At 41.8% G+C, this 144,179-nt stretch overlaps 1 protein-coding gene across 1 annotated transcript; it reads left to right on the forward strand.

The window, feature by feature from the left end:
- The first annotated feature begins 14,488 nt into the window (after positions 1–14,488).
- On the forward strand, positions 14,489–16,530 carry LOC102999739 (60 kDa heat shock protein, mitochondrial-like). The gene is given in 1 exon segment (XM_057551922.1): positions 14,489–16,530. A coding segment is annotated over 1 exon segment (1,407 nt). The 5' UTR covers positions 14,489–14,541; the 3' UTR covers positions 15,949–16,530.
- The last annotated feature ends 127,649 nt before the right edge of the window (positions 16,531–144,179 follow it).

Here is a 144,179-nt window from a genome sequence, read left to right on the forward strand (position 1 = left end):
GGGATGCAGCCGAAGCAGTGCCAAGATGCAAATTGATGGCTGTAAATGCCTATAGTAAAAGGGAAAAAAGATCTCAAATCAATAATTTAAGAAACTAGAAAAAAACAGCAATCTAAGCCCAAACAAGGCAGATCAAATAATAAAGATTATATTGGAAATGAATAAAATAGAGAATAGAAAAATGATTGGGCAAAACCCAAAAAACCAAAAGCTGTTTTTATAAGGCTCAACAACATTAACAAACATTTGACTATATGACAAAGAAAACAAAAACTGGAAACTAAACTACCAAAATCAGGAATAAGAATATATAACTACTGACCTTACATAAATAAGGGAATATTGTGAACAACCATATGCTAACAACTTTGATAATTTGGATGAAATAGACAAATTCGTAGAGAGACACAAACTATTAACTGACTTAAGAATAAATGAAAAATCTGAATAGACCTGTAACCAGCAAGAGATTTAAGCAGTAATTTAAAAATTTCCCACAAAGAAAAACCAAGTCCCTTATGGTTTCAATGATGGTTTTTACTTAACATTTAAAGAAAAATTAAAACTAATTATTCAAAAACTCTCCTAAAATAATAAATTTATAATCTTTTATATATAAAAGATATATATATCTCCCAACTCATTCTATGGAGCCACTATTAAACTAATACCAAAACAAAAGACATCACAAGAAAAAGAAACTACAGATCAATATTTTTTATGAATAGAGACATAAAAATCCTCTATGAAATACTAGTAAATGAAATTCAGCAACACATGTAAAGGATTATATACCATGAGCACATGGAATTAGCATGTGAAAATCAATTAAAAGTATAAAAAACAGAACTTATATGATCATCTCAATAGACACAGAAAAACATTTGCCAAAATCCACTAGCCTCTTATGATCAAAATAGCAAACAAACACTCAACAACTAGGAATAGACAGGAACTTCTTTGACCGGATAAAGGGCATCTACAAATACCCCACAGCTAATACCATACTTAACAATGAAAGACTAAATGCTTTATCTGTAAGATTAGGAAAAAAATAACAACAAGAATATCTATTCTCACCACTTCTATTCAGCATTGCAATGGATGTTCCAGTTTGGGCAATTAGGTAGGAAAAAGCAGCAAGTGTCATCTTCATGATTTTGTTTATAGAAAATCCTAAGGAATCCATTAAAAAACTTATTGAACTAATATTTGAGTTTAGCAATGTTGCAGCACACAGGATCAATATACAAAAATCAGCTGTATTTCTATACATTAACAATAAATAATTCAAAAATAAAATTATGAAAAAATTTGCAATAGCATAAAAATATTTAGGAATAACTTTTATGAAATAAATACAAGAAGTACAATGAAAACTACAAAGCATTTTTGAAAGAAAGTAAAGAAGATCTAAATAAGTAGAAAGATACCCCACGGTCATGGATCATAACAATTAATATTGTTAAAATGGCAATACTCCCCAAATTGCTGTACAAATTAAGTGAAACGCCTATCAAAATCCTATTTTGTTTTTTAGCTTATATTGGCAAACTGGTCCTAAAATTCATATAGAAATTTAAAGTGCCAAAAATAACCAACTATACTGAAAAGGATGAACAAAGTGAGAAGACTCATACTTCCTGATTTCAAACTTACTACAAAGGTACATTAATCAGTACTGTGTGGTACTAACATAAGGACAGACATATAGATAAATGGAATAGAATGTTGGGTCCAGAAATGAATTCAAATATCTATGATCAATTGAATTTTGGCAAATGGTACAAGACAAGTCAATGGGGGAAAACCCTCTATTCAGCAAATGGTGCTGGGACAACTGAATTTCCACTTGCAAAAGAATGAATTTGGACACATTACTTACAACATACACAAAAATTAATTTAAAACAGATGACAGAGTGATATGCATGAGCTAAAAATTATAAAACTGTGAGAAGAAAATTTACAACTAAATCTTCCTCATCTTGGTTTAGGCAGACTTTTTAAGATATGAGATCAAAAATACAGTAACAAAAGAAAATATATATAAATTTGAGGACATTAAAATTTAAAACTTTTCCACTGAAAATAATAACACCAAAAAAGTGAAAAAAAAAAAATCCCCAGGATTGGAAAATAGATTTACAAATTCTATATCTGATAAAGGAATTATATCCAATTCCTTTTTAACTCAAAGAGAAAATAAAAATAACCCAATTTATTTTTAACATCTTTATTGGAATATAATTGCTTCACAACAGTGTGTTAGTTTCTGATTTACAACAAAGTGAAATAGCTATACATATACGTACATCCCCATATTTCCTCCCTCCTGGGTCTCCCACACACACTCTGCATCCCACACTTCAAGGTGGTCACAAAGCACCAAGTAGATCTCCCTGTGCCATGTGGCTGCTTCCCACTAGCTATCTACCCTACACTTGGCAGTGTACATAGGTCCATGCCACTCTCTCACTTCCCCCTCCCCATGTCCTCAAGTCCATTCTCTACGTCTGCTGCTTTATTCCTGTCCTGCCCCTAGGTTCGTCAGAACCTTTTTTTTTTTTTTAGATTCCATATATATGTGTTACCATACGGTATTTGTTTTTCTCTTTCTGACTCACTTCATTCTGTATAAGAGACTCTAAGCCCATCCATCTAACTAGAAAAAACTCAAATTCATTGCTTTTTATGGCTGAGTAATATTCCATTGTATATATGTGCCACAACTTCTTCATCTATTCATCTGTCAATGGAAACTTAGGTTGTTTCCATGTTCTGGCTATTGTAAATAGAGCTGCAATGAACACTGTGGTACATGACTCTTTTTGAATTATGGTTTTCTCAGGGTATATGTCCAATAGTGGGATTGCTGGGTCATATGATAGTTCCATTTTTAGTTTTCTAAGGAAACTCTATATTGTTATCCATAGTGGCTGTATCAATTTACATTCCCACCAACAGTGCAACAAGGTTCCCTTTTCTCCACACCCTCTCCAGCATTTATTGTTTGTAGATTTTTTGATGATGGCCATCCTGAACGGTGTCAGGTGATACCTAATTGTAGTGTTGATTTGCATTTCTCTAATGATTAGTGATGTTGAGCATCGTTCATGTGTTTGTTGGCCATCTGTATATCTTCTTTGGAGAAATGTCTATTTAGGTCTTCTGCCCATTTTTGGAATGGGTTGTTTGTTTTTTTTGATATTAAGCTGCATGAGCTGCTTGTAAATTTTGGAGAGTAACCCTTTGTCAGTTGCTTCATTTGCAAATATCTTCTCCCATTCTGAGGGTTGTCTTTTCATCTTGTTTAGGGCTCCCTTTGCTGTGCAAAAACTTTTAAGTTTCATTAGGTCTCATTTGTTTATTTTTGTTTTTATTTCCATTTCTCTAGGAGGTGGGCCAAAAAGGATTTTGCTTTGATTTATGTCATACACTGTTCTGCCTATGTTTTCTTCTAAGAGTTTTATAGTGTCTGGCCTTACAATTATTTCTTCAACCCATTAGCAGTTTATTTCTGTGTATGGTGTTAGGGAGTGTTCTAATTTCATTCTTTTGCATGTAGCTGTCCAGTTTTCCCAGCACCATTTATTGAAGAGGCTGCCTTTTCTCCACTGTATATTCTTGTCTCCTGTAACAAAACTAAGGTGACCATCTATGTGTGTGTTTATCTCTGGGCTTTCTATCCTCTTCCATTGATCTATATTTCTGTTTTTGTGCCAGTACCATACTGTCTGGATTACTGTAGCTTTGTAGTATAGTCTGAAGCCTGGGAGCCTAATTCTTCCAGCTACGTTTTTCTTTCTCAAGATAGCTTTTGCTATTCAGGGGCTTTTGTTTTCCATAGAGATTGTAAAATTTTTTGTTCTAGTTCTGTGAAAAATGCCATTAGTACTTTGATAGGGACTGCATTGAATCTGTAGATTGCTTTGGGTAGTATAGTCATTTTCATGATGTTGATTCTTCCAATCCAAGAACATGGTATATCCCTCCATCTGTTTGTATCATCTTTAATTTCTTTAATCAGTGTCTTATAGTTTTCTGCATACAAGTCTTTTGTCTCCTTAGGTAGGTTTATTCCTAGGTATTTTATTCTTTTTGTTGCAATGGTAAATGGGAGTGTTGCCTTAATTTCTCTTTCAGATTTTTCATCTTTAGTGTATAGGAATGCAACAGATTTCTGTTCATTAATTTTGTATCCTGCTACTTTACCAGATTAATTGATTAGCTCTAGTAGTTTTCTGGTAGCATCTTAGGATTCTCTATGTATAGTATCATGTCATCTGCAAACAATGACAGCTTTATTCCTTTTTTTCTGATTTGGATTTCTTTTATTTCTTTTTATTCTTTGATTCCTGTGGCTAAAACTTCCAAAACAATGTTGAATAATAGTGGTGAGAGTGGAGAACCTTGCCTTGTTCCTGATCTTAAAGGAAATGGTTTCAGTTTTTCACCATTGAAAACAATGTTGGCTGTGGGTTTGTCATATATGGCCTTTATTATATTGAGATAATTTCCCTCTATGCCTACTTTCTGGAGGGTTTTTATAATAGATGGGTGTTGAATTTTGTCAAAAGCTTTTTCTGCATCTATTAAGATGATCATATGGTTAATCTGCTTCAAGTTGTTAATATGTTTTATCACATTGATTGATTTTCTTATATTGAAGAATCCTTGCATTCCTGGGATAAACCCCACTTGACCATTGTGTTTGATCCTTTTAATGTGCTGTTGGATTCTGTTTGCTAGTATTTTATTGAAGGTTTTGGCATCTGTGTTCATCAGTGATATTAGCCTATATTTTTCTTTCTTTGTGACATCTTTGTCTGGTTTTGGTGTCAGGGTGATGGTGGCCTCATAGAATGAGTTTGGGAGTGTTTCTCCCTCTGCTATATTTTGGAAGAGTTTGAGAAGGATAGGTGTTAGCTCTTCTATAAATGTTTGATAGAATTCGCCTGTGAAGCCATCTGGTCTAGGGCTCTTTTTTGTTGGAAGATTTTGAATCACAGTCTCAATTTCAGTGTTTGTGATTAGTTTGTTTATATTTTCTATTTCTCCTGGTTCAGTCTTGTAAGGTTGTGCTTTTCTAAGAATTTGTCCATTTCTTCCAGGTTGTCCATTTTATTGGCATATATTTTCTGGTAGTAATCTCTCATGATCCTCTGTATTTCTGCAGTGTCAGTTGTTACTTTCCTTTTTCATTTGTAATTCTATTGATTTTAGTCTTCTCCCTTTTTTTTCTTGATGAATCTCGTTAATGATTTATCAATTTTGTTTACCTTCTCAAAAAAATAGCTTTTAGTTTTGTTGATCTTTGCTATTGTTTCCTTCATTTCTTTTTCATTTATTTCTGATCTGATCTTTATGATTTCTTTCCTTCTGCTAACTTTGGGGTTTTTTTTTCTTTCTCTAATTGCTTTAAGTGTAAGGTTAGTTGTTTATTTGAGATGTTTCTTGTTTCTTGAGGTAGGATTTTATTGCTATAAACTTCCCTCTTAGAACTTCTTTTGCTGTGTCCCATAGGTTTTCAGTTGTCGTGTTTTCATTGTCATTTATTTCTACATATTTTTGATTTCCTCTTTAATTTCTTCATGATCTCTTGGTTTTTAAGTAGTGTATTCTTTAGCCTCCATGTGTTTGTATTTTTTACAGATTTTTTTCTGTAATTGATATCTAGTCTAATAGCATTGTGGTTGGAAAAGATACTTGATATGACATAAATTTTCTTAAATTTACCAAGGCTTGATTTGTGACTCAAGATATGGTCTATCCTAGAGAATGTTCCATGAGCACTTGAGTAGGTAGTGTATGCTGTTGTTTTTGGATGGAATGTCCTATAAATATCAGTTAAGTTCAGCTTGTTTAATGTATCATTTAAAGCTTTTGTTTCCTTATTTATTTTCATTTTTGATGAACTCTCCATGGGTGAAAGTGGGGTATTAAAGTCTCCTACTATGATTGTGTTACTGTCAATTACCCTTTTATGGCTGTTAGGATTTTCCTTATGTATTGAGGTGTTCCTATGTTTGGTGCATAAATATTTACAACTGTTATATCTTCTTCTTGGATTGATCCCTTGATCATTATGTACTGTCCTTCTTTGTCTCTTGTAATAGTTTTTATTTTAAAGTCTATTTTGTCTGATATGAGATTTGTTACTCCAGCTTTCTTTTGATTTCCATTTGCATGGAATATCTTTTTCCATCCCTTTACTTTCAGTCTGTATGTGTCCCTAGGTCTGAAGTGGGTCTCTTGTAGACAGCATATATATGGGTCTTCTTTTTGTATCCATTCAGCCAGTCTATGTCTTTTGGTTGTATGTATGTTTCTATTACCATTTTCTTAATTGTTGTGGGTTTGTTATTGTAGGTCGTTTCCTTCTCTTGTTTTCCCTGCCTAGAAAGGTTCCTTTAGCATTTGTTGTAGAGCTGGTATGATGGTGTTGAAGTCTCTTAGGTTTTGCTTGTCTGTAAAGGTTTTAATTTCTCTGTCAAATCTGAATGAGATCCTTGCTGGGTAGAGTAATCTTGGTTGTAGGTTTTTCCTTTTTATCACTTTAAATATGTCCTGCCACTCCCTTCTGGCTTGCAGAGTTTCTGCTGAAAGATCAGCTGTTAACCTTAAGGGGGTTCCCTTGTATGTTATTTGTTGCTTTTCCCTTTCTGCTTTTAATATTTTTTCTTTGTATTTAATTTTGGATAGTTTGATTAATATGTGTCTTGGCATGTTTCTCTTTGGATTTATCCTGTATGGGACTCTCTGCACTTCCTGGACTTGATTTACTGTTTCCTTTCCCGTATTAGGGAAGTTCTACTATAATCTCTTCAAATATTTTCTCAGTGCTTTTCTTTTTCTCTTCTCCTTCTGGGACCTCTATAATTCAAATGTTGGTGTGTTTACTGTTGTCCCAGATGTCTCTGAGACTGCCTCAATTCTTTTCATTCTTTTCTCTTTATTCTGCTCTGCAGTAGTTATTTCCTATATTTTATCTTCCAAATCACTTGTCTGTGCTTCTGCCTCAATTATTCTGCTATTGATTCCTTCTAGAGAATTTTTAATTTCATTCATTGTATTATTCATCATTGTTTGTTTGCTCTTTAGTTCTTCTAGCTCATTGTTAAAAGTTTCTTGTATTTTCTCCATTCTATTTCCAAGATGTTGTATCATCTTTAATATCATTACTCTGAATTTTTTCAAGGTAGGCTGCCTATTTCCTCTACATTTGTTTGGTCTGGTGGGTTTTACCTTGCTCCTTCCTCTGCTGTGTGTTTCTGTGTCTTCTCATTTTGCTTACCTTACTGTGTTTGGGTTTCCTTTTTGCAGGCTGCAGTTCTGTAATTCCCATTGTTTTTGGTGTCTGCCCCCAGTGCGTGATGTTGGTTCAGTGGGTCATGTAGGCTTCCTGGTGGAGGTGACTGATGTCTTTGTTCTGGTGGATGAGGCTGGATCTTTTCTTTCTGGTGGGCAGGACCACATCCGGTGTTGTGTTTTGAGGTGTCTGTGACCTTATTATGATTTTAGGCAGCCTATCTGCTAATGAGTGGGGTTGTGTTCCTGTCTTGCTAGTTGTTTGGTATAGGTTGTCCTGCACTGTAGCTTGCTGGTCATTGAGTGGAACTGGGTCTTCGCATTGAGATGGACATCTCTGGGAGAGCTTTCGCTGTTTGATATTATGTGGAGCCAGGAGGTCTCTGGTAGACCAATGTCCTGAACTCAGCTCTCCCTCCTCAGAGGCACAGGCATGACACCAGTCCGAAGCACCAAGATGCTGTCAGCCAAATGGCTCAGAAGAAAATGGAGAAAAAAAGAAAGAAAGAAGGAAAGAAAGAAGAATAAAATAAAGTTATTAAATTAAATTTTTTAAATATTAAAAAAAAATTTGAGTAGTAAAAAAAAAAAAAAGAGAGAGAGCAACCCAACCAAAAAAAAAAAAAAAACCACAAAAAGACGGACAGAGAGAACACTAGGACAAATGGTAAAAGCAAAGCTTTACAGACAAAATCACACAACGCAGCATACACATAGACACAAAAAGAGAAAAAGGAAAAATATATATATATAAATAAAGGAAGAGAGCTACTAAATCAATAAAGAAATCTACGAATGATAATAAACTGTAAATACTAAACTAGGATAAACATAAAACCAGAAAAAATCAGATGCAGAAAGCAAATCCCAAATCTACAGTTGCTCCCAAAGTCCACAGCCTCAATTTTGAGATGATTCATTGTCTATTCATGTATTCCAGAGATGCAGGGTACATTAAGTTGTTGGTGGAGATTTAATCCACCGCTCCTGAGGCTGCTGGGTGAGATTTCCCTTTCTCTTCTTTGTTCACACAGCTCCCGGGGTTTGGCTTTGGATTTGGACCCGCCTCTGCCTGTAGGTCATCTGAGGATATCTGTTCTTTGCTCAGACAGGACCGGGTTAAAGTAGCAGCTGATTAGGGGGCTCTGGCTCACTCAGGCTGTGGGGAGGGAAGGGTATGGAATGCGGGACAAGCCTGCGGCTGCCGAGGCCAGTGTGACGTTGCAACAGCCTGAGGCGCGCCATGTGTTCTCCCGGGGAAGTTGTCCCTGGATCACGGGACCCTGGCAGTGGCAGGCTGCACAGGCTCCTGGGAGGGCAGGTGTGGATAGTGACTTGTTCTTGCACACAGGCTTCTTGGTGGCTGCAGCAGCAGCCTTAGCGTTTCATGCCTGTCTCTGTGGTCCGCGCTGATAGCCGTGTTTCACGCCAGTCTCTGGAGCTCATTTATGCGGTGCTCTGAATCCCCTCTCCTTGTGCACCCCACAACAATGATCTCTTGCCTGTTAGGCAGATCCAGACATTTTCCTAGCCTCTCTCCTGGCAAGCTGTGGCGTACTAGCCCCCTTCAGGCTGTGTTCACACAGCCAACCCCAGTTCTCTCCCTGGGATCTGACCTCTGAATCCCGAGCCTCAGTTTCCAGCCCCCACCCGCCCCGGTGGGGGAGCAGACAAGCCTCTCGGGCTGGTGAGTGCTGGTCGGCATCGATCCTCTGTACGGGAATCTCTCTGCTTTGCCCTCTGCACCCTTATTGCTTTGCTCTCTTCCGTGGCCCCAAAGCTTCCCCTCTGCCAACCCCCATCTCTTCCAGAGAAGGGGTTTCCTAGTGTGTGGAAACTTTTCTTCCTTCACAGCTCCCTCCTAGAGGTGCAGGTCCTGTCTCTATTCTTTTGTCTCTGTTTTTCTCTTTTTTCTTTTGCCCTACCCAGGCACATGGGGAGTTTCTTGCCTTTTGGAAAGTCTGAGGTCTTCTGCCAGGGTTCAGTAGGTGTTCAGTAGGAGTTGTTCCACATGTAGATGTATTTTTGATGTGTTTGTGGGGAGAAAGGTGATCTCCACGTCTTACTCCTCTGCCATCTTGAAGGTTTCTCTCAACCCAATTTTTTTTTAAATGGAAGTGGAACTCAGTAGACATTCCTCCAAATAATATGTGAAAATAACCAGTATGTACATATAAACATGTTAATATTATTACTATATTACCCAATAAACCTGTACTTTGGTATTTATTCAAGATAAATGAAAGTTTACACTCACCAAAAACTTATACACAAATATTCTTAGTAGCATTATTCACAATAGCCACAAACTGGAAATAATTCAGATGTTCATCAAATGATAAATGAATAAAAAATATGATATCTGCTCACACAATGAATTATTATTCAGCAATAGGAAGTAGTACTGACAAGTGCCAAGACATGGATGGAGCATGAAGACATTGTGCTAAATGAAAGAATGCATCACAGATGGACACATAGTATATAATTTCATTTACATGAAGTGTTCAAAATCAACAAATCCATGGAGATTGAAATTTGATTAGTGATTGCTTAGGTTTGGGGAAAGAGGAAAGGGAAGCAACTGCTGATGGATATGGGGTTTATCTTCTGGGTGGTGAAAATTTTACTTAGATTGTGGCAGTGGTTGAACAACTCTGTGAATATACTAAAAACCAATGAATTAAATACTTTAGAAAGGTTAATTTTATGTTTTATAAATTATATCTCAATAGTATATTTAAATAATTAATAGAAATATGTTTTAAACAACTTAATGATAATTTGATAATTATTTTGATAATTAGCTAGATAAAACAAATTAAAAATACACACACAGTTTACCAAAACTGTCACAAGAAGAAATAGAAGATCTAAATTAAAAATATGAAAATAAAAATGATTGTTTAAGAAATTAAATCTCTAATTAAAATTTTTCTATGAAGAGAACTCCAGGCACAGAGTTTCACTGGCGAAGTCTACTAAATAAAAAATAAATAAACGCTATATTCCACAAACTCTCTTAAAGAAAAGAGAAAGTGGGAACACTTCCCAACTCATTTTTATGATTCCTGCATAACCCTATTACAAAAGTCTTACCAAGATACTTTTTAAAAAGAAATTAGAGATCAATATTATTCATGAAAATAAAGTAAAAATCCTAAACAAAATATCAGCAAACTTAATTGAACAATTTTTTAAAGTATAATGAGAATAGAAATTTTTTTAATGTAAAAATAAATCTTATTATCAAAATAAAGAAGAAAAAATTATATCAACATATTTGGGAAAAGCACTTGCTAAAATTCAATACCCATTCATCTTTAAACTAAAAAAAAAGTTTTTAAGCAATTTAAGAACTTGCCCAATCTGTGTACCTAAAATAAAAAAAATAGATAAAAGGTAGATAGACAGACAGATAGACAGGGGTAGAGCGAGAATACCTAAACACACACCTGTCACAGTATGCTTTCACATTTTTTCTATGGCCTGGTATAGCTGTGGCTCTCACACAATCACTTGGAGGGCTTGTTAGACCACTGGTTACTGGGTCCCATCTCCAAGGGTGTCTGATGCAGTATGTCTGAGGTAGGGTCCGAGAATTTGCATTTCTGCTGGTCTAGGGACTGCACTTTGAGACTAATTGTGGTTTTGTATAAATAACATTGGATTGTATGTGATTTAGAGGTTAGGTAAACTGCTGTAAAGTATCTTTTTATATAGTGTGGAGAAAAGGGAACCCTCCTACACTGTCGGTGGGAATGTAAATTGGTGCAGCCACTATGGAGAAAGTATGGAAGTTCCTTAAAAAACTAAAAATAAAACTACCATATGATCATCCTGGGCATATATCTGGACAAAACTATAATTCAAAAAGGTACATGCACCCTTATGTTCACTGCAGCACTATTTACAATAGCCAGGACATGGAAGCAACCTAAATGTCCATCAACAGATGAATGGATATAGAGGATGTGGTACATATATACAATGGAATAATACTCAACCATAAAAAAGAATGAAATAATGCCATTTGCAGCAACATGGATGGACCTAGAGATTATCATACTAAGTGAAGTAAGTCAGATGGAGAAAGACAAATATCATATGATACCACTTATATGTGGAATCTAAAAAAATGATACATATGAATTTATTTACAAAACAGAAATAGAGTCACAGATATAGGGGGAAAAAAAAAACTTTATGCTTACCAAAGGGGAAAAGGGGAAAGGATAAATTAGGAGTTTGGGATTAACAGATAAAAATTACTGTACATAAAATAGATAAACAAGGACCTACTATATACCACAGGGAATTATATTCAATACTTTGTAATAACCTATAATGGAAAAGAATCTGAAAAAGAATAGCTATACACATGTATAACTGAATCACTTTGCTGTACACCTGAAACATTGTAAATCAACTATACTTCAATAAAAATAAGTAAATAAATAAAATCTCTCTTTGTATAGTCTCTGTTTAATGATATCTTGCCAGTTATCTTTCCAACCTCTTGACTGATAACTGCCTTTTTTCAAAATTTCTATTTTTTTTGAAATGTTGATGTTCCATATTTTTCTACGAAATTATCCATATCCTCTTTTTTGCCAAAGTTATGCAAAATAGTCTCATAATTTTGTTTTTCTACATTTTTTATTTTGTTTTGTTTTTTCTTATTCCTAATTTCTTTTTTCCTTAACTGATTTTGTGAGAGCTGTCTATTCCGTTGGTCTTTAAGAACAAGCAAAAACAGATTTTGTTTTTACAATTGTTTTCTAAGTTTCATTTGAACTGATTTTTTTTTCAAAATTAACTCCTTCTCATTTTTTCTCTACTTTGCTTTTGCTATTAATGTGGGTTCTTAGTTCCTTTATTACCAGTTTCTTTAATAATGTAGACATTTGAGGCTATAAGTTTATGTCTGAGTATAATATTATTTGTGGCTCTTGGTGTGCATTTCCTTTATTTATTGATTTCTAGATATTTGGTCATTTATGTTTTATTTCTTCTTTGAATCCTTGGGCATCCATAAATGCCTTTCTTCTGGCCTGACAGGAGAATGGTACCAGAACTGGATGGAGGGTTCCTGGGGTTTTGGTCTATTTTCTTCAGTGATCTGTAAAGTTCTTCCACTGTCTTTAAGTTCCCACTCTTGTAGATTAGAAAAAATTCATTTTCCTTTGTTAATAAGTTGTTCTTGTAGTCTGAACGCATGTGTTTCCTTTCTTCCTTGGACTTCAGAAATTTTCCAGGAAAGGTATCTATCTTTCCTAGAACCCAGCCTTTTAAATCAGTTAACAGGTTTTCTTTAAATCAGTGAAAATATTCTCTATTAGTTGTTTAGCCATTGCCTCTTCCGCATCTCTTCTTTCTTCTCCTTCTGGATCTCTTACTATCCATATGTTAGACCTCCTGGATTTGTCCTCTGGTCTCTTGATTTCTTCCTCATGATTTCCGTATCTTCATATTTTTCCTCTGAGAGAAATACTCCTTACCCTTGGTCTTCCAGGCTACTAATTTGATTCTCTCCTGTTGTACCAGTGAACATGATCTCAGAAATGAGATGGAGAGAAATACACATACGCCAGCAGGTCCTCCAGAGCCAGGAATCTCTGACAGTTCTTCTCAATATGGAAACATGTACACACACACACTCACTTATGCAACACACCAAATTCACACACACAGACACACACATACACCCTCCACATTTCTACAAGGGGGTTCTGGGTCTCTGAAGGCCAGTTCTGTCTCTGGGACCTTAGTCTTCACACCAGGACTTGGCTGCTGGTCCCCAAGCAGCTCTCAGGGGAAAGCACAATCCTAAGAATGTTCTCCCCCACATGGATGCTGGCAGAACCCTTAGCCCAGTGTACACCTTCTCAGCCTGACTGGCACAGCCATGCCTCCAAGGAAGGGGGAGCAAAAGACCCCCTCTCACTGAAGCTCAGCCTTTTTCAAGCTTGAGTAGCCTCTGTAATCACAACCAGTTGTATGGTAAACCCTAAGGGGCCTGCTGGATAATACTCTGACCTCCACTAACCAGATACTGACAGCCAATTACCCAAGGAAGTCACTCTGGGGACAGGGACACGGGGTCAGAAAAAGATTAATCCCCCACAGAGACACTTCGGGTGGCCCTTTTAGCTGAAGGGAGGATGCAAAATTGGGCAGTGAGGAAGCACAGCTAAAATAATAAAAATGGTTCCTTGGTCCTCTGTACCAATGTGTTCACGTTTGCTCTGCTTAGAATCCACTGAACCTGCACCTCATCTATCCCATGCCTGTTATGTACTGGGCACCTGGCACATCTTATCTCACTTGGTCTTTATAACACTGTAGAAATAAGTTATTATTGCCTCCACTTTTGAGTCACTAGAAGGCAACACAGTCTCCAAAGACTGACTGGCTCAACCTTCTTCCTGTAGACAATGCTGATAATAGAAATGGATGCTAGAAAGCTATGACATATTTTTTGAGCAGCATAGATGCTCAGGAGCCCAGGTATGTGGGCAAACTTGGTAGGCATCTGTTACGGCTCTTACATTTCCTAATGCTTTTCTTTAAGGTGCATGGTTTTCGTTAGCCTGTGGAATTGTACTTTTCCCAACCTCTTTCACTTTCCAAATCACTCTAATAGCCATCATTTCCTTAGGTCTTCTGCAATCTCTGTAAGCCAAGAGGATAAGGTGCCTTTCACTTAATCTGTCCGTAGAAGGACCGTGAAGCCAGAGAGGTAAGATTATTTGTGCAAACCCTCACAGCTAGGGGGCAGCATCCCCGAGGCAGGAGCTACACGTGCCCCACCACACCCAAAACCTTACCTCTTTTAGTTTACACCCACCCACACAGAGCCAACAAGTGATGAGGGCACCTCCTGAGCCACATCAGCCCACCTGACGTTCAAAACCAATATTATTTAAGCTTCTAACAGTTTCTCTTTAATTTTCAGATTAATCAACTAGTCTTTAGGCTTTCTGGAAGATTCATCATTCGCCCTCCAAATACTTGCTCTGAGGATGGGAAAGCTAACCTGGCTGGTAATAGATCACCAAGAATGTTATCTCCAGTTAAGACATCAAGAGGTGTACCCAGATTCGAAGAACTTCCAATTTAATCATTACGACACCAACTAATCTTATTTCTTTCTTTCAAAGATAACCGAGCCCTCACTCGCCGCCGATGGCCTGTCTCGTCGCACACAAGCTGTGCTGCTGCCCCAGAAATGCTTCTATTGCCCGCAGTCCTTCGCCAGATTAGGCCAGTGTCCAGGGCATTGGCTCCTCATCTCACTTGGGCTTATGCCAAAGATGTAAAATTTGGTGCAGATGCCCGAGCCTTAATGCTTCAAGGTGTAGACCTTTTAGCTGATGCTGTAGCCATTACTATGGGGCCAAAGGGAAGGACGGTGATTATTGAACAGAGTTGAGGAAGTCCCAAAGTGACAAAAGATGGTGTGACTGTTGCAAAGTCCATTGACTTAAAAGATAAATGTAAAAATATTGGCGCAAAACTTGTTCAAGATGTTGCCAATAACACAAACGAAGGGGCTGGGGATGGCACCACTACTGCTACTGTACTGGCACGCTCCATTGCCAAGGAAGGCTTTGAGAAGATTAGCAAAGGTGCTAATCCAGTGGAAATCAGGAGAGGTGTGATGTTAGCTGTTGATGCTGTAATTGCTGAACTTAAGAAGCAGTCTAAACCTGTGACAACCCCAGAAGAGATTGCCCAGGTTGCTACTATTTCTGCAAATGGAGACAAAGAAATCGGCAACATCATTTCTGATACGATGAAAAAGGTTGGAAGAAAGGGCGTTATCACAGTAAAGGATGGAAAAACACTGAATGATGAATTAGAAATTATTGAAGGCATGAAGTTTGATAGAGGGTATATCTCTCCATACTTTGTTAATACATCAAAAGGTCAGAAATGTGAATTCCAAGATGCTTATGTTCTGTTAAGTGAAAAGAAAATTTCTAGTGTCCAGTCCATTGTTCCTGCTCTTGAAATTGCCAATGCTTACCGTAAGCCCTTGGTCATAATTGCTGAAGATGTGGATGGGGAAGCTCTAAGCACACTCGTTTTGAACAGGCTGAAAGTTGGTCTTCAGGTTGTAGCAGTCAAAGCTGCAGGTTTTGGTGACAATAGAAAGAACCAGCTTAAAGACATGGCTATTGCTACTGGTGGTGCAGTATTTGGAGAAGAAGGACTAACTCTAAATCTTGAAGATGTTCAGCTTCATGACTTAGGAAAAGTTGGAGAGGTCATTGTGACCAAAGATGATGTCATGCTCTTGAAAGGAAAAGGTGACAAGGCTCAAATTGAAAAGCGTATTCAAGAAATCATCGAGCAGTTAGATATTACAACTAGTGAATATGAAAAGGAAAAACTGAATGAACGTCTGGCAAAGCTCTCAGATGGTGTTGCTGTGCTAAAGGTTGGTAGGACAAGTGATGTTGAAGTGAATGAAAAGAAAGACAGAGTTACAGATGCCCTTAATGCTACACGAGCTGCTGTTGAAGAAGGCATTGTTTTGGGAGGGGGTTGTGCCCTGCTTCGGTGCCTTCCAGCCTTGGATTCAATAACTCCAGCTAATGAAGATCAAAAAATTGGTATAGAAATTATTTAAAAAGCACTCAAAATTCCTGCAATGACCATTGCTAAGAATGCAAGTGTCGAAGGATCATTGATAGTTGAGAAAATTTTGCAAAATTCTTCAGAAGTTGGTTATGATGCTATGCTTGGAGATTTTGTGAATATGGTGGAAAAAGGAATCATTGATCCAACTAAGGTTGTAAGAACTGCATTACTGGATGCTGCTGGAGTGGCCTCTCTGTTAACTACAGCAGAAGTTGTAGTCACAGAAATTCCTAAAGAAGAGAAGGATCCTGGAATGGGCGGGATGGGAGGAATGGGAGGTGGTATGGGAGGTGGCATGTTCTAATTCCTAGAATAGTGCTTTACCATCATTAATGAGCTGTGAGAGGAAGCTCAAGGCAGCGTTCCTCACCAATAACTTTAAGAGAGGTCAGTTGAAGGAGATGACTGAAGAAAAGGCTGGCTGATGTTTAAGAAGATCACTATAACCATCAGTTACTGGTTTCAGTTGACAACATAGAATGGTTTACTGCTGTCATTGTCCATGCCTACAGATAATTTATTTTGTATTTTTGAATAAAGACATTTGTACATTCCTGGTAAATGAGTATAAGGGCCATGCACCAATGTACTGCTTTCAATTTAAATCACTGAGGCACTTTTACTACTATTCTGTTAAACTCAGGATTTTAGTGATTGCCATCAACAGTGAGAAGTTAAGAAGCAGCCTTTCTGTGGAGGGTAAGAATAATTGTGTACAGAGTAGAGCAATATTCAATTATGTGACAACCTTTGTGTAATAAAAATTGTTTAAAGTTAAAAAAAAAAAAGATAACCGAGCAGGCAAAGGTGAAATTTGGCTTCCCCTGTTTAATATTTCGGTTACAAATCGGTGAAAATGAGACAGTCAGGAAAGCAAAGAGGGACCTCCTGCTGAGCCATTGTCCATCAAAAATTGAAGTTACATTAATGTATTTTTTCTTTTTTCTATATGTAAATTGTTAAGAGAGTAAATCCTAAGAATTCTCATCACAAGGGGAAAATTTTTTTTTCTTTTATATTGTATCTGTATGTGATGATGGATGTTCACTAGATTTATTGTGGTAATCATTTCATGATGTATGTAAGTCAAATAATCATGCTGTACACCTTAAACTTATACAGTGCTATATGTCAATTATATCTCAATAAAAATGGAAGAAAAAATAAATGAATGAACAAAGGTTATGGAAAAAGAAGTCTTTTTTAACATATGAACATAATCGCTGGGATGAACCCTCCCAAAGCAATGGCATGGGAGACTTTCTGTTTCCCTTGTAGCAAAGACAAATAGGAAACCATATGTGGTTTACAGCTACTTACAGCCCTCTTAGCCATGTTAATGTCCATTAGAAATAATACTATATATATATATATATATATATATATATATATATATATATACATACACACATACAAATATATATGCACACACACACATATATACACACATACAAACAATATATACACAAACACACACACACCCCATAAAATCAAGTCTCAACCAGCAGGTATCCAGCTCCCTGTGCTAACTCCATCCATGTCATTTATTGCATATCTCAGGTTTCTGGATGACAGCTAATGTAGATTGGTGTGTCTCTAAGATGTATTCTCCCTACTAAAGGATACAACAAGATTGTTTATTACTGAGAGGTTAACATACAGGGAAGGAAGAAATAGACATATTTTGCTAATTGAAATGAGAGGTGCATAAAATATGAATTATGAGTGTTTCTGTTCTCACAGACGCCCTGGAGCCTCAGTTTGCACATGGTCTCTTGTTTTTCCTTGAAAACACATGCTGGTGATGCATGGCAGAGCTTTGGATTCAATTATCAACACTGGGGAGTAAGTTGGCTTTTCAACAAAGGCAATAAATAATCTATACATGGTTTAATGTAAAGCAATGAATATCTTATTCTTAGCAAAAAAATGTGTCATTTCATGAAAACACTTACACAAGCAACCCAGAGCTATCTCTATGGCAGGTTATTTTTGAGAATCTTTATATTTTCTTTAAAGGGGTTGGAGAAGAAACCACTTAAGCAATGCACAGTGCAGTGGGGGCCCTGGTGGCAAATCACACCTCTAATGAAGGCACCAGGCTAACAGACCATCTGTGAAACAATTTTGAGATTCAATTGAAAATGGTTTCCTGGCACTCTGTGCAAATGTGCTTGTGTTTCTCCTGCTTGGGGCCAACTACCCTACTGTTTTTGCTTTTCTTTGGAGCAGCTAATGTGTATGATTGCAAATTCCTTAAACACAAAGCCATTTTTAAAATAACATATATTAAGCCTGTTTATATCCTATATTAAAGAAAATCATGTACCCAGTTCTTCCTCTTAATGAAGGCAATAATGATGTTGACAGATGATATAAGCTGCCCTAGGAAATGGGACCAGCCACATTAGGATCGATTTGCCCATGGTTCCTTCTTTGGCTGCAGCCAAGGTCTAGCCAAGGTTTAGCAAGGACAGTTAGGGTCCCCGGGGTGAGAGAGGGAGAATTCTTCCCTCTGGAACACCAGGGGCTACAGAGACAAAGAGCATTGGTGACTGCAATTACATAGGAACTCATCCTTTTATTGATAAAAGAAATGACTGGAAAAGGCCCCAGTTAAGCAGAAAGACTGAGTGGGGAGCATCTGTTCTCTATGTTCCGCCATAGGGTGAAGTGTCTTGCATGGCTGCATTTGAGAGACTGTGTTTGCCATTCCTGGTGTCTGTCCTGGAATGCTATTCCTTTTGGCTATAAGTCCCAACCCCATGATCACAGCAGTGGCCTAGTGACCCAGGTCTGGACAAATTATAATACTCCACTTTCTTGAGCACAGTGATAGCTCTGGGTATATATATATATATATATATATATATATATATATATATATATATATATGTAACCTAGGCAGGGCCAGTCAGAGAAATAATTCATTTTTTGACAGAAGTGAGAAATGTTGGGGAAAATAAATCTGGGGAAGCAAGCAGCTACCTTCCCCCACTACCTGAAAGAGTCCATCAGAATAATGAGAGGAAAACAGCACAGAAAAAGAAGAACAAGGAGATAGAAAAATACAGGGTGAGAAGAGGAAGTGAGGCCAGATAGCATCAGCTTGGGTTCCTGGATTGAGCAGTGCCTGAAGCTAAACCTCTCTGTGGACTTCTCCATAACATGAGTCAACATATCACCTCTTTGCTCATGCAGTTTTGAGTTGGGTTTTCTTTCCTTACAACTGAAAAGAGTCCTGACTAATCAAGTTCTAGTTCCTGAATACAGGGAGCCAGAAGGAAGACCTCTAGGGGCCTCTGTTTTAGACAGTACACACTGCAACACTTACTGAGGCTTTTTGATAAAAGCTGGCGCAAGCTCCAAAATGATCAAAACAACATCACCACTCCCTGCCCTCCACCCCTAAGTCTATTATATAACATTAAAAGTGGAATACAAGAAAGAAAGCAATAAGACCAAACTACAAGCTGCAGAATTAGATTATAAACCCAGTTCTCAAAAGCCTTACTTATAGAGCAAGAGCAAAGCCATCATTTGGTATCTTCATATTGTGAAGAGGGGCAGTTTCCCAGGAGGACAACAGCTTCTGACCAAGGATTGGAGAAGCATAAGAAAGGGAGACAGGAGGTGGGAGCCAGGGTCACAGATCAGGTCCAGGACCAAGGAAGGAAGTCTGGATAAGTCTCCAAAGACCAAAGACTAAGAGAGAAAAATGAAAGCCAGGAATTCAGAGATAGGAGCAAAACAATGAAAAGCACATCAAGAACAAACACAGCTAGGCTTGGGTGATTGACTAAATGGTGTCATCTGCACCTGGCCCGTGCAAGCCCTCAGCCGAATGATGCTGAACCTACAGGGGTGAGCAGCGAGGGAAGGGTAGAGAGGGCACAGGCCATTAGTGTACTGAAACAAAGATATCAAGCAAAGCCCTTGATAGACTCAAATGAAACACCGAAGCCCCTAAAGAGCACAGACATTAACATCTAGAAATAGACTTGGGTGATTTAAGAAGGAGAATGATGCAAAGAAATCACTGGTCCACATCCCAGTTTCCTCTGGGATGCCTTCACCCAAGAGTGACAATCAGTTCTCATGAGAGCAACAAGCCTGGTCTGATGGACATTGACCCTGCAGCGTTATAGGATTTTTCATGGTACGATTGTGATTATACTGAGCATAAAGCTCACTGCACCATGATGAACATCTGATCTGGAATATATTGCCTCAGACAGCCATCCAGATCCTCTTCAATCTTCAATCAACACAGCAGAAGCCTACAGCAATCACAGGGAATTCCAGGGAGTAGATTTTCTCTGTAATCCACCATGTCACACTTGGAGAGTGACCACAGGATGGGCATCTGCCTCCTGCTCATGTCCCTTGCAGGACACAGGACAACATCCCAGCAGAAAAGACTGCACAGTTGTTCTATGCCAGAAGAGAAGGATGGATTGGAAATGAGTTTCTGTGGGCAAGCCTGGCATGTCTGTGGACTCATGTCATCCATGGGTGAGCTTTTCAGTGGCACCAGAGAAAGAAGGACATCAGGGCATCACAAGCCCCTAAGCAATTCCTGGACAAATAAATTGAATGACATTCAATAAAATGATATGCACCATTTTCTGAACAGCTTTCATAACTATGGAGAAACTTTTGGAAAGTACAAAGAAGTGCACTGGGGAGTAAGCAAACAGAAGTCAGCGGTGGGACCGCTGGGGTCATGGAGGAAGAAGAGGAATATGTGTAGCCCTGAGTGCTGCTGTGCTCTCTCAGCAAGTCACCAAACTCTCTGAGCCTCCCTCTCCTCAACTGGAAACTAGAGGGAGGATGGCTGGTCTCACACCCAAAGAGGACCTGGGTCTCTTCTCTTTTGGATGCTGATACCACCAGTACACTAAGTCTCTGTGGTGAAGGGTCACCACCTGCGTGCTCCAGGCTGTCTTGTAGTTGAGGCACGATGCTCTCACAAACTGTGTGTGCCCACACTTTTCTACACAGAACCGGTAAAGGGAACTGGACTAAGCAATTACAAGGTCTAAGGATTCTGGGAGCTCTGGAAAATTTCCTGCTGACCCTCAACATACTTCTGTCCTTTGCCATAAATTTCATCATCAAGCCATAGACATGAAATCAGATTGGCCCAGGTTTCTAAGAGGTTGTACCACTATCAACTCTGGTCACTTGGGCAAGTACTCACTTTTTTTTTTTAAATTGGGGTATAGTTGTTTTACAATGTTGTGTTAGTTTCTACTGTACAGCAAAGTGGAGTTCCCTGTGCTATACAGCAGGTTCTCATTAGTTATCTATTTTATACATATTAGTGTATATATGTCAATCCCAATCTCCCAATTCATCCCCCAGTTTCCCTCCTTGGTGTCCATACATTTGTTCTCTACATCTCTGTCTCTATTTCTGCCTTGCAAACCAGTTCATCTGTATCATTTTTCTAGATTCCACATGTATGCTTTAATATACGATATTTGTTTTTCTCTTTCTGACTTACTTCACTCTGTATGACAGTCTCTAGTTCTGTCTACATCTCTACAAAGGACCCAATTTCATTCCTTTTTATGGCTGAGTAATATTCCATTGTATATATGCACCACAGCTTTTTTATCCATTCATCTGTCGATGGGCATTTAGGTTGCTTCCATGACCTGGCTATTGTAAATAGTGCTGCAATGAACACTGGGGTGCATGTGTCCTTTTGAATTATGGTTTTCTCTGGGTATATGTCAAGTACTCACCTTTTATAAACCTCAGATTGCATTTCTGAAAATGGGTAATAATATCCAATGGAGTCCTGGATATGAAAGTTTTGTAAACCATGAAGAATTAAACAAATGCCATCACCAAAGTTACTATCCAAAAATAATAAATAGTTCAATACCTCTTAGGATGAACATTGCTGAAGCAGGAGCAATACAAGCTTATCCATCATTTATTCACAGAATTACAAAATATTAGACCCAGAGATAACCTGTCAAGTATTTCCAATTCAACCCTTTAACCTCATAAAGGAGGAAATTAAAGTCCAGGAGAGGTCAAGTGACCAAAATTACAGGTCAAACCACAAGCACCTGACCCCCTGAAGTCCCAGAGCAGAGTCTCCACATAGCCTTTTTGCTAGTTGGGAATCAGGCCTCCTTAGAATATTAAACATGAAAGAATCATAAGTGAGAGACAGGAATCGTTAGGACAAGGCACCGACAGCTGATCTCACTGCTCTGTGCACCAACTGGGAATGCCCGTTGGGAGGCGCCATCACAGTGGACCGAGCAGGCTTCCAGTCATCATGGATCAGGGTTCAAACCCCAGCATGGAATCTCTCATCATGGATTTCTCATGTATTCAATCCTGGCAATCATAATGGCTTGACGGGGCTGTGGTGAGGGTTAAATTAAATGAGGAAGTTGACCGTGGAGTCTAGCTGATTTTGTATTCTAATCACAAGAGCCTTCTGGAGACTCCCAGGACAGTCATGCAGCAGAGGGGTGGAGGCTGAGCCTGACGACAGTCACATGCAGCTGGGGTGAGGGTGTCTAGGTCAGGGGTGGGACTCGGGAACTGCCCCCAACCCCTCCAAGACACCCAGGCCCCTCCAGACTCCACCCCCACCCACACCAGCAGACATCAGATATCAGAAAACCAGGCACTTAGACAGACAAAGCTGAGAAGTACTGGCAGTTGGGCCCCTACCAAGGGCAGAATGGGCTTCCAGACCCATTTATAGAACAGCTTCTGGACCAGATAAAACCTGTGAAGAATCTAGGAGAACAGGCCTTCCCTTTTCAGGGAGGTGGAACAGTCTACCCTCAGGTAGCACTATTTCAAAGGAAAGCCCCAAAAGCCTTAGAGAGAAGTTTACTCTGTCCAGCCCACTGATGGGGCTCAGGGGCTGGGCCTACATGGGCTCCAAACCTGTCACTTCTGCCCCAGAGAGGCCTCTCCTAGTCCAGATCCAAGCCAGTCCAAGCAGCTGACCACAGTCAAGGCCTTAACGAGTGGAAACGGCAGAGAAAGGTCATGCCTCGGAGGGCAGAAAAAAATAGAAAATCATTATTAAATGAAAGGTTACCCCACCAAATTTCAGAAGACTAAGTTGTTCAAGATAACAGCAGCCAGCCTCAGTCTTTGGGGTCTTTGGGGACAGTGCCAGGGCTCTGTCTGTGCCTACAATCTGCAGAGGTCCTACTCCAGCCACTGCCAATTACTCATTTCAGACCCCTCCCCTGAACTGATGGTTCTTACATCCATCCACTGACCATGAGAGTGGTTTGGTTTCTTTTAAATGATGCTGCTGAGAACTACCCTCTCTCTCCAAAGACAGGAGACAGCAGAATCTATCAAAACATGTTCCATGAGATACCATTTGGTTGGGATGTTACTAGGATACTCTAGTAGACTCAGGGAAGCTTGGTGCTGGATGTACCATAGAATGGAAAAATGCCACTGATCTCCCGAAGATTGTGCTCTTTCTGAGTACTTACAAAGACAGGGGTTCAGTCAGCTGTTAAATAGCACTAAGGGTAAAAACAAGGAAGTGGGGTAGGTGGGGTAAAAGCATAATCTCTGTACTCAGAGTCTCTTTCACATTTCAGCTCTGCCAGTTAGTAGCTCTGTGACCTTGTAAATGTATTTAATCTCTGATTCTCAGTTTCCTACTCTATAAAATATGGATAAGGAAGCCTACCTATAAGGTCATCATGAGAATTACAGAAAATTTATATAAAGTACTTATTTCAGTTTCTGTCACATAAGTGCTCAGTAAATGATACTTTCAATAATAATTCCATCTCCTCCTCCCCTCCCCCTCTTTTTGTGTTCCTCCTGCTCCCCTTCCTCTCTCTCCTCCTCCTCCTTAAAATCAAATCAAATGTTGCCTGAAATATTCTGTCCCCTTTGCCCCAGTTCTGCCTTTTAAGACCCCACAACAGCAGCAGAGCCATGGGAAAAACAACCAGCCAAACCCAGGTTTAAATTCTGGCAGTTATGCCTGGTTGCTAATTTTCTTAAAGGGTAAAGGTAAACATACAAATTCTCTTCTTAAAAACAACCAACCAAAAAAAAAAAAAAAAAAAAAAAGAAAAAACCCTATTTTGTAGTCAAATATAGCTCAAACAAAGCTTGCTAAAATTGGCAAAATATTTCATGTCTGGTTGAGAGGTAATGTAAGAAGTGTATTCAGTTCAGCCCATATGTAAAGATTTTATAAAGCAATTAGAGAACCAGCCAAATAAATACCGTTGACCCTTGGACAACACGAGGGCTAATCTGCTAATAAATTATAGCTGGCCTGCATCCCCGGTTCCTAGCATCCATGGATTCAACCTACCATGGACCATGCAGGACTGTAGTGTTTACCAATGAAAAATATCTACATGTAAGTGAACCCGTGCCCCTCAAACCCGAGTTGTCAAAGGTCAACTGTACTCATATGTGGAGGTTGTTTCTCCTCTTGATCTGCATGTTCTGGTTTCAGCACTTGTTCCTTTTGTGTCACTGATTGATCACTCCCATTTCTGAAAAAGCTAGTCATCTGGGGATAGGAACTACGGAGACACCCAGCTTTGAGTCTGCAGAATGTGGCAAATAATCTCTTCTTAGCAGGTGACAGCAGACATCAACTCCAGTAGAAACATCTCGGGGTGTTGAAGTCTTGTCTCAGATGGCCCTTCTTTCTCTAACACAGCTTCATTCATTCCTTCCACAGGAATGGCCCTCATTAACCTGACCCTCCAAGCCAGGGCCACTTAGAGCAGGGACAAACTCTCTTCCCAAATTGGGTCAGCTAGAGTCCCTTATCTGATCATTCCGATTTGGAACCCACAATGAGAGTTGAACCCCTGGAAGAGAAGGAACAGTGACATCCACCTGTGGACTGCAGACTGCCACATCCCACATCATGCTCCAAGAGATTGAGAAAGCTGGGACGCACTGAGAGGTAAAGAAATTATAAGTAGGAGGAGCTTCAAGACGCCAGAAGAGTAAGCAGTTGAGATCACCTTCCTCCCCACAAACAAATCAGAAAAACATCTACATGTGGAACAACTCCTACAGAACACATACTGAATGCTGGCAGAAGAACTCAGACCTCCCAAAATGCAAGAAACTCCCCACGAACCTGGGTAGGGCAAAAGAAAAAACAGAGACAAAGAATAGGGACGGGACCTACACCAGTGGGAGGGAGCTGTGAAGCAGGAAAGGTTTCCACACACTAGGAAGCCCCTTCGCAGGCAGAGACTATGGGTAGCGGAGGGGGGAAGCTTCGAAGCCACGGAGGAGAGCGCAGCCACAGGGGTGCGGAGGGCAAAGCGGAGAGATTCCCTCACGGAGGATCAGTGCCAACCAGCACTCACCAGCCCGAGAGGCTTGTCTGCTCACCCGCCGGGGCGGGCGGGGCTGGGAGCTGAGGCTCGGCTTCGGTCGGATCGCAGGGAGAGGACTGGGGTTGGCGGCGTGAACACAGCCTGAAGGGGTTAGTGCACCACAGCTAGCTGGGAAGGAGTCCGGGAAAAGGTCTGGAGCTGCCGAACAGGCAAGAGACTTTTTCTTGCTTCTTTGTTTCCTGGTGCGCGAGGAGAGGGGATTAAGAGTGCCGCCTAAACGAGCTCCAGAGACGGGTGCGAGCCGTGGCTATCAGCACGGACCCCAGATACGGGCATGAGATGCTAAGGCTGCTGCTGCAGCCACCAAGAATCCTGTGTTCAAGCACAGGTCACTCTCCACACCGCCCCTCCCGGGAGCCTGTGCAGCCCACCACCGCCAGGGTCCCGTGATCCAGGGACAACTTCCCCGGGAGAATGCATGGCACACTTCAGGCTGCTGCAACGTCACGTTGGCCCCTGTCACCACAGGTTCGCCCCGCATCCGTACCCCTCCCTCCCCCCGACCTGAATGAGCCAGAGTGCCCTAATCAGCTGCTACCTTAACCCCCTCCTGTCTGAGTGAAGAACAGACGCCCTCAGGTGACCTACATGCAGAGGCGGCTCCAAATCCAAAGCTGAACCCCAGGAGCTGTGCGAACAAAGAAGAGAAAGGGAAATCTCTCCCAGCAGCCTCAGGAGCAGCGGATTAAATCTCCACAATCAACTTGATGTACCCTGCATCTCTGGAATACCTGAATAGACAATGAATCATCCCAAATTGAGGTGGTGGACTTTGGGAGCAACGATATATATATTTTTTTCCTTTTTCACTTTTTGTGAGTGTGTATGTGTATGCTTCTGTGTGTGATTTTGTCTGTATAGCTTTGCTTTTACCATTTGTCCTAGGGTTCTGTCTGTCCATTTTTTGTTTGTTTGTTTGTTTGTTTTAGTGTAGATTTTAGCACTTGTTACCATTGATGGATTTGTTTTTTTGGTTTGGTTGCTGTCTTCTTTCTTTCTTTCTTTCTTTTTTCTTTTTTTACTTTTTAATTTTTTTAATTTTTAATAATTATTTTTTATTGTAATGACTTTTTTTTTTAAACTAACTTTTTTTTTAATTTATTTTTATTTACTTATTTTTGGCTGTGTTGGGTCTTCGTTTCTGTGCGAGGGCTTTCTCTAGTTATGGCAAGCGGGGGCCACTCTTCATCGCGGTGCGCAGGCCTCTCACTATCGCGGCCTCTCTTGTTGCGGAGCACAGGCTCCAGACGCGCAGGCTCAGTAATTGTGGCTAACAGGCCTAGTTGCTCTGCAGCATGTGGGATCTTCCCAGACCAGGGCATGAACCTATGTCCCCTGCATTAGCAGGCAGATTCTCAACCACTGCGCCACCAGGGAAGCCCCTGTAATGACTTTTTATTTTATTTTATTTATTTTTCTTTCTTTCCTTCTTTTTTTCTCCCTTTTATTCTGAGCCATGTGGATGCCAGGGTCTTCGTGCTCCAGGTGGGCAACAGGCCTCTCTGAGGTGGGAGATTCGAGTTCAGGACATTGGCCCACCAGAGACCTCCCAGCTCCACATAATATCAAAAATCTCCCAGAGATCTCCATCTCAATGCCAAAACCCAGCTCAATTCAACGACCAGAAAGCTGCAGTGCTGGACACCCTATGCCAAACAAATAGCAAGACAGGAACACAAGGCCACCCATTAGCAGAGAGGCTGCCTAAAATCATAATAAGGTCACAGACACCCCAAAACACACCATCAGAAGCAGACCTGCCCACCAGAAAGACAAGATACAGCCTCATCCACCAGAAAACAGGCACCAGTCACCTCCACCGGCAAGCCTACACAACCCAGTGGACCAAACTTAGCCACTGGGGGCAGACAACAAAAACAACGGGAAATACGAAACTGTATGCTGGGAAAAGGAGACCCCAAACACATTAAGTTAAGCAAAATGAGAAGACAGAGAAACACACAGCAGATGGAGGAGCAAGGTAAAATCCCACCAGACCAAACAAATGAAGAGGAAATAGGCAGTTTACCTGAAAAAGAATTCAGAATAATGATAGTAAAGATGATCCAAAATCTTGGAAATAGAATGGAGAAAATTCAAGAAACACTTAACAAGGAGCTAGAAGAACTAAAGATCAAACAAACAATGATGAACAACACAATAAATGAAATTAAAAATTCTCTAGAAGGAATCACTAGCAGAATAACTGAGACAGAAGAACAGATAAGTGACCTGGAAAATAAAATAGCGGAAATAACTACCACAGAGCAGAATAAAGAAAAAAGAATGAAAAGAATTGAGGACAGTCTCAAAGACTTTTGGGACAACATTAAATGCACCAGCATTTGAATTATAGGGGTCCCAGAAGAAGGAGAGAATAAAAAAGGGAATGAGAAAATATTTGAAGAGATTATACTTGAAAACTTCCCTAATAAGGAAAAAGGAATAGTTAATCAAGTCCAGGAAGAACAGAGAGTCCCATACAGGATAAATCCAAGGAGAAGCATGCCAAGACACATATTAATCAAATTATCAAAAATTAAATACAATGAAAAAATATTAAAAGCAGCAAGGAAAAAACAAAAAATAACATACAAGGGAATCCTCAAAAGGTTAACAGCTGATCTTTCAGCAGAAACTCTGCTAGCCAGAAGGGAGTGGCAGGACATATTTAAAGTGATGAAAGGGAAAAACCTACAACCAAGATTATTCTACCCAGCAAAGACTTCCTTCAGATTCAACAGAGAAATTAAAACCTTTACAGACAAGCAAAAGCTAAGAGAACTCAGCACTACTAAACCAGCTTTACAACAAATGCTAAAGGAACTTCTCTAGGCAGGAAACACAAGAGAAGGAAACGACCTACAATAACAAACCTGAAACAATTAAGAAAATGGTAATAGGAACATATGTATTGACAATAACTTAAATGTAAATGAATTAAATGCTCCAACCAAAAGACATAGACTAGCTGAATGGATACAAAAACAAGACCTGTATATATGCCGTCTACAAGAGACCCACTTCAGACCTAGGGACACATACAGACTGAAAGTGAGGGGATGGAAAAAGGTATTCCATGCAAATGGAAATCAAAAGGAAGCTGGAATAGCAATTCTCATATCAGACAAATAGACTTTAAAACAAAGACTATTACAAGAGACAAAGAAGGACACTACATAATGATCAAGGGATCAATCCAAGAAGAAGATATAACAACTGTAAATATTTATGCACCCAACATAGGAGCACCTCAATACATAAGGCAAATACTAACAGCCGTAAAAGGGGAAATCAACAGTAACACAATCAGAGCAAGGGACTTTAACACTGCAATTGCACCAATGGACAGATCATCCAAAATGAAAATAAATAAGGAAACACAAGCTTTAAATGATACATTAAACAAGATGGACATGTGATATTTATAGGATATTCCATCCAAAAACAATAGAATACACTTTCTTCTCAAGTGCTGATGGAACATTTTTCCAGCATAGATCATATCTTGGGTCACAAATGAAGCCTTGGTATATTTAAGAAAATTGAAATCGTATCAAGTATCTTTTCCAACCACAACGCTATGAGACTACATATCAGTTACATGAAAAACTGTAAAAAATACAAACACATGGAGGCTAAACAGTACATTACTTAATAACCAAGAGATCACTGAAGAAATCAAAGAGGAAATCAAAAAATACCTAGAAACAAATGTCAATGAAAACATGACGACCCAAAACCTTTGGGATGCAGCAAAAGCAGTTCTAAGAGGGAAGTTTATAGCAATACAATCCTACCTCAAGAAACAAGAAACATCTCAAACAAAGAACCTAACCTTACACCTAAAGCAATTATAGAAAGAAGAACAAAAAAAACCCAAAGTTAGCAGAAGGAAAGAAATCATAAAAATCGGATCATAAATAAATGAAACAGAAACAAAGAAAACAAGAGCAAAGATCAATAAAACTAAAAGCTGGTTCTTTGAGAAGATAAACAAAATTGATAAACCATTAGCCAGATTCATCAAGAAAAAAAGGGAGAAGACTCAAATCAATAGAATTAGAAATGAAAAAGGAGAAGTAACAACTGACACTGCAGAAATTCAAAGGATCATGAGAGATTACTACAAGCAATTATGCCAATAAAAGGGACAACCTGGAAGAAATGGACAAATTCTTCAAAAAGCACAACCTGCCGAGACTGAACCAGGAAGAAATAGAAAATATAAGCAGACCAATCACAAACACTGAAATTCAAACTGTGATTAAAACTTTTCCAACAAACAAAAGCCCAGGACCAGATGGCTTCACAGGCAAATTCTATCAAACATTCAGAGAAGAGTTAACACTTATCCTTCCCAAACTCTTCCAAAATATAGCAGAGGAAGAAACACTCCGAAAATCATTCTACAAGGCCACCATCGCCCTGACACCAAAACCAGACAAAGATGTCACAAAGAAAGAAAATTACCGATCAATATCACTGATGAACATAGATGCAAAAATCCTCAACAAAATAGTAGTAAACAGAATCCAACAACACATTAAAAGGATCATACACCATGATCAAGTGAGGTTTATCCCAGGAATGCAAGGGTTCTTCAATATATGCAAATCAATCAATGTGATACACCATATTAACAAATTGAAGAATAAAAATCATATAATCATCTCAATAGATGCAGAGAAAGCTTTTCACAAAATTCAACACCGATTTATGATAAAAAAATAAAACCCTCCAGAAAGTAGGCATAGAGGGAACTTACGTCAACATAATAAAGGCCATATATGACAAACCCACAGTCAACATTGTCCTCAATGGTGAAAAATGAAACCATTTCTACTAAGATCAGGAACAAGACAAGGTAGTCCTCTCTTACCACTATTATTCAACATTATTTTGGAAGTTTTAGCCACAGCAATAAGAGAAGAAAAAGAAATAAAAGGAATCCAAATCGGAAAAGAGGAAGGAAAGCTGTCACTGTTTGCAGATGACATGATACTATACATAGAGAATCCTAAAGATGCTACCAGAAAACTACTAGAGCTAATCAATGAATTTGGTAAAGTAGCAGGATACAAAATTAATGCACAGAAATCTCTTGATTCCTATACACTAATGATGAAAAATCTGAAAGAGAAATTAAGGAAACCCACCCATTTACCATTGCAACAAAAATAATAAAATACCAGGTATAAACCTGTGTAAGGAGAGAAAAGACCTGTATGCAGAAAACTATTACACACTGATGAAAGAAATTAAAGATGATACATACAGATGGAGAGATATACCATGTTCTTGGATTGGAAGAATCAACGTTGTGAAAATGACTCTACTACCCAAAGCAATCTACAGATTCAATGCAATCCCTATCAAACTACCACTGGCATTTTTCACAGAACTAGCACGAAAAATTTCACAATTTGTATGGAAACACAAAAGACCCCAAATAGCCAAACCAATCTTGAGACAGAAAAACGGAGCTGGAGGAATCAGGCTCCCAGACTTCAGACTATACTAGAAAGCTACAGAAATCAAGACAGTATGGTACTGACACAAAAACAGAAATATAGATCAATGGAACAGGATAGAAAGCCCAGAGATAAACCCACGCACATATGGTCATCTTATTTTTGATAAAGGAGGCAAGAATATACAATGCAGAAAAGACAGCCTCTTCAATAAGTGGTGCTGGGAAAACTGGACAGCTACATATAAAAGAATGAAATTAGAACACTCCTTAACACCATACACAAAAATAAACTCAAAATGGATTAAAGACCTAAATGTAAGGCCAGACACTATAAAACTCTTAGAGGAAAACATAGGCAGCACACTCTATGACATAACTCACAGCAAGATCCTTTTTGACCCACCTCCTAGAGAAATGGTACTTAAAACAAAAATAAACAAATGGGACCTAATGAAACTTCAAAGCTTTTGCACAGCAAAGGAAACCATAAACAAGACAAAAAGCCCTCAGAATGGGAGAAAATATTTGCAAATGAAGCAACTGACAAAGGATCAATCTCCAAAATTCACAAGCATCTCATGCAGCTCAATATCAAAAAAACAAACAACCTAATCCAAAAATGGGCAGGAGACCTAAATAGACATTTCTCCAAAGAAGATATACAGATTGCCAACAAACACATGAAAGGATGTTCAACATCACTAATCATTAGAGAAATGCAATTCAGACTATTATGAGGTATCACCTCACACCAGTCAGAATGGCCATCATCAAAAAATCTACAAACAATTAATGCTGGAGAGGGTGTGGAGAAAAGGGGATCCTCTTGCACTGTTGGTGGGAATGTAAATTGATACTACCACTATGGAGAACAGTATGGAGGTTTCTTAAAAAACTAAAAAAAGAACTATCATACGACCCAGCAATCCCACTACTGGGCATGTACCCTGAGAAAACTGTAATTCAAAATAGTCATGTACCACAATGTTCATTGCAGCTGTATTTACAATAGCCAGGATATGGAAGCAACCTAAGTGTCCATCATTGGATGAATGGATAAAGAAGGTGTGGAACATATATACAATGGAATATTACTCAGCCATGAAAAGAAATGAAATTGAGTTATTTGTAGTGAGGTGGATGAACCTAGAGTCTATCATACAGAATGAAGTAAGTCAGAGAAAAACAAATATCGTATGCCAACACATATACATGGAGTCTAAAAAAAAAAAAAAAGTCATGAAGAACCTAGGGGTAGGATAGGAATAAAGATGCAGACCTACCAGAGAATGGACTTGAGGACATGGAGAGGGGGAAGGGTAAGCTGGGACAAAGTGAGAGAGTGGCATGGACATATAAAGACTACCAAATGTAAAATAGATAGCTAGTGGGAAGCAGCTACATAGCACAGGGAGATCAGCTCAGTGCTTTGTGACCACCTAGAGCAGTGGGATAGGAAGGGTGGGAGGGAGGGAGATGCAAGAGGGAAGGGATATGGGCATATATGTATATGTATAGCCGATTCACTTTGTTATAAAGCAGAAACTAACATGCCATTGTAAAGCAATTATACTCCAATAAAGATGTTAAAAAAAATAAAAGAAGAAAGAAATGATAAGTACACAGAGGGTGAAGCTCTTTGCCTGTGAAATAGGTTCACAGGTACTGTTCATTTTCTTAAAAAATATAACTATACCTCTATCAGTCATCTATCTATCTATGCCTGTGCATTCATACACACACATTCATACACATATGCTCATATATGTGTACATACGTATGTGTGCTTGTGTGTAATTACCCATATTAGCTAAGGATAGGCTAAACCCGGGGTTGCCAAACAATGGCCTATAGCGCAAATCTGGCCCCAACCTCTTTTTGTATATAAAGTTTTATTGGAACACAGCCATGATAGATAATGAATAGTCATTCACATATTGTCCATGATAGTTTTCAAGCTACAGTGGAATTGTGACAGAGAACATATGGACCACAAAACCTGAAATATTTATTATATGGCCTTTACCCACCCCTGGTTTAAACAGTCTCTATTGTCATAAATAACTAATATCTTCTGAATATCCATATGTGTCCAGCACCGTATCAGGCGCTATAAAAATGACAAACATAATGTCACATATGCTTCTTGTGTTTAAGTTCTGTGTTTATAAGATGCGCAAACAATTCCCTTCAAGAATGGGGAATTTTGATGGCAGTAAACTGTTTTTCTTTCCTTTTCTCCTTATCTTTCTAAACAGCTAACACTTGCATATTTTCATAGAATACACAGCTCTCTTGTTGTTGAATAAATGCAATTCACTGTGGAATTAGTGGACCCTTCACTGTTTTCCCTAGTGAGTTTCTTAAACTATGTGCAATTCTTAACTAAGAGAGCATGTATAATGATTCAGAGTGTGGCATCTGGCCACAGACTGGAGTAGGCATCCCACCTCCACAACTTAAGAAAGTTCCTTAATCTGACCATGCCTCAGTTTCTTCAACTGTAAAATGGGGTAATAACAGAATTGTTTTAATGATTATGTGAGCTTATGCATATAAAGCCGTTAGAATTGTGCCTGACACACAAAACATATTCAACTAGGATTAGCTGTTTTTATATTAGGGAAACTATGCCATCAAATATCAACATAAATAATTTGGAAACCTCAGTAATGTTCTAGGTGCTCTTCCAATCCCAGGGAAGACAAACTTCCTTTTTCCAAGGTGTCAGCTTATAAATAGAGTTTAATAGGGTTTTCCTTTATCTGAGAAATTGTGAGCCCATGTTCTCCTCCAGCTATATCCTTGTATGTGCTGATGCCCCTCTCCAGAAGGAAGACTGTAAGCTTTAATTGAACAATTGCTACCATCCCCAGGCTGCTCCCACAAGCCACCAAGACACAGCTTTGCTGCTTCCCAGGCCAGTGTGCCTTCCAAACAGCTATGGCAACAGGGGGCCAACAGGGACCCACAAAACATCAGTCTGGTTATGATGGCTTGGCCACATCATCAGGAGAAACAAAGGTTTCCTAAGTAGGCACGGATTACAGGTTCTACAAACTCAGTAAAATCCCTTTTATCTAAAAAGCAAATCCCTCCCCTGGTCCTTGTGACACCATCCTTTGCACAGCACACAACCAGCACCCTCTGCCCCTCCTAGTTTTCCCAAACTTGCTTCAAACTGCCTTCCACTTACCAATCTACTTCCTCTTCCCACTCTTCCATTCACCTTCCCACTTCTCTACCAAATGAGTCCTTGCTCATATCAAGGACTCCAGTGACCTCCGTGTTGCCAAAGGCAAAGGACGTCTCACAGTCTTTGTGGTAGAGTATCGCCCAGTGGCTTTGACCACTTAGGGCTCCTTCCACCTGAAGATAGATACTCCTTCCTGAGCTCCACCACCTTACACTCTCCTGATTTCTGCTCACCTCTCTGGGTACTTTCTGAGGCTCCTTTCCTCACTTCTTCTCCACCTGACTACTGTTTCAGGGGGTTGTGCTGGGACCTGTTCTCTATCTGTACTCCCTTCCTTGGTGACCTCGCTTTGTTCTGTGGCTATACTGTTGCCTTACATATTTATATATGCACGTTTCCATCTCCCATGACCTCCAGCTCAAATAAACTACTCAACTTCAGGGCCTGAGACATCTCAAACATAATGCACTCACCATGACGCTCTTGATCCAGCCCTTCTGTCCATACACACCAGCATATTTCCACTCTCACATAATTAAAGGTTATCATTGGTTTCTGTCATGTTCCTCATCCACACCCATCCAATCCATTAAAAGTCTTGTCTGCCTCATGCGTCTCCCTCCCACCCTCCTTATCCCACCCCTCTAGGTTGTCACAAAGCACGGAGCTGATCTCCCTGTGCTATGCGGCTGCTTCCCACTAGCTATCAGTTTTACATTTGGTAGTATATATAAGTCCATGCCACTCTCTCACTTTGTCCCAGCTTACCCTTCCCCCTCCCTGTGTCCTCAAGAACTAACACACCATTATAAAGCAATTATACTCCAATAAAGATGTAAAAAAAAAAAAAGTCCTATCTGGTTCTCTCTCCAAGGCACACTGCTCCATCCAGCAACCTCCTTGTCTTCTTCCATCCTAATAGTATAACCATCACCATGTCTTTCTGGGACTATGCTTATAGACTCCCCGACCCCGTTCATTTCCCATACAATTCATTCTCCAAAGAGCAGCCAGAAAGAGTTTTTAAATCGAAATCAGATCATATCACTCTCTATTTAAAACCCATTAATGTTTCCCATTGCACTTGCAATAAAAGCTAATCATGGCCCTGCATGAACTGGCTTCCTTCAACTTTCCAGCCTCTACATTTGTGGTTCAGACCCACTGCCCTGACCATAACTATAATTTCCACCATCCTTTACCTCTGAAAATATTATTCTCATTGTTCAGGAGTCATCTCAACTCAAATATCCTCTTCTCAGATTGGGCTTCCCTGGTGGCGCAGTGGTTGAGAATCTGCCTGCCAATGCAGGGGACACGGGTTCGAGCCCTGGTCTGGGAAGATCCCACATGCCATGGAGCAACTAGGCCCGTGAGCCACAACTACTGAGCCTGCGCGTCTGGAGCCTGTGCTCCGCAACAAGAGAGGCTGCGATAGTGAGAGGCCCGCGCATCGCGATGAAGAGTGGCCCCCGCTTGCCGCAACTAGAGAAAGCCCTCGCACAGAAACTAAGACCCAACACAGCCAAAAATAAATAATAAATAAATAATAAATAAATTAAAAAAAAAAAAAATCTTCCCTGAAGATATTATCTAAGTGAGTCTCTCTTCTATGTGGCATTTTATGCATCTAATGTCCTGTTTTATAGATTTCCTTTCTTTTCTTTCTTGTTCTTGATTCTCATCCTCTTTATATTGATTTGGCTATTTTCCCTCCTCTTGTCTTTCATTCTTTGTTGTTTATTAGTTATACACTCTATCATTTCATATGTTGGCCACAAAATTGAAATACACATACTTACCCTAACGATATCCTTAATTTCTTGCCGATTTAAGGGATTCAGAATGTTTATCACCTGTCACTTTATTTAGTCCCCCCCTTCCCAAATTATATTATTGTTAGGAGTTTTAGGACTAGTTTGACTTTTGAAACTCTAAAAATAGATTATTGCTAACGTTTCATACAGTGACTATTTATTTAGATTTTCTCCAGGTTTTTGTCCACTATTCCTTCTTTTACCTCACTGGGATCATTTTCCCTTTTCTGAAGTATATACTTTTGATATCCTTTGAAAAGGGACTGTTTTACTGAATTCTGTTTTATTTTTTAATCTGTCTCATTTTTCTTTATTCCTAAAGAGAGTTTGCAGAATATACAATTCTATTTTGATGATTTGAAGATATTGTTACACTGTATATGGGCTTCAATTATTTCCTTATTAACTATCTATCTAGTCATGTTCCTTTGAAGGTACCATGTCTTCTCTCTGCCTCCTTTTAAGACTTCTTTCTTTTTGGAGTTCTGCTGTTTCACTACACACTACTCTGTATGCTGCTTCAGGTTCACTGGGTTTCCTAAAACAGAGAGATGGAGCCTTTCATAAATTCTAGAAAGTTCACACTCATTATCTTTTTTGCGTTATTGTGTACTCTTCCTGTTCTCTCCTCCCAAGACTCTGATCAATATACTTGAAACCTCTCACTCATATCTCTTGTGCTCTCATAATTTCCATTTTCTTTGCCCTCTGAAGTTCATTCCAAGTGCATATCTTTAAATATATGTTCCGGTCAATGACAATTTGCTATCTGGCATTACCTAGTCTTATGTTTAACACATTCCTGAGGTGCTGTTATTTTTAATAAGCTTTTTTAAAATTTTGAAATAAGTTTAAATTTACAGAAAAGATACAAAAATAGTGCACAGAGTTCCCATATACTCCTCACTCAGTTCCCTCATTGCTAACATCTTACATTACCATGGCACATTTGTCAACATTTAAAAACTGCCAACAATACAATACTACTCACTAAATTACAGATATTATTTGGATTTCACCAGTTTTTCTATGAATGTCCTCTTTCTGCTCCAGGATCCAATCCGGGGTATGGCATTGTATCTACTCATTATGCTTCCTTAGTCTCCTCTAAACGTTTCACAGGTTTTCCTAGTTTTAATGGTTTACAGTCTTGAGTCATACTGTCCAAGTAACCTGAAGAACGTCCTCCAGTTTGGTTTTGTCTGATTTTTGGTTTTGTTTGTTTGTTTGTTTTTATGACTAGACTAGATTGAATTTATAGGTGGAGTGCCCTTCTTGTCACATCCTACCCGGAGCTACACGACATCCACAGGTCATCTCTGAGGATGTTAATCTTCATCACTTGCTTAAGGTGATGTCTGCCAGGCTTCTCCACTGTAAGTGACTATCTCTCCCTTTTCTGTTCTTCAGAAGCAAGTCACTATGTCCATCCTCAAGAGAGGGGTGCACATTCCTGAATTTTTAAATTCAATTGTTATCTTTTTTGTTTTAAAGTTTTATCTGCTTCTTTTACAAATCTGGCTGGTCAATTGTGACTGTCTCTGATTTCTGTTTGTACTTTCAACCCCATATTTTATGTCCTTAAACATTTAAACATCCTTATTTTATGTTTTGTATCTGGCAAGTCCAGCACCTGGAGGGTTTGCAGGTCTGATTCTGCAGTGTTTTGTTTCTGCTGACTTTCATGCATGGTGGCCAGTGTCCTCATATGTTTAAGGAATTTTACAGTTATGAGCTCAGGTTCCTTAGAAATTTATTTTTGAGAATTCCGTGAGGCTGATGTTTAAAATTATTGCTCCAGAGATAATTTCAGCTTGATTCTGACATTATCTATAGGTACTACTAACTTAGGTCTACTTTAAGTTAAAATTTTCAACCCTCATCATCTCCGGGCCTAGGCAACCACTAAGCTACTTTCTGTCTCTATAAATTTGCCTCTTCTGGACATTTCATAGAAATTAAATCATACAAATGAGATCCTCTATGACTGGCTTCTTTCATTCAGCATAATGTTTTCAGGGTTCATCCAAGTTGTAGCATGTGTCAGCAGTTTGTTTCTTTTGATTAGCAAATAATATTCCATTGCAAAGATAGACCACTTTTTATCAATTCATCAAGTCATGGCCATTTGGATTGTTTCCATTTTTTGGCTATTATGAGTTATGCTACTGTGAACATTTGTGTACAATTTGTGTGTGTATGTACAAATGTTTTCATTTGGGGGTGTATATCTAAGAGTGATGTTGCTGGACTGTATGGTAACTCCATGTTTAATCATTTGCAGAACTGCAAGACTATTTTCCAAATAAGCTGAACCATTTTACATTACCACCAGCAGTGTATGAAGGTTCCAATTTCTCCACATCTTCACCAACACTTTTTAATTCTCTGTCCTTTTGACTATAGCATCCTAGTAGGTGTGAAGTGGTGTCCCATTGAGCTTTTGACTTGCATTCCCCTAATGGCTAATGATGTTGAGGATCTTTTTACATGATTGTTGGAAATTTGTTTATCTTCTTTGCACAACTGTCTATACAGATTGTTTGTGCCTTTTTAAAAATTGGGGTTTTGTCTTTTTATTGTTGAATGTTATTTACATACTCTTGGTAAAAGTCTCATCAGATATATAACTTGAAAACATTTTTTACCACTCTGAGTTGTCTTTTCTCTTTCTTGATGTTGTCCTCTGAAACACACATATTTTCTTTTTTTAAATTTATTTTATTTTTGGCTGTGTTGGATCTTTGTTGCTGCGAATGTGCTTTCTCTAGTTGCGGCGAGCGGGGACTACTCTTCGTTGTGGTTCGCTGGCTTCTCATTGCGGTGGCTTCTCTTGTGGCAGAGCATGGGCTCTAGGCGAGTGGGCTTCAGTAGTTGTGGCAGGAGGGCTCAGTAGTTGTGGCACATGAGCTTAGTTGCTCCGTGGCTTGTGGGATCTTCCCTGACCAGGGCTCAAACCCTTGTCCCCTGCATTGGCAGACAGATTTGTAACCACTGCGCCACCAGGGAAGCCCCCATATTTTCATCTATTTCAAAAATGTTCACCTTTACCTCATGAATCACTGTTATATGAGTGATTTAAAGTCTATCTGACAATTCCAACATCTGAGTCGTCTCTGGGCTGGCCGCTTTTGATTGTATTTTCCCTTGAGAATTGGTCACATTTTCTGAAAATTTTAAATATTATGTTATGCGACTCTGGGTTGTGTTAAAATTCTCTGAAGAGTGTTGGTTTTCTGTTGGTTTTACAGTCAGTCAACCCAATAAGGTTTAGATTGCAGGTTCTTCCTTACCTCTGGGCATGGTGGTTCTGGTGTTGGTTCAGTTTTCACAGCCCTGGCTACGTGGTCGGGTCCATCCCTCACCTGTGCCACTCAGATTTGGTCCAGGATGAGGGCTGTGGTTTTCATGGTGCTTCAGTCCTCAAAGCTTTTGCCAGGCTTACCTGGGTATGTTCTATACAGGTTCAGCCTAGGGGTGGTTCATACATGCATTAGTCTTCTCCAACTCCCCTCGCCCAGATTTCCCCCCATACTCTCTACCTCCGGGGGCTCATTTTCCTCGTTCCTCTAGCCAGAGAGACAGAGTTCTCTCAGTTTCCACAACCTGTACTGTGCTACATGACTGTGTCTGCCTTTGGGACAAAGTGGTGAGGGAAAAAAAGAGAAAAAGTACATCTGGAATACACCCCACACTCTTTGTGAAACGCTCTTTTCCCAGTCCCTCTCTCCAATGGGATGATTTCCTCTTGCCTACTCCATGGTAGTACAGTGTGTGACTGGGACTGGTCTTGGAGCAGAGCAGGAGAGAAAAAAATTAGGAAAAAAAGAACGGCTGTGAGGATTCTCTCCATGCTCCCCAGCTCACGGGGGTTTCTTCTCTATCCTCTGTCCTGATAAACAGACCTTTCTTGGAGTTTTTGCCAACAGCACTTGCTGTATAGTTTCCCATTTTGATTTGTCTTTGGATCAAAACTGAGAATTAAAAGAGGAAAAGAAAAAAGCCAGGAAACTCACAGCCACCTTCTTGGTCATTTTTCATGTTGGGAGTTTTGACTCGGCTCCCCCATCTGTCTACTCTTATTATTTTTAGAGTTCTCAGGTAGTGGCTTTTTGTATTTTGTCCAGTGTGTTTGGTTGTAACCACTGTGAAAAATAAGCTGCAATTAGCTTACTTCATTTTGGCCATAAATGGACAACTTTAAGGCACTTTTAATGATACATCACCTTCTTAATTCCTTGTTTGTTTATTGAATGACTCCCATCCCTGACTCGAAGGAGCGCTTCCCTGCAGAAGGTTTGGTTCTTAATTCACTGCTATATTCCCAGCACTTAGAAAAATACCTGGTACATGGTAACTCTCAATAAATATTTATTGAATAAATGAATCTTTATGCATAGTGCTTTTTTCAGCACTTTAGATTTTACTTAAGATAATTTCCTAGAAGTTAAATTACAGTCCCAAATGTATAATTATCTTTTAGGTTGTATTCATGTTGTCAAATTCTTTGCAAAAGTGTTCCACTCTGCACTAATAAGTGCAAGTCCCTGTGTCAGCGCACTAAAACGAACTTTTTTTAAAAACATTTTCTAATCTATAGGTGAAGATGTTATCTCATTGTTATTTTTGTCTATACCAAATACTTTTAACCCAAGCATCCCTGATCTTCTAAAGCAATCTTCATTACCAGGACAGGGGTGTTCTCCCAGAGTGCTCTGTATCCTCTGCCTTTGAAACTCCCACCAAAGGGGTTCTTCTGCAGATCCTCTTGCTGGAGAAAGGAGAAGTGTGGTGTTTTTAAAAGCAAGAACTAAATAATGAATATCCATTTGCAAAAATACCCCTAGCTTCCACTAACTTCTTAACTGGACAGCCCCCCATCCAAAAAAGTGTTGTCAATTCACTTGTGAAGTAATTAGAGTGGTACTTTTCAACTGGATAATTTCATGTAACAATCATCTTATGTGCTTCTAGTTTCCAATACCAAGGTTAGGTCACTTCAATTGAACTAACTTTCATGTTAAAAACAATTTAAAATGCTGGATAATATTTAAAATTTGGAGATGAGAGAAATTCCCAGATGATTTTTTTTTTAATTTATTTTATTTATTTATTTATTTATTTATTTATATATTTTTGGCTGTGCTGGGTCTTCGGTTCGTGCGAGGGCCCTCTCCAGCCGCGGCAAGCGGGGGCCACTCCTCATCGCGGTGCGGGGACCGCTCTTCATCGCGGTGCGCGGGCCTCTCACCACCGCGGCCCCCCCCGCTGCGGGGCACAGGCTCCAGACGCGCAGGCTCAGCAGCTGTGGCTCACGGGCCCAGTCGCTCCGTGGCACGCGGGATCCTCCCAGACCAGGGCCCGAACCCGCGTCCCCCGCACCAGCAGGCAGACTCCCAACCACTGCGCCACCAGGGAAGCCCCCCCAGATGATTTTTTAAAATTAAATTTTAATTTTTAATTTTAAACATCAAAGCCTTTAACCAAAGTAGTAACCCAAATACTGGGGTTCCAATGCCCTGTGGAAATTTGCCAATACCAAACACCTGTCCTTGGATTTAGTGGCTTTGGTTGACAGACCTTATGGCCCAGGAAACACTCAATCTGGAAAATCTTATAGGTGACATTGTAAGCCTACTGACTTTACCTTCATGGTAATTGAAAAATAAATCTTTCCCATGTCCCACTCCCTCTAACCCTAGGAAAGTATAGAGAAAACAGTCTTGGGAGGAGGGAGCAGGAAAAGTAAAAGAAAATGTGGAGGGAAAAAAGTCCCTGAAGAGTTCTGTCCTTCACACATATTTTCACTCTGGGAAAGCATATCTGAGTCTGTCATGGGACCTCAGTCCGCACATCCGGTTTGAGGTGGTCCACACTTGTGACACCAACAGATTTGGAAACAGCAGATACAATACCCCTCTGAAGGAGTATCCACCTTTGTCTTCAGGAAACACCTACCAAACTTTCCAAGACAAGTGATCATCAGGCACTCAGAAGTACCTCCCACCTTAATAGAGAAAGTGGAACTGAAGCAGTTCTGACACAGGGCGAGCAGGGCCATCCGTATCTCTGCAAGAGGAGGCCAGCAGATCAGATGACCTGACTCTCTCTCCATCCTCCCTCTAGTCTCCTCCTTGGACTTCTCATTGGCCCAACCAAACCAGAAGCCTAACAATGTAGTCTATTCAGTCCATTTAGGTCAACTTTCCAGGGCACCAGGCAGGATGGAAAGCAGAGGAGAGCACATGTGAAGGTGCTCAGTGCACACAGGAGTCTGAACAAACACAAAGAAACTCCTCCCGAGGAATTGCTATATTCTGTTCCAAATTACCACCCAAGTTATGGAATTCTGCCAGCCAAACTATTGGTCTGTATATGCATGTACCGCTTAACAAGTAACTTTGCACTGCCAATAAATGTTCATTTCCTTCATCCCACCATAATTTAAAACACATCCATCACTGGGATAGATTACACATTAAATCACTAACAATCCATAAAGGGGAGGAAAAGGCTTCACCTTTCTCCTCATTCCCTCCTTACTCTTCTTAAAAATGAAGGAAACACTGACCTAATGAATCATGTTCTTACTCCTTACTCTTCTTAAAAATGAAGGAAACACTGACCTAATGAATCATGTTCTTTGGGGACTATGTTTGCTAGTAAATAGGATCCCTTTGTTTTACAAGGCATGCAAGTGGGTGTAACCTTCTCCAAGGTCTCTGTCACCCACAGACACCACACTGAGTGGAGGATGCCCCCGGGCAAGCACAAGTAACTTGCTCTCACTTTACTTCACTCTGGAACATTAAGGCTTTTTAAAAATTATTTCTGGCGCCAGAGTTGGTTGGTTGGTAAATTTGGGCACTGTGAGCCTAACCCTAAGTTATGTGTTTCAGTCTAACTAGCATCCATTATGAGGATTTAGAGGCACTCATCAAGTTGCTAAAGCATCATTGTGTCCTGAGTATATATCTAGAATTTGATGAAGAGAAAGAGTATTCGAAGTTAACATTCTAGGGATCCTGGGTCAAACACAATTAATAGTTACAGAATCACACCCCCCTTTACATCAGAATAATCATCTCTGATATTTGAATCTGATTTTTATGATTGTCCTATGATCTTATCTCTACCAGGAACAACCTTTATTTTAGTCCCTACTCCATTGTATTACAAAGGCTTGTCTTTGCCACTAGATAAAAATCAAGGACACTGTGTTATTTATTTATGTGTCCCCAAACTTATCAGGGTCTGATGAGTAGTAAGTACTCATTCTTTCATTAATACTGTCATTCAGCAAAATTTTATTGAGCACCTACTATGTGATAGGCATGGTACTGAAGCTGGGTAACACAGAAGTGAACAAAGCAGTCAAAAAATTACTGCCCATATGAAAATTATATTCTATTGGGAGAGACAGCTAATCTATAAGGTATATGGATAAAGTACATAGTATGTCAAGAATTGATACTAAGGAAAAAACGACAGAAAAAGCAGTATACACTGCCACCAGTTACACTGGCTTGTGAAAGCCAACTGTTATATTTTCAGGAACTTTGGAAGGCAGCTGTTGTCACTTTGGTTGCTTAAAATTAGCCTTGGTAGGGACTTCCCCGGTGGTCCAATGATTAAGACTCCACGCTTCCACTGCAGGTAGCAGGGGTTCAATCCTTGGTCAGGGATCTGCATGCCACACGGTGCAGACAAAAACAAACAAAACAAAACCAAATTAGCCTTGGTAAAAGTATTCACCTTGCAGAAATCAGCAAGCACTACAGATTGGTACTCCACATCCCACCAACCATGGGTCAGTTGTTGCACATTTATCAGAACAGCCTGTACCACTGGCACGAAGAGGAAGAGAGCTCCCTTGTTAGGGAGAGTGGTGAAGGAAGGTGCCGGTAGGAAGGGAGCATCTGAGCAAAGACTGCCATGAGGGGAGGGAGCTGGACCATGTGGCTGCCAGAGGGAAGAGCATAGCAAATGTAAATGGCATGAAGCTGTGTGGAGTGACAAGGGGAACACAGTGGGTCACAAGACCAGAAGAGTCAAGGGGGCCAGGTCATATTGTCTTGCAAGTCACCATAAAGACTACCTTTTTCTCTAAGTGAGACGCAGGTATCAGAAGCTTTTGAGCAGTGTGGTAACATGATTCAGTTTACATTTTAACAGGTTCATTCTGGAAGATTTGTTGGGAATCAACCAAAGTTAGCAAGGATAGAAGAAGCATCCCAGGAGGAAGTTACTGCCATAACCCCAGTAACCCAGGTGACAAGGAGCAGTGGGTGGGGCAGTGTCCATATAGAGTGGTAAGAAGTGGTTGGTTCTTGCATACGTTTTTATAGTGGAACCAACAAAATATGTTGAAAGGCCCCAGACTCCAAATTTTCTTGAGCATCTGGAAGGACTGAAATTCTACTTACTAAAATGGAGAAGACTGTGAGAGGGACAGGTTTGGGAGTGAAGTGAGGGGTGCAGGGTAGAGCAGTAGGTCAGGGTCAGAAATGTTTATCAGTTGTCCAGTTAGCAGAGATCTTCAATCTGTCCTCATACAGACTGCCTTCCATTCCAGGTCTCCACAAGCATCCTACCTGGAAGAGTTGCCTGCCAACTAGTAATTCCTCTGTGTATTTGGAACAACAAAGTGACATGTCTCATTTTGTTACTATGACCAGGAGCTCTGGCTGACTGTCCATTTCTGTCTCTGAAGCCCTTCACTCTGACTTGAGTGACCCAGCCCTGGTTGGCATAGAGCCGAAGACTTAGTGAGCCGACCTCTTGAAAACCAACATTGAGTTGCCAATTTTTGATCTGGTCCAAGGCCCTGGGACGGTACAGGAGGATGGACACATAGACATGGATTCTGACTGATGACTCTGCAGTGACCCTTGGTCCTGGGATGTCTGCCCAGAGTCAGGTGATGATGTCCTCAGGAGTCTCCCACACAAAGGATGGCTGGCAGAAAACAGAAGTCAAAGGACACTAATGAAGGAGAGGAGGTGGGGGCAGAAGTTTCTTGTCCACATTGAGAAAATGTGAAAAGACAAGCAGACATCTTCTGTAAAGTCAACTGAGAGCTGTGTTTGCATGTGTGGGTATGTGTCCTAAAGCATCAACCATCTCTCTTTCACCTGTGGCAGCCCGGTGTGGAAGGGGTGGAGAAGGGAGATATTAACATGCAGCTGGGAGTCTGCATTTTATACCTTCATGTTATGTCTCAATTAATCAAAGATTTGCCATAAAACTTAACCGGCAGTGCTCCACACCAAGACATGTCATAAAATATTAGCTGATTAATTTCCTTCTAATTTGTATGATCATTAAAATTCTAACTTTAATTCTGTTAATTGTCCTCCAACAAGGAGGCTGATTGGGCTTTCCCAATGCCCTCTGTGACAGTCCTCTTCCCACAAGGTGGCTTCATTGCCTTTATGATACAAGGTTTCCCTGTCATTCATCAAGGCCCAGAAATAAGTGTGTGCTTATCTCTCCAGCCATTCTGTCAGGAGCCAAGCCTGTGCCCATAAATCAAACATTGAAAGTCATTTGGTATTTTATCAGGATGTCAGGCCAGCTCTGTGAATGTCCCTTCCTCTTAATAAACAATTAATTTGCTAAAAGCAATAAGGCCCCAAATACATCTGGGCCACATGGGTCATGGTTGAGCATGTCCTGGATGAACCAGGCGGCTTTCACATTAGCACGCACCGAGGAAGTCCAAGTGCACATCTGCTGTGTTGATGATGAGCTTCTAAAGGGCAAAAATGTCTGTCCAGATCCTGCCTCAGAGCACAGGATGGGAAAGGAGAAAGGAATTATTAGGAGCCAGGTTCTCTGCAAAACATTATGTTGCAGAATATTTTTTACTCCAGAATTGCACAGTAACTTCACAAATTACATATTCCATGAGGGAGATTTTATTATACTTGCTTTGCATTTGAGGAAACTGAGGCACAGTAGAATTAAATGAAACATTAAAGTCACATAAGCCATAAGTGGTAGGATTTTGGATTCAACTCTATATTACCTCTAAGGTCTTAAACTAGTGGACTTCCCATCTATGCATAACAGAAATCCCTAATTTACTGAGCATCTGTGTACCAGGTACAATCCTGGGATCTTTACATAGATTATTTATAATCTTTACCATAGTACTCAGACCTGGATTGAAGTATACGGTCTGCTGAGGAAAAGGACCTTCCTCATGGTTATGTGATCTTTTCAGGCCACCCAGCTGATCAAAGGCAGAGGTAGACTTCTGAGAGGGTCCAGCTGACCTCAGAGCCTGTGTTTCTTTCACCACCCCAGAGCACAGGATCCCCGCACTTGCCAGTGCTGGCTGTGAAGATGGGCATGGACTTGGCCAAACCTATGTGGAAACCTGACCACCAGCACACAGGTCCTTGCCTCCCTGAAGTCATCACATGGGTTCAACCCAAAAGGATTTGGGGCGAGAGGGTCATTAGCTAGGTTGGGAAGATGGGCAAGGTCAGGGCTGGCAGAGAAGAGCAGGGAGGCGCTGGAAGAAGCAAAATGATGGGCACTTGTCCGTTTGGTCAGTGATATAACAAATATGTAGAAAGCTTGTACATTGTGCCAGGCTTTATGATAGACAGAAGAACACAACAGTGAGCATGGTCGGCCCCATCCTCCAGGATATGCAGGCCAGTGGGAAGAGAAACATGAGCAGGTCATTAATTCTATAGTTATGAAGCAAATGTGGTGACAAGACTGAATCCAAGCATGTTGCAAGGTCCCAACTAGGTTGCAGAGTCAGGACAGGTGTCCCAAAGAAATTCTTGCTTGGCAGCTGTTCTAGGGGTATGATTTTAATTATTCTACTTTTCCCATACTCTCTGCTGTATTTTCATGGAGATATTTCAGTTCCCAACATCTGATACTATATTGCAGGTTTCTTTTACTCCAGAATTGCATGGTAAATTCACAAGCACGTAAACATGAGACTACTTTCTGTTATTTTTTTAAATTTGCTAAAGTGTCTACAATCCTACAAAGTCTCTACCCTTGACCTGGAGTTTCCTTCTAATTATTCAATCCTCAATCTCTTCCCTCCCTTCCTAATCCAAACATTTCCCAACTATATTTCTCTGGTCATATTACAGTTCCCCAAATCTGGCTTCTTTCACCAACAATTTAATGACACTCCTTTAATTAAGGTCGCCAATTGATTCTTAATGTTAAAATACAAAAAGTATTTTTTCAATCTTTTCCCTATGGGATACCACCAACGTATTGGTTCCTATTGCTGCTGAACAAATTACCACAATTTAGTGGCTTAAAAAACCCCACAGATTTACTATCTCACAGTTGTGGAGGTCAGAAGTCTGCCTTGGGTGTCCCTGGGCTAAAATCAAGGTGTCATCAGAGCTGCTTTCCTTCTGGAAGTGCTGTGGAAGCATTCATTCCCTTGCTTTTTCTAGCTTCTAAAGGCTGCCCGCATTGTCTCATGACATCTTCAAATCAACAACAACAGTGGAGTGGGGTGTTCAAGTCCCTCTCACATTGCATCACTTTGACCTCCTCTTCTGTCTCTCTCGCCCACCTTTAAGGACCATTGTGATTACATTGGACTCACCTGAATAATTCAGGATAATCTCCCCATGTCAAAGCCCTTAATTTAATCACATCTGCAAAGTCCTCTTTGTCGTGTACTGTCAGGTCAGGACGTGGACTTCTTTGAGGGGCCATTTTTCTGCCTGCCACAACTAGTGATTCTCTTTTCCTTGAAACTACCTTTTCTATTGGTTTGTGTGACTCCATCCTCTTCTGCTTCTCCTCCTATCTCTTTATTTCTTCCATGTCTCCTTGCACTCCCCATTTTTTTCTACCATTAACAGCTGGGAATCAAGCTGATTATCCTTTCATACTTCCCTGGTGACCTCTACTGTGAAAAGAAGGAGTAAGTGTGGTAAGTGTGAGAATTGTTCTGCTAGCAGTAATTTTTCTCTTGCTATTGAGGTCCTATCATATCTTTAGCCATCCAGCAAGTTACATGAGAAACACTCTAGATTCCTCACTCTCCTTCATCACACCATACAAAATTATCATTTAACCATGCAAACTTTAGCCTAAATATAGAATTTATTTTAAGTCCAGAACATGCTCTACAAATGGCAGTTCTATAGATTTCTATAGAATGTTAAGATTAGACAAAGTTGAACTCCACAAAAAACTGTTAGAATAAATGAATTCAACAAAGTTGCAGGATACAAAATCAACATGCAAAAATCAGTTGTATTTCTATACACTAACAACAAATTATCCAAAGAGAAAATTGAAAAGCAATTTCATTTACAGTAGGACCAAAAGGAGTAAAATACTTAGGAATAAAATTAACCAAGGAAATGAAAATTTGGTACACTAATGAAATTAAAGAAGACACAAATAAATGGAAAAATATCCCATGTTCATGAACTGAAAGAATTAATGTTGTTAAAATGTCCATACTATCCAAAGTGATTTATAGATTCAATGTAATCCATTTCAAAATTCTAGTGGCGTTTTTTTTTTTCTACAGAAATAGAAAAAAATCTTAAAATTTATATGGAATCACAAAAGACTGCAAAGAAACAAAGCAACTTTGAGCAAGAAGAACAAAGTTAGAGGCATCACACTTCCTGATTTCAAAATATATCACAAAGCTGCAGAATAAAACAGACACATAAACCAATGGAACAGAATAGAGAGCCCAGAAATAAGTTCATGCATATATAGTCAACTGATAGTTGACAAGAGTTCTAAGAATAGACAATGGAGAAAGAATAGTCTCTTCAACAAATGGTGCTGGGGAAATGGATATCCACATGCAAAAGAATAAAATTGGACCTTATATCATACATTACACAAAAAATCAACTCAAAATGGAATAAAGACCTAAATGTGAGATGTGAAAGAAGACTAGAAGACTACACAGGGAAAATGCTTCTTGACATTGGCCTTGGCAATAGCTTCTTAGAGATGACACTAAAAGCACAGGCAACAAAAGCAAAAATAGACTACATGATACCACTTATGAGGAACTTAAGTAGTCAAACTCGTAGAATCACGGTGTAGAATGGTGATTGGCAGGAGTTAGGTGGAGGGAATATGGGGAGGTATTAGTCAAGAGGCACAAGTTTCAGTTACACAAGATAAATAAGACCTAAAGATCTATAGTATAATGCCTATAGTTAACAATAATTTATTGTAACTTAAAAATTTTCTAAAAGGATAAATCTTATGTTAAAGTTCTTATAATAATGGTAAAAATAATGAGAAAATAATAATAAATAAGGAGGTAAACGAACATTTTTGGAGGTGATGGATAGGTTTATGGCATAGATTGTAGTGATGGTTTCATGAGTGTATAATTATCTCTACTCTCAACAAATTGTATACTTATAGAAATTATGTACAGATTTTTGTACACCAAAAAATTGTTTTAATCAATTAATTAATGAAAAACAAAGTTAAAAAGTTCTCCTTACTCTAGGATTTATTAGAGACTTTATAAAGTTATTGGACACTATGGAGCCTAATTGTGAGACAGCACATAGATGGACAGTGATGGGCTCCTATCCAAGCTCTGACATGTGTTTCCCCACATCGAGTATCTTCTACACATCATGTAATAAGCTAAGTTCAACTTCTATTATCACACTTAGTTCACTCAACAATTTTGTGAAAATAACAAAAGAACAGTAACATTATTATTATCATCATCACCATCACCATCATCATCACCAATCTACCATATTGTAGATTAAAAAAATCTCAAAAAGGTGAAATAATTTTTCCAGCATCATACAGTTAACATGAGTTAGAGGTGGGTTAATGCCTGCCTTGGAGAGCTACTTGTGGGATCAAATGACTTGCTAATGTGCGTCTCTAAGCTCACTTCTTGGTACACAGGAAACAGATAATCAGAACACCATTCTTGTTAACTAAGAATGTTATCAGAGGTCAAGAATGATATCCATTTCTTCCCGAGATGGAATGACAGGGAAATGATTTACTTTTCCACCTGAAATAATGACAGCGACAAACAGAAAAAATGCATTAAATGTGTCAAAATGTTGGACATCAGACAATGAAGGACAGCAATTCCTGAGAGATGAGAACAAGCTAGGTAAGCTCTATGAACCCCTCCAATTTACTGCTTTAGAGACTTTCCAGGCTGGGGTGTGGAGAGGGGGAACCCAGTCAGACCTTGCTGCTTAATCCTTAAGTTGACAAGATAGAGGCAAGAATCCAGAGAGACCAAGGCAGCTGGAGTTTGCATGACGGTGTATGAAAGAGAGGAGTGTTCATATAGATAAGCTCAGAGAACTACAGAGAGTCCCCTTCAAGTATTCATAAGGGTACTGATCAACACTTGCATAGGGAAAAAGAAACATCTGAAAGAGTGATAGAAGAGTACCAGTGCTCACATAGGGCTGGCACTGGTGCTTATTCCCAATAGCCAGAGTGGAAACACTTAGAATTCATGGGTCATTGAGTAGACTACTCAGGAATGTTTTCCTTATTAGTGAGGAATAATAAGCAGTAGATAGAGCACAATATCGTGTTTCTGATTATACAACAATGTGAATATACTTAATGCCATGTGCTGACTTGTGTCCTCCACAAAATTCATATGTTTGAACCTTAACCTCCAATGTGATGGTATTTGGGAGGTAGTTCAGTAAATAGGTTTAAATGAAGCATGAGGATGGAGCTCCCATGATGGAAATAGTGTCCTTACAAGAAGAGGGAGAGAGATCAGAGCTCGTTCTCTTTCTCTTTCTCTCTCTCTCTGCCATGTGAGGACACAGCATGGTGAGGGGGGAGGGGCCGATAAACCAGGAAGAGCTCCCTCTGGAAACTGAAAGGATGGCACCTTGATCATCTCAATAGATGCAGAAAAAGCTTTTGACAAATTTCAACGTTCATTTGTGATAAAAACTCTCCACAAAGTGGGTATGAAGGGAATATACCTCAACATAATAAAGACCATATATGACAAACCCACAGCCAACATCATACTGAACAGTGAAAACCTGAAAGCATTTCATCTAAGATGAGGAAAAAGACAAAGATGTCCACTCTTGCCACTTTTATTCAACATCATATTGAAAGACGAAGCTACAGCAATCAGACAAGAAAAATAAAAAGAATCCAAATCAAAAAAGAAGTAAAGGGCTTCCCTGGTGGCGCAGTGGTTGAGAGTCTGCCTGTCAATGCAGGGCACACGGGTTCGAGCCCTGGTCTGGGAAGATCCCACATGCCGCGGAGCAACTCGGCCCGTGAGCCACAATTACTGAGCCTGCGCGTCTGGAGCCTGTGCTCGGCAATGAGAAGCCGCGATAGTGAGAGGCCCGCGCACCGCGATGAAGAGTGGCCCCCGCTTGCCACAACTAGAGAAAGCCCTCGCACAGAAACGAAGACCCAACACAGCCATACATACATACATACATACATACATACATACATAAAAATAATGTAAGCAGACAAGAATAGCATTAAAAAAAAAAAAAAAAATAAAAAAAAAAAAAAAAAAAAAAAAAAAAAAAAGAAGTAAAACTGTCACTCTTTGTAGGTGACATGATACTATATATAGAAAATCCTATAAACACCACCAAAAAACTATTAGAACTAATAAATGATTTCAGGAACTTTGCAGGATACAAAATTAATATACACAAATTTGTTACATTTCTATACACTAACAATGAACAATCAGAAAGAGAAATTAAGAAAATAATCCCATTTACATTGCATAAAAAGGAATAAAATACCTAGGAATAAATCTAACCAAGGAGGTGAAAGACATGTACTCAGAAAACTATAAGATGCTGATGAAAGAAATTGAAGATGACACAAAAAGGTGGAAAGATATACCATGTTCACGAATTGGAAGAATTAATATTGTTAAAATGATCATGCTCCTCAAGGCAATCTACTGATTCAATACAATCCCTATCAAAATACCAGTAGAATTTTTCACAGAACTAGAACAAATAATTCTAAAATTTGTATGAAAGCACAAAACACCCCAAATAGCCAAAACAATCTTGAGAAAAAGAACAAACTTGGAAGTATCACACTTCCTGATTTCTAACTACAATGCTAGAATAATCAAAACAGAATGATACTAGTACAAAAATAGACACTTAGACCAATGGAACAAAAAAGAGATCCCAGAAGTAAACCTACCCCTATAGGGTCAATTAAACTATGACAAAGGAAGCAAAAATATACAATGAGGAAAAGACAGCCTCTTCAATAAATGGTGTTGGTAAAACTGGACAACCACCTGCAAAAGAATCAAGCTGGACTACATCATCATATTCTCACATCATACTCAAAAATAAACTCAAAATGGATTAAAGTCTTAAATGTAAGAACTAAAACCATAAAGCTCCTAGAAGAAAATAGGCAGTATGCTGTTTTACACAGGTATCAGCAATAGTTTTTAGGATATGTCTCCTCAAGCAAGGTAAACAAAAGCAAAAATCAACAAATGAGACTACATCAAACTAAAAATTTTTTTCAGAATGAAGGAAATTATCCACAAAACAAAAAGTTCACCTATTGAATGGGAGAAGATATTTACAAGCAATATATCTGAAGGGGGTTAATATCCAAAACATACAAAGAACTTGTACAACTCAACATCAAAAAAAAAAAAAAATTGAAAAATAGGCAGAAGACCTGAATAGACATTTTTCCCAAGAAGATATACAGATGGCCAACAGAAACATGAAAAGATGCTGAACATCACTAATCATTAGGGAAATGCAAATCAAAACCACAATGAAATATCACCTCACCCCTGTCTGAATGGCTATTATCAGGACAGGAAATAAAAAATATTGGTGAGGAGGTGAAAGAAGGGAATCCGCATGCACTGTTCATTGGAATGTAAATTGATGCAGCCACTATAGAAAACAGTATGAAGTTTCCTCAAAAGTTTAAAAATAGAACTACATTAGATCCAGAAATTTCAGTTCCTAGTACTCTTCCGAAGAAAAAACCTATATGACCAACAATAGATGGATGGATAAAAAAGATGTGGTATATACATATAAAATGGGAAATTAACCATAAAAAAATGAAATCTTGTCATTTGTGACAACATGAATGAACCTAGAGGGCATTATGCTAAGTAAAATAAGTCAGAGAGAGAAAGACAAATACCACATGATTTCATTTATATGTGGACTCTAAAAGACAAATGAACACACATAACAAAATGGAAACAGCTTCATAGATACAGAGAACAAACAAGGTGGTTGCCAGAGGGGAGGAGGAGAGGAGAAGAAAGTTATAGCTGAGCGGGATCAAAGGTACAAACTTCCAGGTAGAAAATAGTAAGTCACAAGGATGAAGTGTACGGCATGGGGAATAGAGTCAATAACAATGTAATATTTTTGTATGATGACAGATGGAAACTAGACTTATTGTGGTGATCATTTTGCAATGTATAGAAATATTGAATTACTATGTTGTGCACCAGAACTACCATAGTGCTGTCGGTCGATTATACTTCAAAACAAACTCATAGAAAAAGAAATCAGATTTGTGGTTACCAGAAACAAGAATGAAGGGTGGGGGAGTTGGATGAAGGTGGTCAAAATGTCCAAACTTCAAGTTATAAGATAAATAAGTACTAGGGATGTAATGTACAACATGATAAATATAATTAAAACGGCTGTATGTTACATTCAAACGTTGTTAGGAGGGTAAGCCCTAAGAGTTCTCATCACAAAGAAAAACATATTTTTTCCTTTTTCTTTTATTTTGTATCTATACGAGATGATGATATTCACTAAATTTATTGTGGTAATCATTTCATGATGTATGCAAATCAAGTCATTATACTTTATACTTTAAACTTATACAGTGCTGTATGTCATTTATATCTCAATAAAACTGGAAGAAAATATATATTTTATTTATTGCCATAAAACATCTGCTGGCTTTTAATTAGGAAGGACAAATAAGTTAGCAAATTATGCCCTTTAATCAGAGGAAACATGTGTGTTTATTTAAAAAAACTGCACACAGTGGGGATTCAGTACAACAGTGTTCATATTTCAGAAATGTCAGTGAGGTTTTAGTATATTTCAGTTTAAGACTCAGCACAAGTTCTGGCCAAATCATTAATTGTCAAGCTTTCATTTTTGGTCCTCTGCCCTGTACTAGAAGGCCCATGCCAGGTGCAGCGGGCAACTTTGCCAAAAACGCCAACCACATCAACAGCATAACAACCAAACAGACCGGGGGGTCAGTAGAGGGTTTCCGGGAGAAAGTGGGTTTTAAAATATGAGTCAGATTTTACTACAAGTGATGGAGGAAAAGGGACACTGAAATAAGTACAAGCATTCTGTCCCAGCATGGGAGGAAATGACCTTAGTTTCCAGCTCTCAAGAGAAGAAAGCAGCTGAGACCGTTGACTGATGAGGCGTCAACTCCCAGAGCTGATGACTCTGGAAGCATCCTTTCTCAGCCTTGGCTGCCCCTGGCAGAGGCTTTAAAAATCCAGATGCCCAGACCATACTGCAGACCAACTGAATCAGAATTTCTGGACATGGGATGTAAGCATTAGTGTTTTACAAATACGCCTAGGGGAGTGCAACTTTCCTTGTTAAGAAGTGACTGCAGGTCATGGTTGGCTTGATGTCTTATCACCACCTTCACCCTCCAATGTTAGAAAAGCTGGGATCCTGGGTGCAGCCGCCCACATCACCCATGATGACCCACAGCTGCTCCGTGAAGCAGGGCTGGCCCTGCCCTCCGGGTGCTCACCACCACCTCCAACAGCCAGGACTTCTTGGACCTATAGCTATTGTCACTCCACCATCCCCAAGTGCTGTCCATCAACTAGGACAGTTGTCTGTCCAGGGATCTGTGTTAGGCTTCTACCAGATATTTCTATGCCTATAAAGGTCTAACTCCCTCCCTCCAGTATGGTAGAGGGAACCTAACAAGTATCCTATCAAGTCTAGTTAAGGCCCACAGAACCCAATAGCTAAAACGTAAGATCACCTTGAAGCTACCCCACATGATTGCAAGGCCTGTGCTCATTTGGGGAAAAATCAGTGGTCATAACAGTGCCCACCAATGTCCAGCAGCTCTTCTTCAACCTTTAACCTCCTGATGAGAGTTAGTCTTTCTCCTCCTCCCCTTTCTGGTCTTCAGGGGACCTTTTCTCGGTGTCCCCATGGCCTTGCCCCCTATGCAGACTGCCCAGGAACTTACAGGGAGCCTGTGTTTGGAACTGACTGGCTCTGGAAGTTGCCCCCCACTGTGCAAGGAAGAGAGCATGTCCCGGACTCTGCTCCTCCCTGCTGTCAGCTACACTCGGGCATCATCCGCCTGGATAAAGATGCTTCCCCACAGAGAGGCCTGTCAAGCACATAGGCCAAGGCCAAGGCCTTGCTGACCCAGCCAGCGAAGGAACAACAGAACGCCTTTAGATTCCATTTATTACTGACCTAGACAGCACAGGAGGAATGGCTACCAGCCCCTTTGTCCTCCCTCACACCTAAACAGGAGGGTCTGGACAATGGAGAGGGATTGGGACACCTTGGTCCTGGGAAGCCCATTCCAGGCTGCAGCTACGGTGAATGGTAGCTGCAGTTCACTGTCTGCAGCTACACCCTGAGTGGTGAGGCAGAAAACCCCATACCTCTTCAGAACCTGGAAGTCCGTAGAAACTGTCCCATGACAGCCTTCCACAGGGCAGGGAGGTGAGCAAGAGATGGCCTTGGAACATCTCTTCACAGGCCTCCATCCTCTCATGTTCTGATAGGATCACAGGGCATCCTACCAAAACTCCAGCAAGCTGCAGTTCAGAATTTTGGCGGCGTGGCCTGTATGGAAATTATGAGGTCACTGGGGCACCAAGGCAGAGCCGTCCCTCCAAGTCCACACATCCTCAGGTGGCACCCCACCTGTTCTCCAAGGAGCAGTGCTCACCGTCTGCTAGGCAGACATCCTTGGCTGCCTGCCCTGTAAGGGGCAGTGGTGTGCAGCAGGGAAGGGGCTCTGAAGGCCTAGAGGACCATGTTGCTGGTGGTCCTGGCTCCAGCATGGAGAAGGGAGTGGAAGAGGCAAGGACACACTGAGGACTGTCCTGTTGGTCCATGGAGAGGTGAAGGTGGCCAGAACCAGATGAGAGCAGGATGGAGAGGCAGGCACACATTCTGGAGATGAGTGGGGGCAGGATGAGGATTTGCCTCTTCATCTTGACAGCGTGTGGAGGAAATGGGAGCCGGGGATTCACATCCCTGCCCAGGCCAGCAGCGTGGGCGCTGCCATTCCAGGTGAGGGAACACTGGTGGGACAAGTTCCAGAGGAATGTGGACCTTCTGCACAGGAGGCCAGGGGCCCCAACAGCAGGGGGAGAGAGTATGTGAGCCAGCGCATGAGGATTTTGTCATCCAAAGGCTCAGAAGATGTACATTCAATAAGGATGCTTGGACACTCACAGTGCAGCAAGGTGAGGTGGCAGAAGGGACCAAATAGATGAGGAACCATGATTAAGATAGAGGAGCACAGGGCCTGGGGGCACAGACAGAGGATACCAGAGACAGGAGGAGGCACTGCGTGCAAGCTGAGCATTGAAGGGGAAATCAAGTGTATTCCATTAGAAGAATCAGGTGAATAAAGGGCATTTGAGGGACAGAGCAGCTGGTGAGACCCCAGGAGGCAAGTGTAACACCAGGTAGTGCTCAGGAACTCACAAGGGATGGGGGAGGAGGAGCAGAGTCACCCATACTGAGAGGACACACAGGATGGGGGCTTGATGCTCTACCAGTATGGCTGCCTCATCCCCACGTGGCCAGGACCCATCATTTGGGGAGACATTACCTGCTCTTTCCCAAAGCAGCATCCTGCAAACCCAGTGCTCAGGCCACAGAAGTCCTCTAGGACAGAAGTGGTGATGTCATGATGATATTGAGTAGAGGTCTGCGTGCTCTGGCCACACAGACTTTGAAATATTAGTGCTATACCTCATAGGAAAACTATTTCTGATCATGGATCTGAATAATGGAGGGGGGAAGGAAATGAATTCAGTGTCAGCTAAGCACTGAAAAATGGCTTTTTGCTCCATCTACTAAAGTGAATCAGAATCCTTAGGAACACTTAAAACACATAAAACAAAAAATGAGTCTCATCTGTTTCAGTGGCACTAGATGTAGTGAATCTCAATGAAGGCTTCCCCTGCCTCTTGTGCTACTATAAATCACATTATGGGTTTCTTACAGCTTAGTGTTCAGACGTCCAGGTGAAATCTTCCTTTGGACACAAGTTTGTCCAGGTTGGCCACCAGCCCCGCAGGCTGTTACCCCCCTTCTCCATGAGGGCTCCTAAGGTGTTTCCACTGCTGGGTCTGCTTCCTAAAATTTTCTAAGATAATGGGCTATCAAGGGCACCTTACATTCTCTGTACTTGCATGTTCACAAGAAGCCCTGAAGTGCATGTGCAGTGCCCTCCTTTGTTTGCTAAGTTCACAATTTCTCACCCAACACTCTCAACAGTGTGCTTATAAATTCACACTGTTTTTTTACAAATCATATGCGCCCTAAGAGATTTCACCTTGTCCTCCATACAACAATTATGTTTTTATTTTCTTTCGAAACTAATAAATATTCATTAGTTTTACTTTGGGAAATATAGAGAAGTATGAAGAGAAATGGAGTCATACACAAATACAATGTTAGAAGAAAATCCATTGCCTTTCGGTTCTATCACCCAAGTTCAGGACCATGCCTCCTGTGGCCCCATGTGGCCCCCATGTGGCCCCCATGCATCCCAGAGCCTCTCTCACAGCCCAGTGCCCTCCTCTGCCTTTCCCAAACCTTCTGGACAAACCTCTCCCTCAGCACAGCCTTTCTCCTACTCCCTTAACAGTTCCCAATGCCCAGGGTGATTTCTTTCTGATCTGCCCTTGATTTCTGCTGAAGGCAGAGACCATGAGGTTCATGAGGGGTGCCACCCAGGAGACTACTCACGGGGACACACATGCCTTGGCGGATGTGCATCAGGGCAAGTACATGCCACCGCTGGGTTTCCAGGGAGCTGATGGGCAGCCCCTCTTCCTACCCTGTGGAAATGCAGACTGCCAGGGTCCCCTCTGATGGGGGATACACTGGGGAAGTCCAAGTTATGGCATTTATCACATGGAGAACCAAAGTGAGCAGGGTGGGAGTTTGTTTCTTTTCCTCTGACTCTCACTAAACTTTATCTACTATTACTTACATCTAAAGTGAGGTCATTCTGCTGCTGATCTGCAGTAGAAAAAAATAAGCCAACTGCTATGACTGACAAAATGTTCAAAGCCAGAAATGCCCACATGTTATCTGCTAACCAAATCCAACAGACACACTGAAACCAATTCCCCCTAAAACTGAGTTCCTCTGCTGAGTTTATGATTAACCTTTCTACTCGAAACTTTACTCCCTTACTTTTCCTGAACCTGTTCCCCTCAAGATTGAAGAGTATCAAAGAAAAGGGGGGATTGAAACCATATACAAGTCCCTGTGTCCTAGTCCTTTGAAGTAAAAGACTTTTGCTTTAGTCTCCCAGGCGTCACTTGAGTCTCAAAAGGCTGCTCAAGAGTTAATAATTAGGAAATGTGAAGATGTAAAAACAAAGAATATCTGTTGGACTATATATCAATTAGACTATAAATCCACCACATAAATCATCGAACTCCCAGTTCCCTGAAAGATACAGATAAAGGCCTGACACACATTCCTAAGTTGTTTTTACAGGAAGCTGACCCCTGCCAGATGAAAACTGCTGACTGCAAGAACACAAACCCTAGACTGGTTGAAACCAGAAGGCTGATGATGCTTGAAACTTCACCTTGATGCCAACCAATCCTAGAATCGTGCATGAGCTGATCATGCACCCTGCAGCCCCTCCCTCACACGGCCTTTAAAACCCCTTCCCTGAAAACCATCAGAGAGTTTGGGTCTTCTGAACGTGAGCTGCCCATTTTCCTTGTTTGGTGCCCTGCAATCAATGTCATACTTTCCTTCACCACAACCCACAATCAGTAGATTGGTTTTACTGTAAGTGGAGAGTGGACCGAAGTTTGGTTCAGTAACGACACTACTGTTTTAAAAGTGGTGTAATGTGGTTTAATAGAAAAATCACAGGCTTTAGCACTGGGGAGATCTGGCCCACAATGAACTGGCTGCCAGACCTAAGGAAAATGTGTTCATTTCACTAAGCCTCAACATTCTCATTATAAATTGAATATCAGAACACTTAATCTAGAAACCACTGAAAATGAAATGTTGACAGTGACTTAACCAGATATGAACTTTCCCTGGATACTAGTATGGATCAGCCAGAGGAAGGCAGATAAGCCAAAATTAAGAAATATTATGGGAATTTTACCTCTAATTGAAAGTAGCATCTGTGCCTTTTCCTTAGTAGCAGTGCCCCTGTCTCAGCTTTGCTCACACCTAGATTTAAGCAAGAGCCACTCTGGTCTAACTCTTCAGTTGTAATCATTCCAGCTATTGTTGAAAACTAATTAATGAGGTTTTTTAATGAGCCTGGCCATTTAGCAACCACAGCCTCACAAATGCTTTCCCTATTCTTAATTAAGTATCAATAAGGTTGTGTCACTAAATACCAAATAAATAGTTAGAAGGAGCTCATTCCACACTCAGGTGCCCACATACATACACGTAAGTACAGAGATATGAAAAGACCTCCGTCCTCTCCTTGTTCCTCCAACTTCATGTTTCTTCTTAATTGTCTGACCCAACCAAGTGATAGCACTAATTCTGGAAAAAGACATATTCTAAGGAAACATTTAAGACTGGTTAGCACATATGGCTTTTCTGGTGAAGTAGATTTTACTCAGAGCCCTCAGGCAGGACCTGACATTGCAATGGCCCCAGCTTTGGGAGTGTCTAATGGGCTGACATAATTAGCTACCTATATGCAAAAGAAGATTCTAATGTCATTAAAAAGTCAGTTTGACTCACCTCACACCCATGAATTGTGGTGTTTAACAGTGTCTGGAATAAAGTAATTGTTCAAAGAATCATTAGTATTATCTCTGACTAATGCCAGAAGTTTATACCAGGGGCTAGATGCTTTTATAATAATAATAGTAATAATAATAATAATAATAATAAATATTATGGAATATTTCCTATATGTAAAATAATATAACAACTTTAAGTTATAAAAAATAAAATTATTTTATTAATTTCCACTTGGCTCCTTGTTGCCTACTTCCAATCACATCCCCATCCCTTTCTTGAAATTTATATCCATCATCCCCTTCCCTAAATAAATATTGTTAATTATTTATCACTTAAGAATTTGTTGTAAATGGTAATGTATATGTTTATTTCTCTATGACTTGTCTTTTTCACCCACCAGTAAGTGTTTGAGATTCATTCATGCTAATGTGTATGGCTGTAGTTCCTTCATCTTCTCTGCTGTCTAGTATCCTATTAAATGAGCTTTCCATTTATGGATGGACATTTGCCTCATTTACATCAGTTCCAGAATTTTTTCTATCACAAACCCTTCTGCCATAAACCTTTTCATACATATCTCCTGGTACAAGTGTGCAAGATTTTCTGTAGAGAAAATTTTTTCTAATAGGCTTAGAATTGCTTGATGATAAGATGTGCATATCTTCAACTTTCTAAGAAAATGCCAATTGTTTTCCAAAGACATTGTGTCAACTTCCACCAGCAGTAGGTAAGAGTGCCTTTGCTCCATATTTTCACCAAAACTTAGTGTTGTCCTTTTTTCTATTTCCTAATTTAATGGGTACAAAATACCACCTTATTTTTTGTGTGTATATTTCCTTGATTACTAGTAAGGTTGAGCATTTTGTATATATGTCTGAATCTTTCATGTTTCTCCCATGAAATGCCTGGTCATGTCTTTTTGCCCATTGTATCTATTGGATTGTTAGGATTTTTAAAAATTTCCTTCTTAATATATTCCACATTGTACCTCTTTTTCTTCTGTATTATAAATGTTTTCTCTCAATTTGTGGCCTTTTTCACTTTTTTAGTGAACAGAGATTTGTTTTTATTTGTTTCACTTTTAATGTGTTTAAATGTATCAGTCTTTTTCTTTATAGTTTGTCTTTTTAAATGTCTTATGGAGAAAACCCTTTCTCAAATTCATAGCAACCTTTTCCAGATTTTCTTGTAAATTTTTAAAAGCTTTGCCTTTTAATTGAGTTCTTTAAACCAACTGTCATTTAATTTATGTAGGATTATTCAGTTGATAGTTATTCTATTAGGATAGGATAAATTTTTCCATCAGGATAACTATCAATTGAATAATCAATTCTTTCCTCTTCATCTGAAAGGTAGTTATGTCATATCATATCTGCATGCATGTGTGGATCTATTTCTGTCAATCCCTGAGCCAGTTTTAGTCTCAATTACTATAGCTTCTCTAAAAGCCTTGCTGTCTAATACATCTCAGTTTTCTTAGCCCATTCTTCTTTTAGACTATCTTTGATGTTTTAGGCCTCTCGTTCTTTCTGATACATTTTAGAGTCAGCTCATCCTTTTCCTCAAGAACTGAGTATAAATTTGGGAAGAGGTAGTATTTCTGTCACATGAATCTGTCTATCCATGAACATGTAATCCCTACCCATTGACACTGGTCTACTTTGATGTCTGAAAAGTTCCAATTTCCTCTATAACAAGATTATACAGCTCTTGTCAGATTAGTCTTAGTTCATTCATTTTTATTGCTGAGTAATATTCCATTGCATGAATATACCACAATGCATTTACACCTTCACCTACTGCTGGACTTTTGCTATGAACACTTGTCTGCAAGTAATTGTGGACTTATGCATTAATTTCTTTTGTGAAAATCCCTAAGTTGAATGGCTGAATCATGTGATAGAGTATGTGTTTAAATTTTTAAGAAACCTCCAAGTGGTTTTCCAAAATGGTTGGATATTTTACACTCCCAGCAGCATTCACATTCCCTCCAACACTTAGTATGTTCAGTTGCTTACATTTTAGCTGCTTTAATAGGTGTGTCCTAGTATCTCATCATTCATTTTTGTAATATGTTTTATTGATGTATAACTGACATATAATAAACTGCACATATTTAAAGTGTAAATTTTATAAGTTCCAACATATATATATACCCATGACCACACCACAATCAAAGTAATGAACATAACTGTCACTCCCAAAAGTTTCCAAGTTCTCCTTTGCAGTTCCTCCCTCTTAGCCTTTCTCCCTTTATCCAAATTTAAGGAACTACTGATAAACTTTCTATCACTATAGATTAGTTTGCATTTTCAGGAGTATTGTATGAATGGAATCACACAGTGTGTATTTTTTTATTTGATCTGCTTTCTTTCACTTTTTTTTTCTTCTTAAGCATTTATTTATTTTTTTATTGGAGTATAGTTGCTTTACAATGTTGTGTTAGTTTCTACTGTATAGCAAACTGAATCAGCTAAACGTATACATATATCCCCTCTTTTTTGGATTTCCTTCTCATTTAGGTCACCACAAAGCCCTGAGCACAGTTCTCTGTGTTATACAGTAGGTTCTCACTAGTTATATATTTTATACATAATATCAATAGTGTATATATGTCAATCCCCATCTCCCAATTCATCCCAGCCCCTTTTCCCCCTTGGTATCCATACATTTGTTCTCTACGTCTGTGTCTCTATTTCTGCTTTGCAAATAAGATCATCTATACCGTTTTTGTAGATTTCACATATATGCATTAGTATGGGATATTTGTTTTTCTCTTTCTGACTTACTTCACTCTGTATGACAGTCTCTACTTTCACTTACTATACATTTTTTTGAGATACATCTATGCTACTATATGTATCAATAATTAATTCCTTCTTTAGCTGAATAGTATTTCATTGCATGGGTATACCATCATTCATCCATTCATCTGTTGATAGATATTTGGGTTGTTTCTAACTTGGTGCTGTTATAAGTAAAGATTCTATAAACATTTATACACAAGTCTTTGTGTTGACATATACTTTAAATTCCCTTGGGAATATACCCAGGAGTGGAATGACTGGATCATATTGTAGACAAATGTTTGGCTTTTAGTCAAACTGCCAAACACTCACCAAAGTGAATGTACAAATTTGTATCCCACAACCAGTATTTGAGAGTTCTAGTTTCTACTTATCTTTCCAATACTTGGTAGTGTCAGTCTTTTTTTCCGTCTTCAACTTTTTTAGTATGTTAAAATTTACATAACATGAAATTTACCGCTTAAATATACAGCTCAGTGGCATGAAGTACATCTGTATTGTTGTGGAACCATCACCACTATCCATCTCCAAAACATTTTCATAATGCAACTGAAACTTTGTATGCATTAAATACTGAATTCTAATTCCCCCTCCCACCAGCTCTTGGTAACCAATGTTCTACTTTTTGTCTCTATGGATGTGACTAATCTAGGTATCTCTTTAAGTGGAAGCATAATATTTGTTCCTTTGTGTTTGGCTTATTTCACTTAGCATAATGTCTTCATGGTCCATTGTGTTGTTCCTTTTTAATCTGAATAGTATTCCATCGTATGTATATACCACATTTTTTATCATTACTTGATCTGTGGCCTAGCACATGATCTATCCTGGAAAATGTTCCATGTGTACTTGAGAAGAATCTGTATTGGGTTGTTATTCTTGGGTTGACTGTTCTGTATATGTCTTGTAGATCTAGTTGGTTTATTGTGTTAAGTCCTCTATTTTTTTTATTTACCTTCTGTCTAGTTGTTCTACAATTGAGAGTTCAGTATTAAAGCCCACAACTATTATTGTACAATTGAATTCTGTCCATTTTGCTTCATATATCTTGATGACATTTATTGAGAGTGTAAATGTCTATAATTTTTATATCTTCTTGCTATATTGAAACCTTTGTTAATACATAAATGGCTTTCTTGTCTCTTGTAATTTTTATTGATTTAAAGTCTATTTTGTCTCATATTAGTATAGCCACACTACTCTCTTTTGGTTATTTCCAAAGAATATCTTTTTCTATCCTTTTGCTGTCAACATAGTTATATCTTTGGAACTAAAGTGAGTCTCTTGTACACAGCATATAGTTAGATCATGTTTTCTTATTCATTCTGCAAATTTCTGTCTTTTGTTTGGAGAATTTAATCCATTTAAATTTAACGAAATTACTGATCAGGAGGGGCTTACTCCTGCCATTTCGTTATTTGTCTTCTATATACCTAATAGCTTATTTTTGGTCCCTTATTTCCTACATTATTGTCTCCCATGTTTAGTTGATTTTTTTGTAGTGAACTATTTTAATTTGCTTCTCATTTTCTTTCATGTCTAATCTATAGATAGTTTCTTTGTGGTTACCATGGGGATTACATTTAACATCCTAAAGTTATAACACTCTAATTTGACTTCATACCACCATAACTTCAATAGCATACAAAAATTCTCCTCCTGTACAGCCCCTTCACCATCCCTTTCAGTTTCTGATGTCACAAAATCACATCTTTATGCATGTGTCAAAAAATATCAACTATTTTTTAATGCATTAATATCTTATATCATGGGGGAAACAAAAAGTGGAATTACAAACTAAAGTTACAATAATACTAGCTCTAATAATTTCTCATGTGTTTACCTTAACCAGGTATCTGTTTTTTCATATAGCTTTGAGTTACTGTCTCATGTTCTTTCTTTGCAACCTATAAGACTATCTTTAACATTTCCTTCAGGATAGGTGTAGTGAAAACAAATTCCCTCATCTTTTGTTTATCTGGGTTTGTCTTAATCAATCCCTCACTTTTGAAGAACAGCTTTGCAGGATATAGGATTATCAGTCAATAAAATTTCCCTTCTGCATTTTTAATATATCAACATACTGCCTTCTGACCTCCAAGGTTTCTGATGAAAAATCAACTGATAATCTTAAGAATGCCTTGTGTGTCGTCTTTGGGGAAATGTCTATTCAGGTCTTCTGCCCATTTTTTAATTGGGTTGTTTGTTTGTTTGATGTTGAGTTGTATACATTTGTTCATATATTTTGGAAATTAACCCCTTATTGGTTATATCATTTGCAAACATTTTCTCCCATTCAGTAGGTTGTTTTTTCATTTTATCGATGGTTTCCTTTGCTGTGCAAAAGCTTTTAAGTTTAATTGGTTCCCATTTGTTTATTTTTGCTTTTATTTTCCTATGCTTTAGGCAACAGATCCAAAAAAAGGTTGCTATGATTTATGTCAAAGAGTGTTCTGCCTATGTTTTCCTCTAACTGTTTCATGATTTCCAGTCTTACATTTAGGTCTTTAATCCATTTTGAGTTTATTTTTGTGTATGATATTAGAGAATGTTCTAATTTCATTCTTTTACATGTAGCTCTCCAGTTTTTCCAGCACCACTTATTGAAAAGACTGTCTTTTTGCCATTGTGTATTCTTACCTCCTTCATCATAGATTAATTGATCATAACTGTGTGGGTTTATTTCTGGGCTCTCTATTCTATTCCATTGATCTATGTGTTTGTTTTTGGAGGGTATTATGATAAATGAAGTAAGTCATACAGAGAAAGAAAAATACTGTATGATATCACTTTTATGTGGAATCTAAAAAAATACAACAAGTTGTGACTATAACAAAAAGGAAGCAGGCACAGATATAGAGAACAAACTAGTGGTTACCAGTGGGCAGAGGGAATGAGGGAAGGGCATCACAAGGGGAGAGGAGTAAGAGGTACAAACTATTAGGTATAAAGTAAGCTACAAGGATATATTGCACAACACAGGGAATGCAACCAATATTTTATAATAACTAGAAATAGAGTATAGCTTTTAAAAATTGTGAATTACTATATTGTACACCTGTAACATATAATATTGTACATCAACTCTACTTCAATAAAATTTTTTTTTAATTTCAAAAACACCTTGTAAATGATCAGTTGTTTTTCTCTTGCTGCTTTCAAGAGTCCTTCTTTGTCTCTGTCTTTTGACAGTTTGATTCTAGTATGTCTCAGTGTGGGTCTCTGATTTATTCTACTTAGGATTTGTTGAGCTTTTTGGAAGCTTATATTCATGTTTTTCATCACATTTGGTATGTTTTTAGCTATTATTCCTTCAAATAATCACTCTGCCCCCTTTCTTCTCTCTTCTCCCTTTGGAATTCCCACAATGTTTATGTTGGCTAACTTTGCATTATCCCACAAGTCCCTCAGGCCCTACTCACTTTTCTTCAATATTTTTCTTTCTGCTCCACAGAGTTGATAATTTTAATTGTTGTATCTTCAAGTTCACTAATATTGTCGTCAGCCTGCTCAAACCTGTTTTTAAATAACCCTGGTGAATGTTTCACTTCAATGGTTATAATTTTCAGCTCCAGAATTTCATTTGGTTCCTTTCTGTGTTTTCCATCTCTTTATTGATATTTCCATTTTGTTTGTACATTGTTCTCTTGACTTTGTCCACATCTTCTGTTACTTCTTTGAGCATCTTTAAAACAGCTGTTTTCAAATCTTTGCCTAGTAAATTCACCACCTGGTCTCTCTCAAGGATGTTTTCATTGACTTTTTTTTTTATTTTTATTTTTTTAATTGAAGTATAGTTGATTTACAATGTTGTGCCAATCTCTGCTGTACAGCAAAGTGACTCAGTTATACACATATATATATTCTTTTTTTAATATTTTTTTCCATTATGGTTTATCTCAGGATATTAAATATAATTCCCTGTGCTATAGATTAGGACCTTGTTGTTTATCCATTCTAAATGTAATACTTTGTGTCTACCAAGCCCAATCCTTTTTTACTTTTAAATGGGCTTTAGTTTCCTGTTTATTTGTTTATTGAAAACTGGATATTGGAATATTATAATATGTAGCTCTTGAAATCAGATTCTCTTTTTGTCCAGGGCTTGCTTGGTGTTTTTTTTGTTTGTTTGTTTGTCTGTTTTTGTTTTAACTAGTGTAAGGTGTCTCTCTATGCCAAGGATAAACTTAAAGTTTCATTAGGTCATTTCTGAGCAGGTGTCTTTCCCTGGGCATGTACAGTGACTTTCTAAAGTCCACCATATATGCAGTGCATTTTGAATGTCCTAGTCTTTAAATGCCTGGCTCCCCAACAGGAAAAAGAAAGTGAATGGAAAAAAAGACTCTGCCCCTTTAAATCCCCAGCCCATGGGGGTTGCAGCAGTGGTGGCCAGCCTCTTTATCTGTGCCTCCACACCAGAAGCAGCAATCAGTGATCAGTACACAAATCCCCAATATTTGAAGGACAAGGTCCTTACTGCCCACTGTGTCTCCAGCATGTCGCCTGCAAGCAGCTCCAGGAAGGAGGGTATGACTGCCTGCTTTGAGGCTGGGGTTTAAGAATGGGTAACCACTACCACACCAAAGCCAAAGTTGACTGAAATTACCAATAATTTACCATCCGAGCCTTCCCATGAAAACTAGAAGCCTTTGGACAGACTCCAGTGTTTAGGGTGTAAGTTAATATCTAATGTGGTTTTACTTGGCATCTCCCTAATGACTATTTATGGGTTTTGCATCTATTTGCCATTCATTTACCATCTTTGTTAAAATGTCTGTTCAAACTTTTAGCCAATATTTTTTTAATTGGGTTGTTTGTTTTCTCACAGTTGAGTCATAAATCTGGATACAAGTCACTTATCAGATATAAGATTCCTAAATATTTTCCACAGTCTGTCTTCACTTTTTGCTCTCTTAATGGTATCTTTTGATAAACAGAAGTTTTTTATTTTGATGAAATCCTATTTATCAATTTGTTCTTTTATTATAGACAGTGCTTTTAGTGCCATATGTAAGTAATTGTTGCCTAACACAAGGTCACAAAGGCTTTTCCCCCCTATATTTTCTTCTAAAAGTTTACAGTTTAGGTTTCTCATTTAAGTTGATTATTGAGTTAATTTTTGTATATAGTACACAGGATGAATCAAAGCTTTTATGCATATAGATATTGAATTATTCCTACAGTATTTGTCAGGAAAAAAAAAAACACCTTTTCTCCACTGAATTGCCTTTGCACTTTGTTGAAAATCAGTTGTCTATATAAGAATGGGTCTGTTTCTAGACTCTATTCTGATCTTTTGATTTATGTGTCTATCTTTATGACAATATTACACTGTCTTGATTACTATAGCTTTATAATAAATCTTTAATCCAAATGTGTTCTTCATGTTCAAAGTTGGATTTGTCAAGGCCCTTTGCATTTCCAAATGAATATTAGAACTAGTTAATCATTCTTCCAAAAATACATGCTGATATTTTATTGAGACTGAATCTGAATTTATAGAATATGAATAGAACTGACATTTTATTCAGTACTGAGTCCTCTGACCCAAAATGATAATATATCTCCTAAATTCTTTGGGTGTTATAAAAATTTTATTTGACAATGTTTTTTAATTTCAACACATAGATCTTTCATAATTTTTTTATCAAATTTACACCCAAGTAATTCATATTTTTAGATGCTGTAAGAGGTTTACTTTTTAATTCAGTTTTAGATTTTTTTATTGCCAGTATACAGAAATACAATTTTTTAGTTCTATGTTTTTTTGGTGTTTTTCTTATCTTTCATCAGGTTTTTTACATAAGCAATCATGTTGTCTACAAAAGAAGTCAGTCTTAATTTTTTCTTCCTAATTTAGATGTCTCATTTCTTTTACCCACCCTAGAAACTCCTTTTCAATTATAACACATGTATATACATAGTTTGTATTTTGCATTTTTATTCAAGCAGTCATATCATCAGGAAATAATGACTATCTAATATCTCTTTTTTAAAATATTTGTATACTTATTTCTTAGTATATTATTATTTTTCATTGCACACCCTAGGAATCCCATGTGGTGTTATAAAGAAATTCTGAAAGTGATCACTGTTGTCATGTTTCACCACTACTGTTTAACCATTAAATCTGTTATTTATAGCAGGTTATGGTGTTTGACATTTATCATGTTTCTTATCACAAATATGACTAAATGTTATTATTATGAATACTTATTTTGCAACCAATGAGATGATCATTTTGTTTTTTCCCTTCAATCTGTAAATGTGGTAAATTGTGTTCATAGGTTTTTCTAATCATAAGTCAATTTGGTCATGAGTGCTATCTTTTTATATAAATTCTCTAATTATTTTAACAATATTTTGTTTAGCCTTTTTTGTAATGTTTGTAATATTGGCCTGTAATTTTCTTTTCTCATTCTGTCTTTGTCATATTTTAGTATCAAGGAGTTTTAGCCTCACAAATTGCATAGAAAGTGTTTTCTCTTTATCTAATCTCTAGAAGAGTTTTTTTTTTTAATCAGTCATCAATTTTATACACATCATTGTATACATGTCAATCCCAATCTCCCAATTCAGCACACCACCATCCCCACCCCACCGCGGTTTTCCCCCCTTGGTGTCCATACGTTTGTTCTCTACATCTGTGTCTCAACTTCTGCCCTGCAAACCGGTTCATCTGTACCATTTTTCTACGTTCCACATACATGCGTTGATATACGATATTTGTTTTTCTCTTTCTGACTTACTTCACTCTGTATGACAGTCTGTAGATCCATCCACGTCTCAACAAATGACCCAATTTTGTTCCTTTTTATGGCTGAGTAATATTCCATTGTATATATGTACCACTCTTCTTTATACATTCGTCTGTCGATGGGCATTTAGGTTGCTTCCATGACCTGGTTATTGTAAATAGTGCTGCAATGAACATTGGGGTGCATGTGTCTTTTTGAATTATGGTTTTCTCTGGGTATATGCCCAGTAGTGGAATTGCTGGATCATATGGTAATTCTTTTTTTTTTTTTTTTTTTAAACACATTAGGTTGTTGGGTTTTTTTTTTTGATTTATTTATTTATTTATATTTATTTTTGACTGTGTTGGGTCTTCGTTTCTGTGCGAGGGCTTTCTCCAGTTGCGGCGAGCGGGGGCCACTCTTCATCGTGGTGCGCGGGCCTCTCACTGTCGCGGCTTCTCCCGTTGCGGAGCACAGGCTCCAGACACGCAGACTCAGTAGTTGTGGCTCACGGGTTTAGTTGCTCTGCGGCATGTGGGATCTTCCCAGACCAGGGCTCGAACCCATGTCCCCTGCATTGGCAGGCAGATTCTTAACCACTGTGCCACCAGGGAAGCCCTCATATGGTAATTCTATTTTTAGTTTTTTAAGGAACCTCCATATTGTTCTCCATAGTGGCTGTATCAATTTACATTCCCACCAACAGTGCAAGAGGATTCCATTTTCTCCACACCCTCTCCACTGTTTGTTGTTTGTAGATTTTCTGATGATGCCCATTCTAACAGGAGTGAGGTGATACCTCATTGTAGTTTTGATTTGCATTTCTCTAATAATTAGTGATGTTGAGCATCTTTTCATATGCTTCTTGTCCATCTATATGTCTTCTTTGGAGAAATGTCTATTTAGGTCTCCTACCCATTTTTGGATTGGGTTGTTTGTTTCTTTAATATTGAGCTGCATGAGCTGTTTATATATTTTGGAGATTAATCCTTTGTCCGTTGATTCATTTGCAAATATCTCTCCCCATCTGAGGGTTGTCTTTTCGTCTTGTTTATGGTTTCCTTTGCTGTGCAAAAGCTTTGAAGTTTCATTAGGTCCCATTTGTTTATTTTTGTTTTTATTTCCATTACTCTAGGAGGTGGATCAAAAAAGATCTTGCTGTGATTTATGTCAAAGAGTGTTCTTCCTATGTTTTCCTCTAAGAGTTTTATAGTGTCCGGTCTTACATTTAGGTCTCGAATCCATTTTGAGTTTATTTTTGTGTATGGTGTTAGGGAGGGTTCTAATTTCATTCTTTTACATGTAGCTGTCCAGTTTTCCCAACACCACTTATTGAAGAGACTGTCTTTTCTCCATTGTATATCTTTGCCTCCTTTGTCATAGAGTAGTTGACCATAGGTGCGTGGGTTAATCTCTGGGCTTTCTATCTTGTTCCATTGATCTATGTTTCTGTTTTGGTGCCAGTACCATATTGTCTTGATTACTGTAGCTTTGTAGTATAGTCTGAAGTCAGGGAGTCTGATTCCTCCAGCTCTGTTTTTTTCCCTCAAGACTCCTTTGGCTATTCGGGGTCTTTTGTGTCTCCATACAAATTTTAAGATGATTTGTTCTAGTTCTGTAAAAAATGCCATTGGTAATTTAATAGGGATTGCATTGAATTTGTAGATTGCTTTGGGTAGTAAAGTCATTTTCACAATATTGATTCTTCCAATCCAAGAACATGGTATATCTCTCCATCTGTTGGTATCATCTTTAATTTCTTTCATCACTGTCTTATAGTTTTCTGCATACAGGTCTTTTGTCTCCCTAGGTAGGTTTATTCCTAGGTATTTTATTATTTTTGTTGCAATGGTAAATTGGAGTGTTTCCATAATTTTTCTTTCAGATTTTTCATCGTTGGTGTATAGGAATGCAAGAGATTTCTGTGCATTAACTTTGCATCCTGCAACTTTACCAAATTCATTGATCAGCTCTAGTAGTTTTCTGGTAGCATTTTTAGGGTTCTCTACGTATAGTATCAAGTCATCTGCAAACAGTGACAGTTTTACTTCTTCTTTTCCAATTTGTATTCCTTTTATTTCTTTTTCTTCTCTGATTGCCGTGGCTAGGACTTCCAAAACTATGTTGAATAATAGTGGTGAGAGTGGACATCCTTGTCTCGTTCCTGAGCTTAGAGGAAATGCTTTCAGTTTTTCACCGCTGACAATGATGTTTGCTGTGGGTTTGTCATATATGGCCTTTATTATATTGAGGTAGGTTCCCTCTATGCCCACTTTATGGAGAGTTTTTATCATAAATGGGTGTTGAATTTTGTCAAAAGCTTTTTCTGCATCTATTGAGATGATCATATGGTTTTTATTCTTCAATTTGTTAATATGGTGTATCACATTGATTTTTTTGTGTATATTGAAGAATCCTTGCATCCCTGGGATAAATCCCACTTGATCGTGGTGTATGATCCTTTTAATGTGTTGTTGGATTCTGTTTGCCAGTATTTTGTTGAGGATTTTTGCATCTATATTCATCAGTGATATTGGTCAGTAATTTCCTTTTTTTGTTGTATCTTTGTCTGGTTTTAGTATCAGGGTGATGGTGGCCTCATAGAATGAGTTTGGGAGAGTTCCTTCCTCTGCAGTTTTTTGTAAGAGTTTGAGAAGGATGGGTGTTAGCTCTTCTCTAAATGTCTGATAGAATTCACCTGTGAAGCCATCTGGTCCTGGACTTTTGTTTGTTGGAAGATTTTTAATCACAGTTTCAATTTCATTCCTTGTGATTGGTCTGTTCATGTTTTCTGTTTCTTCCTGGTTCAGTCTTGGAAGGTTATACCTTCCTAAGAATTTGTCCATTTCTTCCATGTTGTCCATTTTATTGGCATAGAGTTGCTTGTAGTAGTCTCTTAGGATGCTTTGTATTTCTGCGGTGTCTGTTGTAACTTCTTCTTTTTCATTTCTGATTTTATTGATTTGAGTCCTCTCCCTCTTTTTCTTGATGAGTCTGGCTAATGGCTTATCAATTTTGTTTATCTTCTCAAAGAACCAGCTTTTAGTTTTATTGATCTTTGCTATTGTTTTCTTTGTTTCTATTTCATTTATTTCCACTCTGATCTTTATCATTTCTTTCCTTCTGCTAACTTTGGGTTTTGTTTGTTCTTCTTTCTCTAGTTTCTTTAGGTTTAAGGTTAGATTGTTTACTTGAGATTTTTCTTGTTTCTTTAGGTAGACTTGTATAGCTATAAACTTTCCTCTTAGAACTGCTTTTGCTGCATGCTATAGGTTTTGGGTCATCGTGTTTTTTTGTTTTTTTTTTTTTAATTTATTTATGGCTGTGTTGGGTCTTCATTTCTGTGTGAGGGCTTTCTCTAGTTGTGGCAAGCGGGCGCCACTCTTCATCGCGGCCCGCGGGCCTCTCGCTATCGCGGCCTCTCTTGTTGCGGAGCACAGGCCCCAGATGCGCAAGCTCAGTAATTGTGGCTCACGGGCCCAGCCGCTCTGCGGCATGTGGGATCCTCCCAGACCAGGGCTCGAACCCGTGTCCCCCGCATCGGCAGGCAGACTCTCAACCACTGCGCCACCAGGGAAGCCCCGGTCATCGTGTTTTCATTGTCATTTGTCTCTAGGTATTTTTTGACTTCCTCTTTGATTTCTTCAGTGATCTCTTGGTTATTTAGTAACGCATTGTTTAGGTTCCATGTGTTTGTGCTTTTTAAGTTTTATTCCCTGTAATTCATTTCTAATCTCATAGCGTTGTGGTCAGAAAAGATGCTGGATATGATTTCAATTTTCATAAATTTACTGAGGCTTGATTTGTGACCCAAGATGTGATCTATCCTGGAGAATGTTCCGTGCACACTTGAGAAGAAAGTGTAATCTGCTGTTTTTGGATGGAATGCCCTATAAATATCAACTAAATCTATCTGGTCTTTTGTGTCATTTAAAGCTTCTGTTTCCTTATTTATTTTCATTTTGGATGATGTATCCATTGGTGTAAGTGAGGTGTTAAAGTCCCCCACTATTATTGTGTTACTGTCGATTTCCTCTTTTATAGCTGTTAGCAGTTGCCTTATGTATTGAGGTGCTCCTATGTTGGGTGCATATATATTTACAATTGTTATATCTTCTTCTTGGATTGATCCCTTGATCATTATGGAGTGTCCTTCCTTGTCTCTTGAAAGATTCTCTATTTTAAAGGCCATTTTATCTGATATGAGTATAGCTACTCCAGCTTTCTTTTGATTTCCATTTGCATGGAATATCTTTTTCCATCTCCTCACTTTCAGTCTGTATGTGTCCCTAGGTATGAAGTGGGTCTCTTGTAGACAGTATATATATGGGTCTTGTCTTTTTATCAATTCAGCAAGCCTGTGTCTTTTGGTTGGAGCATTTAATCCATTCACGTTTAAGGTAATTATCAATATGTATGTTCCTATGACCATTTTCTTAATTGTTTTGGGTTTGTTTTTGTAGGTCTTTTTCTTCTCTTGTGTTTCCCACTTAGAGAGGTTCCTTTAGCATTTGTTGTAGAGCTGGTTTGGTGGTGTTGAATTTTCTTAGCTTTTGCTTGTCTGTAAAGCTTTTGATTTCTCCATTAAATCTGAATGAGATCCTTGCCGGGTAGAGTAATCTTGGTTGTAGGTCCTTCCCTTTCATCACTTTAAGTATATCATGCCACTCCCTTCTGGCTTGTAGAGTTTCTGCTGAGACATCAGCTGTTAACCTTATGGGAGTTCCCTTGTATGTTATTTGTCATTTTTTCCTTGCTGCTTTCAATAATTTTTCTGTGTCTTTAATTTTTGCCAATTTGATTACTATGTGTCTCAGCATATTTCTCCTTGGGTTTATCCTGTATGGGACTCACTGTGCTTCCTGGACTTGGGTGGCTATTTCCTTTCCCATGTTAGGGAAGTTTTCGACTATAATCTCTTCAAATATTTTCTCGGGTCCTTTCTCTCTCTCTTCTCCTTCTGGGACCCCTATAATGTGAATGTTGTTGCGTTTAATGTTGTCCCAGAGGTCTCTTAGGCTCTCTTCATTTCTTTTCATTCTTTTTTCTTTAGTCTGTCCCACAGCAGTGAATTCCACCATTCTGTCTTCCAGGTCACTTATCCGTTCTTCTGCCTCAGTTATTCTGCTATTGATTCCTTCTAGTGTAGTTTTCACTTCAGTTATTGTATTGTTCATCTCTGTTTTTTTGTTATTTAATTCTTCTAGGTCTTTGTTAAACATTTCTTGCATCTTCTTGATCTTTGCCTCCATTCTTATTCCAAGGTCTTGGATCATCTTCACTATCATTATTCTGAATTCTTTTTCTGGAAGGTTGCCTATCTCCACTTCATTTAGTTGTTTTTCTGGGGTTTTATCTTGTTCCTTCATCTGGTACATAGCCCTCTGCATTTTCATCTTGTCTATCTTTCTGTGAATGTGGTTTTTGTTCCACAGGCTGCAGGATTGTAGTTTTTCTTGCTTCTGCTGGCTGCCCTCTGGTGTTTGAGGCTATCTAAGAGACTTGATGGGAGGCTCTGGTGGTGGGTAGAGCTGACTGTTGCTGTGGTGGTCAGAGCTCAGTAAAACTTTAATCCACTTGACTGTTGATGGGTTGGGCTGGGTTCCCCTCCTGTTGGTTGTTTTGCCTGAGGCAACCCAACACTGGAGCCTACCTGGGCTCTTTGGTGGGGCTAATGACAGACTCTGGGAGGGCTCACGCCAAGGAGTACTTCCCAGAACTTCTGCTGCCAGTGTCCTTGTCCCCGCGGTGAAGCAGAGCCACCCCCCGCCTCTGCAGGAGACCTTCCAACACTAGCAGGTAGGTCTGGTTCAGTCTCCCCCGGGGTCACTCTTCCTTCCCCTGGGTCCCAATGCACACACTATTTTGTGTGCACCCTCCAAGAGTGGGGTCTCTGTTTCCCCCAGTCCTGTTGGAGTCCTGCAATCAATTCCCACTAGTCTTCAAAGTCTGATTCTCTATGAAATCCTCCTCCCGTTGCCGGACCCCCAGGTTGGGAAGCCTGACATGGGGCTCAGAACCTTCACTCTAGTGGGTAGACTTCTGTGGTATAAGTGTACACCAGTTTGTGAGTCACCCACCCAGCAGTTATGGGATTTGATTTTACTCTGATTGCGCCCCTCCTACCGTCTCATTGTGGCTTCTCCTTTGTCTTTGGATGTGCGGTATCTTTTTTGGTGAGTTCCAGTTTCTTCCTGTCGATGATTGTCCAGCAGCTAGTTGTGATTCTGGGGTTTTCACAAGAGGGAGTGAGAGCATGTCCTTCTACTCCGCCATCTTGGTTAATCTCCAGTCTAGAAGAGTTTTTAATTGGAATTATATATTCCTTTACTATTTTATAAAACAATTTTAAAACCATTAAGGCTGAATCTTTTCTTATGAGGAAGGTATATAACTACTCATTCAAATTATCTAATGGTTTTATTCGTATTCAGGCTTCCTATTTATTCTTGCTAAATTATATATTTCTAAGATTTGCTAAATTATATATTTCTTGCTAAATTATATATTTAGTGAGTCTTGCTAAATTATATATTTCTAAGATTTTGTCTAAGTTCTCAAATTTATTGATGTATAGTTGTTCATAGCATTATCTTTCTAAAAACATTTCTTCTCTGTTTGTATTCATCCCTCCTATTTATATTGATCACTCTGCCAGAAAATATTTAATTTAATTAGTCTTTTAAAAGACCCAGCTTTTAACATCATTGATTCTTCCTATTTAAGAAATGTTTGATGTTATCTTTATCATTTTTATCTTTCACTTTGATTTTATTTTTTCTTTTACTAACTTAGTAAGTTGGATGTTTAACTCATCATATCATTATTTTTAGAATTTCCTCTTTTCTAATAAATATATTTTATGATATACATTCCCCTTTACATTTTCTATAGCTGCAACCCATAAGTTTTTATAATAGCATTTTCAATATCATTCAGGTCAAAGTACTTTAATTACCATTATGATTCCTTCTTTGCATTTTGAATTATTTAGAAGTGTGTGTTTTATGTTCTAAATAAATGAGTGATAGTTTTTTATTGATTTATAAATTACTTAGAAAAAAGTATTTTTAATGATTTAAATTCATTAAAATTTTTTGTGTCTTGCTTTATGATTTAATGTTTGATCATTTTTAATAATGTTCTGTGTGTGAGGATAATTTATACCTTTAATTTTCAATATAATATTCTATATATATCAAGCTTGCTTATTATGTTGCTTAAATCTCCTGTTTCTTACTAATGGTTGTATTCCTTATCTATCAATTGCTGAGAGAGCACTGAAATCCCCCACTATTTCATCAACTGGCTTCTTTTTCCATGTAGTTCTGTCTATTTTTGCTTTGTTTGGGTGCTTACAAGTTTAGAATTGAAATATCTCCTAGAAAATTGAATTTCTCATCATTATAATAATAGTCTTCTTTATCCCTCATATGCTATTTGTCTTGGTAGATTTTAGATGTATCTTATAAACTCTGTAGCTGGATTTGTTTCTGTGTTCAATATGGCAATCTCTACATTTGCTTGGACATTGTAGTGCCTCTACATTTTTTAATTCAAATTTATTTCTACCATCTCATTTTGAGTTTTCCATTTTTCCTGCTTTTTCTGTGCTTCTTTGTTCTTATTCTTTGTATTAATTGAGGGGTCAGTGTGTCTGTGTGTGTTTTTATTGCATTTTTAATACTCCATTTTTTATGAGGCAGAACTCTATTATATTTTGGATGCTTGGTACTCTATTTCAATTCTTTTAGTATTATACAAGAATTTTTAGCAAACAGACAGAAAACTAGCACCCCCCAAAAAATGTTCACATCCTGATCCTTGAAACCTGTGAATATGTTATCAGGCAAAAAGAATTTGCAAATGTGATTACAAGTTAAAATCCTTGAGGTGGAAAAATTATCCTGTATTATCCAGATGGCCAAATCTAATTGATATATTCCTTAAAAGCAAAGAATCTTTCAAGGCTAAGACTGGAGGGAAATGTGACTATAGACAAATGATGAGTGAGATGCAATAGTTTTGGCTTTGAAAGTAGAGGAAGGTGGCTGTGAGCCAAGAATGCATGCAGTCATTAGAAGAATAGTCAAGGAAATGAAATCTCCCCTGTACATTCCAGACAGAATGCCACCCTGTCAACATCCGGATTTTAGCACAGTGAGACCTTTGTGGCACTTCTTACCACTAAATTTGTGAAAAATTGTTACAACATCAATAGAAAACTGCTTAATATACACACTTAACTAAGTACAAAATTACCTAGTATCATATGACATCAGCAAGATGGAAGATAAGGGAACTGCAAGCCTCTGTTCCCTCATGGAAACACCAAATAGTCAACAACATATGGAACAAAATAGCTCTGTGAAATCTTTATAAGTTGCAGCAACCAAGAAAATGCCAAACCAAGAAAAAGTCACATTCAAATCAATAGGAAAATTTGTGGTGTTTTTGCTCACCCTTGTCTTCCCCCCACCCCAGCACAGCACCATGTGATTGGGAGGAGGTGGTGTAACTCCTAGTTCTTCTCTCAGGATATAAGGAAAAGAATGGAATTTACTGGCAATGGTCTAGCTTGTCTGGGGGCTGCCCAAGGGACTGTTTTTCTGTCTTGCCTTACTAAGAGAGCTGATAGGAATGGTGTCAGAGCTGGGATATCAGATTGGATATCTCAACTGAAAACTGTGTCTGGTGTCACAGTGTGTTAGGCCTTCAGAAGGTCTGCAGACCCATGAGTGCCTGTAAGAGATTACAGGCCACTCCCACCACCTGCCCCAGTCCCTTGTCACAAAATGTAGAAACAATTTTGAAGACTCAAACACCCCTTGCACCCAGAGCTGTCATGTATCTCCACACTTGCCCTGCAACACTAGGCCTGGGGCCACAGAATGCTCCAGAATTCCCCCTCCCACTCCCCTGCAGGTGAAGGTCCTTCTTTAGGAAAGTCAGTTTATAAAGGCTGGAAGAGGTGACTGCTACTTGAATGTACAGAAATCTATGCAAGGCTATAGGGATCATGAAGAATCAGGAAAACATGCACTAGCAAAGGAACACAGTAAACTTCCAGTAACTGACCCCAAAGAAATGGAAATCCACAAACTGCCTGACAAACAATTTAAAATAATTGTTCTGAAGAAGCTCAGAGACCACAAGAGAACATAGATAAACAATTTAACAAAATCAGGAAAACAATATAAGAACAAAATGAGACCTTAACAAAGAGGTAGAAAACATAAAAAAGAACTAAGTAGAAAATTTGGAGCTGAAGAATACAATGACTAAACTAAAAAAAATGCAATAGAGAGCTTCAACAACAGACTCAATCAAGCAGAAGAAAAAATCAGTGAACTGAAGACAGGCTGTTTAAAATGATCAAGTCAGGGGAAAGAAAAGAATGAAAAAGAATGACAATATACTATGGGACTCCATTAAAAGAAACAATATTTGCATTATGGGAGTCTCATAGGAGAAGAGAGAGATAAAGGGGAAGAAAGCTAATATTTAAAGAAATAATGGATGAAAACTTCCCAAATCTGGGAAAGATATGGACAACCAGGTACATGAAACTCAAAGGTCCTAAATAAAGTTCAACCCAAAGGAGACTTCATCAAGATACATTATAATAGAACTGTCGAAAATCAAAGACAAAGAGAAAATCTTGAAAGCAGCATAAGAAAAGAAGCTTGTCACATACAAAGGAACTTGCATAAGGCTATCAGCAGATTTCTTAGCAATAAACTTGCAGGCCTTGTAGGCCAGGAGAGTGAGATGATATATTCAAAGTGCTGAAGGAAAAAAAAACTGCCAACCAAGAATTAATTTACCTGGCAAATTTGGTGAGAGTAGAACTTCAGTGTTTTTAACACACACACACACACACACACACACACACACACACCCCTACAGGAGGTGATAGGTATATTAATTAGTTTGATTGTGGTAATCATTTTGCAATGTATACATGTATCAAAATATCACATTGTATACCTTTAAATATATACAAATTTTATTTGTCAATAATAAATAAATACATTATTAAAATAAAATAAAATGATGAAAGAAAAAAATGTCAACCAAGAAGACTATATTCAGCAAGACTATCCTTCAAAAATGAGAGAAATTAAAACATTTCCAGATAAACAATAGATAAGGGAGTTCATTACCTGTAAAACCTGTTTTGCATGAAATGTTAAAGAGTTTAAGTTGAAATAAAAGAATGTGCAGGACTTCCCTGGTGGTGCAGTGGTTAAGAATCCACCTGCCAATGCAGGGGACATGGGTTCCAGCCCTGGTCTGGGAAGATACCACATGCTGCGGAGCAACCAAGCCCATGCTCCACAACTACTGAGCCTACGCTCTAGAGCCCACAAGCTACTACTACTGAGCCTGTGTGCCACAACTACTGAAGCCAGCGCACCTAGAGCCCATGCTCCACAACAAGAGAAGCCACCACAATGAGAAGCTCGTGCACTACAACAAAAAGTAGCCCCCACTAGCCACAAGTAGAGAAAGCCCACGCACACCAACGAAGACCCAATGCAGCCAAAAATTTAAAAATAAATAATAAAAATAAATTATTAAAAACAATTTTTTTAAAAAGAATGTGAGACAGTAACTCAATACCATAAAAAGATACAAAGGTCTATAGTAACAGTAAAGAGTAGACAAATATAAACCTGTATTATTGTAATTTTGGTTTATAAGCACTTTTAATTCTATTATGGGATTTAAAATCCAAAATCATAAAAAATCATTAAAGGTCTATATTAATGGATACACAATGTATAAAGATACAATTTGTAATATTGTTAACATAAAGTGGTGGGCTTATAAAGGAAAACAGTTTTTTATATCATTGAGGTTGTTATCAATATAAAAGAGTTTCTTATAGCTTTAGGATGTTTTCTCTAGCTCATATGATGACTACAACTTACTTTAAGGTCTACACCCTGATACGATGTGCCTATCCAGTAAGAAGTGGGTTCGAATGTGCCCATTTTGTGTCAAAGGCCACTTGGGTGGGGTATTCAGACAGGTCTTCTTTGCATGAAGACCTAGTAGCATCGTGGCAAGGAGTTCATCATGACAGAAATGGGAGTCAAAGGGGAGTGTGGGGCAAATTTGAATACAACAGGATAAGTGGTACTCACATCATCATTAGGCCTCCCTCCACTGCCAGATCCAACCACCCCCCAGTGGAGAGAACAAATTAATTTTTTTAAAAGTTACTTGTGTCTTGTTGGGAGGGAGGGGGTGCTTTCTCCACATCATCAAGGTTCCTAATGAAACAAAGGAAAGACTTCATAGGCAGTGGCCCAGAAGAGGCCTTAGCAGAAGAAGCAGAGAGGCCCCACTACACTATATGAGAACTGGCTCTGCAGGAGCTAGAATCCCAGGGGCAGCTACACTACCCTCCTGACCTTCCGTGATTTCCTAAGCTGACATCTGGTCATGTTATCCCCATCCTTAAGACTTTCCTCTGGTTCCTGTTGCTCTTCAGATGAAGATCAAACACCTTTGCTTTGGTTTCCATGCACAGTGAGATGACTACCTGGCCCATTTCAATAAATCAAATCACAGTTACACACTCTTATAACACTTGCTTTTCCCCCAAAGCCCTTTCCTCATTTGTGATCATTTTGTGGAGTTTTTCTATTAACATCTTATCCTAAACAAACCAGCTCACCAACCAAATCAGTAGAGAGTCTAGCCCTGCTCTACCCTTATTCCCAGGTCATACCCAGCGTCTGGCTCAGAACAGGCATGAAAGCATGTTTCTTGATGAAGGTGTGACTAGACACTGAGACAGCCTGAAGACATCCCAACTTAGTTCAAGGGATAGAGGCCTGGAAAGGGAACAGACAGGAATGGGCCATCCCATGCTTCTTTGCTCGACTGCCATGATCCCCTCCCACCCCCAAATGCTGGGCTTATGCTATCACTGACTTGTTTGATATGGTTATCACAGTTGTGTAAGGCATAAATATGATTGACACTTTAAGTAATAAAAACAATGTTGGTCACTTTCATTCATCATTTACAAAGTAAAGTTTATTTTTATTTTTGTCCATCCTCCAAACAACCCTGCAAAGAAATTATTTTTACCTGCCTTGTTCAGCTTAGGAATCTGGTTATCTACAGCTGTGTAGCAAATTACCTTGAAACTTAGTGACTTAAAACTTTTCTGTCTCATGATTTTCTATGGTCAGGATTTCAGGAAGGACCTAGCTGGTGGTTGGTCTGCTCCGTGACAAAGCAGCCACAGAGGTCACTGGTGGTACTCAGCTAGTGGATGTGCTGGTCTGGAGGGTCCAAGACAGCTTTATTCCCCCATATGTCTTGGGCCTTGGGGGATGGCTGTGGGCTGGATGCACCCAGATGAGACTGAGACCAGAGAGCTGACATGTGGCCTCCCCAGACGATAGTCTTAGGGTATTTGGTCTCCTTATGCAGTGACTCAGGCTCAAAAGACTGTTCCAAGAGCCCAAGGCAGAAGCTGCAGGGCTTCAAATGGCACAATATTGACAGTCACAAAACCTCATCTCTCCTGCAATCTCTGCATCAGGCAAATCATCTCAGTCCAGCTCAGATTCAAGGGATGACACCATCTTTCAATGAGAGAAGCAGCACAGATTTTGCAATCATCTTTGATCTACCGCAGGGGTCAATGGCTCATCTGTGTCTGCACAGCCACTAGGAGGCAAGCCTCTGGGTGAGCCAGAGGCTACGGGTTGTCTGTTACCTCTCTGTACTCTTTTGAGGGCCAGAAACTTACTTTCTAAAAGTGGACCAAATTTCTTTTTTAGAAAATAAAAAGATATTTAAGAGGAAACAAATTCAGTTTCGTCTCATGGAAAGGGGGAAAGAGGACGAAGACACCAGGAGCTATCCATTAATTCCCTGGTCTGGGTTCTCTGCTGGGCCCATCTGGAGCTCTGGTAGCAGTTCCAGGCAGGCGTGGGTGCTGGGCTGAAAAAGCTACTGGAAAGAAAAGATGCATGATTACAGCTGACATATCCCTAGGAGCATAATTACAAGTGACACATCCCTAGGGCCCGAAAATAAACCAGTCTGAAAAATTGAAATGAACTTACTCTGTTCTATTTCAGGCGATAAGCTTCTTTGTTGCCCTAGTACAAATGATGCTTGGAAAACTTTCTGAATTGACCTTACATGGGACATGGAAGTGTTTCCTTATGAGAACATCCTCCATGGACTGATGAAACGTTCCCAAGCCACCACTTTCCTCCTGGTCACATGACTCGAGATGTTTAACTCTCTTCTGAATGCTTTGAAAGCTCTGACAAACTTTAAATCTGGGGGGAAAGGGGAAGGGGGCATGATAGGGAGAAGGAGGGGGGATAGGGAGAAGGAGGGGTCGATCCTTTCAAAAACCATTTCAGTGTGCTCTTGTATTTTGACTATCCAGCAGGAAAGGACTAGAGTCATTCTACTCTGCCAGGGAGGATTGCCAGGTGGGAGGATTTTGTCACCTACCCTCTTCACATACCTACCCCTCTTAGTTTTATAACCTTTTACTTTTTATCTCTAATGATATCTAGTTCCAAATATGAACCTGAGATAAAAGCAAACTCCAGAAAAGTCCTGATTTTGGTGGAACTCGAATTCCATTTGGCAGTGACCTTTGAATGTGTGAGTTATCCTTTCCTAGTAGTCCCCAGTCCTCTTCTGTATGTGAGAGTCTCTGAATTTTGTTTGAAAGGATGGAGCAAATTCCTCTAGACTAAAGGGTGATTGCCTTAAAGATCTCAGAGCTTCAGAAATCCTACAACAGCCAGGGTCTTGGATGTTTAGAATGATGGAGAGTCAAGGAATCAGGATCGCCTGGTCCTGGGATGTTCACTTTTTGCTCAAAGGGAGCCTTGGGATTACGTGGTGCTGATTTGGGGAGCCCTACAGGGGCAGGGGGAGACAAAGCATCGGGTCTGGTCTGCTCAGCAGAGAAGCTCCACTTCCAGCAATGTTACTTAGAGGGGTCATTGCAATACTGTGTTTGAAGACCAGGTTCTTTGGCCAAAAAAAAGCAAACTGCTAACATAGGCCAATCCAGAGACGACTACTCTTTCCACTAATGACGAAGCATTCAAGCAACCACATCCTCAGGGTGATCGTAGAAGTGGCGGGTGGAGGTGAGTGAAGAGAGCTGGGCTCAGAGGATGCAGGAGCTCGTAAAGCTCTAGGGCATCCACTCAACTTCGGCCCAGAGAGTCCAGAGATGAGGGATGATGGCTCACGGGGCAACCAGGGCAGGCAGGCCCTGTTATGAGTGCAGAGTCGAGGGACACCTGTGCTACCTGGGGACTGAGGAAGGGCTTCCAGGCAGAAACTGCCTTTGACTAATCTCCTGAGGGCACAGGGCAGGTGCTCCTGCAATGAATAATGTGGAAGTGGTGCTTCAGGCAGAGATCAGCAAGGCCAAGAGCCTGGGATGGCAAGACCTGAAAAGGAAAGGTTACCTAGGCTGAGTCCGTCTTCTAGAAGAGGTTTGGACTGTGGTGCCAGAGAACGGAGTATGATTTCTACCTCTTCTATTTAACTGTGCTGCAATTATGACCAAGTTCTGGAGCCTTCCAGAGCCTCTGTCTCACTGTCTATCAGATGAAGTTCCCGACAAAAAGGAAACTGTGAGGAGCGGCTGAGATCAAGCACCAGCACAGAGCTGGTCCACGGAGGGGCTTGGGAGGTCGTGGGGCTGTGGTCCCCACTGCCCTGGGCATGAAAGCGGAGTCTAAGAACTCAGTGAACATTCATCAACTGTTGATTGGAACCTGTTGGAATGCATGAGACTTCTGTTTTGCATAAGCACTAATAGTATAATTAGCTTGTGTATATATGTGTGTAGTATTTGCTATTTGTTTTTAATTAGCATCCACACACTTTAGCTCCTGGGAGCCTCAAAGAATAAAGTATTTCATGTAGACGCCACCCTGGGTTTATTTTCACAGAGCTTGAGCAATAACCTCTCTTGGAGATGGGAGGTTTATGGTCCCAGCAGTCAAACATTCCACCAGGAAATCCATAATGACCCCTGTAGCATTGGTTACTACAAATACTCATTAACTTAAAAAATGCAAGTCAGCCATTCACAGATTGTCCATTGGATTTATCACTTAATTAACATTTTATGAGGATTGTTTGTTAAGGGTGAGAACTCAGATGACTAGAATGGCCTTTTTTCCCTTTTGATTTCATGATGGGTTTAGAGCAAATGGGAAAACTTTGATTAGCAAATCAGCATCTGACTTAAGATATTACAGTAAGTGGTCTCCAAGGAATATAGAAGATATTACAGTAAGTGGTCTCCAAGGAATATAGAAGAAGCACTTCAAGTATTTTTGAGGGGACAGTATTTTACAACGCAGACAAGACCTCCAAAGGTAAAGCACAAAGGTATTTACGCAAAATGCAAAGTTATCATGCCCTACATGTTCCCCTGAATTCCCTAAATAAAAGAATTTACACAAAGTTATTCATGAAACTAAAAAAATATAGGTCAGTAAAACAGTGCTGTCCTCTTCCAGTTAACTCAGTCTGTCCATCCATTCTGTGAGTACCACCAAGTTCCAACCATGTGCCAGCACTGGAATAGGTGCTGGGGATTCAACAATCAATAAAACAGCCAAGACAATGTCTTGACTTTTGGTGCAGTGGTTGAGTCAGACCGTCATCAAGCAATTACACAGACAAGCAGTGGCCAGTGTAGGAAAAAAGCAGAGAGCCTGATCAGGTCTGAGAGAACAGGAAAGAGGTCTCTGAGGAGTAACATTTGAGATAATATCAAAAAGTTAACGAAAGTTACTTGGGAGAAAAGCAGAGCTTCCCAGGAGAAAGAAATGGCAAATATAAGGGCCCTGAGTGGAAGGAGCTTAAATTCTAGGGACCGACAGAAGGTTCACAGCAGCAGAGAAGTTTCTGGTGGTGGGAAAAGGCACTCAGAAGCAGGAGAAGTTGGGGGATGAACCTATAGCCTTCTAGATATTTTATGGATGGTCTACAAGTACATCCTTGGAGCAACCGGAAGTGATTAGTTCAGCTGGGGTCCTCTAGGAAGCAGGCACTAGACAGAGTTAGAAGTTCAAACAGTTTACTGGGTGTAATACCTGTGGATGATAAAGGGGAGAGGGAAAGTGAATCATAATAGTCAGGGAAGATCCCACACCTGGTGCAGCGTAGTTGTCACTCAGCATAATTGCTATGAGATTCATCCAAGTTGTTGCATGTATCAAGAGTTTGTTCCTTTTTATTTCTTAGTAGCATCCCATGGTATATAAGTACAACAGTTTAACTACTCACCCATTTAAGGATATACAGATTGTTTCCAATTTTTAGCTATTATGAATACAGCTACTACAAACATTCATGAATGGATTTTTGTGTGAATATGAATTTTTATTTCTCTAGTATGAATGCCCAGAAGTGCTATTGCTGGGTCATGAGGTAGCTGTGTGTTAAGTATTACAAGAACTGCTAAACTATTTTGCAGTAAGGTTTACCATTTTACATTTTCACTAGCAATACATGAGTGATCAAATTTCTTCACATCCTCACCGGCATCTGTGCTGTCACAATTTTTATTTTAGCCATTCTGATAGGTTTGCAGCAATATTGTACCATCCCTTTTAATTTACATTTCCCTAATGGCTAACGCTGTTGAACATACTTTTATATGCTTATTTTTCATCTGTATATCTTCTTTGGTGAAAGATCTATTCATGTCTTTTGTCCACTTTCAAATTGTATTATTTGTTTTTTAACCAATGAGCTTTAAAAGTTCTCTGTCTTTTCTAGGTAATAGTCCTTTGTCAAACATGAGGTTTGCAGATATGTTCTCTCATCTTGTAGCTTATCTTTCTGTAGCTTTTTCTTGTAGCTTATCTTTCCGTAGCTTTTCTTAACAGGGTCTTTCCCAGAACAAAACTTTATATTTCAATGAGATCCAATATTATCAGTTTTTCCTTTTACGGACTATGCTCTTGGTATCAAATCTAAGAACTCTTTCCTTGTTCTGGATTCCAAAGATTTTCGCTTATGTTCTCTTGTAAAACTTTTATAGTTTTACATTAAAGTATATGATCGGTTTTGAGTTACTTCTATATAAGGTATGAGGTTTAGGTTGAGTTTTACTTATTTTCTGGCCTTTGGATGCCTTGTTCTTCAATATCAATCCATGGGAAGCCTCTCCTTCCTCCTTTGAATTGCTTTCAGACCTTTGTTGAAAATCAGTCATGAGTGATGTCATCAAAAATTGTGGAGTAATGAACTCCAAAATTCCATCCCTCCACTATGATTAAGCTGGCAAAAACTGCCAGAATCGACTTTCTCACAGCTCTGGAATCTACAACAAAATTTACAGCATTCAGGGGGATGCTTAATGAAGAAAGAGGCTGCTGAATTTTGGTAAGAGAGTATTCTGGAGTTTTAACTTACCCTTCTACTCTTCCCCACTCCCCAGCTCCAGGGCTGTGAGAAGAGGGAAGGAAGAGAGAATGCCAGGAGGGAAAAGCACAGGGACAAGGTTGTAAGTTTCACTGGGGTTGCAAGATACTTGAAGGAGAGACCCAGTGGTTAGATCAAGGGACTTTGGAATTAAAATATAGAAAGTTTCAGTGATTGGTAAAGACAAAGTCAGAGATACTAGCCTAGAAATGTATCTGTATTTTTCCCCAGTCTATAATCTTCTGACTTCACTTCCTTCCCTATTTAATGGGGTCTCATGCATGGTCAGTGCCCTCAGCCCCTTTGTAACCCTGTCCTAATGCACCTTCCCTACTAAACCATTTCCTGGGTCGATCTCACCCTTTGTCTTTTCCACCTCAACACCCTTGCTGACAGGCTAACGTGGAAACTTAAATTCATGACTCCAGTCTCAGTTTGGCTTACCATTTCTTCCACCTGCTCCCAACCCACCCCCACTCTCTTTATCCACCGCAGTTCCTCTCACCTTCTTCGCCGCCTATCTTGGTCTTACCAGATGGATGGTCCTACCTTCTCACTCACACATGAGAATTCCTGCATTACACATCCTATTCAAAAGACAGATATATCTGGCCTGGTCTTATCTTCTATCTAGTCTACCTCCCCAACAATTATTCATTAGAATATAACATTTTTATTACTAAAGTCATATATTTTCATTATAGAAATGGTGGAGAAGTGAAGCCAGGTCAATGGGGCAAGAAGTCATGGGATTGAGAAGCCAGGGTTAGGGCCTCTGGATGGATGTAAAAATCTCCAGGAACTCTGACAGTTGGTGGACAGAATGACAGACAGGAGCTGAGCCATCGGGATGGTTGGCAGCCAGGAGAGCTGACTGCACGGAGGCTGAGGGGTCAGGAGGTTGTGGGTCTCCTCACCACTGCCCAGGGAGGTGTGGAGCCAGGACAGGACGCCTCAGCTGGGCCTCATGGAGTCCCCATCGAGTCCAGGACAATGTTATGTGTGTCCTGGATATTTTCCACAAGACCTCTTTATTATCACTGCAGTTGTGTCCTTTCCTCTGTCCTGTCTCTGCTTCCTTCCTTATGTCACAGATCACCTGTCCCTTGAGTCACAGATATTGATGGTCCCCATTGATGACCATGCCCACACCCTCTGCAAATCCACATGCCTGGTGGTGATCTCCCTCGGGTCTCATCCGCACACAGGCTAAGCCCCACGTGCCCACATCACCCAAGGTGAAGCTCGTGGTCATAAGCCTGGATTTCCCCCATGGCCCTCACCTTCTTCTCACTCTTACCTGTGACCACTACCCCAGTCATGCTCAGAACATGCTCACTCACCATCTTCTAACCTGGCCTCCAGGATGCCTTGGCTTATCCTTCAATTCCAACCCAGACTCACCCCTTCCACAGGACTTCCCTGACCCAGCCCTCCCCAGACGAGGGCTTCCTCCTCTCTCAACACCTCTAGTACCTGTTGGTGGGCATTGCATGTTTGGTTACAGTTGTCAAAGTCTCTCAACCCCAAAGGAGGGCTCCTGCAGGGCACCACAGAGATGAGCAGAACATTTCCAGAAATGGTTGGGAGAAGCAGAGAGGAAAGGAGGGAGGGAAAGAGGGGAAAGGGAAGGGAGGAGGGGACAGGGGCAGGAGGTAAGGAAGAGGAAGTAAGGGAGGTGGGGAGGGGAAGAGGGAGGCAGAGACAGATGGAGGGTGGTGGAGTAGGGGGAAAGTAGTTCTCCCTGCTAGTCATGTTGGAGCCTGGGAGGACCCCACCCCAATCCTGACATTCCAGCACTTCTCCTGGGCCAGGACCCTGGCAGCACAGATGGCTGGCCTTTTAAGAGGAGCCAGCAGGCAGTGGCAGTCAAGCCTGCAGCCTCACATCCAGGTCCCCTTGCCCCGCCCCATCCTTGTATGCTGGGCCACAGGAGCACACGAGCCTCTGCTCCCAGCCTCAGCCCCACACAGCCCCTCAACTCTTCTCTCTGAAGAATCTGCTGACCGTGTGATACCAGCCAAGCATAAAGAGGCTACACCTTGGTCAATGAGAGCCACAGGTATTACAGTCACAGGGTGCTGGCATCCTCCAGGCATGAAGGTAGGGGGCAGCAGCTTCTGCACAGAGGCAAGCCAGGCAGGGGCAGCAACTCCCTGCACAGAGGTGAGCCAGGCAGGGGGCAGCAGCTCCAACTCACACACCACCATCGTGCCCTTCCTCCTCCAGGGTGATAGGGAGAAGAGAAGTCATGGTTTTTCGAGCCGAGGCTACATGAATCAGCTGGCTGTGGCCCAGCACCTTCTGAGGACAGTGCTGTCCTGTAGTTAGGAAGGAACATCCCTGGGAGTCATATCACCAGGGTTCAGAACCCAGGTCCCATCCCTTCCTGAGTTACCTAAGTGCATGGCCTTACCTCCCTCTGCCTCAATCCTGCACCTGTAAGGGGATGACGATAGAACATATTCACCAAGTTATGCTAGAGGTTGAATGAGCCAATGGATGGGAATCCCTCTGAATGGTCCGTTGTTGGTGTAAACCCAACACATGTGGTCTGGACCCCTGTCTTCTCAGTGCTTCACTCCAAGGTGCACTGAGAGTTCTCTGCAGCTGAGAGTTCCCAGACTTGAATGATACTCCAGGGGATGTTGGCCAGTTCTCTCTCAGGGAGGCTATTGACAATGTTATTTCACTAGAAGGGGACTTGCCCTAGGTAAGTGGGTACAAAATGGTCATCTGGGAGCCTAAAAATACAGATTCTTACTTCCTACACCCAGAGGTTCTGATTCTGGGGATCTGGAATAGGTCTGGAAATCTGCTTAAAGAAGCTCACAAGGTGATCTTGATGTTCAGCCAGGTTTAATGGATTTAATGGCTAGATGACCCATAAGAAGCCAAGTTTCCATTCTTCAGGGCAGCCTCTCTCTCAGCACCAAGCTCTTCCCCAACCCTGGCACACATACCTCACCTCAGATCCCTGTATTTCAGCAGTGTAACTGAGAGTGGCTGGTTTATATGAGAGTCCAGATCTAAGACATGCTGGTCCAGCTTCAGCGGCTTGGGCTCCTCCACAGGCCAGGCTCGCTTTCTCAGCAGCGCTGTGAGAACCAGGTCGGCTTCCTGGAGATCTGCTGGCCTGGAAGAGAAGTCTCCTCGAGAAAGAATCATTCACTCCCTGGCCACTGCTCCAACCAGGGAGGGAAGTGAGGGCATCCCTTTCAACTAATGTCTTATGCACTAGCCTTACTGCCTCTGCCTGGCAGGAGGTTCTTGCTGATGAGGAGACTTCAGCTGGCAGAAATCTGGAATGGTGATGACAAGAATTGCTTCTTGCCCTGGGATTGGTTTCCTGGCAAAGTAATTAGTGGTAAAATTCAGGATAATCATTTCCCTTCTTTGCATCTGACATTCCGCAGAATCCCAGGGTAACATACAGAAGGGAGCCCCTCGGCTGCTACTTTGATTTCAAGCAAAATGGAAGTGAAAAAGTTCCCATCGCAGATCCAAACTTCAGTGTGCCCGTGGTATGGTCAGATGGTCCATGTCCCAGAGGACAAGAGGTATAGCAGGAAGAAACTTTACCTGAAATGGATGAGGTCTGGGTTCCCATCCTATCTTGACTTGGTATTGCTGATTGCCCTTGGACTGATCATGTCCCTGCTAAGGACCCTGGATCCTCATCTGTAAAACAATAGTGTGAGAGGAGATGGTCTCCAGGCTTCCCAGACTCTAAAACTTATGGCTTGTGAACCACTGAAAAATTTCTAAACAAAATAATAAGGCATGTGAAATCACTTTGTCATAACTCATTCCATGTTGTAGGTAACTGAGAGCTGTTCTGGGGAGACAGGAATGAAACAGGCTTGGCACATGTGTGGTGAGTAGCTACATCAGATGGATTACAATGCTGGAAGCATGAGACTGGTGGTAGGTGGACCAGAGACTAGTTATGAGTCGGTATTATTTAGGGTGCTTTTGGCAACAAGAAATAGAAAACCCTACTGAAAATGAATTAAACCCTGAAAGTAGTTATTGTTTATTTAAGAAGAATTTTGGGTTAACTCAGCAACTCAATGATGTGATCAGGCTTTTTCAATTTTCTTATTCCTCATCATCTAGGTTGGTTATGTTTCCCCTCATGGTTACTAGACAGCTGTCAGTGATCCAGGCATCACACTATCATACAACATGTCCTGAGCAGGAAACAGTGGAGGCTAAAGGCAGAGATTTAACCTCAGTCACTCCCATCATGAGTCATCTTAAGTTTCACTGGCCAGATACTACACAGGGTTATTCATAGACTCATTTCCCCCCTGCCCCTCTCCACTAATCACAACTACAAACCATGGAAACAATACAGGACACAACCAAAGCAGAACTCTGAAAGTGGAAGAGGAAGGTAAGCTGGTTTGAGACCTCGGGGATGAAGAAACAAACAGCAGCAGGAAGTCTTACAACCTCCCACCCAAAGAAAGAAGGCAACCCAAACCCCTAACCTAGCAATAGAGGGCAGCCCAGGTAGGCTCATTAATCACCAGGATCAAACAGGAGTCACACCCAACAACATAAGGCAAGTCAACACTCTAGCAAGGGGATCAGGTGAGCCACCCATCAGAAACAAAGGGCCACTGGACACACTCTTCTTTGCCATTAGGCCTGGATCCCCCTTTCCACTGAGAGATGCTGAGATGGATGAGTGGGAAGAGCCAACAAGAAAGCTACAGCAGGTGGCCTGGTCTAGGAAATCTCTTTGTCCCTCTGGGCTCAAGACTCTCCTCCCCCACCCAGAGGCAGGGGTCATCAAGGGCACTGGTAGGAGGATCCCACGACCCCACTCACCAAGTCATAGCCCAACCTGTAGAGATCGCTCCACCCCTCAGGCAGCACCAACAGGAAGCCACAGGAGAGCCAGCAACAACACGTGAACACATCAGGCAAAAATAATTCTGCAAAAGCTCAGAAAATTAAACAGAAATTGAAACTACAACCTGCATGCTAAGCCTGAGCAGGTGACTGCCTGTTAAAAGCATAAGATTTAAATAGTACCCAACACACTCCTGAAAAATAGACAAAATGTCCAAGATGCAATAAAAAATCACCTGTATACCAAAAACCAAGACAATCACAATTTGAATGAGAAAAGGTAATCAGCTTACACCAATACTAAAATGAATCAAATGTTGGAATTATCGGCCAAGGATTTTAAAGCAATCATTGTAAAAGTGCCTCAACATACAATTACAAACTCTCTTGGAAAAAAAGGAAAAAAATAGATGTTATAAAAAGGAACCAAAGGGAGATTATAGTACTGAAAAAATCAGTAACCGAAATGAATGGGTTCGACAGTAGAAGAGAAATGATGGGGGTTAGAGTCAGTGAACTTGAAGACAGATCAATAGAATTCACCCAAACTGAACAATAGTGAAAACCTAGACTGAAAAAAAAAACAAAAACAGGGCCTCAGGGACCTTTGGAAATATAACAAAATTCCCAACAATGTATCGTCAGAGTCCCAGAAGGAGAAAGGAGAAAGGCCTGAAAGTATTTGAAGAAATAATGTAATGGCTGACAACATGCTAAATTTGGTGAAAAACACAAACCTAGAGATCCAGTAAACTGAGGAAACCACAAACAGGATATAAACAAAGAAATCTATGCCAAGACACATCATAATTTCACCTAAAATCAAAGGAAATATCTTGAAAGAAGTCAGAGAGAAATGACGTGTTACATATATGGGAGAACACCAATTGAATGACAGCATATTTCTCATCTGAAACCATGGAGGCCATGAAGAGGTGGCACACTATTTTTCAAATGTTGAAAGAAAAGAACTCTCAACCACAAATTCTATAGCTGGTGAAATTATCCTTCAAGAATAAAGGGGAGGGCTTCCCTGGTGGCGCAGTGGTTGAGAGTCTGCCTGCCAATGCGGGGGACACGGTTTCGAGCCCTGGTCTGGGAAGATCCCACATGCCGCGGAACAGCTGGGCCCGTGAGCCACAACTACTGAGCCTGCGCGTCTGGAGCCTGTGCTCCACAGCGGGAGGGGCCGCGATGGTGAGAGGCCCGCGCACTGCGATGAAGAGTGGCCCCCACTTGCCGCAACTAGAGAAAGCCCTCACACGGAAACGAGGACCCAACACAGCCATAAATAAATAAATAAATAAATAAATAATTTTAAAAAAAAAAAGAATAAAGGGGAAATAAAAACATTCTCAGATGAAAGAAAACTGAAGAAATTTGCCACTAGTAGATGTACCTTTAAAGAATAGCTAAAAGAAGTTTTTTTAAACTGAAAGAAAATTATAGCAGAAGGAATTTTGGATCAATAGGAAGGAAGAGGGAACAATGGAAAGAGCAGAAATAATATACCACATTTTGGCTTTTAAGTTTTATAAGTTATATTTGATGACTGAAACAAAAATTATAGCACCATCTGACACCACAGATATGATATTTAAGTGAGGAAGGAAAACAGATCTAAAGGAAAGTGAGGTTTCCAGACTTCCCTTGATGTAGCAAAGTGTTGATACCAGTAGACTATTATAAGTCACATGTGTATATTATAATACTCAACCATTAAGAAAATTATACAAATCCATTCTCTAGTAAGTCTGTGTCTTTATTCCCATCTTACCCCTAGGTTCTTCATGACCTTTTTTTTTTTAAATTAGATTCCATATATATGTGTTAGCATATGTTATTTGTTTTTCTCTTTCTGACTTACTTCATTCGGTATGACAGACTCTAGGTCCATCCACCTCACTACAAATAACTCAATTTCGTTTCTTTTTATGGCTGAGTAATATTCCATTGTATATATGTGCCACACCTTCTTTATCCATTCATCTGTTGATGTACACTTAGGTTGCTTCCATGTCTTGGCTATTGTAAATAGAGCTGCAATGAACATTTTGGTACATGACTCTTTTTTTTTTTTTTATAAGAGTCAGTCACATTTATTGTTTGAACAGCTTTCTGAATCTATTCTACTTAATCTAATACAATTATACTGAGGTACAAACATAGCCAAAGCAATTATAGCCTAAATCCAACTTACATGACTCTTTTTTAATTATGGTTTTCTCAGGGTATATGCCCAGTAGTGGGATTGCTGGGTCATATGGTAAATCTATTTTTAGTTTTTCAAGGAACCTCCATACTGTTCTCAATAGTGGCTGTATCAATTTGCATTCCCACCAACAGTGCAAGAGTGTTCCCTTTTCTCCACACCCTCTCCGGCATTTACTGTTTCTAGATTTTTGGATGATGGCCATTCTGACCGGTGTGAGATGATATCTCATTGGAGTTTTGATTTGCATTTCTCTAATGATTAATGATGTTGAGCATTCTTTCATGTGTTTGTTGGCAATCTGTATATCTTCTTTGGAGAAATGTCTATTTAGGTCTTCTGCCCATTTTTGGATTGGGTTGTTTGCTTTTTGTTCTTGACCTGCATGAGCTGCTTGTAAATTTTGGAGATTAATCCTTTGTCAGTTGCTTCATTTGCAAATATTTTCTCCCATTCTGAGGGTTGTCTTTTCGTCTTGTTTATGGTTTCCTTTGCTGTGCAAAAGCTTTTAAGTTACATTAGGTCCCATTTGTTTATTTTTGTTTTTATATCCATTTCTCTAGGAGGTGGGTCAAAAAGGATCTTGCTGTGATTTATGTCATAGAGTGTGCTGCCTATGTTTTCCTCTAAGAGTTTTATAGTGTCTGGCCTTAAATTTAAGTCTTTAATCCATTTTGAGTTTATTTTTGTGTATGGTGTTAGGGAGTGTTCTAATTTCATACTTTTACATGTACCTGTCCAGTTTTCCCAACACCACTTATTGAAGAGGCTGTCTTTTCTCCACTGTATATTCTTGCCTCCTTTATCAAAGATGAGGTGACCATATGTGCGTGGGTTTATCTCTGGGCTTTCTATCCTGTTCCATTGATCTATATTTCTGTTTTTGTGCCAGTACCATACTGTCTTGATTACTGTAGCTTTGTAGTATAGTCTGAAGTCAGGGAGCCTGATTCCTCCAGCTCCATTTTTCCTTCTCAAGATTGCTTTGACTATTCGGGGTCTTTTGTGTTTCCATACAAATTGTGAAATTTTTTGTTCTAGTTCTGTGAAAAATGTCAGTGGTAGTTTGATAGGGATTGCATTGAATCTGTAGATTGTTTTGGGTAGTAGAGTCATTTTCACAATGTTGATTCTTCCAATCCAAGAGCATGGTATATCTCTCCATCTATTTGTATCATCTTTAATTTCTTTCATCAGTGTCTTATAATTTTCTGCATACAGGTCTTTTGTCTCCTTAGGTAGGTTTATTCCTAGTATTTTATTCTTTTTGTTGCAGTGGTAAATGGGAGTGTTTTCTGAATTTCACTTTCAGATTTTTCATCATTAGTGTATAGGAATGCCAGAGATTTCTGTGTATTAATTTTGTATCCTGCTACTTTACCAAATTCATTGATTAGCTCTAGTAGTTTTCTTGTAGCATCTTTAGGATTCTCTATGTATAGTATCATGTCATCTGCAAACAGTGACAGCTTTACTTCTTCTATTCCAGTTTGGATTCCTTTTATTTCTTTTTCTTCTCTGATTGCTGTGGCTAAAACTTCCAAAACTATGTTGAATAAGATATATCTCAAAAACACGATAAATAAATTAAGATGTATTCCTAAAAACATTTTCAAGTAACCTGAAGGAAGGCAAGAAAAGAGAAGCAGTAATGAGAACAAGAAGCAAATAAAAAACAAATAATAAAATTGCAGACATAAGCACCTTAATAATTAGTTTAAATGTAAATGGCCTACTTAGATATAGTCACAATAATCAAAACACTGAGATCTGCAGAATGGATGATAAACATGACTCAACTATATGCCTCTTACAAGAAACTCACTTAAAATCAATGACATAGGTAGGTTGAAAGTAAAAGGATGGGAAACAGTATATCATGTAAACATTAATCCAAATAAAGTAGAGCAAAAGTGGCTATATTAATCTGATAAAGCCAAAACCAAAGCAAAACAATTTACTAGAGACAAGGTAGGACCTTATATAAAGTAAAAGGGTCAGTCCACCAGAAAGACATAACAATCCTAAATCTTAGCAAATTATAAAGCATAAAATACATTAGTGGTTAGAAGTAAAAGGAGAAATAGGCAAATATATTACTATATTTAGAGACTTTAACAATTTTCAACAGCTGATAGAGCTACTAGACAGAAATCATCAAAGATATGGCAGATCTGAATAACACAATCAAGGAAAGGGATCCAATTGACATAGAGCACTACACCTAAGAAAAGTAGAATATGCATATTTTCCAAGTGCTTATGGAACATTCACCAAGAAAGACCATGACTTAAGCCATAAAACAAACATTAACAAATTTAAAATAATATAGAAAATGTTCTGACCACAGTGGGATTATTCTAGAAAATCAATAACAGCACAGTTTACAATAGCCAAGACATGGAAGCAACCTGAATGTCCATCAACAGATGAACAGACAAAGAAGATGTGGTGTATATATATACAATGGAATACAACTCAGCCATAAAAAAGAATGAAATAATGCCACTTGCAGCAACATTGATGGACCTAGAGATTATCATACTAAGTGAAGTAAGCCAGAAAGAGAAAGACAAATACCATATATCACTTATATGTGGAATCTAAAATACGATACAAATGAACTTATTTACAAAACAGAAACAGACTCACAGACATAGAAAATAAACTTATGGTTACCAAAGGGGAAAGGGGGTGGGGGAGGAATAAGGAGTTTGGGATTAGCAGATACAAACTACTGTATATAAAATAGATAAACAACAAGGTCCTACTATATAGCACAGAGAACTGTATTCAGTATCCTGTAATAAACCATAATGGAAAAGAACATGAAAACAAATATATATATATACACACACACACACACACACACATATATATGTGTGTGTGTCTATATATACATATATATATATATATATATATATAACTGAATCACTTTGCTGTACACCAGAAATGAACACAACATTGTAAATCAACTATAATTAAAAAAATAAAAGTAACAGAATGATAAGGAAAATCTCTAAACATGTGGAAATTAAACAACACACTTCTAAATGACACAGGGGATATACATAGACTGAATGAAAACTAAAATGTAATATATCATATAATATTGACGTGTATCTAAAGCAGAGATGACAGAAATTTATGACACATACACATAATGCTTGCGTTAGAAAGGAGTAAAGGTCTCAAATGAATAATCTAAGTTTATATCTCAAGAAACTAGTAGAAAAGGAACAAAATAAAAGAAAAATAAGTATAAAAACAAAATTTAAAAGATGACAGCAGATATCAATGAAAAGGAAAATAGGAAAATATGTTGTGAGGTCCTCAAATCACCCCTAGTCTTGATGACTTACTGGTAATATTCAGCATAGAGTCATATTCACAGCTAAGATTTCTTAGAGTGAAAAACTATAAAGCAAATTCAACATCAAAAGGTGCATAGGTAAAGTTCAGGGGAGGCCAGGCACAAGCTTCCAAGAGTCCTCTCCCAGTAGTCACACAGATTGAACTTAATTCCCCCAACAATCAGATATGACGACATTTGAGAAGTGTTGCCAACCACAGAAGCTCATTGGAGACCTACTGCCCCAGGCTTTTGTTGGGATCTGATTTCGTAAGCACCCTCTGCTGGGCACATACTCAAATTCCAGACTTCCAAAAGGAAAGCACGTGTTCAACAAAACCACATTGTTTGTACAAACAGTTTAGGCATAGGAAGCCACCTTTATCATATTAGAACAGTAGGAGCCCTTCTGAAATACAAGTTCCCAGGGCCAACTTTGAAAACAGGCCTTTCAAAGGATAGCAATCTCAGGCCTCCTATGTTAACTCCTTTTTCCTTAAAGGAAAAAAAAAAAAAAGTATCAATGAAATAAAATGCTGCTTCTTTGAAAAGAAAATCAATGCATTTTATAAACCTCTAGCCTGACTGAAAACAATAGGAAAGATAGAAGACAAAAAATAACCCATATCAGGAGTAAAATGGGTTATCACTGCAAATCTTACAGTCAGTTATGGGTAATAAAAGGAAATACTGTGAATAATTTCATGTTCACAATTTTACAACATAGAAGAAATGATCCACCTCCTTGAAAACCACAAATTAAAACTCAACCAAGGAGAAACGTATGATCTGAGTAGTCCTTTAACCATTGATTTTGTAATGGATCTTGTAATGAAAATCTCCAGAAAAAGAAATCCCCAGGTCCAGACGGTTTTACTGAAGAATTCTGCCAAATAATTAAACAATTAATACAACTTTAAGTCTCTTCTAAAAATTGAAGAGGAGGAAGGGGTGTGTGTGTGTGTGTGTGTGTGTGTGTGTGTGTGTGTGCTTATAAAAAGGCAACATGAGGGATCCTTGTGGTATTGGAACTATTCAGTATCTTGATTGTGGTGGATGCATGAAATTACACCCATGATAAAATTGTGTAAAGCTTAATACACATATGGACACATAAATGAATAGAAATAAAATTGGGGGAGTCTGAATTAGACAGGTGGACTTTATCAGTGTCAATATCCTGCTTGTGTTATTGTTCTATAGTTTTGGAAAATGTTACCATGGGAAGATGGAGTACAGTGTACAAAGAATCTCTCTGTATTACATCTTACAGCTGCATTTGAATGTACATTTATCTCCAAAATTTCAATTAAAAATCCAAACACAGTATGCATGGTGAACTCCCAGTCTAGTTGCTTCTGGCAATATTTCCCCACCACTGACGTGAGCCAAAGATCAAGATCACGTCTAGTTCTATTCTACAGGGGTAGTTTAGTGTTGTAGTTGGTAATAAGTGGGATTTTATAAGAGAATAGAATAGAAATTATAAGAGTGCATTTCAATGTAGTGAGGATAAAGATTGTTTTGTGAAATTTTTGCATACCATGTGTGTATAAAGATTATATATTTATCCAATGTATAAATCCATATATTGGGGACCCACTTTCTGTGCCTCTTCGGGTGTATTCAGTCCCAACTGAACCCCCAAGTCCTGCATCTTGCTCAGTGGAGAGCCCTGGTGTCTTCTGCTGTCCCTCTTTTCCTAATGACACTGGCTGTTTCAGATGCCCACAGGAGAGAAGGTCAGGCTCTGGACACAGCCCCCAACACATCTGCTGTGGTGGGAATATGGCAGCTGCAGCTCCCTTGTCCAACCCAACTAGACCACAGAGGTTCTGCCTGAAAACACAGGCAATGTTGGCATCTCCTGCGGCCAATGTTGGCTGAGGAGAGACAGGAGATGGAAGCGGCCAACAAAGTTCTTTCCCCCTTCCTTGCAACAGACTTTTCCAGGCGGCAGTGTCTCCATAGAGCCTTCTGGTGACAGCTGCATGGCCAAAGCCCCTTATGTTTGCAGACAGCCGCCACTAACTTGGCAACACACCTCCTTCCCTACCTTACTCCCTACCTCACCTATAATAAAGCACTAGTACCAAGGCTTTGCCTCAGGCTAGGTTTTCCAGGGACCCTGGATAGAGACAAGTCAAAGACAAGTCTCCATATTACCCACATACAAATTTGTACACACATGTGCATATATATAATATGCAGGCAATGGGTCATAATGAAAATATATTTCTATAGGTTGGGCTTAAAATTTTTGCACGTCACTAGTGCAGCCATGGTCTTCAGCCTAAGAATTCCTTTATCCCAGCCACTGGCCTCACCAGGCCCTGCCAGGCGCATAATCCTCGGGTTATGTCCTCCACCTGGGTGAGTAATCTGAGGGAAGGCCTCATCTCAGTCTTCACTCTGCCCCCCAACAGAATCAGGGTCCAAGTCAGAAGTGGGGGGACGATATGCTGGGCAGGAGAGCCATGAGGATCTGCCCGGAACGGATGCAACTGAGGGAGCCCTGGGAACCCAGCCAGGAAAGGGGCCTTGGGAATCCTCCCTACCCCTCACGTTCCCAATCCTTCTCAGGAGCACCAGGCAGAATGTGATAATTCTGGGGCTGCCAGGCAGGAGGACGAAACGTAGCCCTGACACCCCCGTGTCCACCTCTCGTCAGTGCTTGCACTAATGACCAGAGCTCCCTGGGACTCATTTTTGCTCAGCACAGCAAGCAACTTGGGTCAGCTGCTTTCCAAGAATCCTCAGAGAGATAGAGAAATAGGGGCCCGAGACGGAGCCTGTCTACAGGGGACTGCTCCACTTAACTGCGTCCTTGCCCTGGCCCCTCAGTGTCCTTCCTGATTCAGAAACAAAAACCCAAATAGACCTTGAGATACAAGAGCTGAGGCATGTGCCCCCTTCTTGTGCACTCTGTGGTCTTGACCTTGGAATGGTTGGCCACCCCTCCCTCAGGACAGGCCCCACTGCATCATGTCCTAGACCCATACGTATGTGTTATTCTGAGCTGGGGGGTGATCAGTAGATTTTCTGGGTTCCCAGGAATAGAAATCAGAAAACAGCTGCGCTCAGCTTCTGAAATGGCCTCTGGAGCTCAGTTAGGAGATGGAAGGTGGCTGGGGAGACAGGAAGTTGCTGGAGAAGACAGACAGAGCTTAGCCACTGTGCCAATGTCATGCACTCTACTGACTCCCAGCCCCAAGTCCAGCCCCTCTGCACTCTGTTCTGTGATGTTGAGCAGGAGGTCTGCAGCCCCATTTCTCAGATTCCCTCCCCAGAGGACTTCTTCAGTCCTGCCAGTGAGAGGCAGTGGCAGGGAACTGGAAGGCCAGCAAAGGGGAAAGAGACCCTCTTCCTGTCCCAGCTTCTGTAGGCACCTCTGCATCTATAGTGGCAACTACACTGCAGTGCTGTTGACAGCTCATGCACCAGCCATGGGACACCACACCCCCTCCCTGAATGGAGTCCAGGCTTCCTTCCGAGGGCCAAGCGTGAACTGTGTTTCACCCTCTGTCGTCTGAGTGCCAGCTCCAGCAGCCCCTCTCCAGGGCCACAGCTGCCCCTGCACTCTTCTTGTGGCCTCCCTAACCCTAAGGGACACCAGCTGAACCCTGCACTTATTTTTTTCTGAGTTGCCTCATCACACCATTTTCTTGCTTTCAACTTTCCCATACCCATGTTAAATCCCCTCCATTTGAAATACTTTGAACACTCCGTTTCTGCTTTTCTGCCTGAACTTTGACTGACACAGCCATAATAACAGAACACGCCCATGCTGACACAAGGAGCCATAGGATGGTTTATTCAAAGGGACCTGGATCATGGAGTCCAGCCCTCATCCTATAATCAAAGAAAAGAACATCAGGGAGACCAAGCATGTGGCACAAAGAGGGACTGGGCATTCGCAGCCTGGCCAAAAATAGACCCCAAGCTTCCTGACCCCCACCCGGACACTTGTCACGCACCGAGTGTCAAGTCCAACTTTCCACGGCTCTGCTCAGGAATCCCAGTATGTCCATGGCCTGTTCCCTGGGGGAATCCCAGCAAACCCTTCAGTACAGCGAAGTGGCCAGGGTTTTCCTCCATTCCTCTTCAGCACTGGGCCCCCCACCTGGAAGGAATCCATGGTTCTCCAGTCAGACACTCACTCATCAGCTTTCCCCATGCAATTCTGGGTGAGGAAGCGAAGTTCAGAAAACAGATATGAAGATGTGAGCTGGAAATTCAGAAATTCTAAAATCTGAATGCTGATTGTTTGTATGGTCTCATAGAAGCTATTTATTCTCTGTTTTTCCAATAAGAGGCAGAAACATGCCCTGGAAGATTTTATGGAGAGTGACTTCATTTTAATAAATGTGAGCTAAGGTTCAGAGAGGTTTAGTCATGTGTCAAAGTTCACAAGGTCAGCTGGGGTCAGAAGCAGGACCAGAACCCAGGTCACCTGATTCTCAGACCAGTAGTAAAGAAAGTTGAGTAGAAATATTGGGGCCCTTGGTGAAGGTTTGGATGGCTACAGCAGGGGGCTGGGAGAAATGGTAAACTCTCTCCCAGTGGGGTGCAGGGTGCTGATACGTGTGCTGCAAGCTGGGAAATTATGCCCAGCTACCCAGACCTGCTTCTGCTTGCTGACAGCTGAGATAGAATATCCCCAGTAAGGACAAATAGACCTGTCTTGAGCAAGTGGCTGACAGCCGGAGGGTCCTATCCATCACTGCTGTCTGGCTGGCCAACCAGCTGGGTGACCGAGGGTCCTCAGGTTTCTCCCCAGAGCCTTCGCTGTCTCCATCAGTCCTGGGCTGCCTTCCCCAGACCCTCACTTTGTCTTTAGCAAGAACCATCCTCTACCTGAGGACTCTGGGGAAAAGACAGGAGGCAGCATCTCTCTCCAGGATCCCCCAAACCAGCCAATCTCACTCCTGCACCTCTATTCCTATCTAGTTGACATCCTTGTCCCTTTCTTTGTGAATTATTCCCATAGCAACGATCATGTACTCAAATACTTTTGCCCTTATAGTCTTTATCAGTATGTGCTTTGTATGAGGAAATAAATATGGCACTAAGAGTTGAGTCCCACTGTTCATTCATTCATTCATTCATCAGATTTAGTATGTGCTATGGCAAAGCTATGGTGCCTTTAAGGAACTCACTACAACAGGGACCCCACAGCCCATCATGACAGCAAGTATCATAAGGCATCACTGCTGAAGTTTGCGGTGTGGGAAGATTAACAGCAGCAGCAATGATAATATAAGCCTACACTTGTGTGAGCACCACGCACAGTGTCTCTGCTGAGCAGTTGACAGTTCCTTCTAGAACTCTACAGGCAGGTGTGGTTCTTACCTCTTTTCTCAGAAGAAGACAACAAAGCCAAGAGAGAGTAAGGAACTTGCCCCGGTCAGGTGCAAGGGCAGCAGATGAGAGGGTCCTGATGGGAGGCCGGGTGGATGCCTCCAGAGCCTGCCCCTCCCTCACATAACAAAAGCCTGGAGTGATGACACAGAGAAATGTACTCTTACCCAAACGTCCATCAGCTTTAAAAGCTGAGGAACCTCTTACCTCCTGCCACGTTTCATCACAATGGTTGCAATAGCAATTAAGTTACGGACTGCTGATTGATTAAACCACCACCGTCTCCCCATGATTGTTACTGGCAACGTTGTTCAGCTCTCCCCATAGTGAGAAAGCACTTATCAGCAAACACTCTGCATTTTCTCAGTGTAATGCAGTGGGTCATTATCAAGTTCATTTACTAAAAATGTCTCCTGGCAACTTCTCCTGTGCTACTTGCTGTGTCCTTTTACACAGTCCCAGTCAAAACTATCCAGCTTACATCTCCAGAGGGACTTTCCCTTCTTGGATCCCACATGTACTTGGTTGTTGCTTTTGCAAGAAAATGTGGAATCATCATCACTGACAATGAAAAACATGTCAAAGTGTACCCCTTGGCTGTTGCCACTCTTTTCTGTGCATACAATGAATTTCTGTTTCATTGCTGTATCATAGTATTATCGTTGGGAAGACACTTTTCTTTTTTTTTTTTTCTTGTATGTGAATGTTATAGCAACTTTATTCTTTTTTTTCTTTTTTCACACACACACGCCGTATTTTATTTTTACAAGAGACAAATAGACTGACACCAAGCATTGTAAATGGATGACCACAACAAAAGCAACAATGATTGCAATTACCAAACACGAAACACACTCATACTATATCATAATATTGACATTCAGTCCAGTAATCCTCCACTGCAACAGCTCCTTTACTTTGCGGTGAAAATTGATTTATATATTTTTTGCCTCTGAGTCCTTGTGGGATTTTTTTTTTTATTATTCAAACAGAAAGTCACAAAAATTATAATCATCCTCATCAGTTCACTCAGTCCCATGTAATTAATTTTTTTTTCATCTTATCATTTGTTAGCACTTTTATGAGTTCATCAGTTTTTCATTAGAGTTCTGAAAATGCTTATTCATTCAGTTCAGCAGTACAGTCAGTTACCAGAAACCTGTACTTGTCAGAGTCTTTTCCATGAATTCCTTGAAGATGAAACCCTTTAATAGGAACATATTTGCAAAAGCATCAGAGTACACCCAGAACTGTCTGTAAATGACAAAAGACTTAAAAATGACCACGGTTAAAGATTTGATGAAAGTTCATAATAATGCAATTGACAAAGAAATTTAGTTATTTCTGAGATATACATTTTAAAGTAATAACTAGAATTATGACTTATACCAGAACATATAAGATTTTTAGAAATTTCTTGTAATGTCTGAAACATTTATGTTAACATATTTCCATACAAATAACCCAATGAAAGTTTAGTATTCATTGTTTTGTTTGTTTGTTTGTTTTTTATACTGCAGATTCTTATTACTCATCAATTTTATACACATCAGTGTATACATGTCAATACCAATCACCCAATTCATCACACCACCATCCTCACTCCATAACGGTTTTCCCCCCTTGGTGTCCACACGTCTGTTCTCTACATCTGTGTCTCAACTTCTGCCCTGCAAACCAGCTCATCTGTACCATTTTTCTAGGTTCCACATACATGCGTTAATATACGATATTTGTTTTTCTCTTTCTGACTTACTTCACTCTGTATGACAGTCTCTAGATCCGTCCACATCTCAACAAATGACTCGATTTCATTCCTTTTAATGGCTGAGTAATATTCCATTGTATATATGTACCACAGCTTCTTTATCCATTCGTCTGTCAATGGGCATTTAGGTTGCTTCCATGACCTGGCTATTGTAAATAGTGCTGCAATGAACATTCGGGTGCATGTGTCTTTTTGAATTATGGTTTTCTCTGGGTATATGCCCAGTAGTGGGATTGCTGGATCATATGGTAAATCTATTTTTAGTTTTTTAAGGAACCTGCATACTGTTCTCCATAGTGGCTGTATCAATTTACATTCCCACCGACAGTGCAAGAGGGTTCCCTTTTCTCCACATCCTCTCCATTGTTTGTTGTTTGTAGATTTTCTGATGATGCCCATTCTAACAGGAGTGAGGTGATACCTCATTGTAGTTTTGATTTGCATTTCTTTAATAATTAGTGATATTGAGCAGCTCTTCATGTGCTTCTTGGCCATCTGTATATCTTCTTTGGAGAAATGTCTACTTAGATCTTCTGCCCATTTTTGGATTGGGTTGTTTGTTTCTTTAATATTGAGCTGCATGAACTGTTTATATATTTTGGAGATTAATCCTTTGTCTGTTGATTCATTTGCAAATATTTTCTCCCATTCTGAGGGTTGTCTTTTTGTCTTGTTTATGGTTTCCTTTGCTGTGCAAAACCTTTGAAGTTTCATTAGGTACCATTTGTTTATTTTTGTTTTTATTTCCATTACTCTAGGAGGTGGATCAAAAAAGATCTTGCTGTGATTTATGTCAAAGAGTGTTCTTCCTATGTTTTCCTCTAAGAGTTTTATAGTGGCTGGTCTTACATTTAGGTCTCGAATCCATTTTGAGTTTATTTTTGTGTATGGTGTTAAGGAGTGTTCTAATGTCATTCTTTTACATGTAGCTGTCCAGTTTTCCCAGCACCACTTATTGAAGAGACTGTCTTTTCTCCATTGTATACCTTTGCCTCCTTTGTCATAGATTAGTTAACCATAGGTGTGTGGGTTTATCTCTGGGCTTTATATCTTGTTCCATTGATCTATGTTTCTGTTTTTGTGCCAGTACCACATTGTCTTGATTACTGTAGCTCTGTAGTATAGTCTAAAGTCAGGGAGTCTAATTCCTCCAGCTCCGTTTTTTCCCTCAAGACTAATTTGGCTATTCAGGGTCTTTTGTGTCTCCATACAAATTTTAAGATGATTTGTTCTAGTTCCGTAAAAAATGCCATTGGTAATTTGATAGGGATTGCACTGAATCTGTAGATTGCTTTGGGTAGTATAGTCATCTTCACAATATTTATTCTTCCAATCCAAGAACATGGTATATCTCTCCATCTGTTGGTATCATCTTTAATTTCTTTCATCAGTGTCTTATAGTTTTCTGCATACAGGTCTTTTATCTCCTTAGGTAGGTTTATTCCTAGGTATTTTATTCTTTTTGTTGCAATGGTAAATGGGAGTGTTTCCATAATTTCTCTTTCAGATTTTTCATCATTAGTGTATAGGAATGCAAGAGATTTCTGTGCGTTAATTTTGTATCCTGCAACTTTACCAAATTCATTGATTAGCTCTAGTACTTTTCTGGTGGAATCTTTAGGATTCTCTATGTATAGTATCATGTCATCTGCAAACAGTGACAGCTTTACTTCTTCTTTTCCAATTTGTATTCCTTTTATTTCTTTTTCTTCTCTGATTGCCGTGGCTAGGACTTCCAAAACTATGTTGAATAGTAGTGGTGAGAGTGGACATCCTTGTCTCGTTCCTGATCTTAGAGGAAATGCTTTCGCTTTTTCACCATTGAGAATGATGTTTGCTGTGGGTTTGTCGTATATGGCCTTTATTATGTTGAGGTAGGTTCCCTCTCTGCCCACTTTCTGGAGAGTTTTTATCATAAATGGGTGTTGAATTTTGTCAAAAGCTTTTTCTGCATCTATTGAGATGATCATATGGTTTTTATTCTTCAGTTTGTTAATATGGTGTATCACATTGATTGATTTGCGTATATTAAAGAATCCTTGCATCCCTGGGATAAATCCCACTTGATCGTGGTGTATGAACCTTTTAATGTGTTGTTGGATTCTGTTTGCTAGTATTTTGTTGAGGATTTTTGCATCTATATTCATCAGTGATATTTGTCTGTAATGTTCTTTTTTGTAGTATCTTTGTCTGGTTTTAGTATCAGGGTGATGGTGGCCTCATAGAATGAGTTTGGGAGTGTTCCTTCCTCTGCAAGTTTTTGGAAGAGTTTGAGAAGGATGAGCGTGAGCTCTTCTCTAAATGTTTGATAGAATTCACCTGTGAAGCCATCTGGTCCTGGACTTTTGTTTGTTGCAAGATTTTTAATCACAGTTTCAATTTCATTATTTGTGATTGGTCTGCTCATATTTTCTGTTTCTTCCTGGTTCAGTCTTGGAAGGTTATACCTTTCTAAGAATTTGTCCATTTCTTCCAGGTTGTCCATTTTATTGGCATAGAGTTGCTTGTAGTAGTCTCTTAGGATTCTCTGTATTTCCACGGTGTCTGTTGTAACTTCTCCTTTTTCATTTCTAATTTTATTGATTTGAGTCCTCTCCCTCTGTTTCTTGATGAGTCTGGCTAATGGCTTATCAATTTTGTTTATTTTCTCAAAGAACCAGCTTTTAGTTTTATTGATCTTTGTTATTGTTTTCTTTGTTTCTATTTCATTTATTTCTGCTCTGATCTTTATGATTTCTTTCCTTCTGCTAACTTTGGGTTTTGTTTGTTCTTCTTTCTCTAGTTCCTTTAGGTGTAAGGTTAGATAGTTTACTTGAGATTTTTCTTGTTTCTTGAGATAGGCTTGTATAGCTATAAACTTCCCTCTTAGAACTGCTTCTGCTGCATCCCATAGGTTTTGGATCATCGTGTTTTCATTGTCATTTGTCTCTAGGTATTTTTTGATTTCTTCTTTGATTTCTTCAGTGATCTCTTGGTTATTTAGTAACGTATTGTTTAGCTTCCATGTGTTTGTGTTTTTTACGTTTTTTTCCATGTAATTCATTTCTAATCTCATAGCTTTCTGGTCAGAAAAGATGCTTGATATGATTTCAATTCTCTTAAATTAACTGAGGCTTGATTTGTGACCCAAGATTTGATCTATCCTGGACAATGTTCCGTGCGCACTTGAGAAGAAAGTGTAATCTGCCGTTTTTGGATGGAATGTCCTAAGAATATCAATTAAATCTATCTGGTGTATTGTATCATTTAAAGCTTCTGTTTCCTTATTTATTTTCATTTTGGATGATCTGTCCATTGGCGTAAGTGAGGTGTTAAAGTCCCCCACTATTATTGTGTTACTGTTGATTTCCTGTTTTATAGCTGTTAGCAGTTGCCTTATATATTGTGGTGCTCCTATGTTGGGTGCATATATATTTATAATTGTTATATCTTCTTCTTGGATTGATCCCTTGATCGTTATGTAGTGTCCTTCCTTGTCTCTTTTAATATTCTTTATTTTAAAGTCCATTTTTTCTGATATAAGTATAGCTACTCCAGCTTTCTTTTGATTTCCATTTGCATGGAATATCTTTTTCCATCCCCTCCCTTTCAGTCTGTATGTGTCCCTAGGTCTGAAGTGGGTCTCTTGTAGACAGCATATATATGGGTCTTGTTTTTGTATCCATTCAGCAAGCCTGTGTCGTTTGGTTGGAGCATTTAATCCATTCATGTTTAAGGTAATTATCGATATGTATGTTCCTATGACCACTTTCTTAATTGTTTTGGGTTTCTTTTTGTAGGTCTTTTTCTTCTCTTGTGTTTCCCACTTAGAGAAGTTCCTTTAGCCTTTGTTGTAGAGCTGGTTTGGTGGTGCTGAATTCTCTTAGCTTTTGCTTGCCTGTAAAGCTTTTGATTTCTCCATCAAATCTGAATGAGGTCCTTGCCAGGTAGAGTAATCTTGGTTGTAGATTCTTCCCTTTCATCACTTTAAGTATATCATGCCACTCCCTTCTGGTTTGTAGAGTTTCTGCTGAGAGATCAGCTGTTAACCTTATGGGAGTTCCCTTGTATGTTATTTGTCGTTTTTCCCTTGCTGCTTTCAATAATTTTTCTGTCTTTAATTTTTTCCAGTTTGATTACTATGTGTCTCGGCATGCTTCTCCTTGGGTTTATACTGTATGGGACTCACTGTGCTTCCTGGACTTGGGTGGCTATTTCCTTTCCCATGTTAGGGAAGTTTTCGACTATAATCTCTTCAAATATTTTCTCGGGTCCTTTCTCTCTCTCTTCTCCTTCTGGGACCCCTATAATGCGAATGTTGTTGCGTTTAATATTGTCCCAGAGGTCTCCTAGGCTGTCTTCATTTCTTTTCATTCTTTTTCCTTTGGTCTGTTCTGCAGCAGTGAATTCCACCATTCTGTCTTCCAGGTCACTTATCCGTTCTTCTGTCTTAGTTATTCTGCTATTGATTCCTTCTAGTGTAGTTTTCATTTCAGTTATTGTATTGGTCATCTCTGTTTGTTTGTTCTTTAATTCTTCTAGGTCTTTGTTAAACATTTCTTGCATCTTCTCGATCTTTGCCTCCATTCTTTTTCTGAGGTCCTGGATCATCTTCACTATCATTATTCTGAAATCCTTTTCTGGAAGGTTGCCTATCTCCACTTCATTTAGTTTTTTTTTCTGGGGTTTTATCTTGTTCCTTCATCTGGTATATAGCCCTCTGCATTTTCATCTTTTCTATGTTTCTGTGAATGTGGTTTTTGTTCCACAGGCTGCAGGATTGTAGTTCTTCTTGCTTCTGCTGTCTGCCCTCTGGTGGATGAGGCTATCTCAGAGGCTTGATGGGAGAGAATGGTGGTGGGCAGAGCTCAGTAAAACTTTAATCCACTTGACTGTTGATGGGTGTGACTGGGTTCCCTCCCTGTTGGTTGTTTGGCCTGAGGTGACCCAACACTGGAGCCTACCTGGGCTCTTTGGTGGGGCTAATGGCAGACTCTGGGAGGGCTCAAGCCAAGGAGTACTTCCCAGAACTTCTGCTGCCAGTGTCCTTGTCCCCACGGTGAAACAGAGCCACCCCCCACCTCTGCAGGAGACCCTCCAACACTAGCAGGTAGGTCTGGTGCAGTCTCCCCTGGGGTCACTGCTCCTTCCCCTGGGTCCTGATGCACACACTACTTTGTGTGTGCCCTCCAAGAGTGGAGTCTCTATTTCCCCCAGTCCTGTGGAAGTCCTGCAATCAATTCCCACTAGGCTTCAAAGTCTGATTCTCTATGAATTCCTCCTCCCGTTGCAGGACCCCCAGGTTGGGAAGCCTGAGGTGGGGCTCAGAACCTTCTCTCCAGTGGGTGGACTTCTGTGGTATAACTGTTCGCTAGTCTGTGAGTCACCCACCCACCAGTTATGGGATTTTATTTTACTGTGATTGCGCCCCTCCTACCATCTCATTGTGGCTTCTCCTTTGTCTTTGGATGTGGGGTATCCTTTTTGGTGAGTTCCAGTGTCTTCCTGTCAATGATTGTCCAGCAGCCAGTTGTGATTCTGGAGCTCTTGCAAGAGGGAGTGAAAGCACGTCCTTCTACTCCGCCATCTTGGTGGTTCCTACTCAGCCGGGAAGACACTTTAAATGGTAATTAGTCTTGAGAGATATATATATATATATCCAGGAATGCACATAATATATTTGAAGAATAAAGGGATGCTATTAATAATAAATACAGGGCAACTGACATAGCCAGGACTGTCCCCAGCAAAATAGAATGTGAGGTTACCTCAGATATGACCAAGTTCGCATATGCAAGCAATGACAACCACAACAGAAACGTTTCATATCCTGGATACCATTGTATAAGACACTATCAATTATACGATGCATCACGTGTGATTGCAGAAATGCTAAAATGTGGGGAAAAAATGTGCATCTAGAGTTAATAAAGGATGATATACAACCTGTCAAGGTCTTCCTTATCATTTGGTAAGGGCTTCGTCCTGTCTGCAGGGGGCTGCCTTCTCTCCAATCTCTTGTCTGTCTCTCCCTTGGTCTGTAATGATCACTTTCCATCTCTGGGAGCCTTGTGTCTCCTGACATGTTAGTGCATTGTAGGAGACTGAGTCTTGGTCATGAGGTAGGCACAGCCATTACTGCATTGCATCCGTCCTGTTTGGATGACCTCACCCTCAACTGTCAACATCAGAGCCAAGCCAAGTCCAGGAGGCAGCATTAAGAGCGCCTCAGTTCCGTCCACTTCCACACAACAGGTAAGGGTGACGCCCGGATCACAGAGCTCCCTCTCCTGAGACAGAGTGGGATATGGCAGCAGGAGGCAGAGGTCGGTACCTCCCGCTTTGGCTACCTCATCCAACCAGCAGCCCCTTTTTCTCTTTCACGTGCCCACTGCACACCCTCAGTCCCAGGGGAGTGACTAACAGTCAGTACGTGACACACTTTCTTTGGCTCAGGTAAGCTCAGGGTTAGCTGCAAGGATTTGTTAGGTGGATTTGTCAGTTGCCAATTTTTAAGCTTCAAGTGTTTGTTAAGGGTTTCCTCTCCACCTGCTCTTCCCTCTGTCCCAGTGTTGCCCCTCCTCCTCCTCGCCTCACTCTGGGTGGCAGCAGAGCCCAGTGGTCCATGGAGCGCCCATCCTATGACTCCCCAAGCCTCAGCCCTTTACCTGTGAGCTGGGGGTTGTCAGCAGCACTCACACGCTGGCTTTTGTGAGGCTTGCAGAGTTGATGTAAATCACTGAGAACATAGCCTGGGACGTGGTCAGTACAGTGTAAGACTAACTCTATTATTAGCACGCATATTTGCTTAGTCAGTGCCTACAAATGCTTTAGCTCTCAGCTCAAGTGTCATTTTCCCAGGGAGATCTCCTGCTTCCCTGGACCGGGTCAGCCCCTGCGATAAGTTCCAAAGTGTGTCCTCCAAAGTATTTATCACTGTTTGCAGTAGAGTTTGCACTGTCTTGTTACTTAATCAATGGTGGTCTGCTCCTATGGGGCTGTGGGCCCCCGAGGTCAGCGTCCAAGGCAGTTGTGTTCATCATCACGTCCCCTGCACCTTCCAGTACAGTGTCTGGCATAGAGTGCGTTTACATTAAAGATTTGTCGGATAAGTGGATGAATGATTAATAGATGCCGCATCCGTATGTATTGTATTAAAATAAATCTGTGTGTTTCACTGACTCACGCAGGGGATGGTGTGAGTCCTGAGTTAAGCCAAGATTCCCAGACAATTGAGGAGAAGCCAACAGAGGCCGCCGTCCGCCTCGGTGCAGCCCACCCACAAGATTCTGTGGCTGCGGGTTCCTGATGATCCTGAGGACAGAGGTGGCAGTAGGTAAGGAAAAAGCCTGTGGGCTCTAAGGAAGCCCCTTGTTTCCGCACGCTCCCTTCATCTTAGTCCACAGGCCTTCCCATGTAAAGCTCCCTCTGCCAGCCCCTCTATTTCTTGGCCACATGAGCTGATAAGAAGCAAGATTCCTGGGCTGGCACCTGGGGATGTGTCCAGGGTAATCTGTCAGCATCTCACTTCTTACATTTACAGGTAGGAAGGGAGGTGGCGCTCCCAGAAGCCAGCGAGCTTGGAGCTGCAGAGGGACCTGTGCTCAGCTTGATTGCTGATGTGGATCCAGGCTCACAGGGCTGGGCCCTCTGCCCTCAAGGATCAGGGGCAAACGCGGCACTGCAACCGACCTCCAGCCAGACTAGAGGGCAGGCACTTCCATTGCTCACCTGCGAGGTGAGATCAGAGGGAGTGAAGCTTGGTGATGAGGACAGGGGAGGGGAAGCCCCCTCCACAGAGCCGGCCAGAATGCCTTATCTAACTTGATTTGTTGCGTGGAGCTGGAAGAAAAATTAAATGCCATTTGAGCAGGTATTATGTCACATTCACACCCCGACTTCATGTTGGGGTTCGGAGGGGGAGTGGCTGACAGGACAGGTGACAGATATTTACAGAGCAGCTACTCAGGCCCAGCCCCATCTAGACACTACATACATGGTCTTGTTTCACCTACAGTAGCCTTGTGAGGAACCTGTCGCTTACTATCTATGCAACTGGAAGAGGAAACAGAGGGTCCAAGAAGTGTGTCCTTCTCTTCAGGATGAACAGCTTGTAAGTGGCAACCCAGGAATCGAACTTGGATCCACGCTCCCAAATGCATGCTCTTCCTGCCCCCTGGGGCCTTCGTGACCCAGAAGGGGCTGGACCAGAGGTGGAAGCCGGATCAGAGCCATTCCACACGTCCGACGAGGCAGAGGACTGTCAGAACAGAGCAGGAGGCAGCTGCACGCAGGGGCCTGGAATGCCTGTTCCCCCTCACTCTCTCCCTGCTGGGCGTGGAAATGCCCCAGCTGGGCTGAGCCAGTGGGTCAGGAGGGTGAAGCAGAGCCATGGGAGGGACTTTGTAGGTTGCGTCCGTCCTCCACACCATTAGCGAGTGCAGGCTCGTGGCCCTCCAGCCGGCGATGGTCGGGTCCCCACACAGCCCGTCCTCCTGCCCTGCCCCTGACCCTGGCCTTGACCTCTGAGCAAGAGGTTCCTCACAGGCAGGGGCAGAGCCTCCGAAACTTGACCGTGAGGTGGAGAATGGCAGTGGGATCACCAGCAAGGTTACCTGCAAGGTCACGGGCCTCACCCTGTTACAGCCTGGACCTATATTATTTGAAATTTCATACTTCGTCTATATACTTTCTTTTAGAAATATAAGTGTTATTTCTGCTTATAAAAAATATAGATAATACAGAAGTCCATACAAAGTTCCTTTTTTCCTCCCCAGATACTCCAGTTGGCTGCATAAACTCCTGCACCTTGCTAGCTCATGCAAGCTCTTGCTTATAAAGCTGCGTCTACATGGGGCGGGGGGAGGGGAGGTAGTCCATCGTCTTCCTATGATGCAGGCTTCTGTTTCCTGTGCTGTTGCATTGCTGTCTCTCCTTCCATGTCCAGACACAGAGATCCAGTTCATTCTTTGCAGTGAGCCTTCTTTGTTCCTGCTCATCTGCAGGGAACTCCCTGATTCCCCAGTTGAACGTGCTGTCTTTGTTCAAGCTGCACCCCTGCCCAGAATACATCACCCACCACCCACCACGGCTCATACCCTGGGTAGTTCCCGAACCGCGGTGCAGACTCAGCAAGTGGACCCTTCCCAGGGAGGAGTGGCCAGTCCAGGGCAGAGGCCTTCTGGTGTTCCAGCAGGGGAGCTGCCCCCTGCCCAGCAGGGCCATGCAACCCCTCTCTGTCTCCCCAGGAGCTGGGAATGGCAGGAAAAAAGGAAACCCTGGAGGAAGGAGACCAAGCCAGCATGGTCTCCGGAGAATCCTCATCACAGGGGAGGAAGCATGTGGCCTGTGATCCGAATGCTGATGAAACTGGGACATCTGTGATGCTGGCGGGTTTAACATCTCTCTGCCCCTCCTCCCAGGTGTCCACTCCTCACCCACCACGGAGGAGCGCCGTGAGCTGAGTGCCGGCCCAGCAGCCCCGTTCCAGGCATCCTGAGTGGGCCTGGTGGGAGCGGGAAGGCTTCTCAGAGGAGGTGCCCGTGCCGTGGTCACAAAGCGTCCATAGGATCTTCCAAGCAGAGGAGTGGGCAGGAACGTCCTAGCAAAAGGAGGCACAAAGTTTCAGTTGTGCGGGATGTGTAAGCTCTGAGGATCTAATGCACAGCCACGTGGCTATAGTCTACAAGGCCTTATGTGGACTTGAAATTTGCTACCAGGGTAGATATGAAGTGTTCTCACGACACAGCCAGAAAAAAGAGAAGAAAATGGTAAGTATGCGAGGTAACTGATGTGTGAATTAGCTTGCAAGGTGATCATTTTACAGTGTATAACTATATCAAAACATCAAGTTGTATGCTTTAAATATATAGTTTTTGTTTGTCAATTATACATCAAGAAAGCTGGAAAAAAAAACAAAAAAGAAAAGAAAATGTTTTAAAACCCTAAAAGAAAGTCGCCTCTATCCGTAAACTCACATCTAGCTAATTAAACTGTGCAGACCCGGCTGGTGTATCCATACAGCATCCAGTCTCACAAAGTCACCGTTTCATTATGTCAGAGGACTGTCACTGGCTGACTGAAACCTACAAGTAAATATCAATAATTACTATAATTCAAAAATTTTAAAAAGGAGCCAGCACAGCGCAGTGTGTTCTGCTCAGGGCACTGCAGGGGCAGGTAACGGCAAGAGGTGGGCAGGCGAGGCCGCGGGCAAGGAGTGTGGCTGTCTGGGGACAGAACAGAATCACAGAAGTGATCAGACTCCTTCTCGGGAGTCCGTGAAGCAGGATGGGTGTGAAGCCAGGACACCGGCTGGGCGGCTCGCCTCCCACGTCCCTGGAGGGCAGAGGGGAAGGGCAGACAGCAGGGGCAGCTGGAGCGACACTTCAAGGGGTGTGAGGGCTGGGGAGCCTGGGCGAGGCCGGCTGTGGGCTCCAGTGGGGCCACTGTCCCCGTGAGCGCCGAGAGTGGCCTGATGCGTGGCCAGTCCAAGGAAGCCCTTTCCAGGCGTCCAGCAGGCTTCCGGGGGCTGCTGCCTCTGGGCCCCTCCCATGACGCAGACGGGCACCCGTCTTCTACCTACCTTCCCTCAGGAGGCAGAGAATACTGTCCAGCGAGGCACCTAAGCGACCGAGGGTGGGGAAGGCAGGAGCGCTTTCCTAGCTGGGTGCCCATCGTGATGGAAAAACTGTGATGGCGCTGCTTCCCATTATTTTATTTCCCTAGGCTGCTCCTGGGTGGTGGGGGGGGGGGTCGGGGGGGGATAGGGGTTGTGCTGGAGGAAGGTGGTTTCTGCTCATGGCTGTGCCCATATTGGAGACTGACTAGGAGAAAGAAAGAACAATGGCCCTGCCTGCTCTTCCCGTGGGCACGGAGGGCTCAGTGTGATGCGTAGGAATACGAACGAGATGCTGTGATTCAATGGGAAACTGCATCCCATAAATCCCACTGGTTTCCCCTAACTTCAGCCTCTGTAATTGTTGATGTAATTCCACAAATGTTCATCTTAAACAGCCAATCCGCTTCTCCCCAGGAAGTCTAAGCCTAGAGGCGCCTGGGACAGACGGGTTTCCCTGATCTAAACCAGACCCACTAAACAACCAAGCAACAGTTGGTATGTGCGTGCATGAAGAATTTAGGGTCAGGGACTGGTGTTTGGTGAGCCCCAGACATGCACGGGTGGTCACGTGGACATTTCCATGTAAGGCCTGCAACTAACAGCTTGCCCAAGGTCCGCACACAGTTCAGTGAACCTGAACTGACCACATTCCAGTGTGGGTCCAAGGTCCCCTGGAGGCCTCAGGTGGGTCCCGGGCCCCTCTCTCCACCCCACACCATCCTGCTCCCCACCCAGAGCAAGGGGCATGGCCATTCCAGGGGTTCAGTGCAGAGCACTTGAGAAGCATCTCTTGGGGCTAGGGCTGAGTTCCGGTCTGATTCTTCCAGGCCCAAGGCATTCTGCCCCGGAAGGGTCACACATCAGCAGACTCAGCTCAAAAGCCTCTGTGAGGCTATGGGAGAAGCTTCCAAATCCTCCCACCTCTCAGCCCTTCTCTGGCCCATCAGTCAAACGGCTAATGTCTTTCAAACAACAAACTTAGGTTTTCACACCCAGGTCCACTTTCCGTGATGCTGTCACTTTCACACAGAGGATCCAGGATCCGTAAAGAGGTCTGGAAGAGGGAGGCAGGGCTGGGTAGAGAGTCTATAACCCTGGCGGTGATAAAGCCCCGCGTGTATGCAGTTAGCTGAGTTTTCTATTTCTCCCCATATTTTCACATCTCTCTTCCGTCATCCTGTTTGTCGTTCACCAAATACAGGATGTTTGAGGGCCCCTTTTCCTCTGGACCACCATGGCCTCGGGAGGCTCTGCTGTCTGCTCCAGGCCACCAAGCTGTCCTCCAGGGCCGTGGACTCTTCCCATCTCCCCGGGATCAGAGGGGCTGGGCCGGCCCATCTGCAGGCTGCTGCTCCCTGCGCCCTGCTTTGGCCACATGGCTCAGAACTTCTCCCCCTGAGACCCTGCTGGAGAACCTGGGAGCTCAGTGTCGGGCCCAGGGCCCCAAAACCAGGGGTCTGAGAAAGCAGCTGGTTTCCCTTATGGTGTGAATGATTGTGCTTCTCTCTCTGATCAGTGGAGACGAGGAGTCAGGTGGGGCCCACCCCAGTGAGGGCACACAGTGTAGCCACCACCCCACCTACTGGCCCACCCCACTTTCCCCTCCAGCCTCACGGGCTTCCCTGGTGGCGCAGTGGTTAAGAATCCTCCTGCCAATGCAGGGGACACGGGTTCAAACCCTGGCCCGGGAAGATCCCACATGCCACGGAGCAACTGGGCCCGTGCACCACAACTACTGAGCCTGAGCTCTAGAGCCCATGAGCCGCAACTACTGAGCCCACGCGCCACAACTACTGAAGCCCTCCTGCCTAGAGCCCATGCTCCTCAACAAGAGAAGCCACTGCAATGAGAAACCCGTGCACCACAACGAAGAGTGGCCCCCGCTCGCTGCAACCAGAGAAAGCCCATACACAGCAACGAAGACCCAACACAGCCAAAAATAAAAATTAATAAAATAAATAAATTAAAAAAAAACAAAAAACTTGTATGCATTGTAAAAACCACCTCAGATCCCTGCTTTGTGTTTACTGAGGTGGTTATAAATGATTATCAGTAATGCAAAATTACTATCATAGCAACAGAGGAAGAGCTGGAGCACACACAACTGCTGGGCCGGGCTCCTTCCTCCACCAAAGGCCTGAGGCTGGCCCCGAAGAGGCCGGTGTCATTTTCAGTGGTCAGTGCATTCACGCCCCGCCCCCGTGCTCATCCTTCTCTCCTGATTGCCTGCCAGGTGGCAAACCCTGCCTCGGGGCCTCGCAGCCACACAGGCCGACTACCCTGCACTCAAGGACTCACTTGTTTATGTGTTGGGCAGACACATAAACAGATAACATGAGCAATGTGAAAATTGGGTGAGTAGCAATTCGTAGGGCACCTGGGGAGCACAGGGGAGAAATCCTGAGGGATGAGGGGCCCAGGGGGCTGGAGGGGTTGCCGGAGGAGCCCTGGACCAATGCACAAGGCTGCAGGTGTGGAGCAAGGGGTCACACGGACTCTGTCGTTAGAGGTGCTGGTGGAGGCTTTCTGCTCGGATACCGCTGCACTAAGTGTCTGTGGGTCAGCAGGCGATACAGAGGGCGTTATAGACACTGAGACCCAGCTCCTTCTGCATGCCATGCCCCTGACACTCCCTGCTGGCCTCCCAGGAGCCAGCTGACTCCTACACGGCACATAAGGGTGGGTAAGAGTGCACAGATACACACCCACACTTGGGCATGTTGAAAACACATTTCTATTTTCTAAAAATTAGCAAAACTCCAGGCGGGCCAGCATACTAGCGTGGTTAGCAAATGCAGAAACAGGGTGTCCAGCAAGTCCACTCAGAGATCGCAGTTCGGACACTGGAAAGTGGCCCCAACTGAATGGGCCCACTGGGGAGACACAGCAGTGATGCTGGGCGAGCCTCAGAGGGACAGATGCTGTCCGGCTCCAGGGGGTGACAGTGGCGTGCTGGACGGGAGGTCAGTGTCTGGGGAGAGGCTTGTGCTAAAGGCCAGGCAGGTTACATAGTCAGCTTCAGAATCCTGGATGCGTCCTTCCCGTCACTGGTTTTCTTTGAAAGTATTTCCACGCAGGGAGACCTGTCATGGTGAAGGAGACATGCCCTTGGAGAGCTTACAGGCTCAAGATGAAAAGAAAGTGGGAGGTTGCCAAGGAGGGTAATAAGTGCTGGAATGAACGTGGAGTATGAGCTCTGCAGAGGCAGAGGGGCACGCTGCCCACCTTCACTCCAGAAGGCCCCAAGGAGAAGCAACCTCTCAGCTCAGGCCTGAGGGCCAGCCACGCTAAGAGGCTGGAGTGAGGGAGTTTAGGAGGCCAGAGGCTCCCCGCGCTGTGAAGACAAGTGGCTGGCAAGGCTGGAGTGGGAGAGTTGGGCTGAAGGCAGGGTTGGGGGTCGGGTGCCGTGACGAGTGGGGACCTGCTCCTGAGGCGGGGGATGCTCTCGGGGCATCAACAAGGCAGTTATTCATTCATTCGCCAAATTGACAGTTTACAAAGACCCCAGAGGCTTTTGGATGGAGACCGGACGGGGAAGGATCTAGCCAGATTCGGTCCTAGGGGAACCCGGACAAGATTGGGTTCTGGATAAGGTCACAGTGGTGGTGAGGGATGGTGACTTTAAGAGAGATTTAAGAGGCAGGAGATGGGAGAGGGGCTTGGTGACGGATTGGAAGTGGGGAGAAGTAGCAGGGATCCTGGCTCCAGGCTGGGACCCCTGGGTGGACGGGGTCCCATGAGCTGGCAGAAGGGACGCAGGGGGAAAGCAGCACGCCCAGCAAAGTGCCTGCGTGTGGCCCCAGGGTGACCTCCACGTCCACCGCCGTGCTCCCTGAGACCTGCCCCCCAGGGACATGCGTGACAAGACACGGGCACAGTGAGGGCCCTCGTGTGGTCGTCATGCTTGCCTCATGGACAGTTAGGAAATCAAGGCTTGCAGAGGCATTGCTCCCTGGAGTCAACACCTCCCCCCACCCCCAGTGGTCAGCACCACTGAGATGCCACACTGTTCTAAAGCCTCACGTGAAAGCAGAGCCCAACCTAACCTCGTACCCACAACTGAGCCAACGCAGGACACAGATACCTGTATAGTACAGTGCTGAGAACCCACCAAAAATTCCTGGGAGAGTGGGAGAAGAGGGAAGAGATACAAAATAATAACTAAGATTCACAAGGTGCTCTACACTTTACTACAGAGCAGACCCTATCGAACTGAAGGGGATGGTGGGACGAATTAGGAGATTAGGACTAACCTATATACACTACCATGTGTAAAACAGATAGCTAGTGTGAACCTGCTGTGTAGCACAGGAAGCTCAGCTCAGTGCTCTGTGATGACCTAGATGGGTGGGATGGGGGGTGGGTAGGAGGTCCAAGAGGGAGGGGAGATATGTATACATACAGCTGATTCACTTCACTGCACAGCAGAAACTAACACAACATTGTAAAGCAACTATACCCCAATTAAAAAAAAAATGCACTGGGAAGAGCAAACTTAGTCCCAGTTACCAATGGGAATAAGGAGATTCAGAAGAAGACGGAGGATGATCACTTCAGTCATTAAAAATAATACTCCCAACATGGCAGCAACCTACGTGTCCATCGACAGGTGAATGGATAAAGAAGATGTGGCACATGTATACAATGGAATATTACTCAGCCATAAAAAGAAATGAAATGGAGGTATTTGTAGTGAGGTGGATGGACCTAGAGTCTGTCATACAGAGTGAAGTAAGTCAGAAAGAGAAAAACCAATATCGTATGCTAACACATATACATGGAGTCTAAAAAAAAAAAAAAAAAAAGGTCATGAAGAACCTAGGGGCAAGACAGGAATAAAGACGCAGATGTAGAGAATGGACTGAGGACACAGGGAGGGGGAAGGGTAAGCTGGGACGGAGTGAGAGAGTGGCATGGACATATATACACTACCAAATGTAAAATAGATAGCTAGTGGGAAGCAGCCGCATAGCACAGGGAGATCAGCTCGGTGCTTTGTGACCACCTAGAGGGGTGGGATAGGGAGGGTGGGAGGGAGACACAAGAGGGAGGAGAGATGGGGATATATGTATATGTATAGCTGACTCACTTTGTTATAAAGCAGAAACTAACACACCATTGTAAAGTAATTATACTCCAATAAAGATGTTAAAATAAATAAATAAATATAAATAAACTTGGTGAAAAAAAAAATAATACTACCAGTTCGTTCCTCAAAATATTAAAAATAGAATTACCATATGATCCAGCAACTCCACTTCTGGGTATACACCCAAAAGAATTGAAAGCAGGGTGTTGAAGAGATACTTGTACACCCATGTACCTGGCAGCTTTATTCACGAGAGTCAAAGGCTGGAAGCAACCCACGTGCCCATGAACAGATGAATGGATAAACAAAATGCGGTATATACATAAAATGGAATATTATTCAGCCTTTATGAAAAAGGAAATTCTGACACGTGCTACAGCCTGGATGATCCTTGAGGCTGTTAAGTTGAGTGAAATAAGTCGGTCACAAAGAAGACAAATACAGCATGATTCCACTTTATATGAGTTACCTAGAGTAGTCGGATTCATAGAGACAGAAAGTAGAATGGTGGTACCAGGGGCTGGGGGAGGGGAACGGGAGTTAGTGTTCCATGGATACAGAGTTTCAGTTTTGCAAGTTGAAAGTATTCTGGAGATGGATGGTGGTGGTGTTTGCACAGCAATGGGAATGTACTTAACACTACTGAACACTTAGAAATGGTTACCATGCTAAACTTTGTTATATATACTTTACCACAATTTTTAAAATGCTAATAATAAATGTAGCAAACAATAATTACAATAATAATAATACCTCCGCAGCCCCAGGCCCCCTCCCCCCACTCCTGCATGAGGCCTCGGGTGATGGCTTGTCACCATTGCAGTTCATTGGATGCCTTATCAACTCTTATTAATTCTTTTCATGCAGCCCTGTAAACAGACCCTTCATGAAATTATATTCAGTTTAAAAATAATAGCAATACTGCCAGTAGAGTCACTTTCAACTACAAGCCCAGCAGAAATGGGTGCCCCATCTGAAGAGATGTCCTCAGCCCTGTGACCCCAGCACTCAACAGTGTCCACGCCAAGCTCTGGAGAGGACTCTGCTGAAAGCCAGCCATTGCCCTGCCCCCTGTGCTATTTTTAGACATTTCAGGGGGCCTCCCCTGACTCGAGAGCACATCTTCGCTTGGAGCCACTGGTGACACTTTGATTGATAATCCCCCAGGCTAAGCAGAGGCACCCAATCCTTGTGATGATGGGACAGACCACTGTACGTTAGGCCCCCCCATTAACTGTGACTCTCCATAATGTAATGGAATAAAAACAGGACTTGGGACTTGCAAAGTTAGAGATGGTGCAGCCTTAGGGCAGAGGTAATGAGAAGGGGTCCCGACGGAGAGGGCAAAGCTGGGCTCCGAGAGAAGGTTGCTGCTGTGGCCAACGGGCCTGCCCGGGGTGAGGCTCCTCATCCTGCTAAGCCAGTCCTGAGCGTTGGCCCTTGAACCCATGGCCTAAGCCAACAGCGTGGAAGGGCTGAGGTGGAAAGGCATCTTCTGCTCTCTTCCAGCAGCAATGCACAGCACTCACTCATCGTCCCCCCCGTGCCAAGCCCCTGGATGCTTTGCAAGCACAGAGCAGCAAGTCCTCAACCAAGTGCAGTGAGAAATCCTGGTGGGCAGCGTGGAGAGAGACACAGGTGTGACCAGGTGTGAAGTAAGGGCTGCTAGTGGGAAGCATGCAAAGGGTGCAGGTGTTACCTCTCTCCAGCACCCCCCCACTAGGAGAACAACTCATTGAAACTTCATGGGCCTCTACTTCCTCATTTGCAAAATGAAAGTAGTAATACTGACCTACAAGACACACAAAGAACACAGAGAAGGCGATTGATATGTGTGACGTCCCTCTCCTTAAGGAGAGGGATGTGTCAGGAGGCAGGGCATGAGCAGGGCTCCTGAGGGAACTGGGGGCAAAACTCCCCAACAGGCACAACTCTCATCTGCTCCCAGTACCCCCTTACCTCCTGCTGCAGGTCCCTTACTCTCTATAAGTTTCTTGCAGCCTAGATCTTGCTGAACTTGCCCCTGCCCCAGGGCCTTTGCACTTGCTGTTCCCTCTGCTAAATGCTCTCTGCCAGGCATCCCCATGGCTGTCTGCCTAACTTCCTTCTGGATGCTGCTAAATTTTACCTTATTAGAGGGGCCTTCCCTGGTTTGTATACACACATGTTTGTATCCCCTTTACTCTGCCTCGTTTCTCTTTTTCATTCATAGTACTCATCACTATAGTGTCTGTATAAATATATAAATGTGGGTGCGTGTGGTATCAGTCTAGTCCACTGCTGTCCCCCCAACACCTAGAAGGATCCTGGGCCCCTCCAGGTGGGTGTGAATAAAGAGAGAAAGAACCAGTGAGCACCACTCTAACAGACCCCCTCCCCACCCTCCCTGATCAGACCGTGCCCCCCAGGCCTGACTTTTCCCCCTCTCCTGTCCCCAGGCCTGCCTGCTCACTGCCCGTCATGCACTGCGTGTTCATGTTCATTGGCTCTGGTGAGGGTGACGCTCAGCCCAGGCAGTTAGGTTCACTGCCCTGAGTGCATCTCAGAGAGATGGAAGTGTGCCCACAGGCAACGGGTGTCAGGACCTCCCCGCCCTCAGCCGGGCTCCTAATCTTCACAAATACCCAGTTCCGTTCCCCAGAATGTCATCACGTCTGTGTCTTTCACAGAGAGCGTGCACCTGCACTAATGTAAAATAAATGATTATTAACACAATCATAAATAATTAAAGCTTGATTCTGCCCATCACTCAACAGCAATATCTTTCCTGGTGGAGCCTGGGGTCAATTCTGTCCTTTCCCCTCTAATGCCCAGCAAAATCTGCAGCACAGCCCCACCCTAGAGGGTAATTAGCAGGCTCTCCCAAGGAAGATGGATTCTCACACTCCCAGCAGAACATATGCAGTGTAATTGGAAAGCAAAAAAGATTAGCAAGGAAGGAAGACAGGAAGAGAAAGTGGCAAGAGCTGTGAAATTCACATCAAGCCTGCTTTAATCACAATATGCATTTTAATCACCCCAGGCGGCTTGAGAAATGCGGTTATTTAATGCGTTTCTTTAACAGCCTGCTCACAGCCCTGGAGGTCTGGAGCACTTGACCAGAAATGGAGGCATATGGGTCCCCTCTTGGCCAGGCCTCCGAACTCCAAGGAGAGCTGGTCCTGGCCTCAGCTTCCCCACTCTTTGACTCGTGCAGGCACAACCATAGTGTAGCAAATCCTCATGTAAACACCCTCTGACAAATTCTTTGGTTGCTTTTTCCTTTTCAGGTTGACCAGTTGTTGAAGCTGAGGACTCAGCGGTTGGCTCCGAGGTGGAGAGCCCTGAAATGTCCCCAGGCCAACAACTCATCTGACCTTGAGCCTGGCTCCTTGGGATACCCGCACTGCCAGGCACTCCTCCGCTGTCTGGTGGAGCGTTTCCCCTCGAGGAACGTGGACCCCAAGCCTCCTCACTGTCAGCAGGAGCCCCAAAGAGGGGCTGACAGCAAGTGCTCCTCCCCCAAGCCCCCAGGATCCCTCCTCCCCACTCCTCCTCCACTCAGACTGCACCTCCCATGCCTCCAGGCATGTCCATTGGCTCCTTCTTTTTTTAAAGTTTTTTTTTATTGAAGTATAGTTGATTTACAATGTTTCAGGTGTAAAGTGATTCAGATATACACATATTTTCTTTCTCAGATTCTTTTCCATTGTAGGTTATTACAAGATATTGAACACAGTTCCCCATGCTATACAGTAGGTCCTTGTTGGTTATCTATTTTATATATAGCAGTGTGTATATGTTAATCCCAAATTCCCAATTTATCCCTCCCCCCCGTCCCCTTTAGTAACCATAAATTTGTTTTCTATGTCTGTGAGTCTGTTTCTGTTTTGTAAATAAGTTCATTTGTATCATTTTTTAGATTCCACATATATGTGATATCATATATGTCTTTCTCTGTCTGACTTACTTCACTCAGTGTGACAATCTCTAGGCCCATCCATGTTGCTGCAAATGACATTATTTCATTCTTTTTTATGGCTGAGTAATATTCTATTGTGTATATGTACCGCATCTTCTTTATCCATTCATCTGTCGATGGACATTTAGGCTGTTTCCATGTCTTGGCTATTGTGAATAGTGCTGCAATGAACATTGGGGTGCATGTATCTTTTCAAACCATGTTTTTCTGCAGATATATGTTCAGGAGTGGGATGGCTGGATCATATGGTAGTTCTATTTTTAGTTTTTTAAGGAACCTCCACACTGTTCTCCATAGTGGCTGCACCAATTTACATTCCCACAGACAGGGTAGGAGGGTTCCTTTTTCTCCACAACTTCAGCTCCTTCTTGATGTCTCCTCTGGACGTCCAGAAGATGCCTCATGCACTGCATCATCTAAACAGAACTCAAATATTCTCCTCCTCCTTATTATTCTTAATGATACGATCTACTCACTAGTTTAAGCCAAAATCCTAGGTGTTCCTCTTGATTCCTCTTTCTCTCACCAATGGGCTCCAATCCATCAGCTGGTCCTAGCAGCTCAGCCCCCAACACAGAGCTGACTAAGTCCTCCTTCCCCATCCCTCCCAACAGCCTCCTTGAGGCCAGTGTCGTCTCCTCCCTAGACCCCCAGCAGCCCCCTGATGGCATAGTCTGCTGCCCTCTCCAAAACAGAAGTCACACACACTCCCTGCAGAGACCTCCCAGGGCCTCCTGACACCATGGCATGCTTTCCACACTCTAGGGTTGGAGCTATTGGCCCCTCTGGCCTGGTCTGCCTCCCCTGCCTACCTCCTGACTCCGCCCACCTCCTGACTCCACCCACTGCCTGACTCCACCCACTGCCTTATTCATTCATTTACAGAGAGGTCCAGATTTCATTGTCTGATGTATACAAAATTCAGCAGCCCCTCTTTAAGAGAAACATGTAAAAGTCTTTTACACTGCATTATTGATTACATTTCTAACAGGAGATAACTTCTTTTTAAATGAGTATGAGTGAGAAATGATCCTTACAAGTCCGCTCACCTGATGATTGGATGAGTGTTCCAGACTACCTCCTGACTCCCTGCCACTGTAACCTGCCTCTCCTCCAAGACTCTCACATTCTGGGGTCTGGAGGGATTAAGACACATCACGCAGTACCCTCTCCGACCTGTATCCTCACATCATGTGCCAGATGCTAGACACAGAGTGCGGTGGGAATATTCCTAGAAGCCCCAGAGGGCTAGCAGTGATAACCACGTGGACGTGGTGGCAATCCCCACGCAATTATTCCACTTAACCCAAACTGAGCGTATGCCCAGCTCAGCTCCCCCTCTTCTGGATCCCAAAACACCAACAACCCCTGGAGTGAGAGGAAGTGAAAGACACAGCAGAAAGTTGGACCAGAAAGAGAGAGAGTCTTCAGTGACTGCAGTTGAAAATTCAGTAAAAACTGGTCGTGTGAACACACTGGGAGGCCCCCGCCAGCACCACCAGTACCTTGGAAGAGGCCCCGAGAGCAAGAGGTCCGGCAGACAGCCACCTTCCAGTATCAACACAATGTGTGCAGGAGGGTGTCCAAAAGCCAGCACATGCCTGCCTCACGGAAGGCCTGCAGGGGATGTGGTATCCGTGTGGACAGACAGATGCGGGCGTGTGTATGTGCACGCTCAGACACAGACACAGCAGAGACCTGTGCCTGAGCAGAACCAGGAGGGCTGTGTCGTCTGCCCGCCTGTCTGCACTCACTCACTCACATCTATGTACCCACGTGCCCCAATGCTCACTTCCTCACCAAAGCCCCAAGGGATTCTGCGAAGAGAGGGTTCTTTTCTCCAGATCTTCTTTGGTAGTAGAATAAGCCATTCCAACAACCCAAAGACACATTGAAGGTGCCCAGACCTAGCAAGGGCCTCACCGATTTGACTGTATGTGCACGAAGGGCTTACGGAGAGCCTTGAACGTTGGGTGTCCCCCCATCCTGACTGGCACCCCTCCACTACGGTACCACGCCGGGCCATCCACCTGGGTCATGTTCTTCCTCACACACCTGTGACTGGTGCTTTCTCAGATGATGCTGGAAGGACCTGGGCCCATATCCCCAACCAAGGCCCAAAGGTCCAGACTCCTCACTGCTGTCTGAGCAAGGGGCCTGAATCAGGGGAGGGCCCCGGACAGGGAATGAGCAGGTGACTCTGCACAGCTATTAGATGGAGCCAAGTGTGGCAGTGAGCCCAGAGCAAGCAGACACAGCTGGTGTCTGCCACAGGCAGCTCGGTGGGGACCCGCATGGGAAAGGCAGGTCTCCTGCACGTTCCGTTGGCTGGAGGAACCATGTGGCCCTGGGCCACCCTGTCTGGACCTAGACTTTGGGTCCAGCCATGGTGGGAGGAACTCAGGGCAAGGTACCCATGCCCCCAGGAGCCAGGAGCACCAGGCACTGAGCTGCCCTCAGTGTAGACTTGCTGACAGCATGGATGCTTTTTGTTTTTGGCCACGCCACGCGGCATGCGGAATCTCAGTTCCCCGACCAGGGATCGAACCCGTGCCCCCTGCAATGGAAGTGAGGAGTCTTAACCGCTGGACCTCCAGGGAAGTCCCTAGACTTGCTGACGTGAGAACTGGCCTCCTGGGAGTGGCATGTGGGCCACTGCCAGCTTTGTTGTCACGAATGCAGCAAGCGTTCCCTAATCCTGCTATGTGCCTGTGTTGTGTCACTAAGGGCAGTAGAAACAGAGGTAAGATGTCTATATCTAGTTTGAAAGATGAGATACAAACGCCTAAAAACTCTACAGAGAAGACCCAAGGCTGAACTAGAAGCAAATGGCTTTACAGACAAGTGCCGGTCTTCTAGGCAGGCGGCCTGGGCGGAGTCCCAAAGCAGGCAATCCTCCATGCCTGGGTGTATGTGACTTTACCTCTCCAAGCCTCCATGTTCTTGCCGATGGAACAGGAATTGTTAAATCTATGTCCCAGTGTCTCAACAGGATGAGGTGGCCATATCAGACAGGACAGGCTGTGTAAACTGTGGTGACAAGTCACTTGCTCACACACACGTCATGTCCTTGTGTTCCTCCAGGACCCCAGGCAGACAGAACACCATCATCGGGAGGGACTCCAGCTGCAGAGATGGGGGGAGAGGGAGGCCATGGAAAGTGAGTGCCGGCCCATCTACTCTCCCGGGCCACAGCAAACTCACAGCTCTGCCCTGAGTCAGCAGCAGGGAGGGAATGCAGCTCCACCAGGGGTCTGGAAGAAAGGAGAGAAACCCATCTTTGTGAATAGCCCTAATCACACCACAGAGCCCGGTTAGGTACCAAAGAAGCACTAGCTCCCTTTCCCTCTGTTAAGTGCAATCATGAGACTTATTACCCTGTTACGCTTGTAGAGTCTGTTCTTTCTTAAAAACGCTCTCCTGTCCCCAACCATGGTCGAGCACCAGATACAGTGGAACCCACTACAGAAAAGAGAGAGCTCATGGTGGGGAGTATTTCAGAAAGACTCTGGAAGAGGCTGGTGGTCAGGACCCAGATCAGTAGAGAGGATGGTAAATGGGTTCCTGATGGGGAGGTCTGAGCAGCATGAGTGAGCAGACACTGAGGTATGATAGTGACAGCAAAGTGAACCTGAATTTAAATTCTGCAATACATATGATGAGACTGAACAGAATGTCTTAATGTTGTAATGTACAAATACTCCTTCCAAATAACCAGTTAATGTAAGGAAATTCGATTAAAAATCCAAATAGGATTGAGTTTGCATGGATCAGAAATCCATCTATAGTAACATACAAAAATTGATTTATTTTTCTGTTTTAACAGGAAGTTCAAAAATAGACAATCAGACCCACCACCAGAGCCTCCCATCAAGCCTCTTAGCCTCAACCACCAGAGGGCAGACAACAGAAGCAAGAAAAACTACAATCCTGCAGCCTGTGGACCAAAAACCACAGTTACAGAAAGACAGAGAGGATGAAAAGGCAGAGGGCTATGTACCAGATGAAGGAACAAGAAAAAAACCCAGAAAAACAACTCAATGAAGTGGAGATAGGCAACCTTCCAGAAAAAGAATTCAGAATAATGATAGTGAAGATGATCCAGGACCTCGGAATAAGAATGGAGGCAAAGATTGAGAAGATGCAAGAAATGATTAACAAAGACCTAGAAGAATTAAAGAACAAACAAACAGAGATGACCAATACAATAACTGAAGTGAAAACTACACTAGAAGGAATCAATAGCAGAATAACTGAGGCAGAAGAACGGATAAGTGACCTGGAAGACAGAATGGTGGAATTCACTGCTGCAGAACAGACTAAAGAAAAAAGAATGAAAAGAAATGAAGACAGCCTAAGAGACCTCTGGGACAACATTAAACGCAACAACATTCGCATTATAGGGGTCCCAGAAGGAGAAGAGAGAGACAAAGGACCAGAGAAAATATTTGAAGAGATTATAGTCGAAAACTTCCCTAACATGGGAAAGGAAATAGCCACCCAAGTCCAGGAAGCGCAGAGAGTCCCATACAGAATAAACCCAAGGAGAAACACGCCGAGACACATAGTAATCAAAGTGGCAAAAATTAAAGACAAAGAAAAATTACTGAAAGCAGCAAGGGAAAAACGACAAATAACATACAAGGGAACCCCCATAAGGTTAACAGCTGATTTCTCAGCAGAAACTCTGCAAGCCAGAAGGGAGTGGCATGATATACTTAAAGTGATGAAAGGGAAGAACCTACAACCAAGATTACTCTACCCAGCAAGGATCTCATTTAGATTTGATGGAGAAATCAAAAGCTTTACAGACAAGCAAAAGCTACGAGAATTCAGCACCACCAAACCAGCTCTACAACAAATGCTAAAGGAACTTCTCTAAGTGGGAAACACAAGAGAAGAAAAGGACCTACAAAAACAAACCCAAAACAATTAAGAAAATGGTCATAGGAACATACATATCGATAATTACCTTAAACGTGAATGGATTAAATGCCCCAACCAAAAGACATAGACTGGCTGAATGGATACAAAAACAAGACCCATATATATGCTGTCTACAAGAGACCCACTTCAGACCTAGGGACACATACAGACTGAAAGTGAGGGGATGGAAAAAGATATTCCATGCAAATGGAAATCAAAAGAAAGCTGGAGTAGCTATACTCATATCAGATAAAATAGACTTTAAAATAAAGAATGTTACAAGAGACAAGGAAGGACACTACATAATGATCCAGGGATCAATCCAAGAAGAAGATATAACAATTATAAATATATATGCACCCAACATAGGAGCACCTCAATACATAAGGCAACTGCTAACAGCTATAAAAGAGGAAATCGACAGTAACACAATAACAGTGGGGGACTTTAACACCTCACTTACGCCAATGGACAGATCATCCAAAATGAAAATAAATAAGGAAACAGAAGCTTTAAATGACACAATAGACCAGATAGATTTAATTGATATATATAGGACATTCCATCCAAAAACGGCAGATTACACGTTCTTCTCAAGTGCACACGGAACATTCTCCAGGATAGATCACATCTTGGGTCACAAATCAAGCCTCAGTAAATTTAAGAAAATTGAAATCATATCAAGCATCTTTTCTGACCACAACGCTATGAGATTAGAAATGAATTACAGGGAAAAAAACGTAAAAAAGACAAACACATGGAGGCTAAACAATACGTTACTAAATAACCAAGAGATCACTGAAGAAATCAAACAGGAAATAAAAAAATACCTAGAGACAAATGACAATGAAAACACGACGACCCAAAACCTATGGGATGCAGCAAAAGCGGTTCTAAGAGGGAAGTTTATAGCTATACAAGCCTACCTAAAGAAACAAGAAAAATCTCAAGTAAACAATCTAACCTTACACCTAAAGAAACTAGAGAAAGAAGAACAAACAAAACCCAAAGTTAGCAGAAGGAAAGAAATCATAAAGATCAGAGCAGAAATAAATGAAATAGAAACAAAGAAAACAATAGCAAAGATCAATAAAACTAAAAGTTGGTTCTTTGAGAAGATAAACGAAATTGATAAGCCATTAGCCAGACTCATCAAGAAAAAGAGGGAGAGGACTCAAATCAATAAAATCAGAAATGAAAAAGGAGAAGTTACAACAGACACCGCAGAAATACAAAACATCCTAAGAGACTACTACAAGCAACTTTATGCCAATAAAATGGACAACCTGGAAGAAATGGACAAATTCTTAGAAAGGTATAACCTTCCAAGACTGAATCAGGAAGAAACAGAAAATATCAACAGACCAATCACAAGGAATGAAATTGAAACTGTGATTAAAAATCTTCCAACAAACAAAAGTCCAGGGCCAGATGGCTTCACAGGTGAATTCTATCAAACATTTAGAGAAGAGCTAACACCCATCCTTCTCAAACTCTTCCAAAAAATTGCAGAGGAAGGAACTCTCCCAAACTCATTCTATGAGGCCACCATCACCCTGATACCAAAACCAGACAAAGACACTACAAAAAAAGAAAATTACAGACCAATATCACTGATGAATATAGATGCAAAAATCCTCAACAAAATACTAGCAAACAGAATCCAACAACACATTAAAAGGATCATACACCACGATCAAGTGGGATTTATCCCAGGGATGCAAGGATTCTTCAATATACGCAAATCAATCAATGTGATACACCATATTAACAAATTGAAGAATAAAAACCATATGATCATCTCAATAGATGCAGAAAAAGCTTTTGACAAAATTCAACACCCATTTATGATAAAAACTCTCCAGAAAGTGGGCATAGAGGGAACCTACCTCAACATAATAAAGGCCATATATGACAAACCCACAGCAAACATCATTCTCAATGGTGAAAAACTGAAAGCATTTCCTCTAAGATCAGGAACGAGACAAGGATGTCCACTCTCACCACTATTATTCAACATAGTTCTGGAAGTCCTAGCCATGGCAATCAGAGAAGAAAAAGAAATAAAAGGAATACAAATTGGAAAAGAAGAAGTAAAACTGTCACTGTTTGCGGATGACATGATACTATACATAGAGAATCCTAAAACTGCCACCAGAAAACTGCTAGAGCTAATTAATGAATATGGTAAAGTTGCAGGTTACAAAATTAATGCACAGAAATCTCTTGCATTCCTATACACTAATGATGAAAAATCTGAAAGAGAAATTATGGAAACACTCCCATTTACCATTGCAACAAAAAGAATAAAATACCTAGGAATAAACCTACCTAGGGAGACAAAAGACCTGTATGCAGAAAACTATAAGACACTGATGAAAGAAATTAAAGATGATACCAACAGATGGACAGATATACCATGTTCTTGGATTGGAAGAATCAACATTGTGAAAATGAGTATACTACCCAAAGCAATCTACAGATTCAATGCAATCCCTATCAAATTACCAATGGCATTTTTTACGGAGCTAGAACAAATCATCTTAAAATTTGTATGGAGACACAAAAGACCCCGAATAGCCAAAGCAGTCTTGAGGCAAAAAAATGGAGCTGGAGGAATCAGACTCCCTGACTTCAGACTATACTACAAAGCTACAGTAATCAAGACAATATGGTACTGGCACAAAAACAGAAACATAGATCAATGGAACAAGATAGAAAGCCCAGAGATTAACCCACGCACCTATGGTCAACTAATCTATGACAAAGGAGGCAAAGATATACAATGGAGAAAAGACAGTCTCTTCAATAAGTGGTGCTGGGAAAACTGGACAGCCACATGTAAAAGAATGAAATTAGAATACTCCCTAACACCATACACAAAAATAAACTCAAAATGGATTAGAGACCTAAATGTAAGACTGGACACTATAAAACTCTTAGAGGAAAACATAGGAAGAACACTCTTTGACATAAATCACAGCAAGATCTTTTTCGATCCACCTCCTAGAGTAATGGAAATAAAAACAGAAATAAACAAGTGGGACCTAATGAAACTTCAAAGCTTTTGCACAGCAAAGGAAACCATAAACAAGACGAAAAGACAACCCTCAGAATGGGAGAAAATATTTGCAAATGAATCAACGGACAAAGGATTAATCTCCAAAATATATAAACAGCTCATTCAGCTCAATATCAAAGAAACAAACACCCCAATCCAAAAATGGGCAGAAGACCTAAATAGACATTTCTCCAAAGAAGACATACAGACGGCCACGAAGCACATGAAAAGATGCTCAACATCACTAATTATTAGAGAAATGCAAATCAAAACTACAATGAGGTATCACCTCACTCCTGTTAGAATGGGCATCATCAGAAAATCTACAAACAACAAATGCTGGAGAGGGTGTGGAGAAAAGGGAACCCTCTTGCACTGTTGGTGGGAATGTAAATTGATACAGCCACTATGGAGAACAATATGGAGGTTCCTTAAAAAACTAAAAATAGAATTACCATATGACCCAGCAATCCCACTACTGGGCATATACCCAGAGAAAACCGTAATTCAAAAAGACACGTGCACCCGAATGTTCATTGCAGCACTATTTACAATAGCCAGGTCATGGAAGCAACCTAAATGCCCATCAACAGACGAATGGATAAAGAAGCTGTGGTACATATATACAATGGAATATTACTCAGCCATAAAAAGGAACGAAATTGAGCCATTTGTTGAGAAGTGGATGGATCTAGAGACTGTCATACAGAGTGAAGTAAGTCAGAAAGAGAAAAACAAATATCGTATATTAATGCATGTATGTGGAACCTAGAAAAATGGTACAGATGAGCCAGATTGCAGGGCAGAAGTTGAGACACAGATGTAGAGAATGGACATACGGACACCAAGGGGGGAAAACTGCGATGAGGTGGGGATGGTGGTGTGCTGAATTGGGCGATTGGGATTGACATGTATACACTGATGTGTATAAAACTGATGCCTAATAAGAAAAAAAAAAAAAATAGACAATCAAGTACTGAAAGGACAGCTGCATGATGCCAAAAGGGGGTCTATGCCCCTTTATCTTTCTATTATCTTTTTAATCTATTCTGTTATGTCAATTGTACAATATGCACAAGGTAGCTGCTGCTGCTCCAGACATATCAGCCACATTCCAGGCAGGATGAAAAAGGAAATTATGCTTACCAGAGGAGTGAGTCCCTCTTAATCAGGAAAACAAATTTTTTCTGGGCCTCCCAGCAGGAAAAATATCACTTATATCTAATTGGTAAAAACTGGGTCATTTGTCACCCATGTTATGAGGGAGTCTAGGAAGAAGAAAGCACTGGAAATTAAATAGGCAGCTAGCAATGAAGAGTTTTAGAACTCAACAAAATAATGCTAAATTTCATCTATGGACACAGAATAAGAAAAAAGTAGAATATTCAGGTGAAACAAGTCCTACCAGACATTAAAACACAGCAAGAAGCTAAAATAATTTAAACAGTTTGGTGTTGATGGAGGGAAAAAGTCAAATCATTAGAATAGAATAGAAATTATGAAAATAATTCAAGTATATATAAGACTAGTACATGAGAATTGTACATTTCAAATAAACGAGGGATCAATCATTTGGGAAATGAATTAGGATAGATCTCATCCTGATGCCATGCATTGAACAAATTACAGGGAAACTAAAGAATTAAATATAAAAGTAAAGCCATAGAATTAGTTTACAGACACATAGATGGCTATTTATGCAATATTGGAGTGGGGGATATGTTTTTAAACACGATACCAAAGACAAAACCATAAAGGAAAAGAATGATAGACTCAGCTATAGAATGTATTGAAAGTAAACATTTCCAAGTAGTGAAAACACAAAATCATAAGCAAAGTTAAAAGACAAACATCAAAAAATAAAAATAAATTAAAAATAAAAATAAAAAATAAAAAAAAGACAGACATCATTTAGGGAAATACTTGCTATGTTCATCAAACTGTTAATATCTTTCAATGTGTAGAGTTTTTGCAAGGCAGTAAAAAAAAGACAAGAAGTAAATGCTTAGTTTATAAAAGAGCAAATTTAAACGTGCAAAGGAAAACAACAGAAAAGCTTAAACTCCCTAATTGTCAAGGGAATACAAACTAAAGCAACAGCACTTTGTTATTTTTCACCTCTAATTCATACATAATTTTTAAATTGGTGATTTGGGAGTTGTGGATAATAGGGTTTGTTTTTTTTTAATAATCTTTTATTTTCTATATTGTCTGACTCCCTGCAACATGAAAACAAGTTATTGTGAACGTGAAAAGGTATATGCAGGATGCATCCTGGGGTACAGTGGGCGATCTGCCCTCCGGAGCCAGAAAGTGACTCCCTGCCCACCCAGCAGTTTTTGCCGCACGCCTGTGATGTGCATGGCACTCTGAGCAGCCCAGGTGACACACAGACGCTCAGCACGGAGATCTGGTGGCCGCGCTCCCAGAGACTCTGCCCTCTGCCGCAGTGGGCAGCGTGACGTGGCACAGAGCCAGGTGCCTTCCCATCTCAGATGTCTTCTTGCCCGCTGACAGCAAAGCCCTTCCACATGCTCCTTCCTTGATTACCCAGTGCCCTTTGTTCATTCGAGATGTGACGCTTGAACCTCCCTCCACCCAGAAGCTTTCCTGGCCATTCCCGTGCCACGGGCCCCGGTGGGGACCCCGCCTCTGTGTCGTCACGGCTCTCAGTTAGCAGAGGTGGGAGTGGGGGGCTACCTTTTCCACGTCTGTACTTTCAGCATCTCACACAGAGCAGGCACTCGCTTGCTGAAGGAGAGGACGGAGGAAGAAACGCAGGGAAGAGGGAAGGAAAACGTGCCCAAAAGAAGCTCAGCCCAGACTCTGGGAGCTCAGAGGAGGGGGCGTTCCAGTGTGTGAGAAGGGGCTTCCAGGGAGGACACGAGGCCCCAGCTGGATTTATTAAAAGGGAGGATTTGGAGAGCAGAGGGGAGAGAGGCGGGGCATGCATGGGTCTGGTCTGAGGACGAGGGTGGGCGGGAGCCCTGATGCGGGAGCACAGGGCACAGAGGAGGCTAGGCAGCCCGAGCACAGGAGCCCGAGGACCGGTTCTGGGCTATCTGCCTGCCCAGCCTGAAGACAGGCGCCCACCCCATGGCAACTCGGCCAGCACAGGGGTCCGCAGCTGTCCCAGGTCAGACAGATCCCATGCATCTCCTGCCCAGACACTTGGCTGGGTTTTCTTCCAGGGCCTGTGAGCAAGCATCCTCTCCTGCACCTGCAGGAAATGGAGCTTCCCAAGTCCACAGGAGCCAGCTTGGCCGGAGCGAGGGGGTGGCCTGGACAGCAGCTGCAGAGGTGCGATCCTGATTAACCTAATTAAGGGAGACTGTGAGTTTCTACATGAACAGATGTGCACGTGCTGACGCCCTCAGGCGCCACAGGGAGCCAACCGCTCGCCCATCGGTGCACGTGGCAAACACAGAACCTCGCTCTGCAGGCCCCCAGCACTGGGCTGGAAGATGGGGCGCAGGACAGAGGGCTTGTGACCCACCCCTTAGTGTGGGAGCTGAGCCCTCAAGCCAGGCAAACCCCACCAGGGTCTCCCACTGGGCAGCAACGTGGTTAGAGGCGGGTTTTGCAAAGATTGTCTGGAAGCCATGTGTAGAGCAGATTGGGGGCAGATATGCCCCTGGGGGTGGGTGGTGCAGGCCGGCGAGGACCCTATAACCAGGCAGTACTGGCTGCTGTGGGAATGCATAGGTAGACATTAGCACTGACAAGAAAGTGTTTCAGCAGATGGGCTGAAGAGATGGGGTGCTCCCAGTACACGGCTCTGATGCCTGGTTGGGGCCGGTGTCTTGAATGGGCCTGCAAACCCAGGAGGAGGCCCAGGTCTGGGGGAGGTAGACTGTCAGGCCTCGCTCTTCTAATGGGCGTGGCAAGGCCAAGACTCCTGGACACACGCTGTGCATTTGCAAATGCCCTCCTGGGTCAGAGGAACACCCCCCTGGGGCTTCTCTGAGCGAGGCAAGACAGGCCCTCACCTGCTCTGGTCTGAGCTGGAAAGGGCGTTTCTCTGGGCACGAGCACGACTAGGGTGACCCTTCCTATGAGGAGAAGGAAGGGAAGTTACAAGAGCATTTTCTGGGAGCCATGAGCTGGGAGGCGCTCACCCAGGGCACACACGGGAGAGAGAGGACCGGGCTGGCCCTGTGCACGCTGCGTTCTGTCCTTCCATCCGCGGGCCTGGTCTGGGTGTCAGCATGTACACCCTCATTTCTTGTTTCTCCTTCTGCAGTGGCTCACCCCTCCGTGATGTAGAACCACAACCCCAGTTCTGGCTGTGCACCCATCAGGGGCCGAGCGTGGATGTCAAGCAAGAGGTGAGGACAGCCCAGATGCTCCAGGCTGCGTGCTGAGAGCAGAACCTCCCCTCCTGCGCCCAGCAAGAGGTGTCATCGCGAACTGTGCCCCCAGAAGAGGGACCTGGGCCCCAGCAAGAAAGGGTCAGGGTCACCCACCGTGTGAGAGACACGGCACTTTCCAGCTGGAACTCCCGCCTCACCGAGAAACCTCCTGCACCAGATGCAGTCAGTGGGGCTGGTTCCCATCTCTGGGGTCTCATCAATCATGGATTCTGGGAGATAACAGAAAAAATATACATTGGTCTCTGCCCCTAGTTCTTGGCATCGAGCTCCTAAAACGCTTGTAATTTCCTAAAGGATAGGAGCACTGGGACCATCTCTTGTTCTAATATTTGTGTTTGACCCCAGCCCTGACACAGGGCTTCTACAGCCTTTGTAAATACCTAAGTGACGAGAGCTCTGGGAGCATCTTTAGTTCTTACGAGGCGACTCTGGGTGGACTCCTGAGTGGCGGCCGGTCAGAAAGACCAAGGCATGATTAGAAGCTTGGAAGTTTCAGCTCCGCCTACCCCCATCCTCCAGAGAGAAGAGAAGCTCAGGAAATGGAGATGGTACTTGATCACGGAGGAAGTCTCCATAAAATCCCAGTAGTAAGGGATTCAGGATTTCTGGGTTGGGAAACACGTGGAAGGCATGGAAGCTCCTCACCGCCCCCCCAGCACCTGACCCTGTGCATCTCTTCCTTGTGGCCTTTATCATACCCTTTAATAAACTGCTCGACATAAGCAAGTATTGCCCTGAGTTCTGGGAGCCACTCTAGCAAATTAATCGAACCCAGGCTGGGGGGTTGGTGATGGGTCATTGGGGCCTCCGATCTGTAGCCAGTTGGTCAGAAGCACAGGTGACAACCTGGGCTTTCAACTGGCATCCGAAGTGAGGGAGGGGACCGTCTTATAGACTGAGTCCTTATCCTGTGGGATCTGACACTTTCTCCAGGTAGATAGTGTCAGAACTGAGTTATACGGCAGGACACCCTGCTCGCTGGTACCCTGGAGAATTGCTTGCTGACCAGAAGTGAAGTGTCCTGTGCGAGGCGTGATGGAGACTCACAGGAGAAACACAGTTGGGAAGAACTGGGTTTCTCCCTACACAGGAGGGAAAAACGCTGGTTTTTTCATGTATGGGTCCTCTACTAGGTGTACAGAGGAAATGGGCCTTCTAGGGTCCCTTGCAGGGCAGCAGCACAGGGGAGACCCCACCTGCCAGCACACAGAGGCCAGAGCACTTGGGCAGCAACGTCCCTGGGTGCGTGGACCCCCGCTGCTCTCAGTCAAGGGGGCTCGGGTCAGGAGGCCTCGGGCACCCTCACAAAACGTGCCAAGGGTGCTCTGGCCCAGAGTCCACTCCAACGTGTCCCCAGTGCAGGGGCCAGACCCTTTGGGCCTGTCCCCTCAGCCCCTTTGTGAGGAGCATAGCAGGGCGCAGAGCAAAGCGCTCTACAGAAGCGACCTCTGCGGGGCCCTCATCCCAGCCTGTCGCTGCCCCCCTTCCCGCAGCGGCTCTTCCCGTGGCTTCCTCATCGCGCCCCACATGCTCCTTTCCCCCCACTCTCCTCGGGGCTCTGGTTTATGGACCCAACACCTTCCCTACGTTTCTTCTGTGGTTTAAGACTGGGCAGCTCCTCAACTCCCCCCACCCTTTTTCTAAGAACTGTCAGTGGTTCTGCCTGAGGTGGGACTCTGGGGAGGCGTGCAGACCCTACTTTCTGCGTGGAGTGGAAACCAGAGCCCCTGTGGCATCTTCTTCCCTTGACAGGACAGGCTCCGGTCACACAGGACCAGCAGGGCTGCCCCACACTGCACAGGCCACCAGGGGCGCAGCTGGGGGAGCAGAGAGTGTGGGCAGCCTGAGGAGCCCACACTTCCTTTCATGGCAGATGGGCCTCCAGAGCCTGGACTAGCTGGAATTATAACCCCCAACCACCAGGTCTGCCCCCATCCCTGCTCAGCCAAAACACCTGGGGGCTCCCTCCCACCTCCAGGGTAGCCTCGAGCCTGCTCACATGTTGCACCGTTACAGGGAGCAAGATGAGACACACAGACAGCCCACAGTGCTGTCAGAGCAGAAGCCGCAAGCCGCAAGCCACAAGCCCCAGGACGTGCACAGCCCCCAGACTATCTCCACCACAAAGTGACATGGCCTGTTGCAGATGTAGCTGAATTCGTCATCGGCCGTGCTTCAGAAGGGACCCTGATCTCTACTGCCTTGTAGATTTGAGGTAGGGTGACCATATGCTTCATTGTCCAAACAGAAACACTGTTAGAATAAACAAAGGTGCTGTTAATAACTCTGCTGGGACAACAGGTGTGCATGGAGGCAAGGAAATGGGGACACCTTCTATCTGCCGAGGAGTTGGGAGGGGGTGGGGATCACCTAACCGATTTGAAAGACTTTGAGCTTTACCATCGGAGTGACAGAAATGTTCCATTCCCAGTTCCCATGACCTTGGGGGCTTGTGCTTTGGCACGGGGGTCATCCAGAGGCCATGGGAGCCTGCCTGAGAGAGAAAGGCAAGTTCATCCAGAAGACACTGTTATTTCTATTCATTACAGAAACTATGCACATTAAGAATGATTACCACCATTTAAAGATGAGGAAATGGGTCTGAGAGCAGTTTGTTAATTCCCCTTAGGTCACAGCTGGCAAGTCCAGGCTTTCCCCTCACTCTGTGTGGCTGCGTGCTATTTATGTCCTTAAAATCTGATGACAAAACTTGTTTTTCTGTTTCAAAACTATAACAAGCTTAACGTTTCCCATCTGAACTCATCCATTTTCTCCTTAAGTCAGCAGTTTCCTCATAATACCTTCTCTCCGTCTGGGCACTCCAGCTCCACCCCATCACTGCAGGACTGAACTGGGGAACTGGATTGAATGGAATTTGTTACGGCGGGATTGTAGCATGAAGTGAAGACTGGGAGCGCTGCAGCAGTGGAAAGCTGGCCAGGACCCGGGGCGAGGATGACCAGGGTCTAGAGTCAGAGCCGCTGTGGCTCAGAGCCCGGTGTGCTAGTTAGAGCCAAGCACCTGGGTAGGGACGCCGTGTCCTCGCCTGGGCAGATGGGACCCAGGCCCAGGGAGAGTCCAGGTCTCAGGGACTCGGGGAGAGATAAGCAGAGGGTTGGCCGGTGGAGGCCACTGTGGGAGCAGAGGAGGCTCAGCACGGAGGACAGACAGAGCCCATGTCCTTCCCCAGTACACGGGCTTCCACTCTCATTGCAGAGATTTAGAAAATCAGAAAATCTGAAAGTAGAGGAAGAACATCACCCATAATCCCAACGCCAGGTCACTAGCACTGTTGATCTTTCATAAATGCTCTTCACTCCCTTATCTTTCACAAGTTTTAAGATTTTTTTTTACCTTATAATAATGTTACTTAATTCTTCACATTCTATTTCATTCTGCTTTTTTTCTGAAAACATTATACGAGCATTTTCCCACCTTATCAAATAGCAAGTAGTAATCCTCTATAACATCTGTTGCAGAATGTTCCGTCAAATGGATATGCCCTCATTTCCTCGGCTGTTCATCTATTAATGGGCATCTGGTCTGTTTGCTATTTTCACTATTACAAACAGCACCCCAAGACACACACGTATTCTTAAAACTTTGTCCTCATTTCAGATTAATTTCTCAGAACTGTATGGGGAGAAGCTTAATACATATTGGGTACATATTGCCAGATTGCTTTCTATAATTTCTAGATTGCTAATTGACAGATATTTCAGCAGTGTATTAAAGGAACATCTCACTTGATTCTTTCCTTGAGGGTTTTAATTCATGGATCAGAAACATTCTACATTTTCTAAGCATTTACTATATACCAGACCCTTTGCTGGAAACATATTCTTCCCAGAAGCAACAATGCTGGTCCCTGGTCTGGTTTCAGCTGAGCCCAGATGGGACTCACTCTGGACATGCTTTGGGGATCTGACAGGGGTGGGGACCCAGCCTTCTGCACCCCCAACAATCACACATAATTCCGGGACCACAGCCATGGCTGAGGGACCACCACCACCATGTGATGGGACAGAGGGCCACCAAGTTGTGCCACAGGAGGAATGGTCAGGCCAGCAGCCTCATGGGCTTCACGTTAAGTGACCAAGATGGATTATCCTGACTTATGTAAGGGACAAAGACTGGTGTGAGTGAAGGAAATGTATCAGACTGGACCGTATGAAATTGCCAATAATCTGCCATTTTTTAATCTCCAGAAATGGCAATTTCATATGGTCCAAACTAATACAATTTATAAAAATATTCATCAGACAGAGTTTTCAGAAAATTGAGGGTTTTGGAGTAAGAATCCCTAGAATCCCAGAATCCCTATTCCCAGCTACATAGTTCATTTGCTGAGAAACCTTGGCCAAGTTGCTCACCCTCTCTGAGTCCATAAAATAAAGACAACTATGTTCTTGTTTCAGGGTTGCTGTAGAATTAAGTCAGGGCCTGCATACAGACTAGTGCTCAGAAAGGCCTCCTGCGTGGCCTCCTCCTCTGCTCTCTCAATTTTGAAATTATTAACAATTTCTGAACAAGGAACCCTGTTGTCATTTTGCACTGGGCCTTGCAAATTATATACCAGGTCCTGGATTAAGCCACTGAGACTGAAACAGCGGCTGCATCATAATAGGTCCTCAACAAGTATCCCTTCCCACTCCTTTACCTTGGTGTGTCTAAAATTTATTTGCACCCATCCTTTTATGAATCTACTTAGCACAAATTCTGCAATGTAGACATGAAAGATAAGTTGTGTTTGACAGCTTATGTGTTTCTTGCCTAATGTTATCGGTGGCAAATATCCAACTCAAACAGTCCCAATCACCTGCCCTATGTGGGCACTCTGCTCAGCCCCACAGCTCCTTCCAGCAAAGGAGTCACAGCCCAGAGGGGTGGCCCTGAAGTGGAGGTGTCCTCAGTGGGCCCACAGGGAGCCCTCCAGCAGGAGTCCCTTATCTGCTGGGAGCCGAGTTCAGGGTAAGCTTCCAGGGCTGGTGTTAAAGGATGCGAAGAGGTATCAAAGGCGGGGGTGGGTGGGAAGGTTGCAGAGGGATGACGTTGGAGGCAGAAAGGAAAGCACAAGCACAGGCCTCAGAAACTTAGCCTCTCGTCCTCATTGGCAGGCCAGGAAGCTTGGAGCTGACTTTCATGAATTCTTTTGGGATAAAGCCTTCGTCTTCCTGACTTTCTCATTGTACACAGTCTCCCTGGGCAAGGTCATCGTCACCCTGCCTCCCTCTCCTTGGCTCCAAGCACCTGCTGGCAGATAAACCCCAGATCTCTATCCTCAGCGCATGTTCTCTCAGGGCCCGCTGGACGTTTCTGCCTGAGTGCCCCGCTGAACTACGTACAGAGTAAACCCAGCCGTGTGGTTCCTCTCTCCTGACTCCCTAGCATGGCACCTTGTGTTTTTGCGGTGTGGCTTCCAGGCACCTTGTCAAACCCTGTGTCCTGTCGCCTGTGGAATCCGCATGCCTCAAGCAGCCCAGGCACATGCTGCTCCCCTGTCTTAGTGTGCTCTCAGCCAGCTTCATCTCAGGAACTCCTCCTCGGCCCTCAGGGCTCAGCGCAGAGCCCCTGTAACATGCCCCCTGCCCCAGACCCAGCATCCTGCCCGCTCTCCTGCACCCTCTGCTCTAATCCCAGCCGCACTGTGGCCTCGATGACCACACCTTTGTCAGGCTTCCTTCAGGAGGATTGCTGCCCCCTCTGAACCCTCATCGAACATGGAATATGGCATCTTCTCAGTAAAAGAAGGAAGCAAACCAATATGAGACCTGAGGGTGTTGCAGGCTTTCCTTCTGTCACATGGATATGTATTCTTCGTTGCTTCAATGGTACCTTGTTAATCTCTCTTAAAACTCTCTAGGGCTTCCCTGGTGGCGCAGTGGTTGAGAATCTGCCTGCCAATGCAGTGGACGCGGGTTCGAGCCCTGGTCTGGGAAGATCCCACATGCCGCGGAGCAACTCGGCCCGTGAGCCACAATTACTGAGCCTGTGCGTCTGGAGCCTGTGCTCGGCAACGAGAGGTCGCGATAGTGAGAGGCCCGCGCACCGAGATGAAGAGTGGCCCCCGCTTGCCACAACTAGAGAAAGCCCTCGCACAGAAACGAAGACCCAACAAAGCCATACATACATACATACATACATACATAAAAAGAATGTAAGCAGACAAGAATAGCATTAAAAAAAATAAAAATTTTAAAAAAAATTTTAAAAAAAAACCAAAACTCTCTCTAGGTGGAGAATAATTATCACGTTGGCTTGTTCAGGATGGCTCCCTTCTTCAGCGTCCCCACAAATTCTTGCCTATAGATCCCTGGGCTTCCTATTAAGACTAAACAAAACAATAATAAAGTCAGTCATATTACTTATATAGGACACAATGGTTTCCAGATTCCTTTCTGCAGTTTGTATCATCTAATCCTTCCATGACTAACCTTCCGTAAATAATTTCCACAGTCCAATACAGATGTATGGTTCCTTTCTCCTATTTCTCCTCCTCCACTTCTTCCTTCTCCTCCTCTTCCTCCTACTTGTCCCTCTTTTTTGCCCAGCACCTCTCTTTCTTGCTCTACTATAGTACCTTTAACAGTAAACCTGAAAGTCCAGGGGTCCAGTCAGTCTTTCAGAATGTCCTCACTAAACCAAGCTCGGTGTTCAGATCCTCACAGGGAATTTCAGTTTGAATAATTAAGACCTCTAAGTTTAGGCAACCAATCATCTGACTCTAGGGGCAGAAAGAGACGGAAACCTGACCTTTCTTTAGCAGCAGTGGATGCTTAGCTTCAGAGACCTGGAAGATTTTCCTAGAACAATATCTTAATACCTAACAATATTTATATAAAATTGATATAGGAAACTTCCAGAATTGCAGAGAAGGTCTGCCAAAATTCCACTCCTTCATAAAAGCAATAAGAACATGCAAAATCAAATTTTTCAGAACTCTAAAAATTAACCAAAGACTTACAACAATCCAAGGAGCATTTATTCAAGAAAAATGACTGAGTGTTGGTACAAACAGTGAGCTGTGTGGTGTTTCCATTTGTCTTATTCCCATCGCCCTGTCTCCACCTCGACAGTCATCTTGAAAACCAGCAGTCTTGCAATAAGAGTACCTGTTAAAGCCAGCATTGTAATAGCAAGCAAAGGAGGCCAGAATCTGAGGAAATTTAGAAAGTCCCATCTGTAGAGAACTGTCACCATGACCTATCCAGCTGCTCCCTGGAGGACCCCCCTTTACAGGGCCTATCATTATTTGACCTGACTCAGAGCTCACTCTGCGTAAAGAGCCCTATCTTCAAAGCACTTGTTGAAAACAATTAGTGGCAATTGTTTAACATTATCACTGAGAGAGTGATGTCTGTTGGGGAAAATAAGAGTCTGGCCAAAAAGTTAAACAGAAAGATATGGGAAAAAAGATGTTCATGGGAGCTCTGAAAAGCTTGAACATATTCCTGGGGATCTGGAAGGACATGCACATATACAGGGCATTGTGCATACTCAGGAAAGACCTGAATATGTCCTATTCTCTCACCTCTGGCTAAACCTGAGGACCTGCACAAGCAGGAAGTAAAGGCTAAGGCAAAGTTGAACATCACCAAAGTGAGAGTACACCCTGGCGTCCACTCAGGGTGAGAGTGCACACATATGCCCACAGAGCCCCAATATACATGAAGCAAAACTGACAAAATGACATCAATAACTCAAAAATAATACTTGGAGACTTCAATACCCCATTATAATAATGGATGAAGCAAGTAGGCAAAA

This window comes from Balaenoptera acutorostrata, chromosome 8 (genome assembly GCF_949987535.1).
Source record: "Balaenoptera acutorostrata chromosome 8, mBalAcu1.1, whole genome shotgun sequence".
NCBI lineage: Eukaryota > Metazoa > Chordata > Mammalia > Artiodactyla > Balaenopteridae > Balaenoptera > Balaenoptera acutorostrata.